Source organism: Papio anubis, chromosome 16 (genome assembly GCF_008728515.1).
Source record: "Papio anubis isolate 15944 chromosome 16, Panubis1.0, whole genome shotgun sequence".
In the NCBI taxonomy this organism is placed as follows: Eukaryota; Metazoa; Chordata; class Mammalia; order Primates; family Cercopithecidae; genus Papio; species Papio anubis.
The window spans coordinates 60,782,330-60,924,357 of NC_044991.1; the positions used below are offsets into that span (position 1 = coordinate 60,782,330).

The window sequence follows — 142,028 nt, forward strand, 5'->3', positions numbered from 1 at the left end:
ACATAGTGAGACCCTGATCTCTACAAAAAACAAAAATAAAAATTAGCAGGAGATGGTGGCATGTGCTGGTAGTCCCCGCTACTCTGGGGGCGGAGGCGGGCTCCCAACCGGCAGAATTGAGCAGAGTAGTAGGGCGGTACGCTTCCAACAGGGGATGAGCGATGGGAATCTATGTTGCAGTTTGGGGATCCCTGTGACAGTTGGGTGGTCTGGGTGAGGTGGGATAGTGGTCACGGTTTGTTGCAGAGTCGGGGTATACCGTGCTTAGTGGAAACGGGGTCCGTGCTGCAGACCTGGAGGACTCACGCGCAGTGGGAATGGGGGGTTCTGTGTCAGAGTTAGGGGGTCCGGTCCGGTGAGATGGGGCTGTGGGTTTAGATAATACGGATGGGAAGTTCCGCGTGTGCGGTGGATATAAGGTCGGCGTAGACTTGGACGTTCAAGTGAGGCGGGGTCCACACTCGGTGGCCCGGTGACTGGGTTATCGAGTGGAGCCAGGGCAGCCTAAGGATGCTGGGGTCCCGCGAGCCGAGGTTGGGTTTCCATGGCTGGGGGCTAGGCAGCGGCTCCTGGGCGCCCCCTGGCGGCCCCGACTCAGCCGCCGCGGCTCCCACAATGCTCGCGTAGCCGGCCTTCGGCTCCGGTGGCGGCGACGGCGGCGGCTCCAAGATGGCGCAGGCGATCTTTGAGGCCCTGGAGGGTGAGGGGCAGCGGGGCCAGGGGAGGCGGCTGTTCCGCGCTGCCGCTCCCTCCCGCCGCGCCCTCGCAGCGCCCGGCGTAGGGCGCGTGGCGGCCGCGGGGCGGAGGGCGCCGGGGCCGGAACAGCCGCGGGGCGGGAGGGGCGCGGGCGGGAACAGCGCGGGAGCTGAGGGCCGGCGGGGGAGCTCCGGGGCCGGAACAGCCGGGGAGAGCCGGGCCGGCGGGGAGAGGGCTCGGGCCCGGAACAGCGCCAGCCTTAGCGGCCTCGGGCGGGCGCGGGAGTGGCTCCCTGCAGGGAAGCGCGCGGGAGGCGACGGCGGGGCGATCTGGAACAGCCGCGGCCAGGGAGGCGGCTAGACGGCGCGCGGGGCCCGGGACGGGGGTGCGGCCGCAGCTGCGGGCCGGAGGGCCTCGGCGGCCTGACCACGAAGAACTTCTGCAGATTGGACTGTATGCCTCGTGCTAGGACGTAGTCTCAAAATCAGACCACAGCAGCAGAGGCGCCACCTGTGTGCACAGCCTGGACTCAGAGCTTAGGGACCTAAGCCAGCAAACACCTGGCGCCTGAAGTGTGCACCGTGGCCGGTGCAGTTTTACAAATTCAGCCGACACCGTGGGTGCCGGCAGTGTGCCCGGCCGGGACGTGGTGCTCCCAGACCCACGCCAGCCAACGCTGGGTGCCGACGGACTGTCCCGTGCTCTGCAAGAACCTAGGATGGGGTTGGTGCTCAGGCTCAAAATTGTGGGCTTTGGAGACAGCAAACACTGAGCACCTCCATGTGTGCACCTGCTGGGAGTCGGGGAGGAAGGGCAGCCTTAGCGACTCGGGGCCATGACATAGAATAGACACTGTGGGAAATACAGACCAAGTTTGGTCTTGGAGGAGTGGGATGAGATGAGTATACAGATAGGATACAAACTCAAAGTGCTGGACTGGAGGGATGAAGCTGAAGCTTTGAGTCCTGCAGCTTCCTAGGAGATCCTCAGCCACTCCCTGCACTTTTTTATTTTTTTGAGACGGAGTCTCACTCTGTCGCCCAGGCTGGAGTGCAGTGGCGCGATCTCGGCTCACTGCAACCTGCTCCTCCCGGGTTCGAGCGATTCTCGTGCCTCCGCCTCCCAAGTAGCTGGGACTACAGGCGTGTGCCACCACACCCGGCTAATTTCTTTCTTCTTTTTTTTTTTTTTTTTTGGAAACGAGTCTCGCTCTGTCGCCCAGGCTGGAGTGTAGTGGCGCGATCTCGGCTCACTGCAAGTTCCGCCTCCCGGGTTCACGCCATTCACTTGCGTCAGCCTCCCGAGCAGCTGGGACTACAGGCGTCCGCTCCAACGCCCGGCTAGTTTTTTGTTTTTTTTGTTTTTTTGTATTTTTAGTAGAGATGGGGTTTCACCGTGTTAACCGGGATGGTCTCGATCTCCTGACCTCCTGATCGCCCTCCTCGGCCTCCCAAAGTGCTGGGATTGCCACCATGAGCCACCGCGCCTGTCCATTTTTTTTTTTTTTTTTTTTGGTATTTTTAATAGAGATGGGGTTTCACCATGTTGGCCAGATTGGTCTTGAACTCCTGGCCTCAAGTGATCTGCCCACCTCAGCCTCCCAAAGTGCTGGGATTACAGGCGTGAGCCACTGCTCCAGGACTCCCTTCTCTTCTTGAAGGATCACAATTCGCACCAGGAAATGGGGGGGAAGGGGGATGGCCTGCCTCCATCTAGTGGGGTTCCGATTCAGAAGACTCACTGAGCCAGACACTCCCCGTAGTCTCTGCCCCGCAGTCTGGTGGAGGAGAGAAGTTATAAAACAAGCAATTAGAGAAATGACAGAATTATGGAAAAGGTCATGTAAAATAAGATGACCTCAGCTGGCCATTCCTACGGTGACTAACATAAGCTGGGGGTGGTGGATCAGGAAGGCCAGGGTCAGTGGTAGTTCCCTCCCAGAGGCCAGTAGAATGGGGTGAGGCTTACTTTCTCTTTAGGCTGTTTGGACTTCCTCATTGTTGGAATTTTTACTGCAAGAATGTGTTTGTGTTTTGAGTAATGAAGACAGTTAAAGAGAAATCCATTCCTAGGACAGTGGGATGCATGTTGGGTGAAGAAAGGGCAGCAGGACTGTGAAGATCTCGGGGAGGTGGGGCATGAGAATGGCCCAGGCAGTGGGAACTGCATTTTCACAGCCATGGGGAGAGAAGTCTCCTGGGATTCACGGTGTGGGTGAGCTGCTAGAGATGGGGTTTGATGGACCAGCTGAACTTTATCTTGGGATCAGTGTGGAGCTAACAAAAGATTTTCAGCAGGGGAGCAGTACAATGTGATGTGTGTTTTATAAAGTTCACCGAAGCTGCTCTGGAACAGACTGGAGGGGGCCAGAGTGGCAGTGGGGGGTCGGGGTGGAGGTTGTACAGCAGAGAACTGGGCTGGGGAACAACTGTGGGGATGGAAAGAAAGTTTATTTGAGATGTACTGGGGAGGCAGAATAGGCTAGACTTGCTGAAGAACCAGAAATGGGGAGTGGAGAGGGGGAGCAGTGGGTTGAGGGAAGACCCAAGGGGTGCCCCAGAGGCTGTAGATGGGTGGACAGTGGTGCCCTGTTCTCCTTGATGAGGATTACTGTGAGAACAAACTTCGGGATGGAGGATGACATTTAATTCGAGTTCAGTTTTACACAGGCTGCCTTTTTTTGTTTTTGAGACAGTCTCACACTGTCTCCCAGGCTGAAGTACAGTGGTGCAATCTCGGCTCAGTGAGACCTTCACCTCCTGGGTTCGAGTGATTCTTGTACCTCAGTCTCCCAAGTAGCTGAGACTACAGGCGCATGCCACCACGTCTGGCTAATTTTTGTATGTTTAATAGAGAAGGGGGTTTCACCATGTTGGCCAGGCTGGTCTCGAACTCCTGACCTCAAGTGATCCATCTCTGCCTCCCAAAGTGCTGGGATTACAGGCATGAGCCACTGAGCCTGGCCCAGGCTGCCTTTTAAATTTAGTTTAACTTAATTTTTTTTTTTTTGTGACAGTCTCACTGTGTCACCCAAGCTGGACTGGAGTGGTGCGCTCTTGGCTCACTGCAACCTCTGCCTCCCAGGTTCAAGTGGTTCTCCTGCCTCAGCCTCTCGAGTAGCTGGGATTACAAGGCACTTACCACCACGCCTGACTAATTTTGTATTTTTAGTAGAGATGGGGTTTTACCATGTTGGCCAGGCTGGTCTCGAACTCTTGATCTCAAGTGATCCACCCGCCTCGGCCTCCAAAGTGATGGGATTACAGGCGTGAGGCACTGTGTCCAGCCAGCCTTTTGTATTTTTATTTGTAGAGACAGGATCCCACTCTGTCTCCAAAGCTGGAGTGCAGTAGTGCATTCATAGCTCACTGCAGCCTCAAATTCATGCGCTCAAGTGATCCTCCCACCTCAGCCTCCCAGGTAGCTATAGGTGCATGCCAGCACACCCAGCCAATTTTTAAAATTTTCTAGAGATGAGGTCTTGCTATGTTGCCCAGGTTGGTCTTGAACTGCTAGCATCAAGCAATCCTCCCACACTGATTTCCCAAAGTGTTAGGATTACAGGCATGAGGCACTGTACCCACCCTGCATTTGTTTAAATTTTTTTATTTTGAAATCACTTTTTCTGTAGATTCACATGCTGTTGTGGGAAATAATAAAGAGAGATCCCACGTGTCCTTTACCCCATTTCCCCTGGTGTAACATTTTGCAAAACTACAGTATATTACCACCAGTCAATATGCAGAACAGGACATCACTCCAAGGGGTTGCCCTTTTATAGCCACACCCTAAATCCTCCCCTTCTCCCACCATCCTTGATGCCTGCAACCACTAATCTCTCCATTTGTAAAATTTTGTGATTTCAAGAATGCTATGTAAATGAAATCATAAAGTATATACCACTGAGATGGGCTTTTTTCACCCATCGTAATTCCCTAGCGATTCATCCAAGTTGTGTATAGCAATAGTTTGTTCCTTTTTATTGCTTAGTAGTATTCCATAGTATGGCTATTCCACCATTTAACCATTCACTCACTGAAGAACATCTGAACTGTTTCCAGTTTTTACTATTTTTTTCTAGACCCTGTCTCAAAAAAAAAAAAAAAAAAGTAAAAACTGGAAACAGTTCAGATGTTCTTCTGAACCATTTCCTACACCCTGTATCTCCTCAACTACCTTCTGGTCCTCCTCCCCTACTCTAATGGGGCTTAAGCCGCCCACCATTCTGAAACTGCCTCTGCAAAAATTGTAAGAGTGAGAAAATCATGACAGAGAAAGACGCCTGACCTAACCAATCCCCACCTTGCCTTTAACCTCCAAACCACCCTTAGTCATCCCTGGACTTGGACCAAGCTAACTTTGGCAGAAATGTAATTCACAGTTTAAATGATAATAGCCCTTCCCCAAAACTAAACCGCCTTTGTAAAGCTATTGAAAGACCACCAGGTTTTTACCTGGGCAACCTGGGGAGATTCCATGTCAAAAGTTTACTGTTGCCCAGGCTGGAGTGCAGTGGCATCATCTTGGCTCACTGCAACCTCGACTTCCCAAGTTCAAGCGGTTCTCCTGCCTCAGCCTCCTGAGTAGCTGGGACTACAGGTGCGTGCCACCACACCCAGCTAATTTTTTCTATTTTTAGTAGGGATGGGGTTTCACCATGTTGCCCAGGCTAAATTTTTTACTATTATACCTAAAAGTGCTTTGAATATTTGTGTACAGATTTGCATACAAATGCTAAAGCACTCACACTTTTACATAAAATGGTAGAAAATTCACTGAAGCTTGTTCAGGGGAGCTTGAACCCCAGGCTTGAAACTCGAGATATTGGAAGGAAGTAGACGGGGTGAGTGAGACTGCCCAGGAACAGCACAAGAGGCAAAGGAGAGAGTCCAGACAAAGGAACAAAGGACAAAGTGTTTCCTCAAAATGGAAACACTTAGGGGGTAGCCAGGAGAAGAGAGTAAAGGAGGCACAGAAAGGTAGAGAAGACCCAGGGAGGCTGTGCCCTGGAGCCAAGAACAGAGTGTTATAGGGAGTGGCAGGTGCTGCCAGATGGTCTTTGGTGATGATGGGGAAAGTGTTTTGGTGGAACTATAACTGTCCAATGGGTTCATTTTGCCTGCTGCCCAGATACAGCCAATTTATCAAGACAGGGGAATTGCAATAGAGAAAAAGTTAAATTCACACAGTCGACTGAACAGGAGACTGGAATTTTGTTATTACTCAAATCTGCCTCCTAGAAAATTCAGAGACTAGGTTTTTTATTTTTATTTATTTATTTTTTGAGATGGAGTCTCGCTCTGTTGCCCAGGCAACATGGTGAAACGCCATCCCTACTAAAAATAGAAAAAATTAGCTGGGTGTGGTGGCACGCACCTAAAGTCCCAGCTACTCGGGAGTGCAGTGGCAGGATCTCAGCTCACTGCAAGGTCCGCCTCCAGGGTTCACTCCGTTCTCCTGCCTCAGCCTCCTGAGTAGCTGGGACTACAGGTACCCACCACCACGCCTGGCTAATTTTTTATATTTTTAGTAGAGATGGGGTTTCACCGTGTTAGCCAGAACGCTCTCGATCACCTGACCTTGTGATCCACCCACCTCGCCCTCCCAAAGTGCTGGGATTACAAGTGTGAGCCACTGCACCTGGCCAGAGACTAGGTTTTTTTCAAGGATAGTTTGGGGGGCAAAGGAATGGGTGCTGCTGATTGGTTGGGGGTGCAATCATAGGGTTGTGGAAAATGGCCCTCCTACATGCAGAGTCTGCTTCTGGGTGGGGCTGCAGGACTCATTGGCGGGTCTGGGTGGAGCCATTGGTTGTCAGAAATGCAAAAATCTGAAAAGATGTCTCAAAAGGCCAATCTTAGGTTCTATAATAATGATGTTGGGGCCAGACGTGGTGGCTCACACCTGTAATCCCAGCACTTTGGGAGGCTGAGGCGGGTGGATCACCTGAGGTTGAGAGTTCGAGACCAGCCTGACCAACATGGAGAAACCCTGTCTCTATTAAAAATACAAAATTAGCCAGGCGTGGGGGCACATGCCTGTAATCCCAGCTACTTGGGAGGCTGAGGAAGGAGAATCACTTGAATCTGGGAGGCGGAGATTGCAGTGAGCCGAGATTGCGCCATTGCATTCCAGCCTGGACAACAAGAGTGAAATTCTGTCTCAAAAAAAAAAAAAAAAATGTTGGCCAAGCATGGTGGCTCATACCTGTATTCCCAGCACTTTGGGAGGCCGAGGTGGGAGGATCCCTAGAGCACAACAGTTTGAGACCATCCTGGGCAACATAGGGAGATCTATCTCAAAATAATAATAATGATAATGATATTATCTGCAGGAATAATTGGGGAAGTTGCAAATCTTGTGACCTCTGGAATAATGGCTGGTAATATTTAGCAGAATTTAGGATCCTCTTATCCTCCTAACCTGGTGGTCTTTCATTAGCTTTACAAAGGAGGGTTAGTTTTGGGGAAAGGCTATTATCATTTAAACTGTAAACTAGGCCGGGAGGGCGGGCGTGGTGGCTCCTGCATGTAATCCCAGTACTTTGGGAGGCTGAGGCTGGCAGATTGTGAGGTCAGGAGATCTAGACCATCCTGGCTAACACGGTGAAACCCTGTCTGTACTAAAAATACAAAAAAATTAGCCAGGCGTGATGGCGGGTACCTATAGTCCCAGCTACTCGGGAGGCTGAGGCAGGAGAATGGTGTGAACCCGGAAGGCGGAGCTTGCAGTGAGCTGAGATTGCACCACTGCTCTCCAGCCTAGGCGACAGAGCGAGACTCCATCTCAAAAATGAAATAAAATAAAAAATAAACTGTGAACTAAATTTCTCCGATAGTTATCTTGGCCTAAGCCCAGGGATGACTAAGGGCAGTTTGGAGGTTAAAGGCAAGATAGGGGTTGGTTAGGTCAGGTGTCTTTCACTGTCATGATTTTCTCACTTTGCCGTTTTTTCAGAGGTGGTTCCAGATGGTGGAGGGCTTAAGTCCCACTAGAGTGGGGGAGGAGAACTGGAAGGTGGTAGAAGAGATAGAAGGTGTAGGTGACCCTCATGGGATCCTTGCTGTTGAAGGAAGGAGAGATGGAAAGGTGAGTTCTCAGGAAGGCACTCTGGAGAGGCTGATCGTGTGTAGCTGTGGATGGTTCCCAGGCACAGTGTGGTGAGAGTTGGTGGAGAGCGGCTTCTGAGGAGCAGGAGGAGATGAGGGGGAGGGCTGGTGTCAGAAGGGACACAGCCTGCATTGTGACAAGGGAAAGCATGGATTCAGTTTGGCTGCAGGAGCTGATGGTTTCAACTTTTTTTTTTTTTTTTTTTTGAGATGGAGTCTCACTCTGTCACCCAGGCTGGAGTGCAGTGGCGTGATCTCGGCTCACTGCAAGCTCCGCCTCCCGGGTTCAAGCAGTTCTCTGCCTCAGCCTCCCTAGTAGCTGGGATTACAGGCGCCTACCACCATGCCCAGCTAATTTTTGTATTTTTAGTAGAGATGTGGTTTCACCATCTTGGCCAGGCTAGTCTTGAACTCCTAACCTCTTGATTCACCCGCCCCTGCCTCCCAAAGTGCTGGGATTACAGGCGTGAGCCACCACACCTGGCCAGAGATAGCTAGTCTGATGCTTTCAATTTGTATTGTAGTTAGAAGCTGGGGCAGACATGCCAGTAAGAGCTGAGAGGTTGGAGGCAGAGCATTGGCTGTGGGGTCATAGAGAGGAGGCACCATCTGGGTCTTTTGGGAGGGGTGCAGTATGCCTTGGTGGCCACTGAGATGTGAGGAGGCCTCTCATCCAGCTAGTGACATGGCCAGACAGTGTACTACTGTGAACTTTAACTGTGATAACTGATTAGAAAACATGGAAGAAATCAGTTTCTCGACCCCCCAGCCACCAATTCAGAGTCTATTGTTTATTGCGAAACAAAAAAGACAAGTACACATTGAGAAATAAGGAAGACAAGGATGCCCGCGTGCACACAGATTTGTGGAGTTTGCGGGGTGTGCATGAGGACGACTGGCTAACATGATTTCTGGAGGGACTTTGTCACATAGGATGAGAGTCAGCCATGAGTAAGACAGGCCCCACGTCACAGTGGCTTCAACAGGCTGGAAGGTTATTTCTTTCACATGAAATTCCAGAGGAAGGCAGTCTAGGATAGGAGGATGGCTATGTTCTACAAGGTTCTCAGAGGCCCAGGATTTATCCAGCTTTTTTTTTTTTTTTTTTTTGAGACAGAGTTTCGCTCTTGTCACCCAGGCTGGAGTGCAGTGGCACGATCTCGGCTCACTGCAACCTCTGCCTCCTGGGTCCAAGCAATTCTCCTGCCTCAGTCTCCCAAGTAGTTGGGATTATAGTCACACACCACCATGCCCAGCTAATTTTATATTTTTAGTAGAGACAGGGTCTCACCATGTTGGCCAGGATGGTCTCGAACTTCTGACCTCAGGTGATCTGCCCGCATTGGCCACCCAGAGTGTTGGGATTACAGGCGTGAGCCACCGCGCTTGGCTTCATCCAGTTTTTTATCCTATGATCCTAAGGTTTGTCCTTATGATCCAGGATGGTGGATTGAGTTGCTACCACCATATTCTTATTCTGGAAAGTGGAAAGGAGGATGGGACAAAGAAGAGGGTCACATATCAGGCAGTTTTAAGAAAACTTTCCAGAAGCTGCCACATAGCACATTTATATTCCTTTGACCAGAACTTAGTCATTCCCTAACTGTAAGAGAGCCTGGGAAGGGTAACCTTTATTTGGGGGCCATCTTTCCAGCCCAAAATCTTGGGCTCTCTCACAGTGGAAACAGGAGTGAATGTATATTGGGGCATAGGAGCCATCCTTGCCACAGGGTTTTGTTTTGTTTGAGACAGGGTCTTGCTCTGTCAAGAGCAAGTACAGTGCAGTGCAGTGATATGATCATGGCTCACGGTACCCTTGACCTTCTAGGCTCAAGCAGTCCTCCTACCTCAGCCTCCCTAGTAGCTGGGACCACAGGCATGCACCACCACGCCTACCTAAATTTTGTATTGTTTTGTAGAGGTGGAGTCTCACTATGTTGCCTAGACTGGTCTTAAACTCGTGGGCTCAAGCGACCTCCCGCCTTAGCCTCCCACAGTGCTGGGATTACAGGTGTGAGCCACCGTACCCAGCCGCCACAGGGGTTTTGCCGTGGGTCTGGCTTGTAAGGGTGGTGTCAGAGCATGACGCTGGGCCTACCTTCCAAAGAGGCTGCATTTCTTTTTTCAGGAATGGACAATCAGACCGTTCTGGCTGTCCAGTCATTATTGGATGGCCAAGGAGCAGTCCCTGATCCGACAGGCCAGAGTGTCAACGCGCCACCTGCTATCCAGCCATTGGGTGAGTATCTGCTCAGGTTTACCAGTGGGAGAGTGAATGGCTCCCTGCGAAGAGTAGGTGGAGCTTGTGCTGGGCTGTGGGAGTGAAATTCCTGCTGTGGTCCCCAGGACATGCTCTGGTGCCTAAACCTCTCCCCCACCTCCCAGCCTGGATCTTTGGGCTCATGCCTTTCTCTGCTTAGCTCTGAGGACGCCAATCTCAATTGCTTAGTAAATGTGGGGAGATGGGATCGTGATGCAGGGAATGGCTCAGGGCCCCAATGCCTGACAACAATGCCTGTGCCTTTGCCCTAGAAGTGATTATTCAACTTCCCTTCTGTGGAAAGAATAGGCTGAGCATGAATTTCTCCTGTTTATGGGCCAGGACTGTAAGGGCCTTTTTTTTTTCTTTTTTTTTTTTGAGACGGAGTGTTACTCTGTCCTCCAGGCTGGAGTGCAGGGCACGATCTTGGCTTACTGCAACCTCCACCTCCCAGATTCAAGCAATTCTCATACCTCAGCCTCCCGTGTAGCTGGGATTACAGGCGTGTGCCACCACTCCTGGCTAATTTTTTGTATTTTTGTATTTTTATTTTTATTTTTATTTTTTTTTTTGAGACGGAGTCTTGCTCTGTCGCCCAGGCTGGAGTGCTGTGGCCGGATCTCAGCTCACTGCAAGCTCCGCCTCCCGGGTTCCTGCCATTCTCCTGCCTCAGCCTCCCCAGTAGCTGGGACTACAGGCGCCCGCCACCTCGCCCGGCTAGTTTTTTGTATTTTTTAGTAGAGACGGGGTTTCACCGTGTTAGCCAGGATGGTCTCGATCTCCTGACCTCGTGATCCGCCCGTCTCGGCCTCCCAAAGTGCTGGGATTACAGGCTTGAGCCACCGCGCCCAGCCTATTTTTGTATTTTTAATAGAGATGGGGTTTCACTGTGTTGGCCAGGCTGGTCTCAAACACCTGACCTAAGGTGATCTGCTCACCTCAGCCTCCTAAAGTGCTGGGATTACCTGCATGAGCCACTGCACCCAGCCTGTAAGAACCTTCTTTTGGAAGTTTCTATGTGAGACTGTTCATTTATTCATTCCACAAACATTTCTGTGTACTTGGGAATCACACTAGGGACAGGGAGCTAAACAGCTGGGTTTTAATTATTGTTCTTATAGTTCTTAGCTCTGTGACCCTGGGCAAGTGAGTTAATTTCTCTGTGGTTCAGTTCCTATGTCTGTAAAATGGGGACAATTGTTCTGCCTCATAGGAATCTTATGAGAGTACTTGGGATTTGGTTCTAGCTATTGAAGTTTACCATGGTTTCTACAAGATTAAAGGTTGTTTCTGTGTTATGTGAAGTCCTGATGGGCATTTGGGCATTTGAGGTGGGCATGGTGAGACTCAGACTCCTTCTTTTCCATTGCTCTACTGCCCTCAAGCTGCAGCCCAGGATGGTTGCTCTAGCTCCCACTTTGATTTGCACATTCCAACCAACATGAAGGGAAGAAAGACGGAAGTGGAAGTCATACCCTTGTGCTGTGTTTTGTTTTGTTTTGTTTTTTGAGATGGAGTCTTGCTCTGTCACCCAGGCTGGAGTGCAGTGGTGCGATCTCGGCTCACTGCAACTTCTGCCTCCCGGGTTCAAGCAATTCTCCTGCCTCAGCCTCCTGAGTAGCTGGGATTACAGGCGCCGCCACCACGCCCAGCTAATTTTTGTATTTTTAGTAGAGACAGGATTTCACCATGTTGGTCAGGCTGGTCTTGAACCCCTGACCTTGTGATCCACCTGCCTCGTCCTCTCAAAGTTCTGGGATTACAGGTGTGAGCCACTGCACCTGGACAGGTAGATAGGATTTCATCATATTGGCCTGGCTGGTCTCAAACTCCTAACCTCAGGTGATCCACCCACTTCAGCCTCCCAAAGTGCAGAGATTACAGGTGTGAGCCACCATGCCTGTCCAAAAAACTTCTCTTTAATTTAAAAAAAAAAACTAGAGACAGGGTCTCACCGTGCTGCCCAGGCTGGTCTCGAACTACTGAGCTCAAGCAATCCTCCCACCTCAGCCTCCCAAAGTACTGGGATTACAGGCATGAACCACAGTGCCCTGTCCATACCCTTTTCTTTTCCTTTTGTGGGGAAGTTGCAGATACTGTACAGTTCTGTTGTTGTCCCATTGGTCAGAATTCTGTCACATGACATTCCTAGCTGCAAAGAAGCCTGGGAAATATATTACTTAACTAGGAAGCCATGTTTCCCACTGAAATTTGTATTATTATATAAGAAGGATACAAGTTGAGAGTGGTGTACACTATGATCATGCCTGTGAATAGCCCCTGTGCTGCAGCTTGGGCAACACAACAGGACCGTGTCTCTCTTTTTTTTGAGATGGAGTTTCGCTCATGTTGCCCAGGCTGGAGTACAATGGCACGATCTTGGCTCACTGCAACCTCTGTCTCCCAGGTTCAAGTGATTCTCCTGTGTCAGCCTCCTGAGTAGCTGGGACTACAGGCACCTGCCACCACACCTGGCTAATTTTTGTATTTTTAGTAGAGACAAGGTTTGCCATGTTGGCTAGGCTGGTCTCGAACTCCTGACCTCAGGTGATCCGCCTGCCTTGGCCTCACAAAGTGCTGGGATTATAGGCGTGAGCTACCACGCCCTGCCCTTTTATTTATTTATTTTTTTGAGACAGAGTCTTGCTCTGTTGCCTAGGCTGGAGTGCAGTGGTGTCATCTCGGCTCACTGCAACCTCCACCTCCTGGGTTTAAGTGATTCTCCTGCCTCAGCTTCCTGAGTAGCTGAGATTACAGGCATGCGCCACCATGCCCAGCTAATTTTGTATTTTTAGTGGAGCTAGGGTTTCACCATATTGGCCAGGCTGGTCATGAATTCCTGACCTCAAGTGATCCACCCACGTTGGCCTCCCAAAGTGCTAGGATTACAGGTGTGAGCCACCTTGCCTGGCAACCCGTCTCTTAAAAAAATAAATAAATAAAAAAGGGTACAATTAGAATTGAATAACAATTAGACATTTCTGCTACCACATGTTGGGTGCTTGACCCAGTGACTGCATAGCTGTGGTAGGCCCTCAGCAATGGATGGTGTTAACTGTAGCTAATCATTCATTTAGTTTTTCATTCATTCAACAAACATCCATTGAGAACCTCCTCTGTTTCCAGGAGATATTATAGTTATGGTGATAAATAAGACACATTTCCTTCCCTTAGGGAACTCACAGTCTGGTATTGATAAGAAAACTTATATGATAGGTGTGCCAGAGGAAGGAACTACAGCTGCTGGCTTTTGATGAAAGTCTTCCTGGAGAGGCCGGTGCAGTGGCTCATGCCTGTAATCCCAGCACTTTGGGAGGCCAAGGTGGGTGGATCACTTCAGGTCAGGAAGTTCAAGACCAGCCTGGCCAATATGGTGAAACCCCGTCTCTACTCAAAATACAAAAATTAGCAGGGCATGGTGGTGCACGCCTATAATCCCAGCTACTGGGGTGGCTGAGGCAGGAGAATTGCATGAATCTGGGAGGCAGAGGTTGCAGAGAGCTGATATTGCGCCACTGCACTCCAGCCTGGGCAACAGGAGTGAAACTCTCTCTCAAAAAAAAGAAGAAAAAAAGAAAAGAAAAAAAGACTTTTTGGAAGAGGTGATAGTCAAGGTGAGCCTTGCAGAACAAGTTGTCCACAGAGAGGCAGCCTGGCAGGGGGAACGGTGGATGCAAAGGCATGGAGGAGTATGATCAGGTGGCGCATCTGGGGACTGATGAATAAATTCAGACAGGATAAAGATTCTGAAGTTCTCAACTTTGTAGTGAACACACTTTACTGTTTTTTGATTTCTAATTAATTGATACCTGGCCGCATACGGCTATCCCTGCAGGAACTTGTTTTTTTTTTTTTTTTTTGAGATGGAGTCTCGATCTGTTGCCCAGGCTGGAGTGCAATGGCATGATCTGGGCTCACTGCAACCTCTGTCTCTTGGGTTCAAGCAATTCTCCTGCCTCAGCCTCCCAAGTAACTGGGACTACAGGCGTGCACCACCACGCCCAACTAATTTTTGTATTTTTAGTGGAGATGGGGGTTTCGCCATGTTGACCAGGCTAGTGTTGAACTCCTGACCTCAGGTGATCCACCCTTCACGGCCTCACAAAGTGCTGGGATTACAGGCATGAGCCACTGCACCTGGCCACCTGTGTGGTTTTGAAAACTCCTAGGAAGCACATAGTTGATGACTGACACCTGCATGTCGAGTCGCGGCATTCCTCCCAGATTGCTGCTTGTGGTCAGCTGCAGTGCTCCTGCTTCGTACTGTGATGCCCCTTGACATATTCTTGCTTTTTATTCATTACTTGACCTTTGTCTGTGGCCTCTTCCCACTACCCTGCGGGTGTGACCCCAGATGATGAGGATGTCTTTCTCTGCGGGAAGTGTAAGAAGCAATTCAACTCGCTGCCAGCGTTTATGACCCACAAGCGGGAACAGTGCCAGGGGAATGCCCCCGCCCTGGCAACAGTCTCCCTGGCCACCAACAGCATCTACACACCTTCGGCAGCACCCGCAGCAGTCCAGCAGGCCCCACCTCCTGCAAATCGCCAGGTATTTGTTCATTCATTCATTCAACGTGTCTTTTTTGAGGGCCTGTCGTGCTCAGGCACTGTGCCGGGCACTGGGGCTGTAGCAATGGATAAGACAGACCAAGTCACTGCCCTTGTGGAATGGGGCGAGATGGATGGTGCACACGTACTGTTTTCAGCACGTTAAATGCGGAGAGATAGGGGATGCCAGACGGGGGTGGGAGGTTTTGCCATATTGTCTATGGTGCTTGGGGAGGGGCTCTGTGAAGAGGTGACCGGGAAGAATACTATATAGCAGATAAAAGGTTTTGTATGAAAAATCAAATTGTAGAATAATAGTAGATAATATATTATTATTTTTAAAATCTAAAACAATAGTACTATATAATTTCTGCAGTGACTTAAATCAGTAGGAAGAACATACCAGATAGACCTAAGGAGGTGTGGGGATGAGTCATGCAGCTGGTTTGGGGAAGTGGGAGCCAGGTGCAGGGATCAGCAGATGCAGAGGCCTTGAGGCGGGAGTGTGCCGGGTTTGTTCCAGCAACTATGAGGAGGTGAGAGTGGCTGGGAATGAGTGAGTAAGTAGGAAGGTGGGAGGTGATGAGAGGCAGCAGGAGGGTCTTGGCAGATCATGTAGGGTCTGGGGCTTTTTTTTGTTTTGTTTTTTTGAGATGGAGTTTCACTCTTGTTGCCCAGACTGTAGTACAGTGGAGTGATCTCAGCTCACTGCAACCTCCGCCTCCCGGGTTCAAGCGATTCTCCTGCCTCAGCCTCCAGAGTAGCTGGGACTACAGGTGCGCGCCACCACACCCGGCTGATTTTTGTATTTTTAGTAGAGATGGGGTTTTACCATGTTGACCAAGATACTCTTGATCTCCTGACCTTGTGATCCCCTTGCCTCGGCCTCCCAAAGTGCTGGGATAACAGGTGTGAGCCACCATGCTTTTACTGAGAATGAGATGGGAGCCATTGGAGGCTGTTAAGAAGAGGAGGGACATGGTGACTTTAATCAGGTCACTCTGGCTGCTGGACAGAGAATAGGTTTTGAGGGAAGGCAAGAGAGAAGGCCAGGAGACCCGTTGAGGGGCTGTGGCGGCACAAATCCAGGCAGTGGATGCAGGTAGCTTGACCAGCATGTTGGCAGTGGAAGTGGTGAGAAAATGAGATTTTAGAAACACTTTGAAGGTGTTGCTGACAGAACTTGTGAATTGACTGGGTGAGGAGTGTGAGATCAGGAAGGGTCACGGGGGACTCCTGATTTAGAGTTGCCACTGACTGAAAGGAGGAGGCTGTGAGGAGAAGGTTTTGAGGGGATGTCAGGAGTTCAACTGGGCCCGTTGAAGCTGAGATGCCTGCGACCTTTAAGCGGAGGCGGTGAGGAAGTAGACAATGTAGATTTCCAAGTCTGGAGGCCAGAGCAGAGGACCAGGCTGGAGGCATCTGGGGAAGCTTCCAGAGTCCTCAGCCAAAAACATGGTTCTGGAGCAAAGACACCCTGGGTGGCGGGCTCATAGAGAGATTAAAGGATCCCTCATAAAGGAGGCTGGGCATATCTCAGGATGCCAGGTCAAGGGGTCAGAGTTTCAACTGACTTCCTTTTCTTTCCTTATCTCTTTAGAACATTATCTTCATTCATTTTACAGGTATCATTTCTGTCATCACAATGAAAGCCTTCACCCCAGACCTATAGGACATAGAGACTGAAACAGGCATCTTCTGGCATAAAACATAGTCATTTTTCTTACTGCTTGACTATGAGTTTTGCTAGTAGAAAATATTCCCCTCACCCTCTGTTATCTTTTTTTTTTTGAGATAAAGTCTTACTCTGTAGCTCAGGCTGGTCTTGGCTCACTGCAACCTCCATCTCTGAGGTTCAAGTGATTCTCCTGCCTCAGCCTCCCGTGTAGCTGGGACTACAGACACCTGCCAACACGCCCAGCTAATTTTTGTATTTTTAGTGGAGATGGGGTTTCACTATGTTGGCCAGGCTGGTCTCGAACTCCTGACCTCAAGTGATCCGCCTGCCTTGGCCTCCCAAAGTGCTGGAATTACAGGCATGAGCCACCGCACCAGACCGGATATTCTTCTTGACCTAAGATACTTGTGGACTTCTGTGGACATATGTTCAGTGTTTCTTTAGGATAGATACAAGGAAGTATTTTTTTTTTTTCTCTTGAGATGGAGTCTCACTCTGTCGCCAGGCTGGAGTGCAGTGACGCGATCTCAGCTCACTGCAACCTCCACCTCCCAGGTTCAGGCGGTTCTCCTGCCTCAGCCTCCTGAGTAGCTGGGACTACAGGCGTGCACCACCATGCCTGGCTACTTTTTGTATTTTTAGTAGAGATGGGGTTTCACCATGTTGGCCAGGATGATCTTGATCTCTTGACTTCGTGATCTGCCCACCTCGGCCTCCCTAAGTGCTAGGATTACAGGCGTGAGCCACCGTGCCCGGCTGATACAAGGAAGTATTATTACTGAGTCATAGGGTATGTACTTTGCAGAGAGATGTGAGTTATTCTCCTCATTTGTTTTTTCTTTCTGTTTTTGTTTATTTTTAGAGACAGAGTCTCTAAAACCACACCAGCTGTGCACAAAACCACACTGGCTAATTTTTGTATTTTTCTTGTAGAGACAGGGTTTCACCATGTTGCCCAGGCTGGTCTTGAACTCCTGGGTTCAGGTGATTCACCTGCCTCAGCCTCCCAAAATGGGTTCAAATGATTCAACTGCCTCAGCCTCCCAAAATGCTGGGATTACAGTTGTGAGCCACCATGCCCAGCCTTATCCTCCTCATTCGGTAGATGATTAAATGGAGGTACAGAGAGGTAAAGTGACTTGCCCAGGGTCACACAGCAGGGAGCAGCAGAGGTAGAAATGGAATCCAGGTCTGTGGGATTCCAGAACCAGGATCTTTTGTGCCATACCCTCGGCTTACTTACAGAGCCTCAGACATGTCCACGCATGCACACACACACACATGTGCACACACACACTCTGTCTCTCTCTCTGTCTCTCTCTCTCTGTTTCTGTCTCACTCATTCTGTCTCTCCTACTGTCCAGATCTCCACATACATCACAGTGCCCCCGTCCCCACTGATCCAGACCCTGGTGCAGGGGAACATCTTGGTGAGCGATGATGTGCTTATGTCTGCCATGTCAGCCTTCACATCCCTGGACCAGCCCATGCCCCAGGGCCCCCCACCTGTGCAGGTAAGAAGGTGTGGGCTTCTCACAGGGTCTTGATTCCAGACCTGTACATTAACTCCTGCAGATTCAGAATCTTGTAGAATAAAGGGGGCCTGGCCCCAGCTCTCCCTGATGCTGAGGGAGGCTATCAGCTTCCCCTTGTTCAGCTCTGCTATAGGTGGGAAGCTGCTACATCTAGGTGGGGACCCAGAACATGTGGGGCTTTGTCAATACAGTGCAGCTATTTTGACTTTTGTGGGTTTTTTTTGTTTTTTTGTTTTTTTGAGATGGAATCTTACTGTGTTTCCCAGGCTGGAGTGCAGTGGTGCGATCTTGGCTCACTGCAACCTCTGCCTCCTGGGTTCAAGTGATTCTTCTGCCTCAGCCTCCCGATAGCTGGGATTACAGGCATGTGCCACTACAGCCAGCTATTTTTTTTTTGTATTTTTAGTAGAGACAAGTTTTCTCCATGTTGTCCAGCTGGTCACGGACTCCCGACCTCAGGGGACCTCCCTACCTCGGCCTCCCAAAATGCTGGGATTACAAGCATGAGCTGAGCCACTGTGCCCAGCCAATTCTTGTATTTTTAGTAGAGTCGGGGTTTCACTATGTTGGCCAGGCTGGTCTCAAACTCCTGACCTCAAGTGATCCTCCCACCTTGGTCTCCCGAAGTGCTGGGATTACAGACATGAGCCACTGCCCCAGCCTGAGTTTTGTTTTTGTTCTTTTTTTTTTTCTTTTTTTTTTGAGACAGAGTCTTGCTCTGTTGCCCAGACTGGAGTGCAGTGGTGTGATCTTGGCTCCCTGCAGCTTCTGCCTCCCAGGTTCAAGTGATTCTCCTACCTCAGCCTCCTGAGTAGCTGGGATTACAGGTATGCGCCACCACACCCAGCTGATTTTTGTATTTTTAGTAGAGATGGGGTTTCACTGTGTTGGTCAGGCTGGTCTCAAACTCATGACCTCAAGTGATCTGCCTGCCTTGGCCTCCCAAAGTGCTGGGATTACAGGCGTGAGCCACCGCACCGTGCCTGGCCTAAAAAAAATTTTTTTTTTAGAGACAGAGTCTCACTATGTTGCCAGGCTGGTCTTGAACTCCTGGGCTCAAGCGATCCTCCTCCCTCTGCCTCCCAAAGTGCTGGGATTACAGGTATGAGCCACTGCACCCAGCAGTACCATCATTTTAACAACTGCAAAGGATTCCACCATATGGATAGGCCATCTTCTGTTTAGCCAAGTTTCTATGTATAGACATATAGGTCATTGTTGTTTTTTGCTGTTATAAAAATGGCTGGAGTCACCATCCATGTACAGAAGTCTTTGCCCACCTGCTTGGTTTTTTTTTGTAGCATAAATTTCTAGAAGTTACTGGCTGCGTTTCACGACTACCCACACATTCATGATTCTCTCGAAAGACTCACGGGACTCAGAGGTGGTTGTACTCATGGCTGTGGTTTATTACAGCAAAGGAACACACAGCAAGATCAGCAAGGGAGAAAGACACTTTGGAATCTGGAGGAATCCAGAGTTCTCTGTCTTGGGAGGAGGGGAGAGGTTGCACAGAGCACACTTCTTCCTGCAGCAGTGAAGTCTAGAAACATGTGTGCCGGGTTGCTACACAGGGAAACACACTTAAGACTCCAAAGCCAGGGTTTTTTTTTTTTCTTTTTTCTGAGACAGGGTCTCATTTCAACTGCCCTGGCTGGAGTGCAGTGGTGCGATTTCAGCTCACTGCAACCTCCACCTCCCTGGGCTCAGGTGATTCTCCCACAGCCTCCCAAGTAGCTGGGACTACAGGTGTGCACCACTCTGCCTGGCTAATGTTTTTGTATTTTTAGTAGAGATGGGGTTTCGCCATGTTGCCCAGGCTGGTCTCGAATTCCTGGACTCCACCTGCCTCGGCCTCCCAAAGTGCTGAAATTACAGGCGTTAGCCACTGCGCCAGGCCCAAGGCCAGGGTTTCTGTTAGGGATTGGTCATGTAGGTGACCAGCCACCATGACCAAAATTCCGGACTCCTAGAAGAGAAAGAAGTGTTCACCATGAATCACATATTTTGTCTAAACACTCTACGTAAGCTGGTACCATAGAACAGTGCCCCAGGTGGCAAAACAAGCCTTGTCAACAAAGGAGGTGTCCCACAAGCCTGGTTCTCAGGTCCCAGTCACGAGCTAGTGCTGCAAGCAAGCCCTTTTTTATTTTTATTTTTTGCAATTTTATCACTTTATTTGAGGTATTTGACGATCAGCGATTAGTTCTCTTCCACTTTGACTGTCTGTAGATTTTTGAAAGTGGTAACAGGTACATAGGTAACCAAAGTATAGAGCTTATTTGGTGAATCTTCATCCTCATTACGTTTTCTGGACAACCGCGCACGGATCCGGTATCGCACTTTCCTTATTCCTTTGGCTCAGACTGCTTTGTTGAGCCTGGTATCAATGCGCACATCTGGAGTTCCCATCTCCTTTATGGCAAATTTCCGAATCTCTTTGAGTGCCTGAGGGGCACGCGTCTTGAAGCCCACTCCATGGATGCGCTTGTCAATGTTTTTGGTATATTCTTGGGTCACCACGTCGTTGATGGCAGAATGGCCTTTTTTCTTCTCGCCACCCTTCTTTGTGGGAGCCGTTCTGCCAGGTCCAAGTTGGAAAGGGAAGCCCTTCTTTTTCTTTTTTTTTTTTTTTTTGAGACTGAGTCTTGCTCTGTCGCCCGGGCTGGAGTGCAGTGGCCGGATCTCAACTCACTGCAAATTCCGCCTACCGGGTTTACGCCATTCTCCTGCCTCAGCGTCCAGAGTAGCTGGGACTACAGGCGCCCGCCACCTCGCCCGGCTAGTTTTTTGTATTTTTAGTAGAGACGGGGTTTCACCGTGTTAGCCAGGATGGTCCCGATCTCCTGACCTCGTGATCCGCCCGTCTTGGCCTCCCAAAGTGCTGGGATTACAGGCTTGAGCCACCGTGCCCGGCGGGAAGCCCTTCTTAAGATAGCAACATTAGGCTGCTATATTAACTCTTTTGTGTATCAGTGAGGTCATTTTTGCCAACTTTCATAGGGAAAAGGGATAGCAGCACCAAGCTGAGGCTTCCTTCGAATTCTCCCATGACTTTGTTTCCCCATCCTCTCTTAGCCCCTCCCCTGAGCTGCCTGGTGAGTAGCTGTTCTTTCCGCCTGGCTGGCTAAAGCAAATGTCCTTCCTCCCCAATAAATAAGACAACTAGTATCAAGAGGCTGTAACACTTTTTCTTTTCTGATTTCAGAGCAGCCTGAACATGCATTCCGTGCCCAGCTACCTCACTCAGCCTCCACCCCCTCCTCCACCTCCTCCACCACTGCCCCCACCGCCACCACCTCAGCCCCCGCCACCTCCACCCCAGAGCCTGGGCCCCCCCGGGCGTCCCAACCCTGGTGGGAACGGTGTGGTGGAGGTGTACAGTGCTGCTGCGCCCCTGGCTGGGAGTGGAACGGTGGAGATCCAGGCGCTGGGGATGCAGCCCTACCCACCCCTGGAGGTGAGCAGAGGGGGCAGGGTGGAAGAGGACACTGGTCATGGACATCATGGCCAACCTGGACCCATCCTGAGCACCAGCTGTGTGCCAGGCACTGTGCTGGGGATACCATGAAAACCAGATCCAGTCCTGGCCACATCACGGGGGAGAAGGACTTTAATCAAAGCATCACACCCACAGATGTAAGATGCAAGCCATGAGAAGGTGGAATGGAGTGCAGGTTGTAGCAGAAATATAAGCTGTCTGTAGGTAATGCTCAGAACAGTCAGAGAATGCCTACCTTTTTGGGCAAAAAATGAAAAAAGATTCAAAAAAATTATCTGCCTAAGTGTCTCTTACAGTTTTTAATAAGCTAGGTGTATCAGTTAGCTATTGCTGGGTAAGAAATATCCATCAGGCATCAGTGGCATATAGCAAAAGTGTTTATTGTTCACGTGTTTGCAGTGGTCAGCTAGACAACTGTGGGTCTTGGCTGGGCTCACTCATGTCTGAAGGTTGGCTGGCTGTCAGCTGCTCTAGGATGGCCTGGGCTGGGACAAGTGGTGTGACTCAGCTCTGTTCTGCGTGACTCATCCTCCACTAGGTTCTCATGGCCATGGTGGAAGTACAAAAATGCAGGCAGAAATGCCCAAGGCCTTTTGAGGTTTAGGCTTGTAAGTAACACAGAATCACTTCTACTGGCCAAACCAGATCACAAGGCCAGCTTAAATAGTGCAGGTAGGGAAATAGATGCCACCTCTTGATGGGAAGAGCTGCAAAGTCACACTGGAAAGGCATGGGTATGGGGAGGGGTGAAGAACTGGGTCCGTAATACAATCAATGTACCATAGTAATTCCCTGCCGATGAGCTCTAAGCTACAGGCCGTCTACTCGAAATGCACTGAGTTCACAGAACCTTCCAAGACACCAGTGCTGGAGGGTATGGTTATGACAGAAACAACTCACTGCACTAGAAATCACACTAACTCAGACTCACCATAGAATCCAGCCACAGACATCCCCTGTCAGGTAGTCTCTGTATAAAGAGAGCCCAGACCAGTGGGAAGATCCCACCACAAGGCATTCATGTGATGTTCTGAGGGGCTGCAAGGGGATTTGCCCTCTCCTGGGAGAATAGAGCAAGCTTCTCTAGGGAATTTATTGCGTTGAGAAAAAGTTAAGTTAGCGGGATGCTGAGATAATGCTGGTGGCTTGTGGTAGTCAGAGGGGACCAGCCCAGAGAGTACCAGCACAGCGGGAGCTGCTGCTATTGATTTTCCATATAGATGAGGGTGATATTTGAGGGCAGGGCCTGAGTCTTACTAGACTTTGCATCCTTAGCACCTGGCAGAGCACTCCTAGAGTAGATACCTTACACTGGACTGTCTGACCTCAGTTTGCACTCCTCTAAAATGGGAACTCTCCCTGAAGAGCTGTTGAGGATAGTAAGAGCCTATGCCAGTGGCAGTCACATTAATTACTCAGTAATGCCTTGAGTGATGGCTGAATTTATTCACGTGACAAGTATTTATTTATTTATTTGAGACAGAGTCTCACTCTGTCGCCCAGGCTGGAGTGCAGTGGTGCGATCTTGGCTCACTGAAGCCTCCACCTCTCAGATTCAAGTGATTCTCGTACCTCAGCCTCCCAAGTAGCTGGTATTACAGGCGTGAGCTACCACACCCAGCTAAATTTTTTTGTATTTTTAGTAGAAATGGGTTTCGCCATGATGACCAGGCTGGTCTCGAACTCCTGGCCTCAGGTGATCTGCCTGCCTCGGCCTCCCAAAGTGTTGGGATTACAGGTGTGAGCCACCGCACCTGGCCCAACAAATATTTGAGTGCTGTATTGGTCAGGGTTTGGTCAGGAAAATAGAAACCAGGCAAGGTATTTCTGCAGAAGGTTTTTTTTTTTTTTTTTTAATTAGAGATGGGGGTCTCACTTTAGCCCAGGTTGGTCTCCATCTCCTGGCCTCAAGTGATCCTCTCACCTCAGCCTCCCAGAGTGCTGGGATTACAGGCATGAGCCACCACACCTGGCCAGATTTTATAATTGTTATTATTATTTTTTTACCTTTTTTTCAGCTTTGTCTGATTTTATTATTCCAACTGTAGCTTTCTATTTATTTGTATTTGTCTGAAATATTTTTTCAACTTTGGGTATTTTGCTGAGTTGAATTCTTTTTTTTTTTTTTTTTTTTTTTTTGAGGCAGAGTCTTGCTCTGTCACCCAGGCTGGAGTGCAGTGGCGCCATCACGGCTTACCACAGTCTCGATCTCCCAGGCTCAGGTGATTCTCCCATCTCAGCCTCCTGAGTAACTGGGACTACAGGCATGCGCCACCATGCCCATCTAATTTTTTAAATGTTTTGTGGAGATCAGCTCTCCCTATGTTGCCCAGGCTAGTCTCAAGCTCTTGTGCTCAAGCGATCCTCCTTCCTTGGCCTCCCCAAGTGCTGGAATTGCAGGCATGAGTCATCGTGCCTGACCAGAAATCTTGGATAGGACACCTCAGGAAGACCAATGAATGATGAATAGTCCAGGCACAGTGGCTCACGCCTGTAATCCCTGCACTTTGGGAGCCCGAGGTGGGTGGATCACTTAAGCTCAGGAGTTTGAGACCAGCTTGGGCAACATGGTGAAATCTCGTCTCTACAAAATACACAAAAATTAGCTGGGTGTGGTGGTGTGTGCCTGTTATCCCAGCTATTTAGTGGGGTGAGGCGGGAGGGTTGCTTGAGCCTGGAGGTCAAGGCTGCAGTGAGCCGAGATCACATCATTGTATTCCAGCCTGGGCAACAGAGCAAGCAAAAAAAAAAAAAAGGCTGAATAAATGAATTCTTTACAATGTCCCAGTATGGGGATGTAAGCTTAGTGTTAACTAAATCTGAATGCCTCGGAATTCATTTGGTAATTTCTTGTGGTTTCAGTTCTCAGTGAAGGGAAGCCTGCTACTGTGGCATTGGGTAGTGTCAGTCAGGAATTGGAGCAGCTGGGGGAGCACAGACCCCTCTGACTTCCTGGTTCTCTTTTTTTTTTTTGAGACAGAGTCTCACTCCATCGCCCAGGCTGGAGTGCAGTGGCGCGATCTTGGCCCACCGCAACCTCCGCCTCCCAGGCTCAAGCGATTCTCCTGCCTTAGCGTCCTGAGTAGCTGGGATTACAGGCACACAACACCATACCTGGCTAATTTTTGTATTTTTGGTAGAGACGGGGTCTCACCATGTGGGCCAGGCTGGTCTCAAACTCCTGACCTCAGGTGATCTGCCCACCTTGGTCTCCCAAAGTGCTGGGATTACAGGTGTGAGCCACTGTGCCCAGCCACCTAGTTCTCTTATGCTAGGAAAGTACCACTGATAAGAATAGGCATGGCAATAATAACAGCTAATGTGTATTGCATGCTCACTCTGTGCCAGTCACTGTTCTAAGCCCTTTATGTGTTGCTTCATTTAATCTTCACAGTAACCGCGTGAGAGGGGTACTATGATGAGTCCCATTTTACAGATGTGGAAACTGAGACAGAGAAATTAAAAAAGATGCCTAAGGTCACCTAGGTGCTAAGTGGAAGAGTCAAGATTTGAACCCAGGCAGCCTGGCTCCATAGCTGTTCTGGCCTCCTGGCTTCATGAAGTTCTAAGGGGGCTTGGGAGTGACTTGGGTGACCGGGCCAGGTGGAGGGGCTGTGATGGTGATGTAGGGGAAAGTGGCTGAGGTCAGCCAGGGAGGCAGGGAGAGTGTGCCTGGCTGGGAGCTCTTCCCCTCCCCTGGCAGGGCTTTTTCCTTGACTGTGTTGTCCTTCTAGGTGCCAAACCAGTGTGTGGAGGCTCCAGTATACCCCACCCCCGCAGTGTACAGCCCTGGCAAACAGGGATTCAAACCCAAAGGACCAAACCCCGCTGCCCCCATGACCAGCGCCACCGGGGGCACGGTGGCCACCTTTGACTCTCCACCAACGCTGAAGACCCGACGGGCTAAAGGTGCCAGGGGACTCCCGGAAGGTGGGCCCCCAGCCTGCCATGGGCATCTTTCCTCAGCATTGGCCAATCCACAAGCTGCTTGGTTCTGGTCTTCCCTTTTATGGTAGTTCAACTTTGGTTGCATGTAATAGAAAATTCAAAACAGCAATGACTTCAAAATGATAGAATTTTGTTTCTCTCCTGTATAAGTCAAGGCCAGAAGCCAGACAATCTGGGGATCATGTGACTGCATGGGCACCAGGCACCCTCATTTCTTCTGTCTTTCTGTTTCCACCACCTCCAAACATGGTATCAGTTATCCTGGTGCCTCGTTGTCTAAGATAGCTGCTGGAGCTCCGGTCATCATTTTAATATTCCAGGCAGTAAGAAGAAGGGAAAGGGAAGGATAAAAGGGGCTTCTCCCAGCTTCTAGAAGTTCTGTTTGATATTTTTGCTTATATCTCATTTCTGAAAACTTAGTCACGTGGCCATACCTAGCTGCAAGAGAAGCTGGGAAGTGTCTCTTTTGGCTGGGGACATTGATACTCCTATTATGGGATTTGTGAGGAGTAAAGGAGAGAGTGGCTATTAGGCAAGCAGTAGTATCTGCCATCCTAATGCAGATGGTAAGTATGGGGTGGGAGGTGGTGTCAGAGCAGGCAGCAGATGGAGAGGATAGAAATTGAGAATTTTTCAGCAGCTTTCCAGTCAACTACTCCTTCCCTTCCTTCCGCAATGATGTATTGAGCATCTTTGTGCCAGGCCCTGTGTCAGGCACTGGAATCTAGTCTCTTGGTCTGTGATTCCTTCTGCTTTCAGTTTAATGGAAGAGACAGGGAATAAATAAGTAAATATTTCTGGGTTGCTCCAGGAAGGAGGTTAATGGGTCTTACGATTGAGAACAACTAGGGAGAGGCTGGAAAATGCTTCTAACTATTCATGTGGGGAGGAGAAGGAAGCAGCCTTGTGGGTATCTGTGGGACAAGCATTCCAGGCAAGGGGGAACAGCAGGTGCAAAGGCCCGGAGGCAGGAACATGCTTGAGGTCTTTTAAGGTTAGCAAGATTAGCTGGGAGTTCACTGCAGCTGGATGGACAGAATGATGAGGTTGTCAGGAGTGAGGGGATGCAGAGTGCTGTGGGCCATGGCAAAGAGGGTGGATTTGATTGTAGGGCAGAGGGGAGCCTTTGAAGGTTTTGTCTTGCTTTCCCAGCTGGAGCATATCCTAGGCTTTCCTCCCCAGGCCTTGTGAAGCTCTCCCATGTCTCCTCCCTGGCCTGTGCATGGGCGTAGACTTCCCTGGGATATGCATTGTCCGACTCAGGTACAGTAGCCAGAGGCTACTCTTGGCGCCCTGAGCTGCACCCCCAGCCTCATTGTCCCCTCCTTCCACTTGTCTTTCAGCTGCAGGGAAGCCAAAGGCTCAGAAACTCAAGTGCTCATACTGTGACAAGTCATTCACCAAAAACTTTGACCTGCAGCAGCACATCCGAAGGTACACATGCGCGGTGAGGCAGGTGGCTCCTGGGCAGGTGTGGCTGGGACCATCTGCGCTGGAAGCGAGACTCCCTTCTCAGCCCCTAGCCTGTAGGGTGACCCAGGCTGCACTTGCATGTTCAGGCTGTAGTCCAGGTTGAGTGGTTTTCCTCTTCTATCTCAGGAGCTGTGGGAGGGACCTGTGAAAGCTGTGGGACCTGCCCATAGAGACTGGGAAGGTCAGGGATGGGCTGTGTAGGGGAAGAAAAGCACTGAACCCAGAGGGGCTTCACAGATGTGTTAGGGCTGTCTCAGGTCTCCCCTCTGCAGAACAGACTGGCCTGCCAGGGCTACTGTACTTTGCAAATAGGACTCTGTGGACTCTGTGCTCACTCTAGACTAACCATGCGGGGATCCCTTCTGGGCCTTGGTTTTTCCATCTGTGGAAGGGGAGGGTGGGCTTGTTCAGCGTTTCTTACACAGTGAGATGCACTGGTACATGAGATGATTTTTTTTTTTTCTTTTTGAGACTGAGTGCTGCTCTTGTTGCCCAGGCCGGAGTGCAGGGTGTCATCTCGGCTCACTGCAACCTCCGACTCCTGGGTTCATGTGATACCCCTGCCTTAGCCTCCCAAGTAGCTGGGATTACAGGCATGCGCCACCATGCCCGGCTAATTTTGTATTTTTAGTAGAGATGGGGGTTTCTCCATGTTGGTCAGCCTGGTCTCGAACTCCCAACGTCAGGATCTGCCTGCCTCAGCCTCTCAAAGTGCTGGAACTACAGGAGTGAGCCACCACGCCCGGCCGATGAGATGATTTTTGGTGGTTCATGAATATGGGGTTGAAAAGTTCTGAAAGATGTAGTGGGAAAGTTATTCCCTTTGCAATTTCAGTCCTTAGGGAGTCATAGAGAAAACCTCAATTTGGTATAATTTGGTCTTTAACACCTTTGGTATACATGCTCATCTCTTATAACAGAAGGGGAGAGAGAGAGAGGGAGAGAGAGAGAAACAGAGAGAGAACAAACCTCAGATTCCAGCCATGGCCGGCAACAGCTTCTATCTAGACAAGGGTTTTTCAGTCTTGGCACTACTGATATTTTGGGTCTTGGATCATATCATTCTTTCCTGTAGGGAGCTGACCTGCACATCTTGGAATGTTTAGGAGCATCCCTGGCCTCTAACTATTAGATGCTAGTAGTACTGCAGCTACAGCTGTGACAATCAAAAATGGCAGATGTCCCCTGGAGGGCAAAACTGGCCTCAGTTGAGAACTGGTCTACACGAGTGCTGTCACTGTCCAATAGAACTCTCTGTAGCTATAGAAATGCTCAAATTGGGCCAGGCACGGTGGCTCACCTGTAATCCCAGCACTTTGGGAATCTTGAGGTGGGTGGATCACTTGAGGTCAGGGGTTTGAGACCAGCCTGGCCAACATGGTGAAACCCTGTCTCTACTAAAAATACAAAAATTAGTTGGGCATGGTGGCAGGTGCTTGTAGACCCAGCTACTCCAGAGGCTGAGACAGGAGAATCCCTTGAACCAAGGAGGCGGAGGTTGCAGTGAGCCGAGATCGCGCCAGTGCACTCCAGCCTGGGTGACAGAGTGAGACTCTGTCTCAAAAAAGAAAAAAAAAAGAAGAAATGCTCAAATTGGCATGGCTGTTGAGCACTTGGAATGTGGATAGTGAGACTGAGAAACTGAATTTTGTGTTTTGTTTTATTTTAATGAATTTAATTTTTTTTCTCTTTTTTGAGACAGGGCCTTGCTCTGTTGCCCAGGCTGGAATGCAGTGGTGCAATCTCGGCTCATTGCAGCCTCAACCTCCCAGCTCAAGCTATCCTCCTACCTCAGCCTTCTGAGTAGCTGAGACCACAGGCTCGCACCACCACGCCTAGCTAATTTTTGTATTTTTTGTAGAAACAGGGTTTCATCATGTTGCCCAGGCTGGTCTCAAACTCCTGACCTCAAGTGATCCACCTGCCTCAGCCTCCCAAAGTGCTGGGATTACAGGTGTGAACTACTGTGCCAGGCCAGGAGTCCTCATTTAAATGGGCCTGGACAATTAGGAAATGTTCTCTCACTGTATGAGATGGCCAGAGGAGGGCGGGTCCAGGGTTTGTTGATGAGCAGCTCAGTAATGTGACCCAGAACCCAGGGTCTTTCCATCTCTGGTCTGCCTGCTTCAGTGAGGGGGCTTGTCCCTGTGGTGTCAGAATGGTGGCCAGCGGCATCTGGATATTCTTTCTGGGCCTTCCTGGTGGCTGTGAGCTCCTGGGCTGAGGCCTCATCCCCGTTCCTGCAGGAGGGCACTGACAAGCTTGTCTTCCACAGCCACACCGGTGAGAAGCCCTTCCAGTGCATTGCGTGTGGCCGTGCCTTTGCCCAGAAGTCTAATGTTAAGAAACACATGCAGACCCACAAGGTGTGGCCTCCGGGACACAGTGGTGGCACCGTGTCTCGAAACTCTGTGACCGTACAGGTCATGGCCCTGAACCCCAGCAGGCAGGAGGACGAGGAAAACACAGGTGGGTGGAAGTAGGGAACGCCATGCTCCCCACACCTCTCTTCTGCTGCTTCACAGATTTTTTTGCAAGCTGTGTGACCTTGGGCAACCCCCATGACCTCTCTAGGCTTCAATCTACCTTTATCTATAAAATGTGGCATAAGATGAAAGGATGGATGACAAACATACAACATGTGTGGCATTACTCTAATACTGTACCCATGGCAGATATCACTATTCAATCACCTACCCATTTTTTGTTGAGCCTGGATCTCACCTCAGAATCTTTTTTTTTTTTTTAATTTATGAATTGTTTATTTCTGGAATTTTCCATTTAATATTTTCAGACCATGGTTGACTTAGGGTAATTGAAATCATGGAAAGCAAAACTGCAAATAAGGGGAGACTACTATAAAATAAAAATTTATGAGCCCATACTGTTAAAATGAATGAAGAAATAAATAGGGGATAAAAGAAAGGCCTTTTTTTTTAACTTGTGCTTTAAGTTCTGGGATACATGTGCAGAACGTGCAGGTTGGTTACATAGGTATACGTGTGCCATGGTGGTTTGCTGCACCTATCAACCCGTCATCTGGGTTTTAGGCCCTGCATGCGTTAGGTATTTGTCCTAATGCTCTCCCTCACCTTGTCCCCCACCCCCCGACAGGCCCCAGTGTGTGATGTTCCCCTCCCTGTGTCCATATGTTCTCATCGTTCAACTCCCACCTGTGAGTGAGCACATATGGTGTTTGGTTTTCTGTTCCGGTGTTAACTTGCTGAGAATGATGGTTTCCAGCTTCATCCATGTCCCTGCAAAAGACATGAACTCATTTTTTTTTTTATGGCTGCATAGTATTCCATGGTATGTATGTGCCACATTTAAAGAAAGCCCTTTCTTATAGTAAAATATGAATTGATAAAAGTAGAAATAATGATTAAATTAGAAAATAACGATTTGACAACCACCATAGTAATACAGTCACATGCTATGTAAGGATGTTTCCATGAGTAACAGATGGCATATGTGACAGTGGTCCCATAAGATTATAATAATGGGGCTGGAAATGTCTGTCATCTAGTGGCATTGTTGCCCTTGTAAAATGGGCATTACCTTTTCTATGTTTAGTTATGTTTATTTTTAAAATTTTAGATTTAGGGGGTACATGTGCTTGTTTGTTACATGGGTATTAGATGTATAATGGTGGTGGCTGGGCTTCTAGTGTACCCATCACCCAAATACTAGACATTGTACCAACAGGTAGTTTTTCTTTTTTCTTTTTTTGAGACAGCGTCTCTGCCAGCTAGGCTGGAGTGTAGTGGTGCTATCTCAGCTCACTGCAACCTCTGCCTGCCAGGCTCAAGTGATCCTCCTGCCTTAGCCTCACGAGTAGCTGGGATTACAGGCATCCGTTACCACACCTGGCTAATTTTGTATTTTTAGTAGAGACAGGGCTTCACCATGTTGGCCAGGCTGGTCTCGAACTCCTGACCTCAAGTGATCCTCCCACCTTGGCCTCCCAAAGTGCTGGGATTACAGACATGAGCCACCATGCCTGGCCAACAGGTAGTTTTTCAACCCTTGCCTTCCCTCACCATCCCTGCTCGGAATTTGTTTTCTATGTGTTGCTCCAGGCAGTCAGTGTAGTTGATCAGAAGTTGAAAGCTGTTTGACCTCCATGGTTAGTTGGTCTCCAAAGCTCTTTATACATGTGAGATTCTCATCATTTGTCCCTGAGCTAATGTTCCTACCCCTGATATTGGTTGAGTTTCTTTCTTGCATGAAGACTGAGAACTTGACTAGGTTTAGAGCATTGCTGCCCAAAGAAATAGAATATGAACAACATACATAATTTAAAATGTTCAGCTGGGCATGGTGGCTCACGCCTGTAATCCCAGCAGTTTGAGAGGTTGAAGTGAGAGGATCTCTTGAGCTCAGGAGTTCAAGATCAGCCTGGGCAATATGGTAAAACCCCATCTCTATTTTAAAAAAAATTTATAAGTTCTGTCTTTAGTGGCAAAAATAATCTTAAATAAATGAAATAAAATTTTCTAGTAGCTACATTAAAAACAATTTTTTAGAAGATCAAATTAATTTTAATTATATATCTTATTTAACCATATATATTTAACCATATATATTATATATATAACCATATATATTTTTATATATTTAAGTGTGTGTGTGTGTGTGTGTGTGTGTGTGTATACATTTTTTTGAGATGGATTCTTGCTCTGTTGCCCAGGCTGGAGTGCAGTGGCATGATCTCAGCTCAATGCAACCTCCATCTCCTGGTATTTAACCTAATATATTAACATTATTATTTTAACATATAATATAAAGATTAAATATACTTTATATTCTTTTTTTTACTAAATTTTTGAAATCCAGCAGGTAAATACATGTATAGCACATTTGGATATGGACTGGATACATTTCTTTCTGTTTTTTTTTTTTTTTTCCAGTTAGGGTCTCATTCTGTCACCCCAGACTGGAGTGCAGTGGTGCAATCATAACTCATTGTAGCCTCGAACTCCTGAACTCAAGTGATCCTCTCTCCTCAGCCTCCTAAGTAGCTGGGACAGGGGTGCACCACTGTGCCTGGCTAATTGTTAAAAAAAATTTTTTTTTGTAGAGACAGGGTCTTGCTTTGTTGCCCAGCCTGGTCTCAAACTCCTGGGCTCAAGTGATCCTCTCACCTCAGCCTCCCAAAGTGCCGGAATTATAAGTGTGAACCATCATGCCTGGCGCCACATTTCAAGTTCTCAGTAGCCACGTGTGGCTCAGGACCACTTTATTGGACAGTGTAAGGCCAGAGTCTAAGCCATTCCCATGTAGCCCCAAGGGTGAGCAATGCCAGCCACGTGCTAGGTAATGAAGGGAGTGTTTTGCTGGGAAAACAATGTGTAGCCACTTTTATCTGACCTTCTTTCAGGCTTCCTGTTGGAACTAGCCCTACTGTGTGCCCTCTGAGTTCTTGTGAACTCCTTTTTTTTTTTTCTTTAAAAAAATTTTCTTTCGAGACAAGATCTTGCTCTGTCACCCAGGCTGGAGACTAGTGGCACGGTGGTGGCTCCCTGCAACCTCAACCTCCTGGGCTCAAGTGATCCTCCCACCTGAGCTTCCTGGGTAGGTGGGACCACCGGCACATGCAACCGTGCCCAGCTAATTTTGTTTATTTTTTGTAGAGATTGGGTCTCATTATGTTGCCTAGGCTGGTCTTGAACTCCTGGGTTCAAGGGATCCTCCTTCCTTGGCCTCCTAAAGTGCTGGGATTATAGGAATGAGCCACCACACGGCCCTACAGAATAAATCATTTCTTCCATTTCTTTTGAAGCTCCTTTAGTGCCTAGCATCAAAGGTTTAACTATTTAGCAAACATTTATAGAGGCCTACTATGTGCCCGGCCACTGGACCTGCAGGGATGAGGCCAGAGGTCCCTGATATCAAGGGAAGTGAGGAACAGTGTAGTGAGGGAAGGATGATGAAACAGATGATTACAATTTTTTTTGTTTGTTTGTTTGAAATGGAGTCTATTCTTATCGCTGAGGCTGGAGTGCAATGGCGCAATCTTGGTTCACTACAACCTCTGCCTCCCGAGTTCAAGCAATTCTCCTGCCTCAGCCTCACAAGTAGCTGGGATTACAGGTGTGTGCCACCACGCCCAGCTACTTTTTTTGTATTTTTAGTAGAGATGGGATTTCACCATGTTGGCCAGGTTGGTCTCAAACTCCTGAACTCAGGTGATCCACCCGCCTTGGCCTTCCAAAGTGTTGGGATTACAGGCGTGAGCCACTGCACCCGGCTGATGATTACAATTATTATTATTATTATTTGAGACAGAATCACACTCTGTCACCCAGGCTGGAGTGCAGTGGCACAATCTCTGCTCACTGCAACCTCTGCCTCCCAGGTTCGAGCAATTCTCCTGCCTCAGCCTCCCATGTAGCTGGGATTACAGGCACCCTCCACCACGCCTGGCTAATTTTTGTATTGTTCGTAGAGACGGGCTTTCACCATGTTGGGCAGGCTGATCTCGAACTTCTGACCTCAAGTGATCTATCCGCCTTGACCTCCCAAAGTGCTGGGATTACACGTGTGAGCCATCGCACCCGGACAGATGATTACAATTAGAAGGGACTGGGGAGGCATTATGAGTGCAACTAGGATGGTGTTCAGAATTTTTAACAACCGTGGAGAGGTCTGCAATGTCTGAGGGGAAGGCCAGAGACGGGAGGCCTGAGGCAGCAGCTGTTTCGCACTCAGAAAGGAAGCATTTCTGTATTTGAGCCTGGGGTTGGCCGTATCAGTGCACACTGGCTGAGTGTGAGTGCAGCACCTTAAGCACAGAGTCCGACCCAAAGCGGGTAGCAGGTGCTGGGTGAACACAGAGGAGCACAGGGTAGGGGTTCTGTGCGTCCTTCCTGAATGGGCTGGCTCCTTGTCCTGACTTCCCTGGCTTTCTCCATAGGGTTGGGCCAGCCCCTGCCGGGTGCACCACAGCCCCAGGCCTTGCCCATAGCCGGTGAGGAAGAGGGGGACAAGCCGGAGCCCAAGCAGGTGGTCCTCATCGACAGCTCCTACCTGTGCCAATTCTGCCCCAGCAAATTCAGCACCTACTTCCAGCTCAAGTCTCACATGACCCAGCATAAGAACGAGCAGGTAGGTGGGTGGTGGCAGCAGGGGCCCATAGGACACCAGTCCCCACCTTTCACTGGTGCTAGGGTCTTGAATGCTGCCTAGGAAGGGGTAGGAACCAGTGAGTCAGACCTTCCACGGCTCTATTCCCCCCAGTTAGATTCCGAGCAGGGGATTGATGGAGTTAAGTAAGGTTACCCTTGGGGCAAATCACAGAAAACTTTGACTCACCTCCAGAACTGAGACAGCTGACTCCACCCAGCGTAAAGACCCTGTGTCTTTCCAGCTCTGGTCTCTGCCATCTCAGGGTATGGCCTTGACCTCTCCTGATGGCTCACCTTGTCCTCCTGTCCTGGGATGGTGATCACTTTTTTTTTTTTGAGATGGTTTTACTCTTCCGCCCAGGCTGTAGTGCAGTGGTGTGATCTCAGCTCACTGCAACCTCCACCTCCGTGTTGGCCAGGCTGGTCTTGAACTCCTGACCTCAAGTGATCTGCCTGCTTGGCCTCCCAAAGTGCTAGGATTATAGGCATGAGCTGCTGCATCTGGCCGGTGGTCACTCTTTCTGGGCACCAATCCAGACCCACTGTTATCTATGAACCAAAAGGGGTTATCTCTTCTGTATCTTTTATAGCAGCAAGAAAGCTTTTCCTAGAAGCACTTTGTAGATCTCTTTTTGGTCAAACCCAGTACATGTGCTCTATCATTTAAGAATGCATTATTATGCTACAAATGATAGAAAACTGGCTTCATAGGGTTTTATTTCTCTCACATCAAATAAATTCAAAGAAGAAGTCCCTAAGTAGGCAGTGTTGGGCTTATATAGAGCAGACTCTATATCACCGTAGACTCAGGCTTCTAGCTGTCTGATCTGCCATTCTTAGCTTATGGACTTCATCCCCAAGGTTGCAGGATGGCTGCTATGTCTCCATCCATCACATGTGTATTCCAGTCAAGACAAACACAGAAAGCAGAGGGGATTTCTCCTGGGAAGCTTTTGCCTTTGTGTTCTGGAAGTGATGCTGTCCTCAAAGACTACTGATTGTATATCATTGGTTAGGAAGGAGTCACATGGCTGACACTAGATGCAAGGGAACCAGAATCAAGTGTTTTGTTTTTTTTTTTTTTCTTTTTTCTGAGACGGAGTCTCACTCTGGTCACCCAGGCTGTAGTGCAATGGCACGATCTCGGCTCACTGCAACCTCCACCTCCTGCATTCAAGCGATTCTCCTGCCTCAGCTTCCCAAGTAGCTGGGATTACAGGTGCCTCCCCACCACACCCAGCTAATTTTTGTATTTTTAGTAGAGATGGGGTTTTACCACGTTGGCCAGGCTGGTCCCGAACTCCTTACCTCAAGTGATCCACCTGCCTCGGCTTCATAGTGTGTTGTGATTACAGGTACGAGCCACCGCGCCCAGCCCGTGTTTTTGTTTTTTTTAGACAGGGTCTCACTCTGTCACCCAGGCTGGAGTACAGTGGTTTGATCTCAGCTCACTGCAGTCGCCGCCTCCCGGGTTCAAGGGATTCTCCTGCCTCAGCCTCTCGAATAGCTGGGATTACATGCATGCACCACTACACCTGGCTAATTTTTGTGCTTTCAGTAGAGATGGGGTTTCACCATGTTGGCCAGGCTGGTCTCGAACTCCTGGGCTCAATTGATCTGCCTGCCTTGGCCTCCCAATGTGTTAGGATTACAGGCATGAGCCACCGCGCCCGGCCTGGATCGAGTGTTTTAACTAGGTATGTTGCTATTCTGAGCAAATCAGGGTTCACTTTGTTAAGTAGAAGGAGTGCATGATATTGTGTAGGCAACCAGGACTCATGTGCTGTTTATCAAAGTATAATTTTCAAGTTGTTAAAAACATACTTCTCATACAAATGAGACCCAAAAGTGAGTCAGAATTTTACTTAACTCATTAGCGAGGGAACCCGAAGGAAGCCAAAGCCTGTTCAACAGAGGCCGTGAGACACGGATAGCTATGCCTAATAACTGTCAATGAAAAAAAGAGATACTGAAGTCAGATTGCCAAATTACATACAAATCTGGTTAATGTCCTGCAAGACAACAAAACCTGTGACCTTGGGGTTATCTTCTTTACCTGACACAAATCAATGACATTGCATCAGTTTTTTACAAATTAACAAATTAACATTTAACTGTAGAGTCCTAATCAATGGGAAGTAGTCAGAAGTAGCCACATCCCGTAGAGTGAGATGACTGTGGGCAGGCTATAGATGGGCTCCTTAGACAGCAGTTCTCAAAGTAAGCTTCCCGGGTGGCAGCGCCAGCATCCCCTGAGGATTCCTCGTTAGTGATGCACGTATTCAGTCCCGCTGAGTCAGATTTCTCAGGGTGGCGGGGGTGGTGGGGGGGTGGGGGGAATGGCGGGGGCGGCGGGAGTGCAGCCTTCAGCAACCTGTAATTCTGAGGCCCGCATCAGTTTGAGAGCCGCTCTTCCAGTATGACATTGAAAGGGTACACTATCATCTTTTCACTGTATATCCAGGTCTTGAATAATTTTTCTAAATATACCCATGCCACACAGAACCTGAGGGAAGGGTAGTAGGGACATCATGACTGGCTGAGAGGAGGGAACCCTCTAATCAAAGTAAAACCAGGGGCTGGGCCCAGTGGCTCACACCTGTAATCCCACCACTTTGGGAGGCCAAGGCGGGTGGATCACTTGAGGTCAGAAGTTCGAGACCAGCCTGGCCAACATGGTGAAACCCCGTCTCTACTACAAATACAAAAATTAGCTGGGCATGGTGGTGCGTGCCTGTAATCCCAGCTACTGGGGAGGCTGAGGCAGGAGAATTGCTTGAACCTGGGAAGTGGAGGTTGCAGTGAGCCAAGATTGCACCACTGCACTCCAGCCTGGGTGACAGGGTGAGACTCTGTCTCAAAAATGAATGAATGAATGAATGAATGAATGAATGAATGAATGAATAAAAACCCTGGGATCCAGTAGCAGCAGGGGAGCCGAGGGAGCAGTGGTCAAGTCATCTACCAGCAGTCCAGGGCCAATGCCACAGGCCAGGGGCTGCGGTGGAGGAAGCTCTCCTGCCTCCTGTCACCTGCCCAGCATCTTCCCTCAAGGTGTACAAGTGTGTGGTCAAAAGCTGTGCCCAGACGTTCCCAAAGCTCGACACATTTCTGGAGCACATCAAGAGCCACCAGGAGGAGCTGAGCTACCGCTGCCACCTCTGTGGCAAGGACTTCCCCTCGCTGTACGACCTGGGCGTGCACCAGTACTCCCATAGCCTCCTGCCACAGCACAGCCCCAAGAAGGACAGCGCCGTCTACAAGTATGTGCCCTCCCGCTTCCCTCTCCCTGGGTGGACGGGTGGGTGGGCAGGGAGCCCAGGGCCTGTGGTCTTGGTAGTTCTGACTGCTCAGGACCAGTGAGATACTTGAAAGGAGAAACCGAGGCTCCTGGCTGGGGTCCAGCCTGGCAGAGTGGGTTCTGGGCTTTGGCACTGGTGGAAGAAAGGATGCTGGCTCTCCTTATATCATTCTTATGTCTTGGCAGACATTTTTCCCAAAAAAAAATCCTTAAAAAGAGGAACCTATATTTCCTTGTTCATAGTGGAAAAAGGTTTGAGCATTTTATTCCAAACTAAACAATTATGACAGTATTATTTTGTCTCATAATCTACAAAATTTAGCTTACAATCGAAGTGGTACACCAGTTCTCACAGTGAAAAAAGAATGAGCAGGGTGTGGTGGCCCACATCTGTAACCCCAGTACTTTGGGAGGCCAAGGCAGGAGGAGGCCAGGAGTTCGAGACCAGCCTGGCAACATAATGAGACCCCATCTCTACAAAATAAAATACATTTTAAAATGAACAGTAACATGTTTAAAAGCAAAAATCATAAAAATAATATTCATTTGTTTTATAATCTGTAAGATCTAGGTTAAAGTTGAAGCTATATGCTGATTCCTATTTTTATTTGATTTTTTTCTTTGAGACAGGATTTTGCTCTGTTGTCCAGGTTGGAGTCCAGTGGCACCATCACAGCTCTCTGCAGCCTCCCCAGGCTCAGGTGATCCTCCCACCTCAGCCACCTGAGTAGCTGGGACTAACAGGCATGCACCACCACACAGCTAATTTTTTTTTTTTTTTTTTTTTTTTTTTTTGAGACGGAGTCTCGCTCTGCCGCCCAGGCTGGAGTGCAGTGGCCAGATCTCAGCTCACTGCAAGCTCCGCCTCCCGGGTTCACGCCATTCTCCGGCCTCAGCCTCCCGAGTAGCTGGGACTACAGGCGCTGCCACCTCGCCCGGCTATTTTTTGTATTTCTTAGTAGAGACGGGGTTTCACCGTGTTAGCCAGGATGGTCTCGATCTCCTGACCTCGTGATCCACCCGTCTCGGCCTCCCAAAGTGCTGGGATTACAGGCTTGAGCCACCGCGCCCGGCCCACACAGCTAATTTTTGTATTTTTTGTAGAGACGGGGTTTCGCCATGTTGCTCAGGCTGGTCTTAAATTCCTGGATTCAAGTGATCCTCCCACCTTAGCCTCCCAAAATGCTAGGTTTACAGACGTGAGCCACTGTGCCCAGCCTATATGCTGATTCTTAGAATGAACAAGTAATGGATCAAGTATGGATTTTATTTGGGGTAATTTATTCTGATAATCATTTATATCACTTCAGTCTTCCATTGTGGTCGTGAAGAGGGTTCCTTTGGCAGAAATGATGAAAAGCTACCTCAGTTTTGCAACGTGCTTTTTATCCTTAGATCTTCACGTTAAAGCCGGGTACAGTGGCTCACGCCTGTAATCCTAGCACTCGGGGAGGCTGAGGTGGGAGGATGGCTTGAGCCCAGGAGTTTGAAACCAGCCTGGGCAACATAGCAAGACCTTGTCTCAACAAAAATAGAAAAATTAGCCAGGTGTGGTGGCACGCACCTGTAGTCTTTGGAGCTACTTACCTCTGATCATCCTTGTTGAGTTTCTCTGCCTCAGTTGTTTTCTGGTCTGTTTGCTGGATCTTCCTTTGTTGATGGTGTTATTTGCAGATGTGCAACATCACTTTGATGTTGTCATGAAATCCCCCCATCTGCAGTCATTTTGCTGTACATTTGCCTGCATCATCTGGGAGCAGCTGCCTCACAAAGCTCATGGGGGTAGATAGTAGCAAAAGGCCAGGAGTGGTGTTTGTCTGGGGCCTCCTTCCAGTTCATTACCAAATATTTTCCTGTTACAATGGTTTTTGCTTCTCTGTACAAACTTGTACCTGCAGAGATTTGGTGATTCTGTTAATGAGGCCCCTGTAACTCCTGGGTGAAGCTTCTGGGTTCAGAGATAAGTAAATACCTTGAGCTTAAAATGCGTGGGCTGCTCAGGGTGACAGGTGTGTAAACAAAAGCACCCTGTCACTTGATAAAATGCTATCATATATGTTTATAAGGTATAGAGGTACCACAGGGGGAGGCAGGCTGGAGAAGCTGTCCCAGGAGCAGTGACATCTGAACTGGGTTTTGAAGGATGAATAGGAGTTTGCCAGGTAGACAATGGATGTGGTGGAGTGTGTTCTTAGCAGGAGGAACCACAAGTTTAAAATACAATAGCAAGTGGTTTATTAATAGAATGACTGTTAGGCCAGCACGGTGGCTCATGCCTGTAATCCCAGCACTTTGGGAGGCCGAGGCGGGTGGATCAGGAGGTCAGGAGATCGAGACCATCCTGGCTAACACGGTGAAACACTGTCTCTACTAAAAAATACAAAAAATTAGCCAGGTGTGGTGGCGGGTGCCTGTAGTCCCAGCTACTCGGGAGGCTGAGGCAGGAGAATGGCGTAAACCCGGCAGGCGGAGCTTGCAGTGACCTGAGATCCGGCCACTGCACTCCAGCCTGGGCGACAGAGCGAGACTCCGTCTCAAAAAAAAAAAAAAAATAGAATGACTGTTATGTAGAGTGGAAGTGGGAGGGAGATGTTTAGATGGGGCCTGTGGGAAAAAGTGGGGCCAAGGCATGAAGGGCCGTGTAGAAATCACAAGAGCTTTGAGAAGTTGGCAGAGGAGCTAGAACTCAAGAAATGCAGTGTAGGGTAACTTGCCTCCAAAACTCTGGGAAATGGGGCAAGAGAGGCAGGGAAGCCGGGCAAAGCTTTGGTCAGCCAAGGGCAGAGATTTCTGGCAGTGATGACTTACTCCCATTTGCACTCGAGGAATTTTCTTTGGCTCTTGCCCTTCCGATTTGTGGGTTATCTGTGAGTTCCTGTGGCTGTGTGACTGGAGTGAGATGCCAAGTAAAGGGAAGGAAGCACCTGCTCTGTGCCAAGCTTTGCCCTTAGTGACATGAATCCCTGCAGTCCTGGGAGGAAGGTGGTATTCTCCCCATTTTGAAGATGAAGACATTGAGGTTCAAAGAGAAGTGGCCTGCCCACCAGAGTAATAACATCAGCAGAGTTTAGATTCGAACCCTAGTGTGAGATCTTGGAAGCCTCACAGCCCTGGTCTTGGAGTTTGCAGTGCTGATGACCCTGTGCAGTCCCCTTGTAGGGTCATAGTGCCAGTGGCCCTTTGTAGACATTGGAGCTGTTGTCCTGTCCCAAAAGTAAGGCCCAATGAGCCAGGCCCCCATCTGAATGGCCTGAAGGTGGAATGGTGTCATGGGTAATGGTAACGGTTCTAGAGCCATTGGCCTGTGCTTAAATCCTGTCTTGACTGCAAATCCAGTGGATGACCTTGGGCAAGGTATTCAGCCACTCTGAGCCTCGGTTTTCTCCTCAGTGAAATGGGGATCACAGTAGTGCCTGCCCTATTGGGTTATTTATAAGGATGAAGTAAGACAAGGCTGAGGCTCTTAGACATGGTACCTGGAACATAGTAGGTACTCAATAAATGTTATTGCTGCAATTATTATTATTCGTGTTATTTAAGTAGAGGTTTGGCTGCATGCAGTAGAGACCTAAAATAACAGTGGCTTATACACCATGAGAGTTGATTCTATCTCATAGTGACATTTGAGTGGCTGTGGTGGCTTCATCATATTTTTAGAGGTCCAAGCCCTGTCATTCTGGTTTCTGTTCCCTGTCAGCCACATTGCCTTGGCCTGCCTATGTCTACTTTCCCCAAATCTCTCAAATGAATTTTAGTCATGTCACTATATGTTTACTATATGTTTAATATTTTCTTTTAAAAAATAAGATTTGGCCGGGTGTGGTGGCTCACTCTTGTAATCCCAGCATTTTGGGAGGCCAAGGAGGGCGGATCACTTGAGGTCAGGAGTTCGAGACCAGCCTGGCCAACATGGTGAAACCCTGTCTCTACTAAAAACAAAAAAAACAAAAAAAAACAAAAATTAGCCGGATGTGGTGACATGCTCCTGTAGTCCCAGCTACTCCATAGGCTGAGGCAGGAGAATCGCTTGAACCTGGGAGGTGGAGGTTGCAGTGAGCCAAGATCGTGCCACTGCCTGGGCGACAGAGAGAGAGATTCCGTCTCGAAAAAGAAAAAAAAGAAAAATAAGATTTATTGATTTTTCCCCCTAATTGCAAAAGTCAATGTTCAATGCAAATGTTCAATGCAGAGAAAAGAATTTTGTAAAAACCCATGCAAAAACAAAAAAACAAAACTGTCACCCAGGGATTGCCACTGCACCATTAACCTCTTGGTAGATATCCTTTGGTATATGTATATAATAAATATGTTTACAGATACGGATACGGATATAAATATCACAGACTATATTTGAGTCAGGTGATCCCAAATACAGTCACTGAATTTGGTGAAAATTCATCACACTGTCTTCCTGTAGCGCAATGTCCAACAAGCAGACTGATTTAATGGGATCACTGTACATGTAGTTTTATCACTGAAAACTTTTTCATTTAAAACAGTAATTATAGCTGGGCATGGTGGCTTATGCCTGTAATCCTAGCACTGTGGGAGGCCAAGGCAGGCAGATCACTTGAGGCCAGGAGTTCAAAACCAGCCTGAGCAACATGGTGAAACCTTGCCTGTATAAAAAATACAAAAATTAGCCAGGCATGGTGGCATGTGCCTGTAGTCCCAGTTACTTGGGAGGCTGAACTGGATTGTTTGAGCCCAGGAGTTCAAGGCTGCAGTGAGCCATGATCATGCCACCGCACTAGTGAGACCCTGTGTCAGGGAAAAAACAAAAACACCAGTAATATGGACCGTCTTTGCATTTCAGCAGCAATAGACCTGCCACATTCTTTGTTTTCTTGTTTGTTTTTTTGAGACGAAGTCTCGCTCTGTCACCCGGGCTGGAGTGCAGTGGCCGGATCTCAGCTCACTGCAAGCTCCGCCTCCGGGGTTTACGCCATTCTCCTGCCTCAGCCTCCCAAGTAACTGGGATTACAGGCGCCCGCCATCTCGCCCGGCTAGTTTTTTGTATTTTTTAGTAGAGACGGGGTTTCACCGTGTTCGCCAGGATGGTCTCGATCTCCTGACCTCGTGATCCACCCGTCTCGGCCTCCCAAAGTGCTGCCACATTCTTTAAACAGTTACTTAGTATTCTGTTGTTCATGGATGTTCTGTGATTTACTTACGTCATCTCCCATTGTTGGTTAGTGAGGTTATATTCAGTTTGTCATTAGTATAATAAAGATACAGGGAACAACTTCAGAAGTACATCTTTGCTCTTTTGTAAGTTCCTAGAAGTGATTTTGCAGGTCAGAGTTCAAAGGCTTTTTTGTTTTGTTTTGGTTTGTTTGTTTGTTTTGAGACGGAGTCTCCGTCTATTGCCCAGGCTGGAGTACAGTGGCGCCATCTTGGCTCACTGCAACCTCCACCTCCCAGGTTCAAGCGATTGTCCTCCCTCAGCCTTTCTAATAGCCAGGACTACAAGTGCCTGCCACCACGCCCAGCTAATTTTTTGTATTTTTAGTAGAGACAGGGTTTCACCGTGTTAGCCAGGATGGTCTCAATCTCCTGACCTTGTGATCCACCCGTCTTGGTGTCCCAAAGTGCTAGGATTACAGGCGTGAGCCACTGCGCTTGGCCTTTTTTTTTTTTTTTTAAGATTAATTATCTACTTCAAAAACTAATTATGTGTATACAGTGCAATATTTTAAAACTATCATAGGGCATAGAGTGAATAGGAATTCTCCATCCACTGTGACCCACTTCCCCATATCACAGACAATCATGTTCAAAAAATGTTCTTTTTAAACGTTTTATTTTGTCATAATTTGATTATGGATTGATTGATTTTTGAGACAGGATCTTGCTGTCTCACCCAGGCTGGAGTACAGTAGCACAATCATGGTTCACTGTAGGCTTGACCTCCCTGGCTCAAACAATCCGTCCCCCTCAGCCTCCTGAGTAGCTGGGACTACAGGTGTGTGCCACCACTGCCAGCTAATTTTGGTATTTTTTTGTAGCGACAAGGTCTTGCTATATTTCCCAGGCTGGCATAGAACTCCGAGGCTCAAGCAATCCACTCTCCTCAGCCTCCCAAAGTACTAAGATTACAGGCACGAGCCACCATGCCTGGCCTTCAATATATGTGTTTTAAAGCTGTCCTTTGTTTCATGAATTTAACTTACGTATTTATTTTAATTTTAATATAATTAATTTTTTGTTTAGAGACAAGGTCTCACTCTGTCACCAAGACTGAAATGCAGTGGCATGATCATGGCTCACTGCAGCCTTGACCCTTGACCTCCCCAGGTTCAGGTGATTCTCCCACCTCAGCCTCCTGAGTAGCTGGGACTACAAGTGTACACCACCATGCCCATCTAATTTTTTAAAAAATTTTTTTGTAGAAATGGGGTTTTGCCATGTTGCCAAGGCTTGTCTCGAACTCCTGGGCTCAAATGATCCTCCTGCCTTGGCCTCCCAAAGTGCTAGGATTACAGGCATGAGCCACTGTACCTGGCCTTTGGTGTTTTTTTTTTTTTTTTTTTGAGATAGTGCCTCACTCTGTCACCCAGGCTAGAGTGCAGTGGCGTGATCATAGCTCACTGCAGCCTTTGCCCCCTGGGCTCAAGCAATCCCCCACCTCAGCCTCCCGAGTAGCTGGGACCACAGGTGCCGTGCCACCAGGCCTGGCTAATTTTTTATTTTTATTTTATTTTATTTTTTATTTTTTTATTTTTTTTGAGATGGAGTCTCGCTCTGTCGCCCAGCCTGGAGTGCAGTGGCCGGATCTCAGCTCACTGCAAGCTCCGCCTCCCGGGTTCACGCCATTCTCCTGCCTCAGCCTCCTGAGTAGCTGGGACTACAGGCGCCCGCCGCCTCGCCTGGCTAATTTTTTGTTTTTTTTTAGTAGAGACGGGGTTTCACCGTGTTAGCCAGGATGGTCTCGATCTCCTGACCTCGTGATCCGCCCGTCTCGGCCTCCCAAAGTGCTGGGATTACAGGCTTGAGCCACCGCGCCCGGCCAATTTTTTATTTTTTATAAAGAGGGGTTTTCACTATATTGACCAGACTGGTCTGGAACTCCTGGGCTCAAGCGATCCACCTGCCTTGTTCTCCCAAAGGTCTGGGATTATAGGCATGAGCCACACACCTGGCCAATTTTTATTTTTTTAGAGACAGAGTCTCACTGTGTTGTCCAGGCTAGAGTGCATCAGCTATTCACAGGTGTGGTCCCCTTGCCTCAGCCTTCCCAGTAGCTAGGACTACAGGCAGGCACCACCACTCCTGGCTAAATTTGTTTGTTTGTTTGTTTGTAGAGACAGAGTCTTACTATGTTGCGCAGGCTGGTCTTGAACTCCTGGCCTCAAGTGATTCTCCTGCCTGGCCTTCCTAAAGTGCTGGGATTACAGGCGTGAGCCATCACACCTGACCTGTATTTCCTAAAAACAAGGATAACCTCTTCCATAAGCGCAGTATATTATAGTTACCAAAATCAAGAAGTTGGGCTCCATGCGGTGGCTCATGCCTGTAATCCCAGCACTTTAGAAGGCTGAGGTTGACAAACTGCTCGAGCCCAGAAGTTTGAGACCAACCTAGACTACATGGCAAAACGCCATCTTTACAAAAAAAAAAAAAAGAGCTGGGCATGGTGGCATATGCCTGTGATCTCAGCTGCTCAGGAGCCTGAGGCAGAAGAATTGCTTGAGTCCAGGAGGTACATGTTGCAGTGAGCTGAGATCGCACCATTGCACTCCTGCCTGAGGGACAGAGTGAGACGCTAGCTCAAAAAAGAAAAAAAAAAAAAAAAAAAAAAAAAATCAGGCCAGGCACGGTGGCTCATGCCTGTAATCCCAACACTTTGGGAGGCTGAAGTGGGCAGATCACCTAAAGTCAGGAGTTCGAGACCAGCCTGGCTAATATGGTGAAATGCCGTATCTACTAAAAATACAAAAATTAGCTGGGTATGGTGGCGGGCACCCGTATTCCCAGTTACTTGGGAGGGTGAGGCAGGAGAATCCCTTGAACCTGGGGGATGGAAGTTGCAGTGAGCTGAGATCGGGCCACTGCGCTCCAGCCTGGGTGACAGAGTGAGACTCTGTCTCAAAAGAAAAAAAAAAAGAAAAAAAAAGAAATCAGGAAGTTAATATCAGTACAATTCTATTATCTAGTTACAGGCCTTATTCGGAATTTTCCAGTTGTTCCAATAACATGCTTTAGAGAAAAAGAAAAAAAAAAAAGGTTTCTTTTGGCCCAGAATCACATGTTGAATTCAATTATCATGTCTCTCTCATCTCTCTCATGTCCTGTAAGCTGGAACAGTTCCTCCTTCTGTCTTTGTCTTTCGTGACCTTGATATTTCTGAAGAATATAGACAGGGTATTCTGTAGAATGTCTCAGTTCGGGTTTGCCTGATTTTACCCCATGATTAAATTCAGGGTATGCACTTTTGTCAGGAATGTCACAACAAATTCTGTGTCCTCCTCTGTGTGTCACATCAGGAGGCATGTGATGTTGATTTGCTCCATTACTGGTGATGTTACCTTGGATGACTTAATTCAGGCGCTGTTTCTGGCAGGAGATTTTAATTTTCCTGGCTATTGGTAAATTATCTCCCACACAAACCTATGTCTCCCCCAAACCCAGCCCCTGAAGCCTGTGAGATTCTGTCCTTTCCCATCTCACTAGCTAGTTAAGTCTCTGCCCTCCTGGTACCTCTACTCCCACCCCACCTTCCCTTTCTTGCTACCTGGAGGTATTTAGTATGTGGTTTCTTTCTTTTTATTTTCTTTTTCTTTTTCTTTTTTTTTTGAGACAAAGCCTCTCTCCGTCACGCAGGTTGAAGTACAGTGGCGTAATCTTGGCTCACCACAACCTCTGCCTTCCTGGGTTCAAGTGATTCTTGTGCCTCAGCCTCCCGAGTAGCTGGTATTAGAGGTGTGAGCCACCACGCCTGGCTAATTTTTGTATTTTTAGTAGAGACAGCGTTTCTCCATGTTGGCCAGGTTGGTCTCGAACTCCTGACCTTGTGTGATCCGCCCACGTTGGCCTCCCAAAGTGTTGGGATTACAGTTGTGAGCCACCCGCCTGGCTAGTGTGTGGTTTCAGAGTGCGGTCTGTGGGGCTCCCCTGGGCCCCTCACAGGTGCAGCCTGCCCGGGGTTTCCCACAGGCAATACTCTACACAGCCTGCCTTTTTGTTTTTGGTTTGAATTTTTCCCCTACCTGTGACATTCCTCACTGATAACTCATTGTAAATAGGCCAGTTTGCTGGCAAATGTTTTCTTTTTTTGTCTGATAATCCCCTTTCTTCCTTAGCTGGCACGTGTTTTCATGATGGGGAGATGGCGGTGTCTTTTCTCCCTTCAGAGTGGTTTGTGGCCTCAGACTGCTGTTGTGAGGACATGTTTATAAGCTGTTTGGCACAGTTGTGTTTTTTGACTGTGTTAGGCCGTTCTTGCGCTGCTATAAAGAAATACCTGAGACTGGGTAGTTTTTTTTTTTTTTTTAAGACGGCGTCTCGCTGTGTTGCCCAGGCTGGAGTGCAGTGGCGCAATCTCAGCTCACTGCAAGCTCCGCCCCTCCGGTTCATGCCATTCTCCTGCCTCAGCCTCCCGAGTAGCTGGGACTATGGGCACCCGCCACCACGCCCAGCTAATTTTTTGTGTTTTTAGTAGAGACGGGGTTTCACTGTGTTAGCCAGGATGGTCTCGATCTCCTGACCTCATGATCTGCCCGCCTCAGCCTCCCAAAGTGCTGGGATTACAGGCGTGAGCCATCGTGCCCGGCCAGCCCGGCCAAGACTGGGTAGTTTTTAAGAAAAGAGGCTTATTTGACTCATGGTTCAGCAGCCTGTACAGGAAGCATAGTGTCTGAGCTAGCGGATCTGCCTCTGGGGAGGCCTCAGGAGGCTTTTACTTATGACAGGAGGAGAAGGGGGAGTAGACATGTCACATGGTCAGAGCAGGAGCCAGAAAGAGCGAGAGGGAGGCGCCATACACTTGTAAACAGCTAGATCTCACAAAACTCACTCACTATCCTGAGGACTGCACCAAGGGGATGGTCCTAAACCATTCATGAGAAATCCACCCCCATGAACCAATCACCTCCCACCAGACCTCACCTCCAGTGTAGCAGGACGAGCTGCAGACAAAACTCCTCAGACACTGAGTTAAAGAAGGAAGGGGTTTATTCGGCCGGGGGCATCGGCAAGACTCCTGTCTCAAGAGCCGAGCCCCTGAATGAGCAATTCCTGTCCCTTTTAAGGGCTCACAACTCTAAGTGGGTGCCTGTGAGAGGGTCGTGATTTATTGAGCAAGCAGGGGGTATGTGACTGTGGGCTGCATGCACTAGTAATTAGAATTAGATCGGAACAAAACAAGATAGGGATTTTCACAGTGCATTTCTCTACAATGTCTGTAATCTATAGATAACAGAACCAATTAGGTTGGGGTCGGTCTTTAACTGCCAGGCCCAGGGTGAGGCGCTGGGCTGTCTGCCTGTGGATTTCATTTCTGCCTTTTAGTTTTTACTTCTTCTTTCTTTGGAGGCAGAAATTGGGCATAAGACGATATGAGGGGTGGTCTCCTCCCTTACCAGCACTGGGGATTATAGTTCAACATGAGATTTGGGTGAGGACATAGATGCAAACTATGTCAGACTCTGTGACAATCTTTTTTTTTGAGATGGAGTCTCACTCTGTCGCCCAGGCTGGAGTGCAAGTAGCGTGATCTCAGCTCACTGCAACCTGCATCTCCCAGGTTCAAGTGATTCTCCTGCCTCAGCCTCCTGAGTAGCTGGGGTTACAGGCAGGTGCCACCATGCCTGGCTAATGTTTGTATTTTTAGTAGAGATAGGGTTTCACCATATTGGCCAGGCTGTTCTTGAACTCCTGACCTCAGGTGATCCACCCACCTTGGCCTCCCAAAGTGCTGGGATTACAGGTGTAAGCCACTACACCAGGCCTTTTTTTTTTTTTTTTTTTTTCTTTTTTAAATAGAGACAGGTTCTCTTTCTGTTACCCAGGCTGGAGTATAGTGGCATAATCGTGGCTCACTGTAACCTCAAACCCCTGGACTTAAGCGATCCTCCTGCCTTAGCCTCTTGAGTAGCTGGGAAGCCACCACATCTAGCTAATTTTTAAATTTTTATAGGGATAGGGGTCTTGCCATGTTGCCCAGGCTGATCTTGAACTCCTGGGCTCAAACGATCGTCTCACCTTGGCCTCCCGAAGCGTTGGGATTACAGGTGTGAGCCACTGTGCTCAGCCTGAGTTTCATTTTTAAAGGTGCCCCTGGCCGCCCTGTGGAGAATGGGCTACAGGAGGCAAGGCAGGGAGAGGGTGGCCAGCGAGGAGGCTGCCGCACAAGTCCAAGCAAGAGACGACGGCGCTCAGATGAGGACGGGCAGTGGCAATTGAGAAGAGTGGGTGGATTTGGAATGAATTAACTGGAGGATGTTGCCTCCTGACGTTGGCCCTGGGGTGGCCGTGGGCTGCTTCCTATGCCTGCTGTGTTTCCTCCCTCACCTCTCCTGCTCCTTCCACTTAGATGTGTCAAATGTGTCAACAAATACTCCACTCCCGAGGCCCTGGAGCACCACCTGCAGACCGCCACTCACAACTTCCCCTGCCCACACTGCCAGAAGGTGGGTGCCACTGTCCTCTTTTCTGGGGCCCCACGCCATAATAGGGGCAAGGAGGTGGTGGGGTGGGGTGCACACCTCACCCTTTCCTTCTCCTCTCTCACCACAGGACGCGCAGGCAGGGCTCAGGGGCTGCTCCACAGATGACACAGTGTTTCTGTCTGGCCATCTCATCCATCACATTCCAGATGTGGCCCTGTCGGGGCTGCTGCTGGAGCCAGGCAGGGCAGGCTGTCCTGGTCCCAGGCCTAGTGTCTGAGCAGCAGCCTCCCAGCTTCCTGATGTAAGATTATCCTTATTACAATTGGCTCTTCTTTTTAATTTTTTTTTTTTTTTTTTTTTTGAGACAGAGTCTTACTCTGTCACCAGGCTAGTGTGCAGTGGTTTGATCATGGCTCACCGCAGTCTCAACCTCCTGGGCTCAGCCTCCTGAGTAGCTGGGACTATAGGCATGTGCCACCATGCCAGCTAATTTTTGTATTTTTTGTAGAGATGGGGTTTCACCATGTTGCCCAGGCTGGTCTCAAACTCCTGGGCCTCAGGGACCTGTCCACCTTGACCTCCCAAAGTGCTGGGATTACAGGCATGAGCCACTGCACCCAGCCTAAATTTTTTGTAGAGATGGGGCTCACTATGTTGCCCAGGCTGGTCTCAAACTCTTGGCCTCAAGTGATCCTCCCACCTCAGACTCCCAGAGTGCTGGGATTACGGGTATGAGCCACCATGCCCAGCCTGGATTCTTTTCAGTGACTCTGGAAGCCTCACTAAAGCCTCTTCCTAATAACATCAAACATTCAGGAAGTGCTCCAATTTCTAGTTGTCTCAAAGCTTCATCATTTTGTAAAGTTTATTTGAATCAGTTCCATGGATTGCAATTGATTGATACAAGAAAAGTCTCTATTAATCTACAGCCCCGCCTGCCCCCCACCACTGCTCCCTATTTTCTTTCCTCTGAATTTATTTGTTAAAGAAACTGGGCCATTTGGTCCAGTGGTGTTCCCTGCAGTCTGGATTTTGCTGATTACGTCTCCCTGGTGTGTTTAACTTGCTACTTCACTCTACTCATTTTCCTTTTTTTTTTGAGGCAGAGTCTCGCTCTGTCTCCCAGGCTGGAGTGCAGTGGTGCGGTCTCGGCTCACTGCAAGCTCCGCCTCCCGGGTTCACGCCATTCTCCTGCCTCAGCCTCCCCGAGTAGCTGGGACTACAGGCGCCCGCCACCACGCCCGGCTAGTTTTTTGTATTTTTAGTAGAGACGGGGTTTTGCTGTGTTAGCCAGGATGGTCTCGATGGCCTGACCCCGTGATCCGCCTGCCTCGGCCTCCCAAAGTGCTGGGATTACAGGTGTGAGCCACCGCACCCAGCCCCACTCTACTCATTTTCTTTTTTTTTTTTTTTTTTTTGAGGCGGAGTCTGCTCACATCGCCAGGCTGGAGTGCAGTGGCGATCTGGCTCACTGCAAGCTCCGCCTCCCGAGCTCGCCATTCTCCTGCCTCAGCCTCCTGAGTAGCTGGGACCACAGGCACCCAGCCACCTCGCCCGGCTAGTTTTTGTGGCGCAGAGGCGGGGTTTCACCGTGTTTGCCAGGATGGTCTCGATCTCCTGACCTGCATTGATCCGCCGATCACAAAGCTCCCAAAGTGCTGGGATTACAGGCTTGAGCCACCGCGCCCGGCCTACTCATTTTCTTACAATCATATGTGGCAGATTTTCCAGGACAGCCCTGGTTTCACTTTGGCCTCATTCTAGATGTTTCTAATTATCTAGCCTAATTTTAAGCTTTAGAAGTTGTGGTCCAAGTAAAAGATAACTATGAATTGAGTAAGAACTACATGCCAGATGCTGTTCTGAGCATTTCACCAGAATTTACTAGGAGATAGGTGTACTACTACTATCTCCCTTTACAGGAGGGGAAACCAAGGCAGAAAGGCCACCTACCTAGGAAATGATGGGGCTAATAAGCAGTGGGGCAGCTGGGTCTGTGCCCCTGACCAATGCTCCACCAAAATGAAAGAATGTGTGAATACATGCCCTTCCTTTGCCTGGATTGGAAAGAGATTTTCACTTCTGTGTTTTCTGGCTTTAAAAAAATTACCTTTCGTACAAAAATTAGCTGGGTGTGTGTTGGGCGCCTGTAATCCCAGCACTTTGGGAGGCTGAGGTGGGTGGATCACCTGAGGTCAGGAGTCCAAGACTACCCTAACCAACATGGAGAAACCTCATCTCTACCAAAAATAAAAATTAGCCGGGAGTGGTGGCTGGCTCCTGTAATCCTAGCTACTTGGCAGGAGAATCGCTTGAACCTGGGAGGTAGAGGTTGCAGTGAGCCGAGATTGCACCATTGCACTCCAGCCTGGGCAACAAGAGCAAAACTCCATCTCAAATAAAATAAAGTAAAATAAATAAAAGTTAAAAATTACCTTTCCATTGATTTCTTTAGTAATTTGCTCATTTTCCATTAATTCTTTTACTTGTCAGTCATTTGACCCAGACTCTGTACTGGGGAATGAAAGCCCCTCTCTGCCCACTTGGAGCTCCTGTAAGCAAAGGGCTGTCATTCAGTGGGTTAAATGCTGACTTAAAAGTGTGGGTGGACGTTCAAAGGCAGAATTGACTTTGCCGGGCATAGCACCAGGGAGCTAGGGAAGGCTTGACAGAAGCAGTGACACCTGAGTTGGGTCTTGAAGGATGTGTAAGAGTTTGTCAGTAACGAGAGAAAGGCCCTCTGGGTGGGAAGAACATCTGGGCAAAAGCTCAGGGCAGGCATGTTCTGTCCGGGCTTGTGGGGAGCCATGAAGTTCTAAGGGCTGAGTCTGACAGTCTGGGTCCTGGCCCCGGGTAGCCAGAAAGGAAGGTGTCTCTATGGGGGCTGGAAACAAGGGACCTTTGAGCTCAGAAGATGGCCAGGGGAGGGGGGCCCGGTGAGTCAGACCTGAAGGCCCCTCTTCTCTGCCAGGTGTTTCCTTGTGAACGCTACCTGCGGCGTCATCTGCCCACCCACGGTAGTGGTGGCAGATTCAAGTGCCAGGTGTGCAAGAAGTTCTTCCGGCGGGAGCATTACCTCAAACTGCACGCTCACATCCACTCAGGTGGGTACCCTGCCCCTGAGAACTCCAGCCCAGCCCCTCCCCTCCTCCTCACCCTCTCCTCATCCCTTTCTCTCTCTTCCCATCCCCATCTGGCTCTTCTCCCTGTCTCTGTCAGCCCCTTTTCCCTCTGCTTCCCCATCTCCCTCCCCATCTCACTCAGCCCGTCTCCCCTCCCCCCCCATCTCCCTCCAGCCCCTCTCCCCGCATCTCCCTCTAGCCCCTTTCCCCCTCCCCATCTCTCTCCCATCTCTCTCAGTCCCTGTCTCCCTCTTCCTCCCCCTCTCCCTCCTCCTCCCCCTCTTCCTCCTCCTCCCCCTCTCCCTCCTCCTCCCCATCTCCCTCCAGCCCCCTTCTCCGTCCTCCTCCCCATCTCCCTCCAGCCCCCTTCTCCCTCCTCCTCCCCATCTCCCTCCAGCCTCCCTTCCCTTCCCTCTCCCCATCTCCTTCTAGCCCCCTCCAGCCTCCCTCCGCTGTCCTCTCCCCTCTCCCTCCAGCCCCCTACCCCTCCTTCTCTCTGTTGCTCTCTATCTCCCTCCAGCCTTCCTGCCACCCTCCTGCCTCTTCCCTTGCTCCTCCTTCCTCTCTCCTTCCTGGCCCCTGACCCACCTGCCTTAACTGATGAACAAGGGGTTCCTACCACCACTAGAGCAGAGAAGAGCCCCTGGAGGTTGTGTGGAAGGGACTTTTTTTTTTTTTTCTTTGAGACAGTCTTGCTCTTGTTGCCCAGGCTGGAGTGTAGTGGTAGATCTTGGCTCACTGCAACCTCTGCCTCCCGGGTTCAAGCGATTCTCCTGCCTCAGCCTCCTGAGTAGCTGGGATTACAGGCTCCCACCACCACGCCCAGCTAGTTTTTTGTATTTTTGGTAGAGACAGGGTTTCGCCATGTTGGCCAGGCTGGTTTTGAACTCCTGACCTCAGGTCATCTACCTGCCTCGGCCTCCCAAAGTGCTGGGATGACAGGCGTGAGGCACTGCACCTGGCCTGTGTGAGGGACTCTTGACTCTGCCCCCTGTGGTGGGGACACTGCTCTCACTGTATGTTCCCACTCAAACCTGGACAAAACGCCGGCTCCTTGTTCCCCAGTTGAAACACACTGACATTTTCTTTTCTGTTAATCTTTAGATTTTTAAATTATATTTTAAAAATTGTTTTTTAATTGAAAAGGATCTAAAGATTGAGAAAACCTGAGGGAAAATCCTTGACAGGACAAAAGCATATATAGTACAAATAAACTCCCTCTCACTTCAGATGAACAATCCAATGTTTTTTCTTTTTTTTTTCTTTCCTATGACCTATGGTAAAAAATACATTCCATATTGCAACCCAAGAAGCACATATATACACATAGGATATATTGCAACAAAAGTTTTACAAAGCAGGGTTTTCTATTTTGTCCTGTTCAATTTTAGTTCTTTTATTTTTTATTTTTATTTTTTTTTGAGACAGGGTCTCACTCTATCACCCAGGCTGGAGTGCAATGGTGTGATCTCACTACAACCTCCGCTTCCTGGGTTCAAGCCATTCTTGTGCCTCAGCCTCCCGAGTAGCTGGGATTACAGGTGCCCGCCACCATGCCTGGCTAATTTTTGTATTTTTTGTAGAGACGGGGTTTCACCATGTAGGCCAAGATGGTCTCAAACTTCTGGCCTCAGGTGATCCACCCACCTTAGCCTCCCAAAATTCTGGGATTACACATGTGAGCCACCACGCCCAGCCTATGTTTAATTCTTAAAATAACCACCAACAGGGTGTGACTTGTAGTTTGCAGTTTGCAAAATACTCCTAATTCTCTTCCCCAAAGATAACTGTTAGCGGTCTAGTCTGCATTCTTCTAGTTTTATTTTACACGTATATAAAACGCTTGCTTACGTTTGCAAAAGAGAGCACATACTATAACTGATATGCCCTTTTTTCTGATCGTATACCTTGGTGATGTTCCCCGAGGAATGTGTGCTTACAGTTTCCCTGGAGGCTAAATTCTGTAGGTCCCCCTCCCCCAGGCCCCCCCCAGAAAGATGTTACCAATAGCACCTTCTTTTTCACATCTGGGTAGTCTTCCTCAATTAATTTTTCATCTTGTATTTAGCCAGTTCTCTATGTATGAACTTTTTTTTTTTTGAGACTGAGTCTTGCTCTGTCACCCAGGCTGGAATCCAGTGGCACGATCTTAGTTCACCACAACCTGTACCACCTGGGTTCAAGGAATTCTCCTGCCTCAGCCTTCCAAGTAGCTGGGATTACAGGTGCCCACCATCACACCCAGCTAATTTTTGTATTTTTAGTAGAGATGTGGTTTCACCATGTTGGCCAGGCTGGTCTCAAATTCCTGACCTCAGGTGATTCCCCTGCCCCAGCCTCCCAAAGTGCTGGGATTACAGGCGTGAGCCATCGTGCCCAGCCTATGTATGAACACTTAAATTACATTTCAGCAATTAGTTTGTACACACAATGCTATGTTGGTCCCTTGGCAACCTTTTGGAAGTGTATCTGTAGTGTATATCCTTAGGAGTGGAAATGCTAGGTTAAAATGCATGTGTAATACTGAGTTTCAGTTTGGGATGATGAAAAAATTCTAGAGACAGATGGTGGTGATGGTTGCATGATGGTGCAAATGTACTTAGTGCCACTGAATTATACACTTAAAAGAAGCTTAAGATGGTCAATTTTCTGTTATGTATATTTCTCCACAATAAAGAAGGGAAAATAAGTAATGCATTGTAAGTTTGATATTACCAAGTTGCACTTTATGGCTTTTAAAAATTATTATTCAAAAGTAATACATGCTGCCAGGTGCAGTGACTCACACCTGTAATCCCAGCACTTTGGAAGGCCAAGGTGAGTGGATCACCTGAGATCAAGAGTTCGAGACCAGCCTGGCCAACATGGTGAAACCCCATCTCTACTAAAAATACAAAAATTAGCCTAGTGTGGTGGTGCACACCTGCGATCCCAGCTACTCGGGAGGCTGAGGCAGGAGAATTGCCTGAACCCAGGAGGTGGAGGTTGCAGTGAGCCAAGATCGAACCACTGCACTCCAGCCTGGGCGACAGAGCAAGACTCTGTCTCAAAAAAAAAAAAAAAAAAAAAAAAAAACCAAAACCAAAAACAAACACACACACACACACACACACAAATACATGGTTATTATAAAAATGGAAGCAATATAGGAATACATAAAGTAAAATGTTACATTTCCCCTTCAAGTTGTAATTGCCACTGACACTTTGGTCTGTCCTCTCCCTATACCTCCCCATCTTTCTCCCTGCATCTTCAGTTTATTTACAGAGACACATGGCTAGGGCTTTTTTTGGGGTATGCGGTTTGTATTTTTTCTTTCTTTCTTTCTTTTTTTTTTGTTGGAGCTTACATATCCAGTAAGGATTATATTTTTTTCTATGAAAGAAGAGATTGTGTTAAGCTATTCTACTGCTTTCTTTTCCCCCTAGCAATATGTCCAGGAGATCTTTCCAGATCAGGAAACACAGATTGACCTTTTTAATCTTTTTAATGACCACAGAGCATTCCATTGTAGGGACCAGCATTTCCGTATCAACTGGGTTGATGTTTTTTCAGAAGTACTTTATTCATTCCAGAGGGAGAACAGAGAGGAAATAATGGCAGGAAGTCACAGCAGCCCAGAAACAGCTCCTTCTAAAGGTCAGGCTGTGACCCCACGGCAACTTTGCAGGCACCTCCCTTGATTTCTGTGGGTTCCTCAGGTAGCCCATCAGGCGAAAGCTGCCCCAGGACAGGTTTAACAGCAGGAAGATCTGGGGTAGCTCAGATGGGCTCTGGATCACGCTGCTGGGCTGGAATCTTAGCTCCCCCAACCATAGGGGTAGCCCCTGAGCCAGTCCCTTCACCTCTCTGAACTTCAGTCTTCTTTCTCATCTGTGAAATGAGGATGATGGGAGTCGGTGCCTCCTGATTTGTTGGAAGCATTCAGTTAGATAAGGTGTGATTCCTCATCCCCCAGGGTGGACCCCATTGCCATAAATGCCATGAGGCCACCTTGCTACTCAGGCCACGCCTCAGATTCATCCTTGACTCCCCTCCTCCTCTCACAGCCACAGCCAATCCAGTGGCAAGGGCTGCCGATTCTGCCTTCCCAACATGGCTGTCCTGGGCCACTTGCTGGTTATCCTCACCTCCACCCTCACCCCCTCAGTCTGCTCTCCACACGCAGCCAGAGGGAGCCGGTTAAAAGCTTACATCAAAGCCCATCCCTGCGCTGCTCAGACCTTCTGGTGGCTTCTCTTCTGCCTCAGAGTAAAAGCCAAAGTCCTGGCAGGGCGCGGTGGCTCATGCCTGTAATCCCAGCACTTTGGGAGGCTGAGGCGAGTGGATCACTTGAGGTCAGGAGTTTGAGACCAGTCGACATGGTGAAACCCCATCTCTATTAAAAATACAATAATTAGCTGGGTATGGTGGCACACACCTGTAATCCCATCTACTCAGGAGGCTGAGTTGGGAGGATTGCTTGAAGCCAGGAGGCAGAGGTTGCAGTGACTCATCTGAAATCTCGCCACTGCACTCCAGCCTGGGTGACAGAGCAAGGCTCTGTCTCAAAAAAAAAAAAAACAAAAAAAAAAAACAAAAAACAAGTCCTTAGCTCCGCCTCCCAGGTCCTCCCTTGTGGGCCTGGCTGGCTCGCTGCCCTCACCTTCTGCCTTGTTCTCTGGCCACACCAGAACTGTTGTTCATCAGCACCGCCAAATGCCCTCCTGCCTTAGGGCCTTTGTACCTGCTTTCCCTGCTGCCTGGACCATCTCCCTGATGACCTGAGGTCTCTCCTCATGCATGGCCTCATCAGAGAGGCCTCTCCTGAGCATCCTATCAAAATAGCCCCGTCTTGTCCCTGGCAAAACAAAGCCACTGAAGAATGAGAGAGGCTATTTTCTCCCCTGGCCACCTCCCTAGAGGAGCTACTCCCCTGAGGGGCCCAGCGGGGACTCTTGTGCCCTGGATTCTGACTCCTGGCGAGTGCTGGCTCTCCCTGTCTGTGTCTGCTGCAGGCGAGAAGCCCTACAAATGCTCAGTGTGCGAGTCTGCGTTCAACCGCAAGGACAAACTGAAGAGACACATGTTGATCCACGAGCCCTTCAAGAAATACAAATGCCCTTTCGTGAGTAGGGCACTGCTGCCATGCAGGGGTGGTGAGGCAAGATTCTCAGAAGCGGTGCCTGGGAGTGTGGGACAGATGTCAGGCCGAGGACAGGCCACTACTCCTTTTTTTTTTTTTTTTTTTTTTTGAGGCCGAGGTCACCAGCTCTGTGCCCAGGCTGGAGTGCAGTGGTAGCGATCTCCAGCTCACTGGAAGCTCACTCGGGTTCCATGCATTCTCCAGCCTCCAGCCTCCTGAGTAGCTGGGACTACAGGCAGCCACAGCCACAGCGCCCAGCTGATTTTTGTATTTTAGTAGAGGCGGGGTTTCACCGTGGTCTCGATCTCCTGATGTGATCCCACCTTGGCCTCCTCAAGTGTGGGGATTACGAGCGTGAGAACCCACTAAGCCACCAGCCTTTTTTTTTTTTTTTTTTTTTTGAGACAGGGTCTCACTCTATCCACCAGGCTGGAGTGCAGTGGTATGATCTTAGCTCCCTGCAACCTCTGCCTCCTGGGTTTAAGCGATTCTCTTGCCTCAGCTTCCCAAGTAGCTGGGATTACAGGCGCCTGCTACCACACCTGGCTAATTTTTGTATTTTTACTAGAGATGGAGTTTCGTCATGTTGCCCAGGCTAGTCTTGAGCTCCTGACCACAAGTGATCCATCCACCTTGGCCTCCCAAAGTGCTGGGATTACAGGCGTGAGCCACTGTGCCCGGCCAAGCCTCTCTCCTTTTATCCTGTCCTGGGCCCCGTCTACCTCACTCCCCACCCTACCTCCTTGCCCAGCCCTTAGGGTAGACAAGGCTGTCCCTTGTGCCCAGGGCTAGTGGAGGGGCCAGCAAGAGCATCCTAAGCTTAGTGAACTCCCCCTGACCGGTGGCTTTGGGTTTTAGGACACACACAGGCTGCAGTAAGGAGTTCAACCGGCCAGACAAGCTGAAGGCCCACATCCTCTCCCACTCTGGTAAGTGGCTCTTGGGCCTGCCAGGAGGGTCTGGTTCAGCTCTAGTTCACTGGGATAGACCCACCAGGAGGAGAAAGAGCAGACATATCCCGTGAGGCTTGTTTTCCCTGCCTGGCACATTCCAGCCAGCACTTGCACTTATGTGGGCTATGAGCCAGGCCTGTATTAGGGACTTTAGGATGAACAGAGATGAATCAGACACAGTCCCCCAGTCCAAGGAGGAAGCTGACCTGAGCAGAGATGACTCAGTCAGAGCAGTGCCCAGTGTGACAGAGGTGTGGACCAGGTGTGGAGGGAATCAGATTCTAGGCGGGTCCAAGACATGGCCAGGAAGCTTCCTTGATAAGGCAGGGCAGGGGTCTTCAAGTCACTCCTCAGTTTCTCAGCAACTCCTCAGAGCAGACTGGCTGGCTTTCCACATGCCAGCCGAGGTCTAGAACAAGGTTCTTCAACCCTGGCACCACTGACATTTTGGGCCAGATAATTTTTTTTTTTTTTTTTTTTTTTGAGACAGAGCCTCACTCCGGCACCCAGGTGGAGTGCAGTGGTGTGATCTCAGCTCATTGCAATCTCTGCCTCCAAGGTTCAAGTGATTCTCTTGCCTCAGCCTCCCAAGTAGCTGGGATTACAGGTGCCTGCCACCACGCCCAGCTAATTTTTGTATTTTTAGTAGAGATGGGGTTTTCACCATGTTGGCCAGGCTGGTCTTGAACTCCTGACCTCAAGTGATCTGCCCACCTCAGCCTCCCAAAGTGCTGGGATTACAGGTGTGACCACCGGCGCCTGGTCTGAGCTAGATAATTTTGTCCTGGGGGCTGTCCTGTGTCCTGTAGGATGTTTAGCAGCATCCCTGGCCTCTATCCACTGGGTGTCAGTGGCATCCCCCCCGCAGCTGTGACAATCAAAAATGTCTCTAGGCATTGCTGAGTCCCCTAGGGGGTAAAGTCTCCCCTGTTTGAGACGATTTCCAGAAAGAAGTCAGTCACTAAAGAAAGTGTGAAAACTGGGAGAGTAGGTCAATGACTTGGACACATAGAATGGGTTGGAGTCTTGGTGCTGCCACGTTCCTGTGGGTGGCCTCAGGCGTCACTGCCCCTCCCTGAGCCTGAGATGACCTGGCAAAGCAAGCCAAGGTGCAGGGAGTGAGCGGCTGTTCCAGGCAGAGGAGAATGGCAAGTACAAAGGCGCAGAGGCAGGAGCCAGCGTGGCATCTCTGAGGAGAGCGAGTGTGGCTGGCACAGAGAGTGGCTGGGAGAAGGCAGACGACGAGGGTGGAAAGAGCTGGGGCCAGATCACACAGGCACTGGTGGGGTAAGAGCCTGGATTTTATTCCCAGTGCAAGGCACCGTTGCAGGGTGAAGGTCTGGATGCTTCTCACTGACTTTCCCTTGCCCTCCAGGCATGAAGCTCCACAAATGCGCCCTGTGCAGCAAGTCCTTCAGCCGCCGTGCCCACCTCGCCGAGCACCAGCGTGCCCACACGGGCAACTACAAGTTCCGCTGTGCTGGCTGCGCCAAGGGCTTTTCCCGCCACAAATACCTCAAAGATCACCGCTGTCGTCTCGGCCCCCAAAAGGACAAGGACCTGCAAACCCGGCGCCCCCCCCAGAGGAGGGCAGCCCCCCGCAGTGGCGGCAGTGGTGGGCGCAAGGTGGTGACCCCCTTGCCTGACCCGCTGGGGCTGGAGGAGCTGAAGGACGCAGGGGCCGGGCTGGTGCCCGAGGCTGTCCCTGGCAAGCCGCCCTTCGCAGAGCCGGACGCCGTGCTGTCCATCGTTGTGGGTGGTGCGGTGGGCGCGGAACCTGAGCTGGTGGTACCTGGACACACTGAGGGGCTGGGCTCCAACCTGGCTCTGGCAGAGCTGCAGGCTGGGGCCGAGGGCCCATGTGCCATGCTCGCTGTGCCTGTCTACATCCAGGCCTCGGAGTGATGAACCTCAGGTGTGTTTCCTGGGTAGGCCTGATGCTCCTGTTTGGGTCCAGGGCCCTGGGGGCAGACTGCTGATCCTTACCAGTGGAAGCGAGCCATTGAGCCATTGGCAGAAATCCTGCTGAATGTCATTCAGAAACCCTGGCCCATGGTCGCCCTCCTGTGTCCCTTCTCCTGCTGGAAAACCCTGCAACATTCTAGGGTCGGGGGCAGGGCTGCCTACGGTTTCTGGGCAGAGCCACAGCGGCAGGAGAGAAATGGCTGAAACCTGAGCAGCCCAGAGTCTCGCTAGTCTAGGCTGGTGGTTGGGGCCCCTGGGAGGGAAGACTAGGCGTTCCTCCCCACTCTGCCTCCAGGCTGCCTCTGGGTGGCCTCTAGTCCGCTGTTCTTCAGGAGGCCTGCCATAAACTCTTCGGAGTTTATGTGTTGGACCTTTTCACAGACGGTTCCCCACAGTGTCCTCAGACAGCTCTGTGATGTAGCTTTTAGGAGGCACTCAGGTGTGAGAGTTAGACTGCAGCTATGAGACCGATCTGGCTTCAAATCCAAGAGTTGCCATGCATTTGCTGTGTGACCTTGGGCAAGTCACTTCACCTCTCTGAGCCCCATGTTCCTCATCTGTACAATGGGGCTTACGATACTACTACCTCATAGGGTTGTCCTGGGGATCCAGTGTGATGAAGTGCGCCAGGGGCTCGGCATGGTGCCTGGCACGCAGAAAGTGCTCAATAAATGTTTTTGTCATAATATGTGTCCGGGTGGCATGGGCCAAGCTGTGGCAGTTTTGTTCTTTGCCCCTAGGTGGCAGCACTCCCATCTGCAGCTTGTGGTGGCTGAGGGGTCCTGGGCCCCTCACACAGGGAGCCCTGGAGAGGTGATGAGGGAAGCAAGGCTGGGCACAGCAGCTCATGCCTGTAATCCCAGCACTTTGGGAGGCCAAGATGGGCGGATCACCTGAGGTCAGGAGTTTGAGACCAGCCTGGCTAACATGGCGAAACCCTGTCTCTACTAAAAATACAAAAATTAGCCAGGTGTGGTGGCGCACGCCTGTATTCCCAGCTACTTGAGAAGCTGAGGCAGGAGAATCACTTGAACCCAGGAGACAGAGGTTACAGTGAGCTGAGATCGTGCCACTGTACTCCAGCCTGGGAGACAGTGTGAGACCCTGTCTCAAAAAAAAAAAAGAAAAAAATTAGCTAGGCGTGGTGGCCGGTGCCTGTAGTCCCAGATATGCAGGAGGCTGATGTGGGAGGATCACTTGAGCCCAGCAGGTCGAGGCTGCAGTGAGCTGAGATTGTGCCACTGCATTCCAGCCTGGGCAACTGAGCAAGACCCTGTCTCAAAGATTTAAAAAAAAAAGGAAATTGGGAACACCCATCCACAGAAAACGGTCCAGGACAACACCCCACGGGGGTCAGGGTTTGTACTTACTTGTGGGAATTCGGGATTGTTAGCCACCTCCAAATCCGTTGTAATCAAGATCAGAAATTCCTCTCGCGTGGGCATCTGGAGGCCGTCAGTGTCCCCACATCCAGTGCTTCCTCCTCCCCCTCAGCTGGTCCAGGTGGGAGGTGGATTGGGCTCATGAGGAGGCGGGAAGAGAAAAGGGCCTTTGACTAGTGTTTTCTGTTTATCTTCACAGCCACCCTTCTGGGCTGTCAACTCCATTTGATGACTGAATTGTTTTGAAGGCTGGCAGGTCCCTCAGTCATCTGTGTTGGAACTCAGGGCTGGAGCCCAGAGCCAGGCCCAGCTTCCCACGTCCTCAGGAAGGGTGTGAGGCAGCAGGAGGGACAGAGTTGATGGGGGTGAGGTGTGAAAGTGTACCGGCCTGCACAAAGGCCCAAGGGGGGCTGGTGGGGACAGGAAGTCAGAGGGGATGCCCCTGGAGCTGGGCCTTGGCCTGGGGTGCTTTGATGGGTGGATGGATAGGGGAAGGTGTGCCGTGTGAGAGCAGGGCGTGCACAAACACCTTGGGGTGGGACAGCGCCGGGCCTGCTATGTTCTGGGGCCGGCGGATGTTCCAGGATGACCAGAGGTCTCGGAGGAGTAGGTGGGTAATGATCATGGCTGATGCTTCCAGCTTCTCCACACGAGGAACACTGTGCCAGGCTATTTACAGTCACGTCGCCTCAGCCTGTCATGTGAGTGCTGTTACTTTCCGTATTTTACAGCTGAGAAAACCCAGGCCCAGAGGGGCAAACTTCCTTACCCAAGCTCACACAGCCAGGAAAGCTGCAGAGCTGGGACTCAAGCTGGGGCAGCCTGCCTCCATGGGTTCTTAGCCACTTTCTGCGATTGAAGTGTGGGTTGATGAATCAGAGAGGGACTTAGATATGGGTTAAGGAATCTGGACTTTATTCTCCACATAATGAAGGAGTCGTGGGAGACAGTGAACATTTAAAAAAATTGTACAATGGCATTGAAAGAAATGTGAAGAATGACATCTTCAGCCGGGTGTGGTGGTTCACACCTATAATCCCAGCACTTTGGGAGGCTGGGGCAGATAGATCACCCGAGGTCAGGAGTTTGAGACTAGCCTGGCCAACATGGTGAAACCCCGTCTCTACTAATAATACAAAAAAATTAGCTGGGCGTGGTGGCACATGTCTGTAATCTCAGCTACTTAGGAAGCTGAGGCAGGAGAATCACTTGAACCTGGGAGGCGGAGGTTGCAGTGAACTGAGATCGTGCCATTGCACTCCAGCCTGGGTGACAAGAATGAAACTCCGTCTCAAAAAAAAAAAAATGACAACTTCTTCCTATTTAAGTGGTTTTTCTATTGCTTCTTCGTGTCAGTGTACACAGGCATACATGTCTACTGGTAATCACAAGAACTTACATTTATTAGTTATCAAATGCCTGGCACCATCCCCAGCACTTCAATGGAGGTGCTACTTTTAAGCCCATTTTGCAGCTGAGATGAGGCAACAGGAACATTAAGGCTAAGCAACCCGAAGTTACACAGCAGGGAGGTAGCAGAGCCAGGCCACAGATAAGGACATACCAAGATCAGCTATAATGTTTAACAGAAAGTTGGTGACAAATCCCAGCACTTTGAGAGGCCGAGGTGGGCAGATCACAAGGACAGGAGATTGAGACCATCCTGGCTAACATGGTGAACCTCCATCTCTACTAAAAACACAAAAAATTAGCCAGGCGTGATGGCACGTACCTGTAGTCCTAGCTACTCGGGAGGTTGAGGCAGGAGAATCTCTTGAATCCGTGAGGCAGAGGTTGAAGTGAGCCGAGTTCATGCCACCACACTCCAGCTTGGGGGACAGAGCAAGACTCTTTCTCTAAATAAATAAATAAATAAATAAATAAATAAATAAGAAAGTTGATGATAGCTGCTCCAGGACCCCAGGGTCCGCCACCGAACTCCAAGATGCTGGACAGAGTGGAGCATAAAAAGGGGCTGGCCTAGGCATCCAGGGTCTCACTCTATCCCCGGAAAGATCACAGTCTTTGACCCGGCGCGGTGGCTGACTCCTGTAATCCTAGCCCTTTGAGAGGCCAAGACGGGCGGATCACCTGAGGTCAGGAGTTTGAGACCAGCCTGGCCAACATGGCAAAACCCCATCTCTACTAAAAATACAAAAAATTAGCCATTCGTGGTTGCGCTTGCCTGTAATCCCAGCTACTTGGGAAGCCGAGGCAGGAGAATCTCTAGAACCCAGGAGACGGAGGTTGCAGTGAGCCAAGATCTCACCATTGCACTCCAGCCGGGGTGACAGAGTAAACTCCTGGACATGTGAGTGTCAGAGTAAGAGTAAACTCTGTATCAAAAAATAAATAAATAAATAAATAAATAAATAAAAGTCCATCTCAAAAAAAAAGAAAAAGAGAAAGATTACAGTCTTTGGTATCAAGCAGAGCTGGGTTTGAATTCTGGCTCTGCCCCCTCCTAGCTGTGTGACTATGGCAAGTCACTTCACCTATCTGAACCTCAGTTTCCTCGTGTCAGTGTGGAGAATAATAGTACCTACGTGGCGAGGTTGATGTCACAATTCAGGGAAATAATTCAGGTAAAGCAGAGATCACAAATTGCCGCTCATGGCAGCCTCCAGACAGTTTGGCATTCACAGTGTCTGAAAAAGTGAGCCAACATTTAACAACAAATTTAAAATATACTGCAGTGGTGAAATGTGAGATGCTACGCGTCAGGAATGACACAAGGATGTTATGCTGTTATGACTCCAATATTACATTAGAGGCCTGGCCAGAATAATAGAGCAAGAAAAAGAAATAAATAGTATCAGGATTGGAAAGGGTGAGATAATAGCAAGGGTGCTGAAATAGTAGCAAGATCAATATATACAAATCGACTATGCTCCTCTACTCCAGAAGCAATTAGAAAATGTAAAAAATTGGGACATTTGGGCCAGGCGTGGTGGCTCACACCTGTAATCCCAGCACTTTGGGAGGCCGAGGTAGGCGGATCACAAGGTCAGGAGATCGAGACCAACCTGGCCAATGTGGCAAAACCCCGTCTCTACTAAGAAATACAAAAAATTAGCCGGGCATGCTGGTGCGTGTGTGTAATCCCAGCTACTCGGGAGGCCGAGGCTAGAGAACCAGTTGAACCAGGGAGGTAAAGGTTGCAGTGAGCTGAGATCATGCCACTGCACTCCAGCCCAGGCAACAAAGTGAGACTCCATCTCAAAAAAAAAAAAAAATCAAAAACCAAAAACACTCATTTCCTCTGATAGTTTTCCTTGGCCAATCTGTCTAACATAGCCCCACCTCTATCATTCTCGAATTCCTTACCCTATTTTATTTTTATTCATCACCCTTGACATTATATTAGACATTTGTTTATTGTCTGTTGTCCTCATTAGAAACAAAAGGTCCACAAAGGCATCGACTTTTGTCTGTTTTGTTCCTGATATATCTACAGTGCTTAGACCTTCCCAGGAATTGTTCGATCAATATTTGTCGAGTGAATAAACAACAGCACTTTGAGAGAAGAAGGCCCACTTTACCCACCCCCTCCTCTCACCCCAGGGAGGCCAAAGGGGAATCTGTCATGTAGGCTGAGATAGGACTGGCCCAGACTCCAGGGAAGTAATGTCTGATATAAAAGGATATTTTCCTTTGTTCAAAGACGGAGCAGAGAATATCTGGGCCAGATGACTAATGCAGGTGGCTTGGAAGTCTCCGGCAACAGAGCAGGTGTCCCTGTGACCCAGGAGAACTGGCTGGACTAGTTTTGTCTCCCTTAGGGAAGAAGGAGTGGAGGTGGCAGCTACTGGTGCTCCCAACCCCCAAGGCTGCCAGCAAGTGACCCCCCACACACAAAGCTTTCAGGGCCTGAAGGGTGGTGATCAGGGAGGTGAGCAGGTTTCACCTAAGGACTGGGAGTGACCTCTTACTAGCTGAGGGTGCCTCGGGTAGGCTTAGGCACAGAACCCAGAGGCAGGAGGCCAAGGCCGAACTTTTAGGGCCTTGGTTCCTTTGAAGAATCACAGAGAATAAACAGTCCCAGGGAGGGAAAAGGTCTTGTCCAAAGTCTCATCAAGGCAAGGCTGCTTCCCAGGTCACTGCTTCCTCAGTCCACTTATTTATTCATGGAACAAATATTTCTTAAGTACCTACTATGTGCCAGGCATAGTTCTTCAATGATACATCATGAGCAAAACAATTATTTGTGGAGATCCGTTGTGAAGGAAGCAGAAGATAAACAACAAAGTAAATAAGTAAGTTATAGATGTTAGGAGGTGACGAGTATTACAGAGAAGGAAAAAAAGTAGAGGTGAGTAGAGGTTTTGAGAGTTTGGGGGTTGCTGGTGTGTTTGAGGAAGAGTAGAGAGGCCAGTGTGGTTGGAGTGAGGCACTGGAAAGAAGGAGGGCAAGGAGGTGACGGGAAAACCATGACATCATGTAGGGACTTGAGGGACATTGAAAGGACTTTGGGTTTTACTTGAGGGACGTGGAAAGCCATTGGAGGATTGTGAGCATTCAGTGACTGGATCTGACATACGTATATATGTCCAATGTCAAAACATATGTATATATGTGTATATGTGTGTGTATATATATGTGTGTGTGTGTGTGTGTGTATGTCAGATGTCAAAAAATATATATATATATATGTATGTTTTGGTTTTTTTTCCTGAGACAGAGTCTGTCTCTGTTACCCAGGCTGGAGTGCAGTGGCATGATCTTGGCTCACTGCAACCTCCAACTCCCAGGTTCAAGCGATTCTCGTGCCTCTGCCTCCTGAGACTACAGGTGTGTACCACCATGCCTGGCTAATTTTTGTATTTTTAGTAGAGAGGGGTTTCACCATGTTACCCAGGCTGGTCTTGAACTCCTGGCCTCAAGTGATCCACCCGCCTTGGCCTCCCAAAGTGCTGGGATTATAGGGATGAGCCACTGTGCCCGGTCAAACACATATTTTTTAAAGGATACCTCTGCTTACCATGTAGAGAATGAACTGGAAGGAATAAAGATGGAGACAGGAAGGCCAATGGGGAAGAGTATTAGGTTCCTCTTGCTTCTGTAATAAAGAACCAGAAACTTAGTGGTTTAAACCAACACAGATCTTACCACTCTGGAGGTCAGAAGTCTGATATGGTTCTCACTGGACTAAAATCAAGTGGTTGGCAGGGCTGTGTCCTTCTGGAAGCTCTAGGGGAGAATCTGTTCCATTGTCTTTTCCGGTTTCTAGAAACCACCTGCATTCCTTGGCTTGTGGCCCCTTTCTCCATTCAAAGCCAGAAGGGCAGCATCCTACCAGTCTCTGACTCTGAAACCTTTTGCTTCTGTTTTGTGATTACGTTGAGGCCAGCTGGATAATCCAGAATAATCTCATCATTTCAAGCTCCTTTTTTTTTTGAGATGGAGTCTCGCTCGGTCGCCCAGGTTGGAGTGCAGTGGCACTATCTTGGCTCACTGCAAGCTCTGCCTCCTGGGTTCACCCCATTCTCCTGCCTCAGCCTCCTGAGTAGCTGGGACTACAGGCACACACGACCATGCCTGGCTAATTTTTTGTATTTTTAGTAAAGACGGGGTTTTGCCATGTTGGCCAGGATGGTCTCGATCTCCTGACCTCGTGATCTGCCCACCTCGGCCTCCCAAAGTGCTGGGATTACAGGTGTGAGCCACTGTGCCCGACCATTTCAAGCTCCTTAACATTTCTGCAAAGTCCATTTAAGGATATTCTGGGGATGAGGACATGGACGTCTTTGAAGGACCATTATCCTGCCCACCAGGAGGCTACTGCAATAGTGCAGGTACTTTTGACCAGAGTGACAGCAATGAAGATGGTAAGAAATGATAGGGTTCTGGATATATTTTGAGGGTAGAGCCAACAGGACATTCTAAGGGATTGGATGTGTACTTTTCCATCCTCGTGCAGGGAGACTTCTAGTCTACCTATGCCTTGGGCCTGGGCCTGGGTGAGGATGTGGGTTTCCCTGGGGTAAAGTCCAGGAGTCACGGTCATTGACTAGAGCCTGTGTGGCCGTCTAGGGCCTGCTGCATGGCCTGCATGTGGTCAGACAAATAGGTATGGAGTAGGCCCTGTAACCCACCATTAGCATGAGTGTAAGGTCCTTTCAGGGTCAACAATCTCACCCGCCTCCCCCTCACTCCTCCCTTAACCCCTCAAGTTCTGCTGGGCCAGGCCTTTCCTGCCCCCATTGCTTACTTTGCCCCACTCCCCTGGGAGGTCAGACCTGCTCCCAGGCCCACCACACTTTATTTATTTACCTGTTTTGAATGTCTGTTCATTCATTCATTGGCATGTAGGCAGAATAGTACAGTGGCTAAATGGGTTGCATTTACAGTAAGAATCCCAGCTCTGCCACCTACAAGTGTGTGATCTTAGGCAAGCTGTCCAACCTCTGTTAACGTATAAAATGGGAACAATAAAGCCTACCTCATATAGTTGTTGTGTGGGCTAAATGAGGTAATGCATGTAAAATCCTCGACTCAGTATCTGGCTTAGCATAAAGTGCTGAGTGAAGATTCTCTGTTATTTTCTCACGGTTCAAGTGCCAACCAGACCACTCAATAATGGTGTGATCTTCGGCAAGTTATTCAACCTCTCCAAGCTTCTGTTTCCTCAGCTGTAATCTGTACCTGCCTCATAGAACTATAGTTGGATGATTAAATGAGATAATCTGGCTGGGCGTGATGGCTTACACCTGTAATCCCAGCACTTTGAGAGGCCAAGGTGGGAGAATCACTTGAGCCCAGGGGTTTCGGACCAGCCTGGGCAACATAGGGAGACCCTGTCTCTATAAAAGATACAAAAATTAGCTGGGTGTGGTGGCACACACCTGTGGTCACAGCTACTCGGGAGGCTGAGGTGGGAGGATTGCTTGAGCCTGGGAGGCAGAGGTTGCAGTGAGCCATGATCGTGCCACTGCACTCCAGCCTGGGTGACAGAGTGAGACCCTGTCTCAAAAAATAAAATAAAAAAAAAATAAAAAAATAAATGAGATATTCTATGTAAGCTGTCTGTCGGAGTGAGGGTTCCATGGATGTTAATGATTATTATTCCTGTGGTTATTATTTCTTTTTTTTTTTTTTTTTTTTTTTTTTTTTTGAGACGGAGTCTCGCGCTGTGTCACCCAGGCTGGAGTGCAGTGGCGCGATCTCTGCTCACTGCAAGCTCCGCCTCCCAGGTTCAGGCCATTCTCCTGCCTCAGCCTCCGAGTAGCTGGGACTACAGGCGCCCGCCACCACGCCCGGCTAGTTTTTTGTATTTTTAGTAGAGACGGGGTTTCACCATGTTAGCCAGGATGGTCTCGATCTCCTGACCTCGTGATCCGCCCGCCTCGGCCTCCCAAAGTGCTGGGATTACAGGCTTGAGCCACCGCGCCCGGCCTATTATTTCATAAATATTGGTTGAATACATATTCTGTGCTAAGGCCTTTGTCTGTGTTGTCACTGAGTCATCAGAATGGCCTGGTGAGGAATATAGTGTTATTTCTGTTTCTCGGATAGGAAAACCAAGGCAGGTAAAGCACATGGCTGAATGGCAGAGCCCCACTTCTAATCTAGGTTTGTGTGGTAGGCATCAAAACATGTTCCCTCTTCGTTACTTCAACGCACTTTTAAAAATTGAGATAAGGGGCCGGGTGCGGTGGCTCACGCCTGTAATCCCAACACTTTGGGAGGCTGAGGCGGGCGTATCACGAGGTCAGGAGTTTGAGACCAGCCTGGCCAACATGGTGAAACCCCGTCTCTACTAAAAATACAAAAATTAGCTGGGTGTGGTGGCACATGCCTGTAATCTCAGCTACTCTGGAGGCTGAGGCAGGAGAACTGCTTGAACCGGGACCCGGGAGGCGGAGGTTGTGGTGAGCCGAGATCGCACCATTGTACTCCAGCGTAGGTGACAAGAGTGAAACTGTCTCAAAAAAAAAAAAAAAAAAAAAAAAAAAATTGAGATAAGGCCGGGCGTGGTGGTTGTAGCCTGTAATCCAAAATTTTGGGAGGCGGATGTAGGCAGATCACCTGAGATCAGGAGTTTGAGAGTTTGAGACCAGCCTGGCCAAAATGGTGAAACCCTGTCTCCACTGAAAATACAAAAATTAGCCGGGTATAGTGGTGGGTGCTTGAAACTGGGTGGTGGAGGTTGCAGTGAGCTGAGACTGCGCCACTGCACTCCAGTCTGGGCAACAAAGCGAGACTCTGTCTCAAACAATAAAAATAGGGCCGGGCGCGGTGGCTCAAGCCTGTAATCCCAGCACTTTGGGAGGCCGAGATGGGCGAATCACGAGGTCAGGAGATCGAGACCATCCTGGCTAACACGGTGAAACCCCGTCTCTACTAAGAAATACAAAAAAAATAGCCGGGCGAGGTGGCGGGCGCCTGTAGTCCCAGCTACTCGGGAGGCTGAGGCCGGAGAATGGCGTGAACCCGGGAGGCGGAGCTTGCAGTGAGCTGAGATCCGGCCACCGCACTCCAGCCTGGGCTACAAAGCCAGACTCCGTCTCAAAAAAAAAAAAAAAAAAAAAACAATAAAAATAGAAATTGAGATAAAATTCACATGACATAAAATTGACCATTTTGGCCGGGTGTGGTGGCTGATGCCTGTAATCCCAGCACTTTGGGGGGCTGAGGCGGGTGGATCACCTGAGGTCAGGAGTTCGAGACCACCCTGGCCAACACAGTGAAACCCCATCTCTATTAAAAATGCAAAAAATTAGCCAGGTATGATGGCAGTACCTGTAATCTCAGCTACTCAGGAGGCTGAGGCAGGATAATTGCTTGAGCCTGGGAGGCAGAGGTTGCATTGAGCCAGGATTGCACCACTCCACTCTAGCCTGGGCAATAGAGTGAGACTCCAGCTACAAAAACAAAAACAAAAACAAAAAAACCCACCATTTTAATTAAAGTATACACTCAGCACTTTTTAGTACATTCACAATATTGTGTAACCATCATCATAATCTAGTTACATAACATTTTCATCATCCCAAAAAGAAACCCTGTACCCATTAAGCAGTCATTCTCCTTTTCCCCCCTCTCTGGATCCTGGCAACCACTAATCTGCTTTCTATCTCTATGCATTTGACTATTTTTTTTTTTTTTTGAGACGGAGTCTCGCTCTGTCGCCCAGGCTGGAGTGCAGTGGCGCGATCTCGGCTCACTGCAAGCTCCGCCTCCCGGGTTCACGCCATTCTCCCGCCTCAGCCTCCGAGTAGCTGGGACTACAGGCGCCCGCCACCACGCCCGGCTAGTTTTTTGTATTTTTAGTAGAGACGGGGTTTCACCATGTTAGCCAGGATGGTCTCGATCTCCTGACCTCGTGATCCACCCGCCTCGGCCTCCCAAAGTGCTGGGATTACAGGCTTGAGCCACCGCGCCCGGCCGCATTTGACTATTTTGAACATTTCATATAGGGTCAGCCTGGGTGACAGGGTCTCACTTTGTCACCCAGGCTGCAGTGGAGTGATGAAATCACAGCTCACTGCAGCCTTGAACTCCTGGGCTCAAGTGATTGTTCCACCTTAGCCTCCTGAGTAACTGAGACTGCAGGCACACACCACCATGCCTGGCTAATTTTATTTATTATTCTTTTTTTTTTTTTTTTCAGAACTGGGGTGTTACTATGTTACCTAAGCTGGTCTTAAACTCCTGGGCTCCTGCAATCCTCCTGCCTTGGCCTCCCAAAGTGCTGGGATTACAGGCATGAGCCACAGGACCTGGCCTCATTCCTTTGCATTTGGATACCCAGCTGTCCTAGCACCACTTGTTGAAAAGACTATGCATCCCCTATTTAATGGTCTTAGCACACTTGTTGAAAATAAATTGACTATAGATGTATAGGTTTATTTTTGTACTCTCAATTCTTTTTTTTTTTTTTTCTTTTTTTTTGAGACGGAGTCTCGCTCTGTCGCCCAGGCGGGAGTGCAGTGGCCGGATCTCAGCTCACTGCAAGTTCTGCCTCCCGGGTTTACACCATTCTCCTGCCTCAGCCTCCCGAGTAGCTGGTACTACAGGCGCCCGCCACCTTGCCCGGCTAGTTTTTGTATTTTTTGGTAGAGACGGGGTTTCACCGGGTTAGCCAGGATGGTCTTGATCTCCTGACCTCGTGATCCGCCCGTCTCGGCCTCCCAAAGTGCTGGGATTACAGGCTTGAGCCACTGCGCCCGGCCTGTACTCTCAATTCTATTCAACTGATCGATAAACATCTTTGATTATTGTAGCTTTGTAGTAAGTTTTGAAATCAGGACATGTGAATCTGCCAACTTTATTTTTCTTTTTGAATACTGTTTTGACTATTCAGGGTCTCTTGCAATTCCATATGAGGTGTGCGATAAACTTGTCCATTTCTGCAAAAAATGCAGCTCAGATTTTGAAAGGCTTGTATTGAATCTGTTGAGCAATTTGGAGAGTGTTGCTATCTTAACAATGAAGTCCTCTAATCCATGCAGATGGAATGTCTTTCCATTTATTTAGGTCTTCCTTAATTTCTTTCAACAAGGTTTGGTACTTTTCAGAGGACAAGCCTTTCCTTTCCGTGGTTAAATTTATTGCTAAATGTTTTATTATTTTTGAGGCTATTGTAAATGGAAAAGATTCTTAATATCATTTTCATATTGCTCATTGCTAATGTACAGAAATACAACTGATTTTTGTGTATTGATATTGTTGAACTGTGCTAAACTCATTTTTAGTTCTAATAGCTTTCTGTGTATTCTTTAGGTTTTTCTCTATATGAGATCACGTCATCTGCAAATATAAATAGTTTTACCTCTGGTTTTCCAATCTGGATGCCTTTTTATTTATTTTTCTTGCTTAATTGCCCTGGCAAGAACTTTCAGTATAATGTTGATTGGAAGTGATGAGAGTAGGCATCCTTATCTTATTCCTGATCTTAGGGGGAAAGCTTTCGGCCTTTGTCTTCACCATTAAGTATGATGTTAGCTGTGGGTTTTGCACAGATGCCTCTTACCAGGTTGAGATGTTCTCTCCTCTTCCTAGTTGGCTGAGTGTTTCAGGTTTGTTTTTTTGTTTAATCAGGATAGGATGTTGGATGAACTCTTTTTTACAACTAAAAATCAGCAAAGTCCTCTGTATTTAACTTGGTGTAATTATGTGAGACCAAGTTTCATAATTAAGGTTTTATTTCATAATTAATGCTTTCAAGGAAGTTTACAAATATATGGCTGGGTATCTTTAACCATGTGACTTTAGTCAATTCCTACTTCTTTGGGCCTCGGTTTCCTCAACTGTAAAATGGAGGTGGATAGTAATGCTTATTTCATGGGGCTTAGAGGGATGATGGAGATGAGATGGGATTTTGCAAATAAATTTTGCAAAGGCACTTTGCAAATAAATAAAAACTATTCTTCTGTTGCTCCTCTTATTAGAGATATTTTGTGTGTGTGTGGTTTTTTTTGTTGTTGTTGTTCGGTTTTTTTTGAGACAGGGTCTCCCTCTGTTGCCCAGGCTGGAGTGCAGTGGTGTCATCATAGCTCACTGTAGCTTTGAACTCCTGGGCCCAAGCAATTTTTCCACCTCAGCTTCCCAACTAGCCCAGACTACAGGCTTGCACCACCATGCCCGGCTAATTTTTAAATTTTTTTCTAGAGAAGAGATCTCACTATGTTGCCTGGGATGGTGTTGAACTGTGGCCTCAAGCAATCCTCCCACCTTGGTTTCCCAGAGTGCTGAGATTACAGGCATGAGCCACCATGCCCAGCTAGAGATGTTGTTTATTTACTTATTTACTTATTTTTGAGATGGAGTCTTGCTATGTTGCCCAGGCTGGAGTGCAGTGGCATGATCTCGGCTCACTGCAACCTCCACCTCCTGGGTTCAAGCGATTCTCCTACCTCAGCGTCCCGAGTGGCTGGGAATACAGGTGCGCGCCACCATGCTCAGCTCATTTTTGCATTTTTTTAGTAGACTCGGGGTTTCACCATGTTGGCCAGGCTGGTCTCAAACTCCTGACCTCAAGTGATCCACCCACCTTGGCCTCTCAAAGTGCTGGGATTACAGGCATGAGCCACCATGCCTGGCCTAGAGATGTTTTATTAAATTGTAATGTAACATTTTTTTTTTGAGACAGAGTCTCGCTCGGTGGCCCAGGCTGGAGTGCAGTGGCTGGATCTCAGCTCACTGCAAGCTCCGCCTCCCGGGTTTATGCCATTCTCCTGCCTCAGCCTCCCGAGTAGCTGGGACTAAAGGCGTCCGCCACCTCGCCCGGCTAGTTTTTTGTATTTTTTAGTAGAGACGGGATTTCACCGTGTTAGCCAGGATGGTCTCGATCTCCTGACTTCGTGATCCGCCCGTCTCGGCCTCCCAAAGTGCTGGGACTACAGGCTTGAGCCACCGCGCCCAGCCAATGTAACATGTTTAATAAAGTACATAAGATATGTAAAGGGCACTGATCTTAAGTATAAACACTGATGAATTTGTATACAGCCATGTGAACACCTCTGGATCCTGCTATTGAACCTGTTAGCACCTCGTAAGGTCCTCTTCCTGGTCTGTACCTCCCTGGAGGTAACCATTATTCTGATTCCTAACACCACAGATTAGTTTTGCCTGTTTTTGAGCTTCGTATATGTGGAATCATACAGGCTTTTGTATCTGGTTTCTTTCACTCAGCATAATATCTGTGAGTCATCCAAATTCTTGCATGTACCAGTGGCTCATTCTTTTTCACACAGTTTTGAATAAGTTAATACGAGTTGGTCAGAGTTTGAAAAGGCTGTGCATTTGTCTGAGAGACCAGAAAAATCAAGACCAGCAAAGCCCAGGGCTCTCCAGTACTGAGCCAGTCCACTCTGTGAATCTCTATCGTGGCAGCTGAATTCTCAGCCAAGATGGCAGCTACTGTGCCCACGTGTCACCACTCCCCATCCCATACCCTGGGTAGACATCACAAATCCATCTTGAGCACTTTTTTTTTTCTTTTTTTTTTTGAGACAGCATCTCACTCTGTCACCCAGGCTGGAGTGCAGTTGCATGTTCACAGCTCACTGCAGCCTCAACTTCCCGGGCTCAAGTGATCCTCCTGCCTCAGCCTCTTGAATAGCTGGGACCATAGGTGTGTGCCACCATGTCCAGGTAATTTTTAATTATTTCTTGAGACTGGGTCTCCCTATGTTGCCCAGGCTGGTCTCAAACTCCTGGGTTCAAGCAGTCTTCCCATCTTGGCCTCCCAAAATGCTGAGATTACAGGTGCGAGCCGCCATGCCAGGCCAATCTTGGCACTTTTTTTACAAGAATTTCTGATGCAGCCTCAAAATTCTTTTCAACCCAGAGGTCCAGGTGACTAACACTAATTGCTTGTAGTTGGTACTTGATATAGTTTGGCTGTGTCCCCATTCAAATCTCATCTTGAATTATATCTCCCATAATTCCCACTGTTGTGGGAGGGACCTGGTAGGAGATAATTAAATCATGGCAGCAGTTTCTCCCATACTGTTCTTGTGGTAGTGAATAAGTCTCATGAGATCTGATGATTTTATGAGGAGACACCCCTTTTGCTTGGCTCTCATCGTCTCTTTGCCTGCTGCCATCCATGTAAGACGGCATTTACTCCTCCTTGCCTTCTGCCATGATTGTGAGGCTTCCCCTGCCATTTGGAACTATAAGTCCAATTAAACCTCTTTCTTTTGTAGATTGCCCAGTCTTGGGTATGTCTTTCGCAATTCCAGGGCTAGATGATTCGTTCTTACTGCAGATCCCAGTAAGCTCAGCATACGATTATTTTTTCTTAAGCTGAGAACTTCCATCCTTACATTTAAAAGAAGCACTTTACAGCTTCAGTTTGGCATATCCAAACTGCCAGCGTTACTACTCTTGCACTTTAGGCCATTATTTAGTAAAATGAGGGTTACTCGAACGAAAGCACTGAAACACCGTGACAATCCATCTGATAACTCCTAAGCTGGTAAGTGACTAACAGGTGGTAGAGGTATGTTGGACAAAGGGATGATTCACATCGCAGGTAGGATGGAACAGGATAGCATGAGATTTCATTAGGTCAATGGAAATTAAAAACTTATGAATTATTTATTTCTGGAATTTTCTATTTAATACTGTCAGACCTTAGTTGGACAAGTGAAACTGCTGAAAGTAAAATCGCAGACAAGGGGGAGACTACCGTACTTAACTGGAGAAGATACTGCTTTGCTTCTGTGACCACAGAATTGACAGGTTGAAATTGAAAACAACTATTGCCTTCACGCTTTTAAGACAACTTCACATGATGTAAAGTTCAAGCATACCGGTATCCCATTCTAGCAATACATTTTTGAGCAGTGTTGCACACTTACTGTTATTTGTCTTACTGTTATACCACTCCTACAGAGCGCAGGCCAAGAAGACTACATTTCCCACCATGCCACACGCCCTTTGACCCCAGCTAGACCAAAAAGACGCGCCGGGGAGCGCCTGAAGCCGGAAGACTATAGCCTCCCGGCATGCAGCGCGCTTCCCTCCATTAGATTTGAGGTGCGGCCGGCGCGTTGCCCACCGGGAGTTGTAGTCAGCGGCGCGTTGCCCTGACGCCGGCCGGGCCGGGCGTGGGGGCCTGTGGGAGGTGGCGCGGCCGGGCCCAGCTGCGGGGCGGAGGCGGAGGCGGAGGAGAGGCCTGCAGCGGCAGGGAGCGGCGGGGCTGGGAGCGGGCGCCGGAGCCGAGCCGAGCCGAGCCGGAGCGGGCGGCGAAGGCCGGCGCGGCGAGCAGCAACCATGTCGGTGTTCGGGAAGCTGTTCGGGGCTGGAGGGGGTAAGGCCGGCAAGGGCGGCCCGACCCCCCAGGAGGCCATCCAGCGGCTGCGGGACACGGAGGAGATGTTAAGCAAGAAACAGGAGTTCCTAGAGAAGAAAATCGAGCAGGAGCTGACGGCCGCCAAGAAGCACGGCACCAAAAACAAGCGCGGTGAGGCGGCCCGGCCCCTTCAGACTTCCCACAGGCTCCCCCCAGGATCCCTGGCCCCGGACTTCCCCCTTAGTGACTCACCTCGGGGTCTGGTCTGACCCTGGAACTCTCCGGGTCAGACTTCTTGCCGGGTCTGGGACCCCCTCTCCGACTCCCTTCAATGTCTTCGCGATCCCTGGACTTTTCCATCGTCAGACTTATTTTGCTCTCTCCTCTCACCCTCTCTCCACCCCGCCAGGCCCCTTCAGACCCAATCTCACAGCACTTTCCTCCGTCCTCACACTGTCCCTTTCTCTTCCGCCTTTTTCTGCTCCCTTTGGCCTCACCCACCTGCCTAGCTACTGCCCCTGCCTGCTCCTCGGCTCATTTCTGCCCCCATCCCAGCATTTCTGTGCTTCCTGATCCTACCTGTGCCCTCTCCCGGCTCCTCGGTGGAATCTGTGAGCTGCCCTTGGCGTCTCCGCCATCCTCTTAACTCAGAATTCTCGTTGAAAAGCCTCCTTGGTGGAGAGAAAAGGGGACTGGGGGAGAGGAGATCCCCTGATTCCTGCTTGTTCACTTGCTAAGTGAACTTGAGCAAGTTGCTGTCCCTTTGAGGCCTCAGTTTCCCCATCCGTCAGCCAGGGTTTGGCCTCAGTTGAGGCCTAAGGTGTCTTCTAGCGTTGTGATTCACTTTTTGTTTCCTCATAGCTTGGCCTTACCAAAGTTTCCCGTGGCGCAAGCCTTCACCCCGTGACTCACCGCTTCCCCATCCCTCTGAACCAGAAATAGAGACTCCCGACTCCTCCCCAGTCCCCACTACTGGGATTCAGGGCCCCGACATCGAATCTTGAAGCACTGCTTACTTTACTTCCTGTTGTTGTATAGCTTTCTGGGCATTCTAAGTGCTTTGTGTTTTTCTTAAGTGAGATGAATGTGAAAATGCTTTAAAACTGTAAAGCTGTTGAGAAATGTTTGCTTTTTCTTGTTATGGCCGTGTGAGAGTGAAACACAGAACGATATCCCTTCCCCTTGAGAGGGGTTTAGAAGTGAAGTAATTCACTCAGAAGTCTGCTGGTGACTAACAGTGTGACCTTGAGCTAATTTACCCTTCTGAAAAGAAAATCATGGATTTACAGTGCTCAGCACATAGTAGGGGCTAAATCGATGTTTTCTGCATTCTAATAGGAGAACAAAATAGCCTATCTTGAGGATGCTTCTCTGCTGATAGTCAACAAATATTCTGGAAATTCTTTTTAGTGCCTGGTGCATGCGCTGTATTCATAGGGGTGAACAAAACACAGCCTCAACCCTAATGGGAGAGAAGACCGAAACAGGAAAATAAATGAAGAAAATACTGTCCAGGGGTGATAAGTACTAAACACACAAAAAGATGGTCTGATAGGGAGTGGTGGAGTGGGAGGGATGCCACTTGAGGTAGAATAGTCAGGGAAGGCTTCTTTGAAAAGGTAAAGTTTGAACTGAGTCTGGAGAAGGAACCAGCTCTGTAAAAATCTGGGGGAGGAGCCTTTCAGGCGTGGAAAGCAGCATGGGAAAAGGCTCAGAGGTTGGCAGGTTGTAAGAAACAGAAGAGGGAGACCCCTGTGTCCGGAATGTAGTGCTTGGAGGGAGAGTGGTATGAAATAAAGGGGGCGGGGGTTGGACTTTGAACTTGTTGGTGAAGAGTTTGGATTTTATTCCAAGTGGATGAAAAGCTTTTGAAGGGTATTTTGCTGGAACGTGTCCTTATTGATAGAGTTTTTAAAACATCATCTGGCTGCTGTTTGGAGAGTGGGTGGGGGATGAGGGTGGGAGCAGGGAGAACAGTGAGGAGGCAGCTGCAGGGTCCATTTGTGGCCTGGACTCCAGCTTAGTTGTGGAGATGGGAACAGGGTTATATTTTGCTGTCTCTAGCTTTTTCCTCTGATGACTCTCCCTTAGTCCAGATCCTCTGTGGTCATCAGAGTCAGTGTTTTTACCTTTCTGCATTTTGGAATGCAGGAGGAAGGTGTCAGTTTACCATTCTCCTCTGATCTTTTGGTCTGGAGCTCGCTTAGTTTCTGCAGTTTTGTTTTTTCTTTTGAGACGGAGTCTTGCTCTGTCGCCTAGGCTGGAGTACAGTGGCACGATCTCAGCTCACTGCAACCTCTGCCTCCTGGGTTCAAGTAATTCTCCTGCCTCAGCCTCCTGAGTAGCTGGGATTACAGATGCGCGCCACCATGCCTGGCTAATTTTTGTATTTTTAGTAGAGATAGGGTTTCACCATGTTGGTCAGGCTGGTCTCGAACACCTGACCTCGTGATCTGCCTGCCTCGGCCTCCCAAAGTGCTGGGATTATGGGCGTGAGCCATTGCGCCCAGCCATTTCTGCAGTTTTGGTGATTGAATTGACTTTCAAGGGGCTGTGGGAGAGCTCGTCAGCCGACTGCAGAGGACCAATCTCAGTTGTCAGACTTGCTGAAAACAGGCTCTCTTCCTGAGTTTGCTTGAGAGAATGAGAGCTACTGTAACCTACCCTTCTTTTTAGCATCCTCTGGGAGGAAGGTCTTAGTGTGGGGAGGTGAACACTACCACATTCAGTTAGTCTACTTATTCACCTGCCAGTATGCTGGGACCTTGAGAGTCAGAGATGAAAATACACTGTGCCAGCCCTTCAGGAACTCAGAATTGGAAGTGTGGGGTGGGAGTGTGTGTGCTTGAGAGAGAGAGAGAGCAGGAAATGATTATAACAGTGCAGAAACGTGAGTGTGTACATGGGCTGAGGCTGCAGAGGAGGAGGCACCTGTTTTGGGGGAAAGGATAAAGAAGACTTGGCAGAGGAAGGAGAATGTGAGGTGGGTCAGCAAGGAGTTGGGTGTGATTGGGAAGCAGGGACAGTGTCACCTCTGGAGTCTGTGGGTGGGACAGGAGATAACACTGAGAGTGGCCTGTAGTCTTTGGACCTTGACCTGGAAGTGGTGAGGAGCCCTTAGCTGTCCTTTATTTTTATTTATTTATTCATTTTAAGCAACAGGGTCTCGCTCTGACGCCCAGGCCGAAGTGCAGTGGTGCAATCATAGCTCACTGCAGCCTGCAACTCCTGGGCTCAAATGATCCTCTTACTTTAGCCTCCTGAGTAACTAGGACTTCAGGCATATACCTAGCTAATTCAAAACATTTTTTTTTTTGTCGGGACAAGGTCTCGCTGTGTTGTCCAGGCTGGTCTCAAACTCCTGGCTTCAAGCGATCATCCCGTATTAGCCTCCCAAAGTGTTGGAAGCAGAGAGTCATCATATCTGCTTGGAATTTTGAAAGAGCACTCCAGCAGCAACTTAAAGGAAGAAGTGTAGACTGACCAGGAAGGGACTGGAGGCAAGAATCCCATACGGGGCAAGGTTAGCATCTTTCGGACCTGGGTTTGAGCCACAGCTTCATCATTTACTAGCTGTGTACCTGGGGGGCAGGTTACTCTGCACCTCAGATTCCTCCTCTACAAATCGGGGTACTAGCATCTGCCTGATTGGATGAAAATATATTATACATGCAAAGCTCTTAGGACAATGACTGCCATATGGTAAGTGACAGATAAATGCTTGTCATTATCATTATTACAAGGAGACTTGCAATTCTTCAGGTGAGAACAAAGGGCCTAGTGTAGAAGCATGGGAAACTGGAAGAGAAATAATACATGTCTGAGACTTTTCTGAAGGAGAATCAAAAGAGACTTGGTGATTTGTTGTAATTGTGGGAGTGGGCAGGACGAAGGAGAGAGGGGAGTGGAGGATGATTCCCCGGTTTATAGGTTGGGCAGCTGGTTGGATGGTGATGGCATTAATGAAGTTGGGAAACAGGAGAGGGAGTGGGTACTTCATAATTGTATAGTCCCTGTAAGTTTGGAAAACCCCTCAGCATCCACTGAGACTGTGAGGTCCACGAGGTAAGATGTGATGGTCACATTCATCACTGTGTCCCCACCACCTGGCACAGTGCTTTGCACGTGGTTAATGGTCAGCATTTGTTAAATGAAAAAAAAAATCTTGTGGATAAGTTCTGTTATTCCCATTGTACAAGAGAGGAAAATGAGGCTCACGAGGGGACGAATTCAACTCAGAGACCAGTTCTTCTGTTGACTGTGGGCATCTTGTGTTGTTTACTCCCATGATGACCAAGGGTGTCATCATGGCCATCACCATGTTCATTAAACACTCAGTTCATTAAACACCCACCTGTGCAAGGTGTGGTGCTGAGTAGGGGAAAAAGAAGTGAAGGAGAAACAGGCCATTCCCTGCTGGGTGTGTAGCCAAATGTGGATGCTGTCTTTGAGGCATACACTTTGGAAAGATGAAACAAACTTTAGAAGCTTTGAAACAGACCTCAGAAGCTTGAGTAGAGTATTTGCAGTGTGTAGGTGTGTCCCAGGTAGTGGTTCCAGTGAGGGGCCTAGAGCAAAATTTGGATTGCATGTTTTTTCCAAATTTTATTTCTTTTTCTTTAGTCATGTATTCATTCTTTTTTTTTTTTTTTTTTGAGACAAGAGTCTCCCTCTGTTGCCCAGGCCGGAGTGCAGTGGCGCGATCTCGGCTCACTGCAAGCTCCGCCTCCCGGGTTCATGCCATTCTCCTGCCTCACCCTCCCGAGTGGCTGGGACTACAGGCGCCTGCCAGCACGCCCGGCTAATTTTTGCATTTTTTAGTAGAGACGGGGTTTCACCATGTTAGCCAGGATGGTCTCGATCTCCTGACCTCGTGATCCGCCCGCCTCGGCCTCCCAAAGTGCTGGGATTACAGGCGTGAGCCACTGCGCCTGGCCTAGTCATATATTCATTCTTAAGCACGTAGCAGGCCCTTACTGTGTCCTCGGCCCCATTCTTGGTGCTGAGAATGTAGATGTGAACCAGATGTGGTCTCTGCCATTCAAGGGACTTAAATATCATTTATGAAATAATATTCATCTCACATGGCTATGGTGAGGATCAGCTAAGATAATATATGAAAGAGTGTGGCAAATTGTGGATATTGAGTAAGTGTACTTTTCTGATAAAGTTATTGTTGGTCAGACTTCCTTGGTTTAGTTGTCAAATGGAAAAGTTCTTTCATTGAGAGCTGGATGGAAACCAAGATCAGAGCTTAGGTGAAGTGACAAAAATCACCCAAAACTAGGTCTTTTTTGGTACCTTTCTAAACAATGCCCATTGGTTTTTTTCCCTAAGAAAGGTGATCATACTTTTCTGGAGAACATGTGGGGAAAAAAAGAAAATAAAAAAATGGAAGATGATCAAATATCAAAGATTCTTTTATTTTTAAGTCTGATAACTAGCTAAGGAAATATCTACTCTAGATGGTTCAGATCGTCCTTTTTTTCCTGTTTTAGTAAAGATGAAAACAGTTGTAGACAAGATCATAATTTAACAAGAGAATTGTATAAGATTTGGAAATGGAGACTGGCATCTAAAACACCCTACATTGGTACATTTCTGTGGATTTATGGATGCAAATCAGTTCATTTACAGGTTAATTTAGGTGTAGCTGAGAATGTCTGATGGATGCATAGAGGCCAGGAGCTCACAAGAGATATTTCTTCATTAAGTTGTGCTCATTGCTGGAGTGAGAGTGGTTTTCTCCTGTTTAATAAAGTCTCTCTAAAACATAAGCATGTGTGAAGACACCGTAATAAGTTAAATTTATAGTGAACTTAACTATGGTTCTGTGGAATCAAGATCTCAGGTTGAAAAGCACAGTGTCTCAATGGGGCATGTGCCAGCAGGATCTCTTATCCTAGAGGCCCAGGGATAGAAAACTCGAAATCCACCCAGGGAACTGAGCAGTGGGAATTTCCCTCAGTGATGCTTAAGTTTCTTGTTTGGAAAAATGGTTGGCTAGGTTGAGTTTGGTTTACTTCTTAAGACAGATGGAGTACCAGAGACCCTATGTGTTGACTATCCAAACATGCTGGTGCCTTTGATTCAAATGACAAAATCCTTATTTTGCCCCATTTGGCAGGTAGATTAGATATTTTTAAGTGCCTGCCAGAGTAGGTTTATAATGTGATTTGTAACTCAAGATAGATTTTGTTTGGAAGTTTAACTAAACGTGAAGACCTTTGAGCAGGACTGTTTTGCTTGGAGAAACCTTGAGTTGTCCAGAGTTGGGTTTGAGTGTGGAGGGAGGTCTTGGAGACCATCCTATGAAGATGTGTGCAAGCCAGCCATTTCTGAGGCATAGAACCAGGACCTAATTTGTTTACAGTGGTCTAGAGCCTTGGCATGGAGCCAGGGCCCACCAGGAGGAGGGGCAGAGCTATTGGGGCCTTGAGGATTTTCTTATGAAAACTTAGTCTTCTTGCTCAGAATTATTTTGTGTTGTGTCACTGTCTAAAGAGTGTGTGAGACAGAGGATATTAGAAAACAACTGTAGTTGGTCATTTTGCAGATGGATGATTATATTTAGAAGGGGAAAATCTGAGCATAGCAATGGGAAACTACAGATCTAGCTGGTTATAGTACTGGTCTGTTTTTAAGCTGTTTGGCTCAAGTCAGCCATCATTTATTACGTGTCTTCTCGGAGGAAGGCAGTGTGGTGATGTGGGCAAAAGATTCCCAGTTTGAATGCAGCTTTCCCTCTCACCAGTAGTACCTTGGCAGTTACTTAGTTTCTCTCAGTCTCAATTCCCCCATGTGTGAAAAGGGAAATACTACCAATGCTTACTTGTTAGGGCTCTTGTGAGGATATGGAATAAGTTGATGTATGTAGAATGCCTGGCAAATAGGCGAGATGAAACTGTTTCCTTGGCTTCCCAGGGATAGTCTTAGGGACAGTAAGGGTTTAAAGATAGATGAGACACTGCCTTCTCCCCACAAGGGCCCACACAGTTCATTGAGGAAGACACAAAGGTAAAAGTAACTATGAGAAAAGGCAAACCCCTAAGTTTACAAATGAAATGTTAGAGGAAAATACAGCAGGAAGAGTTTAATTCATCTCTGAGGTTGCAGGTTCATCTCACCCAGCTACCCATCCAATGCCCAGATTCCCTTTGTGGCATTCCTGCCAAGTGATTAACCTCTGATTGAACCCCTCTGTTGACAGGATTTGTATTAGGTGCCCTATCCCCCCACACTACAGCCTAGTCTGTCTCTGGATAGCTCCGACTGTAAAATCACCTTTCTTATTTGGGATTGATATCTGTCGTTCTGTAGTACCTACCTCTGCTACGGGTTGGGATGGTAGCTTCATAGGGAAGCAGCCTGGGCTGGTGAAAAGAATGTGGGATTTGGGGACAGAAGGGTTGGGGCAAATCCCAGCTTTGACACTAGACATTTGTGAACTAGAAAATGGGTCGTGATTTCTGCCTCTTGGGGCCACAGAGAACAGGTCTGATCCCCCTTCTCTACATGACAGATCAAGGACGATGGTGCTTATGTCTAAGCCTGCACTTCTCTAGGACAGCCCTTCTACATTTCATTGACTGTCCATTTTCTGGTGCTTCTGTTCCTTCCTTTTTACCCTCCTTTAGATGTGCTGCTGTTTACCAGTGTTGCTCTTTTTTTTTTTTTTTGAGACGGAGTTTTGCTCTGTTGCCGGGGCTGGAGTGCAGTGGTGCAGTGGCGCCATCTCAGCTCACTGCAACCTGCGCCTCTCGGATTCAAGTGATTCTCCTGCCTCAGCCTCCTGAGTAGCTGAAACTACAGGCATGCGCCACCAAGCCCAGCTAATTTTTTTGTACTTTCAGTAGAAATGAGGTTTCACCATGTTAGCCAGATTGGTCTTGAACTCCCGACCTCAACTAATTCGCCCGCCTCGGCCTCCCAAAGTGCTGGGATTACGGGTGTGAGCCACCGTGCCCAGCCAATGTTGCTCTTAAGGTGTGGAGTGGACAGAGCTGAATAATCTGAATATTCTAGCCAAAGTCTGAGCAGGACAACCCCAGAACATGCAGGGCCAAGCCATTTGTTTAGGAACTAGTTTGGTTACGTGTGCTCTTGAGCCCTGATACTTCCGGTATCACTGAGACAGGGAAAAGTGATTGTATTTTCCTGTGGCTTATTCAGTAGTAAAGGGATGAGCATCTAGGAACCCCTAAAGTTTGTTTGGTCCTTCTTAAGGAGTCTTAGCTGAAGGATTGAATGATTTAAGTTCTTAACAAGAGCATCTGGCTAGCTTGATTCCCCAACAGCTGATATTTCTAGCTCTACCTCCTCCCTCTTCCTTAAAGGGCAAAGCTGGCTTGGAGGGTTTTTTTGAGTGATGGAGTAAAGCTATACATCCCTCTGGTTGTGGTTGTTTAGCTCAAAAGGCCAGTGATGTGGTATAGTGGAAAAGGTGCTAGCTTTGGGGTGAGAAGGCCTGACTTCACATTCCACCTCTGCCACTTGCTAGTTTAGTAATCCAGGGTAAGCCTCCTCATATCTCTAAACAACAGCTTCTTTAGCTACAAAAAGGAATACAGAATTGACTGCACAAGCTTTCTGCTCAAAGTGTGGTCTATGGAAACATCTGGGACATTGTTAGAAATGTGGACTCTTAAGCCCCATCCTGACCTACTGAAGCAGAACCTGCATTTTATGAGGTGCTCAGGTGGTTTGTATGCCCATCAAAGTTTGAGAGATTTTGAAACAGATTTGGATATTTTGCAGTTTGGGGACTCTGATGTTGAGATCCCAAATCTTTGATCTTAATGCTGTATAGGTACACATTTGCGTTTAATTTCAGTTGATCCATTTTCAAAGATGGTGGCTGGAAACTTTTGCTTCACTCATGAATCTATTTGATAGGTAAGTATGTAGTAATTTGAACTGTGTGCCAGATACTGTCCTAGTTGCTGGGTAAACGCAAATGAAGACAGGTCATTGCCTCTGAGGTGCTTATAATCTAGCCAAGTGACACAAGTAAACAGATAACCAGGATACAGTGCGATTTGTTCTCAAAGCATATTCAGGATTCAGTTTGTGACATGCACCAGAGGGAACTGGAACAACTTCATTGTGGGGGCTGGGGGACTTCAATTTATGTTTTATTGAGTAGTTATTTTGGGGAGTAATGAAATGTTAGAGCAGAAAGGAACTCAAAATGTATGAGTGCTTGAAACTTTAGATTAATAGGAAAAGTTTTTTGAGAAAGAAAAACCAGGAATGTGGAACTATTTGCAGTACTTTAAAAAAGTACTTTATTTGAATCTGAAGCCCCTTGGTGGGGACATGAGAATGGGTCAGTGTTTAAGTTGGCCATAAAATAATTAGCTTTGGAATACTAAATTTAAAGTATAGTTTATTCTGATAATTAATTTGCTTAATTATTCAGTTAATGATTCACTGTAACTTCTGCCTTTCGGTCTGAAGCCATCTTCCCACCTCAACCTCCTGAGTAGCTGGGACAGCAAGTGTGCACCACCATGCCCAACTAAATTCCTGGTTTGTAATCTTTATAAGATCTAATAGTTGTATGAATAGAGACAGGGTTTTGCATGTGTGTAGCCCAGGCACTGGTCTCTACAGACGTGCTGGAGCCCAAGAGTGTGCTACCCAGACTTTGGCCTTACTAAGTGTTTTGGGCATTACAGGCGTGAGCCGCTTGATCAACATGGTGTGTCCCAGAGTTCCCTGGATTTTGATTTATTTATTTTTTTGGAGACGGAGTCTCGCCCTGTTGTCCAGGCTGGAGTGCAGTGGTGTGATCTTGACTCACTGCAACCTCCACCTCCCGAGTTGAAATGATTCTCCTGCCTCAACCTCATGAGTAGCTGGCGTTGCAGGCACATACCACCACACCCAGCTAATTTTTGTATTTTTAGTAGAGACGGGGATTTCACCATGTTGGCCAGGCTGGTCTCGAACTCCTGACCTCAGGTGATCCACCCACCTTGGCCTCCCAAAATACTGGGATTATAGGCGTGAGCCACCGCCCCCAGCCTACTCTCTTAATTCTCTATCAGGTAAACTAGTTGCTTTCATCTCTCCAAAGCATGTTCTCAGAATTTTGCACATAGGCAGTGTGTCATTGCAGATGCTTGGCAAGTCTGGAGTTAGGACTTTGGGCGTCAACTTGTAATGGACTCCGATAGCCTTCTGTGGCCTTGTCTAAGGAGGGAACTGATATCAGCCTGGCATTCAGCTTGCTTCTCCTAGCTGACAGGGCTGCAGGGCTTACAGCTGCGGACAGCCCTCATGGTTAGATTTTAGAGGTAATTTTGGAGGTGTAAAGGACACAGCAAATATAGGCCCAGTTAAGTAATTTTCTTTCTTTTTTCTTTTCTTTTTTTTTGAGATGCAGTCTCGCTCTGTCACCCAGGCTGGAGTGCAGCGGTGCAATCTGGGCTCACTGCAAGCTCCACCTCCCAGGTTCACGCCCTTCTCCTGCCTCAGCCTCCTGAGTAGCTGGGACTACAGGCGCCCACCACCATGCCCAGCTAATTTTTTGTATTTTTAGTAGAGACGGGTTTCACTGTGTTAGCCAGGATGGTCTCGATCTCCTGACCTCATGATCCACCCGCCTCGGCCTCTCAAAGTGCTGGGATTACAGGCGTGAGCCACCACGCCCGGCCCAGTTAAGTAATTTTCGTTGTGCTTAAAAACATTGTATTTCAAAGAAAAAAAAAAAATTTCAGAAAAGGTATCCTCAGGAAATGAAAACATTTCCCCCATCTTTGGGAAATACCGTGTACTTTACAAACTTCATCGTGTGTGAGTGGTATTGTTCCATTTTAGAGATGAGAAAGTCGAGGTTCAGATTATATGAGTCACTGGGCAGATCTAGCTCTGTGACTTGGGGATCCTGAGGTGGGCTGTATCACAGTGGATTTTCTGGTGTGTTTGGTATTCCGTAGGATCTCAGCTCTGTCGCCCAGGTTGGAGTGCAGTGGCGTGATCATGGCTTACTGCAGCCTGGACATCCTGAGCTCAAGTGATCCTCCCACCTCGGCTTCCTGAGTAGCTGGTACTATAGGCATGCACCACCAAGCTTGGCTAATATTATATTTTATTTTATTTTTCCGACAAGGTCTCACTCTGTTGCCCAGGCTGGAGTGCAGTGGAACGATCTAGGCTCATTGCAACCTCCGCCTCCCAGATTCAAGCAATTCATTTATCTCAGCCTCCCGAGTATCTGGGATTATAGGCGCGTGCCAACACACCCGGCTAATTTTTGTATTTTTAGTAGAGACAGGGTTTCACCATATTGGTCAGGCTGGTCTCCAACTGCTGACCTCAGGTGATCCACCCGCCTCGGCTTCCTAAAGTGCTGGGATTACAGATGTGAGCCACTGCACCCGGCCTAATTTTTTATTTTTTATAGCGAGGGGAGTCTCACTATATTGCCCAGGCTGTTCTTGAACTCCTGGGCTCAAGCATCTTCCCACCTTGGCCTCCCAAAGAGTTGGGATTACAGGGATGAGTAACCACACCCACCCCAGATTGCTATAATCCTTGAGTGCTTGTAATTTATCAATAGACAGAATCTTGTCATTGGAAATCAATTTTTATAATATTTCCTGTACAATGTGAGCACCTATCCTTATTCTGCAGAGGAGTACTTCACAGTGTTTTATGGCTTCCAAAGAACTTTCACATACATAATCTGGTTTTGAAACTCAGAGAAGCCTTCTGTAGGGCAGATTATGATTTTTAGCCCCGTTTTTTTTCCTTTTAAAGAAAGGAAGAAACTAAGGCTCAAAACAATTAAATGGTGTTCCTAGAGGCAGAGTCAAGGCTAGAGCCCTTCTTGAGGCTCCAAGGCTAGTGCGTTTCTGCCACTCTGTGCATCCACCCTGGCTCCTTCCTGTTAATGCTGCATTTCAGATTCCCCCCAGCTTCAGCAGGGCTGTGTCAGTAGTGGGTGTGGTCAGTCAGGTTGAGGAGGACAAGGTTGGGGTTGCGGTGTGGGGGCCTCAAGAGTGACTGGACCGTGTTATACACAGCGGGACTAGTGCCAAGGAGAAGACCAAGAGGAGACTGTTGTTACATTCTGGAATGGTTTGAGAGCCTTTATTCACTCGTCTTCATTCATTCAGTTTGCTACAACATCAACGTTGTGCATTTCCCTGCCAGGTTTCCGTCTTTTCCCACAATAAGCTCATTTTCTCTGTGGCCTCTAGAGTAGGGTTTCTCAACCTTGACTATTGACATTTTGGACTGGATAATTTTTTTGTTGTGTGGACTGTCTTGTGTATTGTAGGATGTTTAGCAGTAGCTTTGGCCTCTACCTACTAGATGTTCTTAATACCTCCCTATCCAGTTGTGACAATAAAAATGTCTCCAAATATTGCTGAATGTCCCTGAAATGGTGGGAGGAGGGTGGCAGAAGCTCCTAGGTTGAGAACCATTGCTCTAGGGCTTGTCAAGCCACTGCAAATAGAGCTCTAGAGTATCAGAGGCTGGTCTAAGGATAAGGGGTCATAAAGAGCAGGGCCGGGGGAAGTCTGCTAGGTACTTTTCACCCTACCATTTTGTTATTCTGCTCGGGAAACCAAGATCTAGAAACTTAGCCAAGGACCACCTGGCTCTGCTTTCTGGAAGTCTGGCTAGGGCTGGGAATCCCTCCCACCCAGGACTCTTTGATCAACCCATAGTCCCTAGTCTTTTCAGGTTGAAGAACCCTTTTCTAGTTTCAAAAAATATCGAGAATGGGTGTATGATAATGGTTGTACTTTTAATACCTGTTAATTCCGAAGATCAGATATTAATACAAAATTCCCTTCATCCGATATTCAGTATATAGCCACTGTCTTTCTTCCCTATGTCTGTGTCTGTGTAAGTGGTACATTTACACACATGGTAGTTGTTTTTATTATTGTGTGATACATTCATCATTTCGTTTCAGGCAGGGCACAGGTGGGCACATTGACAGAGCGCTGGAGTGACCACTGTGAACCCCATGAGCTCACAACCCATAGGTTGGGAACTGATTGACGTATTATACTAGGAGACTTGAGAGAACAGCAGACCTGAAACTCGGCTTTTCCTGAAACCATGAGCTGTCTTCACACTTGAGATGGAAATCTCCACACTCTGAAAATAAAAAGCCGACAGGCTACCCAGAGTGCTCAGTGCTGCTCTCTCAACAGCTATACACTAGGGCATTTGTGATAAAAGAAGAGGCATTTGGCTGGAAACAAGCTTTAAGTTTCTAGCATTAGTTGGTAAATGGTGCATGGGTCTAAGGGGAGTTTAAAATAATGGCCTTTAACTTGGGAATCTGTGTTTGCAAACCCTCTCATCTCAAAGCACTGAGCTTCTCTGACAAGAACCTTTATTCTTATTTCAGAGGTAAGAAGCAGAGAGGCCAAGGCCACACAAAGGGTCCCTGAAAAAGAGCCAGCTCCTCCCAGGTTTAGGAGATGGACCGGTGGTTGGCATCACAGGGTGGAGCTGTTTGTTTTTATCAGGTGATGGTGGGAAAAGGAAGAAAGGTTGTTAAGTTCCACCCAGTTTGGCAAACAGTTTGAGTGTTTACGGTGAAAGACTCAATTTGAAGGGATGGTGTGGGTCATAGTTCTTACCCTCTAGGAGCTCCCGGTCTGGTGAGGGCTGTAGAGAAAGACAGTGCATAACTCTCTGTAAAATAAGGCACGCCTACCATTGCTATTTAGTCAAAGTATGGTAGGAGAAGGAAGGAGGAAGAAGTGAATTCCAGCTGGGAGACTCTAGGGTAGCGCCAGGGGGATGGCAGGGGTTCTGAGCTGGGACTTGATGAATGGGATTTGGGAAGGAGGAGGCCGGCAGGACCATTTGAGGCACAGGGGACTGTGGGACCCAAGGTACAGAGATTAGCATGCGCTGTGTTTGTGTGTGGGAGGGTTGAGGGGTTATGGGGTATAGATGAGGGTTGGTGGTAGCTCAGGTAGAGTGAGAGTGTGGGTTGCGGCCTTCCTGAGGAGCCCTGGATGCCAAGCTGAGGAATCTGTGTTAGTCTGAATTTAGTGAGGCACATGCCAAATGGACACTTTCTGTCTCTAGAGAGCAGTTTGCTGGGACCAGCAGCCATCTCCCTACAGCACTCAGGTGAAGTTTCCCATTGGTAGGCTGTCTGTCTATTACTGTCTGAGGGAACAAGGTGTGTCTGGGGGCTGTTCCCTTATAAGGAAGTCCATCAGTCACTACCGTTTCTCTTGTTTGTTCTCCCGGTTCCCCTTCTGCTTTATTTGAAGTCCAGCCATTCTGGGCAGCTTGGTAGAGGCAGAACAGCAATTTTTCTGTTTTCAGAGTATCTCAGGTTGCATGCCAAAGGTAAGCAGGCAAATCCTCTTTGCTTAAACTAGCTTGACCCAGCCTCATTTATTAATCAGGTCCTTGGCTAATATTGCGCATTTCACTCCCAGCTGGCTCGCTGGCTAACTCAATTAGTTGTGATCTTTGGGATTGTTTAATCTGCCTTTCATGTTTATCTTTGGTTCAAAAGAAAGCTAGTTATTCTTTTTGGTTGATGACAGTGACCTGTATTTCTGAGGCCATACATTTCAGGCCATACAGTTCAGCCCAGGCTTGATCTACTATCCCATTCCCAAAACTCTGAGAATGAACTCTTCCCCTCTTCCCCGTTTCCGGAGTTCCTGGCCTCCTGTTAGCTGTCCTATCCCTGGGTGTTCCCTCCATTGCCCAGATTGGTCTGGCAGACCCCTAAGACTTCGAGACGCTGCACACTAGTTCAGACTCTGTCACTGTATATCTTTGGACAAGTAAGGGCCTTCGTACCTCTGGGCCTTTGTTTTGTCAACAATAGAATGGGAAACTGGATTAAATGAGTGCTAAGATTTCTCTGCTGTAACATTCAACAAGTGCCACATTACAGTAACCTTACCCTCCAGACAGCCAGGTGTTGCTCTAAGCAGTTTCACTGCATAAAAAGATGGAGTAACTCAGCCTTCATCTTATCTGCTAACAGCTTAGGTACATGCCTGCTTATTGTAAAAGTTGAGGTCAGCCATAGGCTGTTTTGTAGAAGGTACTGGACATTTTTCTATTTTGATTCCTTCGATCAGAGGCCAGAACTGAATAATGGTTTTTAGCTGCTCCCCGATCCTGCATCCAGGCAAGCAGCACAGATGATGGAGGGCATCTCTCCTGGTACCTGAGCCTTGTTTGGATCAGTAGCCTGCCTCTGACTTTACTGCCAGTCTTTTGGCAAATCAGAGGCACAAATTTCTGTTGGGGCTCGGCAGGTTCACGCCCTACTGGACAAACCCCCAGCAGTGACCAGTTAAGCACACTGGGGTAAGACTTGTGATAGGACTTGACTTCCTCACCTACCTACCTTTGGGGCCACAGGGTGTAGGGGATTTGTCTCCTGTGTAAGGATAGTGAAGAAAGGAACCAGTTGCTAAGGGCTGGCCTGACTTGAGTCATTTTAATTCAATCTGCTTTTTAGGATGGCGATCGAAGAGAAAATCAATGATCCTGGCGGTGTCAGAAAGAACAGCGGGGCCGGGTGCGGTGGCTCAAGCCTGTAATCCCAGCACTTTGGGAGGCCAAGACGGGCGGATCACGAGGTCAGGAGATCAAGACCATCCTGGCTAACACGGTGAAACCCTGTCTCTACTAAAAAATACAAAAAACTAGCCGGGCGAGGTGGCGGGCGCCTGTAGTCCCAGCTACACAGGAGGCTGAGGCAGGAGAATGGCGTGAACCCGGGAGGCGGAGCTTGCAGTGAGCCGAGATCCAGCCACTGCACTCCAGCCACTGCACTCTGCACTCGCTCTGTCGCCCGAGACTCTGTCTCAAAAAAAAAAAAAAAAAAAAGGAACAACGGGCTTTTCTGCAAAGGCCTCATGTGCTTAGCGTAAGTCCTGGCTCCATCATGAGCAGCTAAGCCTCTTAGGAATATGGTAAACATTTACCCACCTGGTTCTAAATTAGGCCCTTTAAAACCTCAAGTCTCCACTAGTGACATTAAAACAGCCCTCTCCCTTTTATTAACCTGCCCAGTACATTGCTGTCTCCTAAGCAGTTCTGGAAGATCAAACTTTAGTGCTCATCTTGTCCATACAGAGGGAAATCCCAGGCCCAGAGAGGTGAGATGACCTATTAAGAGTAACACAGCTCATTGAAGGGAAAGCTGAGACTGGAACTCATGGCTCTTATCTCCTCATTCCAGTGAATTCTGCTGTGGCCTCATCTGCTTCTCAACAGACGCTGTGGTAAATGTGGCCAACCCTGCCAGAATAGTTTTGAAAATAAAGTTAAAGTGCCATGCAGAAAGCCAGCTGACAGGAGAGATGGAGTAAACAGTTACTATTTTAGGGGGTTGTTTTCTTTTGAGTTATAACTGGCGGTCGGTGGTTAGGCGGGCGGGCACAGCCGTGGTGGAGGATCATAAACTACAGGGTCTTGTTGCACCTACATTTCTGACTCTCTGTGTGACCAGGCTGAACAAGTCTCTCCCTGCATCAGTTTCCTCCATGCAAGCCATCAGAATAATTCCTACTTTCAGCTCATTTTACAGGACTCTGGGGAGGGTTAGGAAGTCTATAAAGAGACCTAAGAAAAAGTTGATATATAAATAGTAATTTTTGGTGCTGCTTGCTTTTTTTTTTTTTCGTTGAGGTATAATTTATTTATAGTAAAGCAGATAAGTCTTAGGTGACAGCTGAATGAATTTTTAAAATGTATACACTTATGTAACAACCACACAGACCAAGGTATGAGAACATTCCAGCACTCAGCAGTCTGGAGGGTTTATAGCAGTTTAGGACTTGAGAATAGAGCAGTATTTGTTTATTCTGGCCCCTTTTAGAATTTCAGAGGCCATTTATCCTTCTGTTACTCATTCAGCATGTTTCCCAAACACCTTGGTAGTACTGGGCACGGTGCTAGGTATTGCTGGGAGAACAGAAATGAAGAATTGTTGGCCTCTGTCTTGGGCTCACAGCCCATTAGGGATTATGACTTGAATCCAAGGGAGAAAGCGAGAAGAGCTGTGAGAGGAAGCTTGGAGGAGAGAGGCTGCTTCTTGCTGGGAGAGAGGAGGGTGTGTGGTATTTATGTAGACACAGAATTTTCCCCAGTTCTCTCTGTTTGTAAACATAGGAAAGGGACCAGATTATGAACTTCAGCCGCTTCTCGGTCAGTTCTTTGCATTCTCAGACCATGTTGGGTACTTGGAGAGGTGCAGGCCCAGCCGAGAATGCCCATCTGTGGTGTTTGCTCAGCTTTGCCTTTCCCTTGGGAAGCAGAAACAAACTCAGGCAAGAACAAGAGACACTTCCCTCCCTTTCTTTGGCCCCTAGGCTCTAAGGAACTGATTTCCCTTCTGTCTTGGGTCTTAAGGTTATAAGACCACAAATCTGTGAATTAATTTTGGCCTGAATTTCTTTCTTTGCCCTCTTTGGTTGAGTAATTAAAAATTTCAATTTCTTATGTGAAACCAGACCCCAGAAAGACTTTCCTGATCATTTTCATATATGAGAAATAAGTTTTAGATTTTCTTGCTGCCTGATATACACATGTATAGTTCTGTGGTTGGTAGGAAAGGAGGAGGCTGTATCCAGAGTAGACACATGGTGACCCCTTTCTTTAGAGAGTCTCCGGAGATGGTTTAAGACTAGTGCCTAATGTAGGGTCAGCCTGAAGAGATAACACCATAGAACATCTGAGCATTATAGAGCCACATCTTGGTACATGTGTAGACAGTAGATAGGAAAGGAAGAAGGGCAGATGGCTCCGCCTGGCTGAACCTTGTTCAGGGTCTGATGTGTTGTCGGTCTTGGAAATGACTTGAGAGATCATCTGGGCCCATTTCTGCACTCCCATTTTACAAATGAGGAAACAGACTTTGATTTGACCAGAACTGACTGGCAGCAGAGCTGGAACCAGAACCAGGTCTCACATGTGGTGGAGAATGAAGACATTCTGGTGGAGTGCTCAGCAGGATGTGGAAGGAAGCTTGGCTGGGAGAGGGTGGTGGTGAAGAGGAGTATGAAAGGAGTGGCAGAAGCATTTGATGGTTCCCTCAGCATATGGAGCCAGGAAAAGCAAGGCGCTGAGGTGGGAGAGACACTGAGGTTGTTAATCATCTCAGGGGAGGGACCTGGGAGTGACAGCAAGAGGATATGGGGGATACTGTGGCCAGGCTGAAAGATTTTGAATGGCTTGGGCATCTATAGTGCTTATCTTCCTTGTATTAGTTAGCTTGAACTGCCATAACAAAATACCATAGACTGGGTGGTTTAAGCAACAAAACTTTATTTTCTCAGTTCTGGAGACTCAGAGTCCGTGGTCAAGGTGCTGGGTAATTCCGTTTCTGGTGAGAGCTCTCTTCCTGACTGGCAGACAGCTGCCTACTTGCTCTGGCCTCACATGGCCTTCCCGTAGAGTATGTGTTGTGCATTGCGGGGAGTGGATACGGAGTGGGGGTGTCTCTCTTCCTATAAGGCTAACAGTCCTGTCAGATTAGGGTCCCATCCTTATGATATCAGCCTTAATGACCTCCAAGAGGCCCCATCTCCAAGTGCAGCCACACTGGGGCCAAGGGCTTCAACATATGAATTCTGGGGGATATAGGTCAGTCCATAGCACTCCTTAGCTTTTTGTTTTCTGATTGACTACTTTAGGACCCTTGAAGTATTGTTTTTCTTGGTAGGGAGGCTGCTTTCTGACATTCCTTTCTTTACATTATTTTCTAAACAATCAGATTATAATCTAGCACTGTGAATTAATTGTTCAAAGGAACAGAGGTTTTTTTTTTTTTAATTTTTTAAAAATTTTTTCGAGACAGGGTCTTGCTGTGTCACTCAGGCTGGAATACACTGGCATGAAAATGGCACATTGCAGCCTGGACCTCCACAGCTCAAGGGATCCTCCCACCTCAGCCTCCCAAGTAGCTGAGACTACCTATGCCCAGCTCATTTTTTTTTTTTTTTTTTTCAGACGGAGTCTTCGTCTGTTGCCCAGGCTGGAGTGCAGTGGCGCGATCTTGGCTCACTGCAACCTCCGCCTCCTGGGTTCAAGTGATTCTCCTGCCTCACCTCCCGAGTAGCTGGGATGACAGGCACGTACCACCACGCCTGGCTAATTTTAGTAGAGACGGGTTTTAACCATGTTGGCCAGACTGGTCTCGAACTCCTGACCTCAAGTGATCCGCCCACCTCGGCCTACCAAAGTGCTAGGATTACAGGCATGAGCCACTGTGCCTGGCCGCCCTGCTAAGTTTTAAAAGTTTCTGTGGAGATGAGGTTTCACTATGTTGGCCAGACTGGTCTTAAACTCCTGTGATCTACCCGCCTTGGCCTCCCAAAGTGCTGGGATTACAGGTGTTAGCCACCATGCCCAGCCTCTCAGCTAAGTTTTAAAAATTTTTGTGGAGATGAGGTTTTGCTGTGTTGCCCAGGCTGGTCTTGAACTCCTGGCCTCAAGTGATCCTCCTGCCTTGGCCTCCCAAAGTGCTAGGATTACAGGCATGAGCCACTGCACCTGGCCTCAGAGATTATGTTCTGTCAGTGTTTCAGTGTCTGGTAATTCTGTGCAGTTTGGAGTTCATTCTTTAATTTTGTTATTTTCACATATACAGTTGTAAGCGACAGTGTTCAGCAGGGATCGGATAGCAAACCCATGAACCAGACTGTTTTTGTTTTTTAATTGTGGTAAAGTATACATAACGTTACAGGTGTGAGCCACCGTGTCTGACCTGTGCCCCATTTTTTAAGGACCAAGGCAAGACTACCTTTTCCCAAAAGAGAATCAGCTTCCTGTGCCCTTCGCCCCTTGCTGCCTTTGGGCAAGGAAAATCATTTGTCTGCAACCCCTTCATCATGTCTCTTTTGATTCCAAAAGCATAAAAGGCTGGTTGGGTTTTCCCTCTTGCCTTGCTTTTCTAACAAGCGTGCACATTGGAAGTATTTTTCTGCCGGCATTTCACTCTCTTCCCCACCTCCCCACAAATGTCCCCAGCCCCCAGACCTCCGCTGTCATCTCGGTTGCCAGGGTGCTCTCATGCTTGCTCAGGCAGAAGGGGGCCCTTGTTGGCATGGATTCAGCTGGAAGCAGAGGAAGAAAAGCCAGTCGGAAAAGAAAGAGTGCATCCCAGCCTGGGAACGGAAAACCAAAACAGGCTGTTTCCCCTCTGTCCCAGCCAAGAACCTGGTCACCTCGAGCAAGCCTGGCTAAGAGCATCCAGCCTAGGACCTGGTGGATGGGGGAGGAGCTCAATCAGTGCCTTCATTCCACCCGGAGGGCCAGACCAAAGCGCCAGTGCCAGTCATAGTTAGGTTGTTCTTAGTAAATGATTTGCTTCTTTAAATGTAACTGCCTTTCCACGTCTGGGGTTGAGGAAGAAATGGGCTATTGTTTTTGTTTGTTTTGATTAGGTAGTCATGTAAATTGTACATAATTTTAAAAGTGCCTTCATTGCCTCAGTCACTGTGTGCCCTTCCCAGAAATGACCAATTACAAGGCCCTGAGATAGTCTCTGCAATTACAAGCATATACTATACCTGTATATTCTCCTGAGACACGCCCATGTATGAATGGTAGTAATTAGGTTACCTTTGAATCCTGTGCTTTTTATAGTTTTACAATAAATGATTTTTCTTTTCTTTTTTTTTTTTTTTTAAAGAGACAGGGTCTCGTTCTGTTGCCCAGGCTGGAGTGCATTGGAGCAATCATAGCTCACTGTAGCCTCAAACTCCTGGGCTCAAGCATCCTCTCGCCTCAGCCTCCCAAATAGCTATGACTACAGGTGTGCACCACCATGCCCGGATAATTAAAAAAGATTTTTTTTTTTGTAGAGACAGGGTCTTACTATGTTGCCTAGTCTGTTCTCAAACTCCTGGCCTCAAGCGAACCTCCTGCTTTGGCCTCCCAAAGTGCTGGGATTGTAGGTGTAAGCCACCACGGCCGGCCAGAAATGATTTAGATTTGACCTACCCTGCAGTCCCTGAACTCCATCTTCCTCATATGGATTTAGAGAATGTTAATTCAAACGTCAGGTGCTAACTTGAATTTTGAAGCCCGTGGCCCCACAGAAAGACCTGGGAGAATGGTTTCTCCCTCCCTGCCTTATCTTCTCTTCCCTGAGTTACTAGTCTCTCTGAGAAATGGCATCTCCACCACCTGGTTGCCCCAGCCAGGAACTTGGAACTTATTCCTGACTCAGTCTCCATTTCCTTCTCTTGTACATTCAAACAGGTGATACAGGCCCATGGTTCTCCCCCTTGGTGTCTCTCAAGTTCACCCTCTCCTGGGTAGCCCCTCTGCTGTGGCCTCAGTTCAGGACCTTGAAATCTACACCCTCTGGATTACAGCAGTGGTTGCCAGCCCCTTCTCCCCACAGCAGCCAGAGGGATCTTTCTGAAATGTAAATCTGATCACGTTCCTGTCCTGCTTTGAATCTTTCAATGGCTTCCTGCTAACCCTGGGATAGATTCCAGCAGCTCCTTAACAAGACATCCAAGTCTGTCCTTGAGTTTCTCTCTTTAACTTTTATCTTTACTTGCTCCCTCCCCTATTTTCTCATGCCTCTCTTTTCCTGCTGCTTGGATACATTCCTCCGGGCTGTCTCCTGCCATCCTTTAAAATGCATGATAACCCCAAAAGTTAGTTTCCCTGCCTTAGGCATCCACAGTAAGTGTCCTGTGCTGACCTCTGTCATCATATTACATTGTCCATATCTGCTGGCCTGTGAATTCCTTCAGCCTTGGGACTGTATAATTTGTGTCCCTAGTTCCCTAGCAGGGTTTCATGAGCAAAGTGTAATTCTGGTACAGTAGAATGAGCAAAGGAATTGCCTGTTTCATCTAAACTGTTGCATCTTTTGTATTGGTATGACGTTGCTTCAGTTTTTCTAGTATTGTCATGAAGTTGTTCATAATATCCCCTTTTTATCCTTTTAGTGTTCGTGGAGTCTGTAGTGATATCACATCTGCCATTCTCGATACCGGTAATCTTTTTTTCCTGTTCAGTCTGGCTAGAAGTTCAATTTTGTTGAACTTCTCAAAGAGCCAGAATTTTATTTCATTGACCTTCTTTCTCTTTTGTTTCTTTTTTGTCTTTTATTGATTTTTCATTTTAATCTTTATTCCCTTTCTTCTGCTTGCTTTGGATTTTGTTTGCCCTTTATTTTTATTTTTATTTTTATTTTTGGAGACAGGTTATCACTCTCTCACCTGGGCTGGAGTACAGCGGCACAATCATAGCTCACTGAAGCCTCAAACTCCTGGGCTCAAGCGATCCTCCTTGCCTCAGCTTCCCAAGTGGCTGGGACAGTACAGGTGCCTGCCACCAGCTAATTTTTGAAAAAAAATTTTAATAGAAATAAGGTCTTGCCATGTTGGTCAGTCCCAAGCTGGTCTTTTTCTAGCTTGTTAAGGTGGAAGCTGAGGTCCATTTGAGATTGTTCTTTTCTAGTATAGGCTTTTAGTTCCTTTAAGGTACCACATTAGTGGCATCCCACATATTTTGATATGTTCTGTTTTTATTTTCATTCAGTTCAAAATACTTTCGGATTTCCCATTTCATTTCTTCTTTGACCTGTGACTTATTTAGAAGTATATTATTTAGTTTCTAAAGATGTGGGGATTTAACAGATTTTCTGTTTGTGATTCCTAATTTATTTATTTATTTATTTTTTTGAGATGGAGTCTCACTGTGTTGCCCAAGCTGGGGTGCAGTGACGTGATCTTAGCTCACTGCAACAACCTCCACCTCCTGAGTTCAAGTGATTCTCCTGTATTAGCCTCATGTGTAGCTGGGACTACAGGCACACACCACCACACCCGGCTAAATTTTGTAGTAGAGACAAGGTTTCACCATGTTGGCCGGGCTGGTCTTGAATGCCTGACCTCAAGGGATCTGCCCGCTTCGGCCCTCACAAAGTGCTGGGATTACAGGGATTACATGCCACTGCACCCGGCCTATGATTCCTAATTTAATTCCATCCCAGGTGATATATACAATATCACCTCATGTATAGTACACGTCATGTATGTATAGTCTCATTTGCTTTTCCTGGCCTGTGTGCAATTACCATGTTTTACTTTTACATATAAATCCCCACACTACACTATTACTGTGTTTTTGTTTAAAGATACTTAAATAACTTACATTTTATTTATTTTTTTTTTAGAGATAAGGTCTCACTCTGTCACCTAGGCTGGAGTGCAGTGGTGCAATCATAGCTCACTGCAGCCTTGACATCCTGGGCTCGGGATTTTCCCACGTTGGCCTCCCAAAGTACTGAGATCCTGGGCATGAGCAACCACACCTGGCGAGATTTAAATAATTTTAAAGCCTTATGTATTTACCCATGTGTTTATCCTTTCTGGTACTTGTCATAGCTCTGCGTAGATCTATATTTGTATCTGGTATCATTTTCCTTCTGCCTGAGGGACTTTAAAAAAAATTTTATAGTGAAGATTTTCTGGTGATAAATTCTTTCAGCTCTTCTTTGTCTGACAGTCTTTATTTTGCCTTTTTTTTATTTTTTTGAGACAGAGTCTTGCTCTGTTGCCAGGCTGGAGTGCAGTGGCGCCATCTCGGCTCACTGCAACCTCTGCCTTCCAGGTTCAAGCAATTCTTCTGCCTCAGCCTCCCAAGTAGCTGGGACTACAGGCGAGTGCCACCATGCCCAGCTAATTTTTTTTTGTACTTTTAGTAGAGACGGGGTTTCACCATGTTGGCCAGAATGGTCTCTATCTCTTGACCTCATGATCCGCCTGGCTTGGCCTCCCAAAGTGGTGGGATTACAGGCGTGAGCCACCACACCTGGCCTTGCCTTTGTTTTTGAAATATTTCACTGGGTTTAGAATTCCAGATTAACAGTTTTTTTTGTTCCCTTTCCCTTTCCATTTCCATTTTATTTTTGAGATGGTGTCTTGCTCTATTGCTCAAGCTGGGGTGCAGTGACGTGATCCCAGCTCACTGCAACCTCCACCTCCTGGGTTCAAACAATTCTCCTGCCTCAGCCTCCCGAGTAGCTAGGACTGCAGGTGCCTGCCACGACGCCCAGCTAATTTTTGTAGTAGAGACGAGGTTTCACCATGTTGGCCAGGCTGGTCTTGACATCCTGACCTCAAGGGATCTGCCAACCTCGGCCTCGCAAAGTGCTGGGATTACAGGCGTGAGCCATTGCACCTGGCCTATAATTCCTAATTTAATTCCATGCCAGGTGATAGAATTAATGAGATCCTTTAAAAATATTGCTCTACCATCTCCTTGCTAGCATTGTTTTCCATGAGAAATCTCTGTCATCTTTATTTCAGTATATGTAATGTGTATTTTTTTCTTTGGCTGCTCTTAAGATTTTCTTTTTATTACTGATTTTGAGCACTTTTAATATGATGTGCTTTGGTATATGTGGTCTTCTTCATGTTTCTTAAGCTCCAGGGTCATTGAGCTTCTTGTATCTGTGGGTTTATAGTTTTTGTCAAAGTGGAAATTTTTTGGCCATTATTTCTTGACATATTTATTCACCTGCCCTCCTCCTTTGGGGACTCCAGTTACATGTATATAGGTTACTTGAAGTTATCCCACACCTCACTGCTGCTCTGCTGATGTTTAAAATTCTTTTTTCTCTCTGTATTTCATTTTGGATAGTTTTTATTGCTATTCAAGTTTATAAATCTTTTCATCAATGAAATGTCTGATCTGTTGTTAATCCATGTAATAATTTTAATTTCTGGAAGCTCGATTCAGGTTTTTAAAAAAATTATCTTAGTCTATTTGTGTTGCTATTAAAGAAATACCAGAGGCTGGGATATGTATAAAGAAAAGAGGTTTATTTGTCTCACAGTTCTGCAGGCTGTACAAGAAGCATGGTGCCGGCCAGGTGCGGTGGCTCAAGCCTGTAATCCCAGCACTTTGGGAGGCCGAGACAGGTGGATCACGCGGTCAGGAGATCGAGACCATCCTGGCTGACACGGTGAAACCCTGTCTCTAGTAAAAAATACAAAAAACTAGCCGGGCGAGGTGGCAGGTGCCTGTAGTCCCAGCTACTCGGGAGGCTGAGGCAGGAGAATGGCGTAAACCCGGGAGGCGGAGCTTGCAGTGAGCTGAGATCCGGCCACTGCACTCCAGCCCGGGCGACGGAGTGAGACTCCAGACTCCGTCTCAAAAAAAAAAAAAAAAGAAGCACGGTGCCAGCATCTGCTGCTCACGAGGACTCAGGCTGCATCCTCTCATGGTGGAAGGCGAAGGGGAGCTTATGTGTGCAGGTCACACGGCGAGAGAGAGAGAGAGAGAGAGAGAGAGAGAAAGAGAGAGAGAGAGAGAGAGAGAGAGGAGGAGGTGCCAGGCTCTTTTTAACAACCAGCTCTTTCCAGAATTGACTAAGAACTCACTCACTCCTGGATAATGGCCTTAAGCCATTCCTGAGGGATCCGCCCCCATGACCCAGACGCCTCTCACTAGGCCCCACCCCCAACACTGGGGATCAGATAGCAACATGAGACTTGGCGGGCCAAACAGTATCCAAACCATAGCAAATACCTTCCCTGTTTTTCCTTCGCTTTTTAAGCATATAGACTATAGTTATAACTATTTTAATCTCTGCTAATTTTGACATCTGTGTGAGTTTGGGTTACTTGCAATTTGTCGATTTTACTCTGCATCATGGGTGTTATTTACCCATTTCTTTGCATAAATTGTAGATTTTGATTAGATGTCAAATGTAAATTTTGCCTTGTTGGGTACTGAATCTTTCTGTATTCCCATAAATATTCTTTATGTTTTGGGGGCAGAATTTTTTGGTAACAGTTTGCCTTTTAGGTCTTAGGTGTACGAATTATGAGACAGGCTCAGAGCAGTGTTTATCTAGTATAGGGCTAGCTAATCCCTACTATTAAGACAAGGCCCTCCTGAAGGCCCTCCAAGAAGAATTATGAGGCTTTTCTAATCTAACTGAGGAAGAGGCAATATGACTGGCCCCATGTGAGTACTTAATATTATTTATTCTCTGTCATCCTTTTGAGTGGTTCTTTCCCTGGCCTTAGATAGCTTTTTCACACATGGGTGCTGATCAGTATTCTGCTGAATACCTGAGGGGGACCCTCCATGGCTCTCTGGGGTTTTCTCTCTCGGTGCAACTCTCTACTCAGATACTCTCATGAACTCCAGCTGCATTGGTCTCCCCAGACACTCAGCTCTATCTCATTAATTCAGGAAGTTGCTGGACTCTGTCTGGGTTTTCCTTGCCTGCACCTTGGCCTGGAAACTCTCAGCGATCAACTGGGTGTGACCGTAGGTTCAACTTACTTCCGAGCTCTCAAGGATCACTGTCCTTTTTTGCTTGATGTCCAGTGTCTCAAAAACTGTTGATTCATTTCTCTTGGGCTAGGGGTAAATCTAGTCCCTGCCATCCTGTCTTGGCTAGAAGCAGAAGGAAGAGTCTGGATTTGAATCCTGACTCTGCTGGTTTGTTATTCATAAGCTTTGAGATAATCTCTCCAGGCCTCAAATCTCTTTGTAAAATTGGCTAGTAAGACGAATTCCTTATTGTCAGGATTAAATACAATAAAATACGAGGCTCAGAATAGGTGATACTTCATGTGAGAAAGGAAGAACTGGCTGGGCATGGTGGCTCACTTCTGTTATCCCAGCACTTTAGGAAGCCAAGGTGGATTGGATTGCTTGAGCTCAGGAGTTGGAGACCAGCCTGGGCTACAGCTATTTGGGAGGCTGAGGTGGGAGGATCACTTGAGCCTGGGAGGTGGAGGTTGCAGTGCACTGAGATTGTGCCACTGCACTCCAGCCTGGGCAATAGAGCAAGACCCTCTGTCACAAAAACAAAAAAACAGAAGAACCCAGGATCAAGATTTTTAAGATTTGAGCTTCAACCATTAGGAATTGAGAAGAGGAAAGGATCTGGGAAAAACAAAACAAAACAAAAACTCAAGAAGGAATGGCCTCTGGGGCAAGGGAACCAGGCTAGGGGATCCCCCAAGGCTGACAGGAGAGAGGAATTTCAGAGAGAGGAGGGAGGCAGTGCCAGAACTTGTAAGGAGATGGAGGGTGAAGATGTCTGTGTTCACATTCTAACTATAGTTACCTTTGCTTCCTGAGTGACGTTTGTGGCTCACATTGGATCTGAGTGCTGACTTCCTCTGCCCAGTTGAAGCAGCTTAATTCAGAGGCTAAAGGGAGTCTCTGATTTTTCTAACTCAGTTTGTGAAGCCAGTTAAAATAAGAAAGACTGCTCATTGGGCAGGAAATACTTGATTATGTGAAGCAGTCGGGAATTGGAGCATATGGATGTTAATTACATATTCTGGATCACGCAAGATCAACCAGAAAGAGCCTTTTGTGTTTGTTTCAATCCTGTTATTGGAAATCTCAGAACTATATGGGTTCACCTATTGTTAGAGCTGGAGGAAGACCTGGAGAGCACCTAATCCACCCTTCTTGTGTCCTTGATGAGGAGTGTGAGGCACTAAGGAATGAGGGGACTTGCTCAGTGACATACTTTAGTCATGGCAGAGTTGGAACTAGAAGCCAGATTCAGGATCACAGGACGTGTGTTGCAGGTTGTGTCTAGATACAGGTCTCCTGTTCGGGGCACCTGGCTTGGATTCCTCCTTGTCAAGTACCTTTACCTTTGTTACTTTGAGCACCTTGTTGAACCTTTATGACATCAGTTGCCTATCTTTAACTTGAACACAACCTTAACTGCCTGAAGGCAAGGGATTGTACCAGATAACTCCTAGCAGTTTCCTCTGGGTGTAAGATTAGTGTCAGGTGTTACAGGGACTGTCAGTCAGGACATGTGAATGAGTAATGTGTCCAGGTAGAAGTTGGTGGGCAGTGGTGGGCTCTGAGATGGACTGGAAAGTATGTGTCCCTTCTAAAAGGGATGGCTGCTGCTCTGCTCTAGTGGATTGTTGCTAGGTGGCAGTGTGGGCTCAGTGTTGCCAGATACTCTGTCTTTACAAGAGGAAGCCAAAATCTGGATTTTTATGTGAAATATGTAATATTCAAATTTATGTATTAAGATACGACTTAATTAAGACATGGGACAAATGAAGACATATCTGTGGACTGCATGGGCACTTAGTTTTAGCCTCTGATAGCAGTTCTGCAGCCTGGCTGGTGTATAGGAAAGAACTTTGGCCTTGGATTCCAGGGCACAGGCTGAATGACTATGGCCCTCACTAACCAGGGGGAGGTCACCTTCCTTCCCAGTATCCTGGTTTCCCCACCCTGGCCCTGAGTTATCTTGATCACCAAGAGCTACTCCAGGGCTGCCTGCTGGATCTAGGAAGTGAAACCCCTTCTCTTCCTGATCAGCTGCCCTTTGGGGAGCAGGAGGAGGCAGCTCAGATAGGCCTTGAACCGTTTCCTTTGGTGACCCTGACTGCTGTGGCCATTTCTCTCCTTCCTTATGGCCTGGGCCACGCCTGCTGACCCAGTCTGGAATAATCTGCTGCTCACTTTGGGTCTCTTCCCTCCAGGTATAGTCACAGGGGAGGTCCTAGGCTCATTGCCCCTAATAATAAGCCTCTGACCCCTTTTGTTTTAGGGTTCTAGCAATTCCAGTGTGGGTTGACACAGGAAAAAAGTGGACAAGTGACAGAGGTTCTTGTAGCTTTGGTCCCTGGGCCCTCCAGAATGTGGAGGGAAGGCCATATTAGGACCTGGGAAAAGATCTGGAAGCCATTGTAGGGTGAGAGGACAGAGGGCACTGACGGGTAAAGAAATGGCGGGGTCACATTGGCTATTATGGAGTGCCCTTCCCTTCTCCCTGTCTCAGTGCTGTTAGGGGCACAAAGATGGAGGTTCCACCCTGGAGGAGCTTATGGTTTAGGGTAGACATGAGGGAAGAAGACATTTATTCTTTAAAACACAAAAAAAGCTCACAGCAAACTTTCCAGCTATGTAGAGTCATCGGCCTAAGTGTAGAGAGGATGATAATGGTTGGGTTTTTATCCCGTGTGCTTTTAACCAATTTAAAATCTACTAGAAAAAATTTTTTTTCCAGGTAGAGGTTTTTACTGCATACCCTCTGGACTGTCGCTAGTGGACAGTTTGTGGGCAGAACAGGCAGCCCATTGGATGCCCTTGGTGCCAGACTGTTGCTAGCTTGTTGGATCCATGGGGAGGGGAAGGCCTTCAGGGCTTTCAGATTCCCAGGCTCAGGCAGAAGCAGGCCCAGCTGCCTGCTTGGTGCAGGGTAGATGCTCTTCTGCAGAGAAAGAACATGCCCTTTGCAGATAGGCAGCTTGATTTTGATCCTAGGCCTGCCACTACCTAACTGTATGACTTGGGCAGGTGATAAACTCTTTGAGCCTCAATACCCTGATCTTTGAAGTGGGACAGTAACAGTATCTACCTCATAGATAGGTTGTCTGGAAGAACTAGTGAGCATGGATAGTATCAATTTTTCATTCCCATGAAAGCACCAGTCATGGCACCCAGGAAACCTCTCATAAATGTTGGCTGTTGTTATAATTATCTTTTTCTCCACTATGCCATAATTGTCTACTCTTTCTTAGACACACTGGGCTGGGAAAGGGGACAGGACACCACTGCATGGTGGCCGGCTCCTGTAATCCCAGCTCCTTGGGATGCTGAGGCAGGAGAATGACTTGAACCCGGGAGGCGGAGGTTGCAGTGAGCGGAGATCGCCCTCCTGCACTCTAGCCTGGGTGACAGTGTGAAACTCCGTCTCAAAAAAAAAAAAAAAAATGTGTGGGAGACGGGACAGGGACAGGAAGATGCAGAGATCCCCAGAGACAATGTTGGACACAGGCAAGGAAAGAGAGGCAGTGGGGAAAGAGGCAAGACGGAGAGAATGCCTACATTCAGCAAGTGTTTGCATAGTGACTGTCCTCGTCTGTCCTTAGGGTAGTGGTTTCACCCCCATCTTGCATCTGACAAACATGCTCAGAGATGTGAAATAACTTACCTGACAGCCACCTTCAGGGCTGGGATTCTGACCTGGTCTACTGGTACCAAGCCTCATATTCTTTTTCCTTTGTGCCCCAGTGCTGGCCGGCATCAACCAAGGGCAGGGGTTGATGAAGCTGGCATTGGCCAAATGGTCAGGTGGTTTTAAATTGGTTTCTCCCAAGCCGTGTCTTACAGATGTCGGTGTGTGTCTTGTTGGTTTTTCTTGTCTTTCTCTTTCTTTCTTTGGTGAGCCAGTTAGGTGTCAGTGTTTTCTTCCTATCAAAATAGGATCTGGGAAGTCCTGCAGTAAATAATACCAGTGACCAACATTTACCTGTCATGCCCTGTGCCAGGTGCTTTACCTATGTACTTCATTTTAATCCTCACAGTAACCCTATGAGGTGCGTGTTATTATCATGAGGGTTATTAGTGAGATTAAGTAATTTACTTGATGGTGGAGGTGAAACTTGAAGCTGGACAACTGGACTCCCTAAATGACCATGGTAACTTGATGTGACCCAGCATTTCCTAAGGTTGTTTGACGGCAGAGTGTGTTTTGTCATGCCTTTTACGGAACACACTTTGTATGTACCGTTTAAATGATTCAGAGCGTTTGATATTCTGTTAGGCTGTTACTTGTGGGGCTTATTTCTTTCATCTTTGTCCCTTTCAAACAGATAAGGGGCTTCTTTCTTTCTGTCTAGAATTTTCCCTTGCAGTGAGTACTGTACTCCCAATGTGTTTGCTGATGAAGTCAGCAGGGCTTCAGACTCCGATTTCCTGGTCATACACAAGTACTTATTTTACCATCTCTAAATGGAGTGCATTAGCTCCAGGCCACGGAGAGCAAATTAAAGGAACAGGGAGATATATCACAGGGAAGGAGGCTGCTCTGGAAAAAGCTGTCTGCACCTCTCGCCTGAACTCTCCAGCTGTGTGGGAATAAATACAGCAATGTCAGGGACAGCGTTCCAAGGCTTTTGCAGGATGAGGCCCTCGTCCTGCAGGTGAGCCTGCAACACTGTCTCAGCAACAGTCGACACGAAACAGCCTCTGTCTGGGCTTCCAAGGTGCATTTTGTGCATTTTGGTTTCTGATAACTTTCTGTTTGCCCATGCCGTCCCAGGCACCCTCACCCAGGGTAGAGAAATGAGAGCCTAACCCTGCCCTGCCTTCTGAAACTGTAGGTGCATCAACAGCACTTACTAGGGGAAGGTACTGTTGAACTAGCCTGATTAGCACCTCTTTTTTTTTTTTTCCCCTCTGCTGTCTAGGGACCTAGGAGAGCAAACTAGGTAGCTTTTTGGTTTTCATGTGTCAGCATGAGCTTTAAAATGGAGTTTATCAAGGGCAGGGTTTGGAAACTGGATGAAAGAACATTAGGCAGACTGTTTTCCTTATGGCACAGGGAACTGCTGATTTATTTGTAGCAACTAAATTTGGAAACAACAGACTTGAGGTGGTGGAAAGAGTCCTGGGCTGGAGACCTGGGTTCTAGTCCTGGTTCTTTCTCTGACTCACTGCGGGGTCCTGGCAAGCTGTGCCACCTGTTCTGGACATCATTTTTCTCAGTTATCTAATGAGGGGTTGGTCTTCATTATCTCCAAGAGCTCCTCAAGCTCCCTCTATTCTTGATGCCATGATTGTAACTCTTATTTAGTCAAAGTTTGGTGGGATCTCTAATGCCGTGTGGTGCAAGGATGGTCACTAATAACCATGTTTACGGGTGAATGGGTTTCTTTGACATTGGTGGTTATCTGTGTTATTTTGACTTTGGGTCATCCGAGATCAGACGAGATTGGGCATATTCAGGGTGGCATGGCCGTAGACTTAACTTTGGGTCTTTTCTTGCCCATACTCACAGGGCAGATGACAGATCACAGATGACACACCCATCACTTCCTCTGTCCAGCAAAGCAACCAGTGGCTTGAGGGCCAGGCATGCTTCTCCTGGCTAAGGCACCCTGAATATCTGAGTTTATTCACTGGCAGAATGAACCAGGAGGCTCTATCTGAGTGATTGCTGGCAGGCAGAGTGGGGCTCCCTTAGCCCTCCTCGGCTCCCCGCTTGCCGGTAGTCCTACTGGGACCAGGCTGCTGAGGGTTCTTCAGAACGCCCACTTAGGCTGGAGTCCTGGTGTTGCATTTGTGTGTAAGTGTCCTCAGGAGCGTGTTCATTTGCTTCGTCGTTCACGCTGAGAGTGGGAAAGCAGCAGCCCTCTTCCCTCCCAGCCCCGTACCTTCTGTTAGATGACTTCAAGTGTAGACTCTGGGGTCTTCGAAAGGACTGTAGACACTGCCATTCATTTAGTGAGAGCATATTATTGGTCCGTTTTTCCCTCCATGCCTGAATTTCTCTATACTAGTAATGAGTGTATACTTATGACTTCTTGGCATCTATTGAGATGCCCTGGGCTATTTGCCCCTATGCTGAACACCCCTAGATCTGGGATAGGCAAACTTGCTCTCCTCAGCAGCTTTTCAGAGAAGTCGTGTTTGACTAGGAGAAAGGAACGAACGTCCTGTCTGGTTGTATCGAACTGATGTGTTCTCTAAAAATGGTTCCTGTAATCACTAACTGTTGCCTCGCAGGAAGGTTTTCCATCCTGGGCAAACGTCTTTTTGACTGGTCTCTGCTTCTTAGGGTATCTGTTCTGTATCTTTCCTCTAAATAGCTGTTTGGAGGGTCTAATGAAGCAACTGTCTGGAGACCAATGTTTATTTCAACATGGTTGGAGTTGTTTTTGCTTCAGCTTTCAGAGCCAATAAAGCTGGTTATTAGATTCTGTAATTGCTGCTGTAATTACTCTCTTGGAACTGGCAAAGGCATAATTAAATATGGAGATTCCAAGGACTGTTTTTTTTCCCATCTAAAAGCAACCTCTTAAACTTCTATTGACCTGGGTTAGATTTCAATTGTTAAAGCCATTGTGTTTATAAATGACGCCGGGGGTTCTCTGGCAGAAAATGGATTTCTTTAGACACCTCTTTTTTGAATATTTGATTTAGATGAACAGCTTCTTTTTAACTCAGTACTTGTTTTTAAATCTAACCATCAGGAATCTGGAGAAGTTAAGGCAAGACATTAAGACCCTGTATATATTTAATATTTATGAAAACATTGGGTTGGTTACAGATAGAAAATTTCTGTGGTCAGAAATAAGGTTGGCATGGAGGAAGTTTTACTAAGTGTAATAGTATTCAAGAAGACTGGCATTTTACTTGTGGAAGCACTCTAATACCTCTGAGCCTTTAGTTTGCCCTGTTACACCTCACCACCGAAGCCATGCATTTGTAAGATACAGGAGGTGGTTCAAGTGCTGTGAATATTTGTCTACATCTGTTTCTGCAGCCCAGATGCTGACCCCATGTCAATTTTCAAGGCTACTTTACTCATGAAGCATGTTTGGGGGTTTCTGTGGGGGAAAATTAATAATGTAGCCTTTCCCTTTGGAGTTCTCAACTAGCTGAGAAACACAGACAGCAGATAGATCTAGATAAGAAAAATCAACCTCCTGGAGAGTTCACTGCTGAGAGGGGAAGAGGCTGTGTGAACCCTGCAGGCAGGAAGGGGAGTCCTGGGGGGATTCCCGGGGACTGTCCCTCATACTGTTTGCTCAGGTCCTATCCCCAGTATGAGATAGCACACCTTACAGCCAGGTGCTTGCGGGAAGTCCCTGTTTGTGGGCCAGGAGGAATGCAGTGGAAGGATGCTGCCAAATGATTGTTCTAGCCTGTGTTTCAGTAAGACGTCAATTCTCTGGGTCAGAGGTGCATGGGAGATAAAATATGGGTGGATCCCCCATGAAGAACCCTGGATAGAATACATGAAAACCTTGTAAGACAAATGAAATTGGAGGTTCAATTTAGTAGATACTAAGCACTTACTGTGTATCAGTTATTTTGCTGGATTGCTGATCTACAAAGATGAATAATATCAGCATTATTTCATTCGGGGTGGGGATGGGCTGTTGGTTTCCTCCTTGGTATATTTGGGTTTTGCTTCCAGATAATTTACTGTTTGGGAGATTTTAGAAGTGGGAGGTGGAAGTCAGAGGAAGTTAGGATTGGCATACAAGGAGTCACTGCCAATGGAAAATGTATTGGAGAAAAAGCAGTTCTAAATCTATGATGTTAATAGGGAAGTAACTTTGGTTTTAAATATAAGAATGTAGCTGACTGTATAAAATCAGTTTCATAAGCATTTTACCAAGCTCCTGCTACACTCAGGACACTGAAAAGCAAGGCAGCTCTGTCAAAGAGTGTTTGCTCTTATGAACGGTCTCAGAGTCACTTGCTGCTGTTCTGAGTCCGTGAGGAAGAGCATAGAGCTGGGAGTTACACAGACTACTCCCCTCCTCACTTGGCAGCAGGATGACTTGGGTGAGCTGCATCACCTTTCTGATCCCCAGTCTCCTTGTTCATTTGGGATCTCTGGATGATTAAATGAAATAGGAGGCGGATGAGACTGCCGTTGCTTGTTCACCATCACACAGCAGGCTCTCGGAAGGCCTTGGTGAATCTTTTTTTTTTCCCCCCACTGAGATGGAGTCTTGCTCTGTTGCCCAGGCTAGAGTTCAGTAGCACAGTCCTGGGTCACTGCAGCCTCCACCTCCTGGGTTCAAGAAATTATCCTGCCTCAGCCTCTCGAGTAGCTGGGACTACAGGTGTGTGCCACCATGTCCAGCTAATTTTTGTATTTTTAGTAGAGATGGGGTTTCACCATGGTGGCCAGGCTGGTCTTGAACTCCTGACTTCAGGTGATCCACCCACCTCGGCCTCCCAAAGTGGTGGGATTACAGGCATGAGCCAGTGCGCCCGTTCTGGAAGGCCTTGGTGAATCTTGAATGATGGGCTGGGCTGTGGGTGATGGAGCTGACTGGAGGGGACTTGGGAAAGGGGCACCTGTGGGCCATTGGCACTTGATCTTGGAAGGATTCACAGTCACTTGGTGATTAGAGTATGTCTAGGGTATGCCTTTTGTGGAAAAGGAACACAACACCAAGGAAGTCACAGGAAGCAATCCAGCCATCCCAGCCCTGGGGCACTTACAGGACTCCCCCAGGACCTCTTCCCTCTGACATTACTAATGGGAAAGGTGGTTCTGTAGACCTTATGCTAGGGCTCCCAGGTCTTGGGCTTGCGGAGAGAATTCTAACGCCTTGCCTCTGCGGGACGCTGCAGGCCATATTAAACCATATGGTAAAGGGAGCTACTGAGGATTTTTCAGCAAAGGAATGGTTGGATTTGTATTCCCTCTTCTGTGTTCCCATGGTCCCCATGTCACTCCCTGCAGGACTGGACGATCCCTCCAGGGCAGTATCCTACCTTTTTCATTAAGTGGGGGGCATAACATAGTGGCAGGGCAGGGACTTTGGGGTTCCACACCTGGTTTAAGTCCCCTCTGCCAGTTACCTGGGCTGTCACAGGACATCTCTGAACCTCAGTTTCCTCATCAACTAAAAGGGGTGGTCGTTCTAACCTTAAAGGGTTGCTGCTTTGAGGCCCTTATGAAGTGAGCATGACTTATGCTACCAGAAGGTGAGAGTGAAGGGTCTCGAGGATCCCCTGGTGTGACTGCAGGATGGGTTTCTTGAAGTCTTGGGCCATTCCGGCCTACATCAGAATCAAGGGAGATTACGGATTCAGTGACTTTTCAGATTTAATGGGGCACATTTCATTGTTTTTCAGATGTTTTACGAGTTCTCTTTATGTGCGTATGTATGTATTTTGGTCAGCATTGGTTGGAAAGACTGGCTGGGAGAATTTTTCTGCTGCTTTTGGAGGAACTGTGTGCTATACGAAGGCCAAGCTGTTTTCCCTTGGCAAATGGTCGTTAGGACGGAATCCCACGCCAGCAGGGGGTGTGAGTGGAAGGAGCATGGGACCTATTCATGTGACATATGGAGAACCCACGGCCCCATGGGGGAGGGGGTTTTGACCTCCAGTCTGCAGGAGGTGGCCGTGGCCCAGAACTCCAGGACATGGCGGAGCGCTGAGTGCACGTGTGTGTGAGGCTAGTGCTCCCGACCCAGCCCACTCCAGCTCAGCCATTTCTTCTGACGGAGTCTCTGCCAAGCCTCCTTCCTGGCTTTTGATGCCCATTGCAGGGGAGCAAAAAATAGCTTCCCTTCTAGGTTCTTTGGCTGGGCTACAAACTAAATTGATATAAGACAGATTAACAAGAGAAAAACTGCATTTAGTTACATATGTACATGTGGAAATCCCACAAAATATGAGACTTGAAGAAGAGTCAGATGCTTGAAGCTTATATAGTATCCTGAGCTACAGAAAAGAATAGGGGCTTGGGGGTTGTTGTGGGGGACACAGCTTACTGGAGGGTGAGGGAAGAATTACTGTGTGGTGAGTAAAGGATGTGTTGTTATGCAGATAGAAGGTCTCTTAGGTAATGAAAGTTTTTGGAGCAGCCCCCTTCCTGACACAGATACTTTTAGTAACGTAGATTTTCTTCTTAGATGTACTTTGTTTTTTTTTTTTAAACAAAAGGACAGCTTTTTGAGCTACTCTAGTTTCTTAGAATAACCAGCTCAAAATATGCCAAAGAAATATATTTTGGGGGTGGTATATTCTGGTGTCCTACAGTCATATTTTGGGGTGGTGTGTCCTGACCCCCAACGTCATCTAAGATGTGTGCTAAAGATATTTTTCAGTGTGAAGAGTGGAACTGAGACCGTGAGGGGGAAGGAAATCTGGGTTTCAAGTTGGGAGATGTGGTTTTGGTCCCAGTTCTGCCACAGATTCACCTTGGTCAGATTGCTTGCCGTGACTGGACCTTAGCATGCGATGATCTCCACAGTCTCAGCGTGCTAGGAGGCTAAGGTAGATGATGCCACTGACCCAACTAAATGGCCAGACTCTAGGTTTGGCCGTGGCAGGGAGTTCTGTCTGGCTTTTTAGTTTAGTTGTGTTTTCGATGATGGAGGATGCTGTAGTAACCATCTTCAGGCATGGGGCTTTTTGCTTTTGAATACATTTCCAGAAGGAAATTACTGGGTCAGAGGGTAAAAACGTCATGGTGGTTGTTGCTGTGTGTTGCCATGTTACTTTTCAGAAGCATTGTAACAATTTACAGAGTTGTTGGCTATGAGTGAAATAGCATTTTTAACCCAAACGGATCTAGTATTTGGTATAGTCATTATATTTATGATTTCTGTAGTTTAGTTGGCATAAAATGGTACTTTAAAATTGCTTTATAATAATGAGAACTGCTTTTTTTGAGGGGCATACACACTGATGAATGTGCCAGGTGTTCACATACAGTATGTCATTTGCTGCTCACACTGACACCATCTGGGAAGCCAAGTAGCTCACCTGAGTCTGTGAGCTGGACTTTGACCCTAAAGGAGTTTGACCCCAGAGCATCCTTTTCTTCGGGTGGCTGTCCATGCTTTGATTTGTGTGTGTGCGTGGTTACCCGAGGGTTGAACTTTGGCTTGTGTGCTTGTTTACTGGCTGTGTTTTGAGGTATGTGAATTTTATGTTTTTATAGAAAATTGAATGTGCTCTTTGTGTAGAATTTATGAACCCTCTGCTATAGTGGAAGCAACAACAGAGGTGCTTCCAGTAGAGTCGGGGAAAGAACTCAGTGAACACTAAGACCTCGCCCTGTGCCTGGGCTCTCTAAAACCCTGTTTTCTCCCCAATGCAGCAGCCCTCCAGGCACTGAAGCGTAAGAAGAGGTATGAGAAGCAGCTGGCGCAGATCGACGGCACATTATCAACCATCGAGTTCCAGCGGGAGGCCCTGGAGAATGCCAACACCAACACCGAGGTGCTCAAGAACATGGGCTATGCCGCCAAGGCCATGAAGGCGGCCCATGACAACATGTACGTGTCCACCCGCCCCTGCGCCACAGGGCAGTGCCAGTCCCGGAATGCCTCGTACCCAGGCCATGGCCTTGGGCAGACGGATCCCTTGACTTACCTATTCGAGCACCTGAGTTTGTTTGAATTCTCATTCTTTTTTGGAACTCCGAAAATGGATGATGTGCCTTTGGAAGCAGATCTCATGGCATGCAAAAATACTTTCTGAGTAATTCAGGGTTATTGTGATGAGCATAGTTTCAAGGTGGAAAGGCCTTTAGAAGGTCCTGTTGTCCAGACCTGTGAATGTGAAGGTGGGGAAGCTGTGTCCCAGAGAGGGAAACTGATTTGCCCTGTGTCACATGGGAGCTTGGATAGAACTGGGATTAGAATCGGTGCCCATGATTTTTCCCTGATGCTGTCAGGGGCCCTGAAATGTATGGTTCATCCAAGAGCTTTGGATCTCTCTGTTCCTGTGTCTGCTTTTGATGGCGTTTTCTGCCTCCTCCCTTGCTCTCCCAGCTGTAGCTGTCGTACTGACAGTGATCTTGCCCTCAGCCCTCCTTCTTCCCCTATATGGCTACCTCTCATGGCAGTGGCCTAAGAAACTAGATAACCAAGCTTGTTACAGTTGTAACTAGCCAAGGTAAAGGCCAAGGTAAGGAGGCTCCAAATGAAGACCTCTCTCATGAATAAAACTTCATTTGGGCTGGACGAGATGGCTCACACCATAATTCCAGCACTTTGGGAGGCTGAGGCAGGCAGATCACCTGAGGTCAGGAGTTCGAGACCAGCCTGGCCAACATGGTTGAAACCCCATCTCTACTAAAAATACAAAAATTAGCTGGGTATCGTGGCATGCGCCTGTAATCCCAGCTACTAGAGGCTGAGGCAGGAGAATTATTTGAACCCAGGAAGCGGAAGTTGCAGTGAGCCAAAATTGTGCCACTGCACTCCAACCTGGGTGACAGAGCGAGACTCCATTTCAATTAAAAAAAAATAAAAATAAAAATAAAAAATCTGCATTTGTTGTAGTGCCTAGATTTGGCAGCATATATTTGGGGGTGCCAGGAGCCTTTTTTGCTTCCTTTTGGGTACTCAGCTGTGCTGTCCAATGGGTGGGGAAAATGCACCCTATGGGCTTGCCATCCATTTTTGTAAATAAAGTTTTTTTATTATTTGAGACAGGGTCTTACTGTATCCCGTCACCTGGGCTGGAATACTGTGGCCCAATCCTAGCTCACTGCACTCTCAAAATCCTGGCTCAAGCCATCCTCCCACTTCAGCCTCCTGAGTAGCTAGGACTACAGGTGTGTGACATCATGCCTGGCTAATTTTTAAAATTTTTTGTAGGGATGGGGTCTCACTGTGTTGCCCAGACTGGTCTCGAACTCCTGGCCTCAAGTGATCCTCTCTCCTGGGCCTCTCAAAGTTTTGGGATTACAGGTGTGAGTCACTGTGCCTGGCCTTAAAAGTTTTATTGAAATACAGTCATGCCCCTTAATTTACATATTGTCTGTGGCAGCTTTTGTGCTACGCAGCAGGGTTAAGTATTTGCAATAGAGACTGTCTGGCCATAAATTCTTAAGTATTTACTATCTGGTCCTTTGCAGAAAAAGCTTGCTGATCGCTGATCTTGCTGTAGGAATGTAAGGTTACAGGAGAAGTAGCCTTCAAATAAGTGAGGTTTTGTCTGAGGGTAGATGTTCATTGGACTGAGCTGCTTGAATGAGAACCATATATGCCTCATTTCTGTGTTCTCCTAAAAACCTAGCAGAGTGCAGCTCATTAAATACTGTGCAAATGTTGACATATATGTGCATATATTGGCTTGAGGAAATACAGGTTTATATGATTGTCAGTGTGTAGAAGAAAATTCTGCATATTTTCAGAATTTGCCTTTCCTTTGGGGGTCCTAGAGGATCCACAGGTGGACTGAGTAGATGGAAGGCCCATTAGACGGCATGGCTGTCTTCTGTGATCGTGCTTTTACTTCCCCCGTGCAGAGTTACCCTTGGACTTGAAAAAGAGCTATTGGCCCAGGAGTTAAAGCCCTGCGGTCTTGTCTGACACCTTTGCTAATTTGCATGTAGGACCTTGATAGTGCCACCTGTAGGGTGTTGGACTGGGTAGTGTCTTGAAGACATTCCTGTCCCCTTGAGTCTGTGCTTCTCTATTTTAAAGGGGAGGAGGCAGGCAATAATGCCAAGTAACAAGTAAGAGGGAGTCATTGCAGGGGGTGTGGCTGGGAAGTTGATTGTGTGGGGCCCAGTTTCTGCTCCTGCCTTGCCTTGCAAGGCCCTCTTTACACAGCCTAACGAATTGATATGATACCTGTCCATTGCATTTGAAGGGACATCGATAAAGTTGATGAGTTAATGCAGGACATTGCTGACCAGCAAGAACTTGCAGAGGAGATTTCAACAGCAATTTCAAAACCTGTAGGGTTTGGAGAAGAGTTTGACGAGGTGAGTAGTTTTGTACAGATCCCATAAGCTTCACAAATGACACCCTGAGGCTGCCCCTTGATGTGCTCTTGAAGGCTCTCAGGCAGGGAGCATTTGGACTTGGACAGAGACAGGACATGGTGTTAACCCTCCCTGAATTCTACATTTTGAGGGACACTTTCCCTATTTGGGGTAGAAGCTTAGGTAGAGTAAAGGAACGCTCATCACAACCCTTTAGCAGGCTTCAGGTCACTAACTGATTTGAACAAGTAGCTAGCCTGCACCTTTCCAGGGTGGGCCCTGGCACAGAGCTGGGCAGCAGAGATGACCATGCCCTGGAGAAGTTCACAGGATTTGCCCTGAGACAGCTCCAGCATGAGGGAAAGGTAGAGCAAGGAGTAGGGGGCACTTACCCCTGACCCGGGGGATGTGTCTGGATCTCAGCCACCTGCCAATTTCTGCTGAGCAATTTGGGACCTTGAGTCTCTTAGGTTTTTAAAATAATGGTGCCAGCCCCTGTTGAAGGTACTCCACTGTGTTAGATTTGAATCTCCTAAAGGTCAGATCCTTTCTGCTCGACCTTTCTTTGTGCTTTCTGACCCTCACTGTATAACTGAGAAAACAGCCTGCAGCTCTTACCTTTGGCTCTCAAAACCAGGGTTTTCATGTTTTCACACTGGAGTTTGATGGAAGAATCTCATTCATTTCAAATCAGCAAACATTTCTGAGCATTCACTCGTGTGCCCAGCTCTGAGCCAAAGAAATAGGAAGGCAAAGATACGATCCCCTCTCCCAGGTGCTCACAGTGTAGTGCAGGACACCGAGGTCTACATCAGTGATGTGCAGCAGTGATATGTTCCCCAGTAGAAGCTGCTTTAGGATATTTGAATCACAGGGTGTGGAACCTGGAGTTCACCTCCCCGCAGACCTTCTCAGAGGGGTGTGTGTCTCCATGAGCATTAATTAGGTAGGAGGCATGACCGCGGGGGCTGGGATTCCCAGGGAGGGCACTCACTTTGTGTTTCCTTTTACTAGGATGAGCTCATGGCAGAATTAGAAGAACTAGAACAGGAGGAACTAGACAAGAATTTGCTGGAAATCAGTGGACCCGAAACAGTCCCTCTACCAAATGTTCCCTCTATAGCCCTACCATCAAAACCCGGTGAGTGCTTCTAGAGTCATGGTACACCCACGAGGTCATGTGGCGGGTGATCTTGTGGTCGGTTGGCTTTGGTTTGTGTCCTGAGCTTGCCCAAGATTGAGAACCAGACAGGATCCATTGTAGTGGCTACAGAGGCCATGTCACCTGGCTTTTTCTGGTTTCTCTCTGGAACAGGGTTTCTTAATCTTGACGCTATGGACATGGCCAGATACCTCTCTGGGTCGAGAGAATGGAGGGCGGGGTTGTCTGGTGCACTGTGGGTGTTCAGCACCATCCCTGGCCTCTGCCTACTAGGTGCCAGTAGCAACCGCCCTGAGTTATGTCAACCAAAAATGTCTTCACACATGGCCAAATGTCCCTTTGTAGGGGTTGGATCACCCCCAGTTGAGAGCCTCTTTTCTAGAATGATCTTTCCTATTTCACTAAAGAGAAAGTTCCAGGCACTGTGAGAAGGTATGAGAACATGAGTCCAGGACAGCTCTTGCCCCCTCTCTAGTATCCTGTGCTGTGCACACCTGCAAAAGCCCTGGCCCCTAGAGGCCGCCCCTGGGGGAAGGAAACAGTTTTGATTCCTTTGGAGACCTGATTCTATAAAACCTTCATTTCCTCCTTCTTCCCTTCCCCCATCCCCTTGCACAATATTTCACCTCCAGGTAGAAGTAATCCACACAGAACTTCTAGAAAAAGTGAGGCAATTTGATATGGCATGAGAGAGAGCGCCCTGGGGGCAGTGCCTGACCAGCTGTGGTCACCTCCCTCTCCCGTGTAGAAAGAGGAAACGGCCCCCTCAAGTAGAGTCAGCTGCCTGGAGTCCTGTGTAGGCAGAGGCTGTCCAGCGAGCCTCCTGGAGTCCTGTGCGGGCAGAGGCTGTCCAGCGAGCCTCCTGGAGTCCTGTGCGGGCAGAGGCTGTCCAGCGAGCCTCCTGGAGCTGTGTGGGCAGAGGCAGTCCTGTGTGGGTAGAGGCTGTCCCAGCAGGCACTCCTGGAGCTGTGTGGGCAGAGGCTGTCCAGCGAGCCTCCTGGAGCTGTGTGGGCAGAGGCTGTCCAGTGAGCCTCCTGGAGCTGTGTGGCCATGGGTCAAGCCACTTGAGGTGGAGTTGGGGGTTGGCAAGGATTTGATCTCTTGTGGGGTTCTTCCCATTCTCCTCCCACCTTGCAGGCTCTGGGACCGAAGCCTCGTGGGAATCCTGAGGGCCTCTGTGTAGAATCCCTCTTGTTTTGTCTGGGCCTGCTGGAGGTGGAGGGTGGGTGCTGCCAAAGTGTGCTTGGTTTTCCAGAGTTGTATGTTGCAGCTTTTAGGCACCAAGGAGCAGTCTGCCTACAGCCTGGAGAGGAGGCTGGCCACAGGGCAGGGCTGTTTGACAGACACCATGGAGCACAGGCAGCGCTCGTTTCCGGCCAGAACATGTTGAACGCACTAGCCATCCTAAATAGCCTTTTCTGTCTTCACACAGCCAAGAAGAAAGAAGAGGAAGACGACGACATGAAGGAATTGGAGAACTGGGCTGGATCCATGTAACGGGTCCAGCGCGGGCTGGGCCCAGACAGACTGTGGTGACCTGCGCAGCGAGCAGGCGTGTGCGTGTGCGGGGCAGGCAGGATGTGGTGCAGGCAGGTTCCATCGCTCTCGACTCACTCCAAAGCAGTAGGGCCGTGTTGCTGCTCACTCTCTGCATAGCATGGTCTGCACCTGGGGGGACGGGCGGGGGGAGGGGGGTGGGCGGGGTGGGAAGTGCCTGCTGTTTATATTGTTGAATTTCTGTAAAATAAACTGTATTTGCAAATCCAACATTGAGCTTCTGGACTACGCTGACTCCACTGCTGAATCCTCAATGGAAAGGGTCGACCGATTGCAGTTGAAATGACCTGAAATGTAGCCTCTGTCCTTGTAAGTCAGTTGACTTGCTGCACATCTCTTTGTGTACTTGTACGGTACTGGCAGAAAAGTCATTTTTCAAAAGCCATAGGCTTTTCCTTGCCCTTAGCTGTAATAATGCATCCGATTTTGATTTCCTCCAGAGCTGTGTTTCTGTCCATCACCTGTGTATTGGCCCTGTGTTTACCACTCTGGCCCACTCCTCACCCCCTTGCTCCCCTGGTCTTTTGGAGTTTGTGACATTGATTTGAAATGGATGGTGTTCTCTTGAGAGCAAGTGAGATTGTTAGAATTAAGTTCCAGCTATACAGTTTTCTAACATAGCTATAAGGTCCTTGTTGCTGTTTGTGATAACTGATAGATAACTCATTGGAAACATGTGCATACATTTATATTCAGATGAAATTATGGTTTGCACTGTCTATTAAATATCTCGATTAATTTTCATACTTTGCTGTTGTGTTTAATCTATCATTTGCCTCGGGATCTGACCCTTTCCAGACCAGCAGGGTGTACAGTGGAGTCTGGAAACATGGAAGACTTAACCATGACATGTATCAACAGTTTGAATCAAAGAGCAAAGCTTGTCTCACTGGAAGTCTGTTCAAGTTCTAGATTGGCCCTCACCTTGCCTGGTGACTCTCTGGGTACAGTTCAGGGTGAGTTGGTTCTTGGGCACTCCAGGGTCTTCTCTATTTCTTCTCTGCCAGTGTCCATGGGCGGTGCCAGCAGGAGCCTTACCTGTTGGAAGCCATGATGCTCCCATCAGACAAGGCTCATCGGGAACATTGAAGAAATGGCCTTTCCCATGGGGAGGAAGTGTAGGGCAGTGACTGAGAATCTAGGACACAGAGGTCACCTCAGGACTGCTGAGACTCAACATACGACTCTGGCCCAGCCCCTTCCACTCTGTCCCCTTTTCTTTTGGTCTTGTATCCCCTTGAGAGTGTGATGCATGCTGTGGAACCTCTTCTGAAAGGTGGATCTCTACATATTCATCCTTAATTTTGCATGCAAATTTGCAGTATTGAGAGGACACCCCCATCCCCCGTGCTCACTCCCAAACCTTTTAAAGTAAAACCAACCTGAGTTCATAACGAGACACCATCATTGCTCACCGGGTGCCCTGGGGCAAGTTGCCTACCCTCCCTGGGGCTCCTGTTCTCACCTGGAAAGCAAGGGGATGGCAGCAGATCAGTCCTGAGGTCCTGCCTGTGTGGAGCGGCTCATGCCCTGTCCCTCACCCCTCATTGCATCATCCCAGGGCTGCCACACTTAGAACTGGGACTTGAAGACAGTGGCTTAAAAATTCCTGACTTCTGTGGAGGTTGGGTCTGGCTAGTCTCAGAAGTTCTTTCACCTCAAAACAAATCTAGTGGCAGTGCTTGCTGCCAGCTTCCACCCCCTCAGCCTGCAGTTGGTGTGGCCTCTGGGTATCACTGGTGTGGGAGACCCAGTGGACTTTTTTTTTTTTTGAGACGGAGTCTCGCTCTCTTGCCCAGGCTGGAGTGCAGTGACGCGATCTCGGCTGACTGCAAGCTCCGCCTCCTGGGTTCACGCCATTCTCCTGCCTCAGCCTCCTGAGTAGCTGGGACCACAGGCGCCTGCCACCAGGCCCGGCTAATTTTTTGTATTTTTAGTAGAGATGGGGTTTCACTCTGTTAGTCAGGATGGTCTTGATTTCCTCACCTCATGATCCACCCACCTCAGCCTCCCAAAGTGCTGGGATTACGGGCGTGAGCCACCGCGCCTGGCCCCACAGTGGACTTTCTTAAGCTCTTCTCATCAGCTGTTACAGGGCGTCTTGCCCTAGGCCTGTTTGGGGGGAACTTGCAGACTCAGTCCTCTAGCTCGTGAACCCAGGAGCCAGGTCTGGGGCAGGGCCTGTGACTTCTCTGAGCAATAGCTGCTTATTTCTACTAGGTGTGGGTCTTGTGCCAGGGCCTGTGGGGTACAGTGTTCAGTAATACCCAGCCACTCTCCTGTTCTCAGGAGGTTCTTGGGGCCACAGAGAAGTTACTGAGTCAGGATTCCTTGGCTACAAGCAACAGAAGCCTCAACCCACTGGTATAAGCAATGAAGACATTTACTTACTTATGAAAACTTAGTCAACAAATATTTATTGAGCACCTACTGTGTGCTAAGTACTGTTCAAGGGGCCAGGAGTACAGGCATCAGAGTCCCTGCCCTCAAGGTGGTTACAGTCTAAAAATTTTAGGACAAGAAGTCTTGGTGGTGGGGCGAGGCGGGGGTTCTGGGTTTGGGGTAGTGGCTCAACCATGTCCTCAAGAACCAGATTCTTTGCATCCTTCTGCTCTGGCACCCTGCACACATAGAGGCTTTTTCCTTTTTTTTTTTTTTTGAGACAGGGTCTCACTTTGTCACCCAGGCTTGGATACAGTGCTGTAATCATGGCTTACTGCAGCCTCAAACTTCTGGGCTCAAGCAGTCCTCCCACCTCAGCCTCCTGAGTAGCTGGCACACGCCACTACTCCTAGCTAATTTTTAAATTTTCTGTAGAGAAGGAGTCTCACAATGTTGCCCAGGCTGATCTTGGACTCCTGGACTCAAGCGATGCTCCCACCTCGGCCTCCCAAGGTGCTGGGTTTACAGGAGTGAGCCACCGCACCTGGCTGGAAGGCTTGCCGTCTCTTGATTGTGAGATGGCCCTTCCTCACATGCCCAGTGTCAGGAAGCAGCAGGCCCAGCACCCGCCAGCTTTTCCTTCACCTGAGCCTACGTTAACAGGCCAGGCTTCCCGAGTCATCTCACAACTTGTCCCTTATGCCTCATGGACCATAACTGTCACATCGCCACTTCTTGCTGCAAGGGAGTCTGGAATGTTTGTACCGGACGAAAGGGACCAATAGGGCTCTCCCGTAGGGCTAGGGCTGGAGCCTCCCTTCCCTGAATATATTACTGCCCACTTACTTGATACTGGCTGGAATTAGGCTTCTGTCAGCAAGGAGGAAGGAGGGATAGTTGCTGAGTAGGTGGAACGACAGTGTCCACCATGGAGGCAGAACCAAGAACATAAGATAGATATGTGGTTGGTGCTACCAGTTTCTTCCAAAAAGTGGATCTGATCGTGACACTTGGTCCTTTCGAATCCCTCAGTCTGCCTCTATCCTCTCCTGTTCTGGGCAGACTAAAGGTGCGTCACCATTATCCAAGGAACTTGTGAAAAATCCTCAGAGCTGGGTGGAGACTCAAGAATTGGATTTCACTGCTGGGTGCGCAGTGGCTCACGCCTGTAATCCCAGCACTTCGGGAGGCCGGCGCAGGTGGATCACTTGAGGCCAGGAGTTCGAGACCAGCCTGGCCAACATGGTGAAACCTCGTCTCTACTAACAATACAAAAATTAGCTGGGTGTGGTGGTACGTGCCTCTAATCCCAGCTACTTGGGAGGCTGAGGCAGGAGGATTGCTTGAACCCCGGAAGCAGAGGTTGCAGTGAGCTGAGATTGCACCACTGCACTCCAGCCTGGGCAACAGAGTGAGACTCTTGTCTCAAAAAAAAAAATTGCATTTTCACAAACTCCTGAGGTAGTTCTAATGTAGGTGGGCTGGAGCCCACACTTGAACACTCAAGATCGACAGGATCAAGTCCTCAGAATGGCTAACTTGGCGTCATGACCTGGCCCCCATTTTCATCTCCCTTTGAACCCCAAATCCTGTTACCCAGACTTCCCTGTCTCCTGGAGCATGTGCTCTGGCCCTGTGGCCCTCCCCTCCTGGATACAGCCCTCCCTGTCCTGCAGGAGCTTCGGCTTCCTCCTCTGCTGCCCACCCCTCCACGCTGTCTCTTCATCATTTCCCACTCCCTTACCAGATGCTGAGGTCGCTGTACTTCCTAGCCCCTAGGTCCGCCTGGCACTGATCAGGTACAAAGACGTTTATGTGAACACTGGTGTGGTGGAAAGTCAGAGGGAAGTACTGTCGCCAGAGTGTGCCAGGAGGAGACAGGATCTGAGCTTGCACGTGAAGGAGCAGATTTTCCACGTGTGCCTGTGAGGGGTGGAACACTGTAGACCAAGGGAACCTGATGAGGGAGACACGGCAGGGAGGCCAGGGGCTGCCTCAGGAGGAGTTGGCTGGGGAAAGGGGCTTGCTTGGAGTGAGTGGGAGGTAGAACTGGAGAGGGAGGCTGGAGCTAGATGGGATGGAGGGCATGAGACTAAGGCAAGTGCAGGCAGGCAGGAAAGGACGGAAGGAAAGGGAAGGAGGAAGGAAAGAAGGAACAGAAAACAGGAAGAAAGGGAGAAAGAAAATTAGGTTCTCAGGCAATAATTTGGGGCCAGGAGAGGATAGAGATGAAGCTTCTAAGGTTGCCTTCCATTTCCCTCAGTGATGTGGAGACAGCTTTGCAGCAGCTGTGATCCTGTACAGTCAAACCCCACTGCTCCAAGTAGAGACGACACTGGGCAGGCGTGTGGCCAGGCCACATCAGCAGCCTGTAACGTGGACACCAACTTCAGTTAAAACAACAGAAATAGGCCGGGCGCGGTGGCTCAAGCCTGTAATCCCAGCACTTTGGGAGGCCGAGACGGGCGGATCACGAGGTCAGGAGATCGAGACCATCCTGGCTAACACGGTGAAACCCCGTCTCTACTAAAAATACAAGAAAATTAGCCGGGCGAGGTGGTGGGCGCCTGTAGTCCCAGCTACTTGGGAGGCTGAGGCAGGAGAATGGCGTGAACCCGGGGGGGCGGAGCTTGCAGTGAGCCGAGATCGCGCCACTGCACTCCAGCCTGGGGCACAGAGCAAGACTCCGTCTCAAAAAAAAAAAAAAAAAAAAACAACAACAGAAATATATTCTCTCACAGTTCAAGGGATCAGAAGTCCAAAATCTAGGTATCAGCAGAGTGTCTGGTGGAGAAGGATCCTCCTTGGCTCTGGTAGCTCCTAGCATTCTTGGGTGCTCCTTGGCCTGCTGCCGCATTGTCCCAAGCAGCAAGTTTGAGAATCCCACCTGGTCTGTGAGATAATCTTTTCTAGTGCAACACCGTCATCCCCATTCTGCAGATGAGGAAACTGAGGCTTGTGTTTATTTAGGGAATGGAAGCGTTCACTCAAGCCAGACTTCAGGGTCAAATGTGCATTGGGAATCTCCAAGGGACATCTCCCAAACTACCTGACCAGGGTGTGAGTTCCGCCGAATATCTTTTGGGAAACGCTGTGGGGGGAGCCCTAGAGCGTGTGGGGTCCTCCCCATCCCTCTTCCTGGGTTTGAGGGGCCGACGCGGCAGCGCGCCCAGGGGCCTGCAGGTGGCGCCATGTCCCAGGCTGTGAGACCCCGCTCCCGCCAAACTGAGGGGAGAGGAGACAGTGGGCTCCTCCCGGCTGGTCTACGCCTGGCGCAGGCAGGGGCCTAGAGGAGGTGGTGGAGTGGGGCGGGGAGCGGTGTCTGCTTAGCATCGGGGGCTGTTCCCTTGCCCTACCTCGCTTTCCCCTCTCTCCATGCTTCTCAGGTCCCCACTGCCCCCCTCACTCCTTCGTCCCCCGCCTGCCCGCAGGGACACCCCCATGGGTAGGGAGAGGGCTGTGTCCTAGCTCCTGCCAGGGTCTGGAGGCCGAGAGCCCTCGTGTAGAAGAAGGGGACCAAGCCAGCCAGGAGGTGGGGCCATTGTAACAACAATCATAGCAATAGTTACTGTGCACGGAGGCCCACTCTGCGGTGCTGGGGTGGGGGGCCGCAGTTGCTAGCTGCTAGCTCATCTTCTAGGGGGTCTCCCTGTTCCAGGTCCCTGTGCTGGCCCCAGGAGTCCAGCAAAGCAGGACAGCTCTGTGGACCTGGGTACATGTGTGTCCCCCACCTCAGGTCCTGCATCTGGCGTAGCCGGAAGGCAACCCGCTCCTGGGAGGGTGGGAGTGGGTCCCAGGCTGGGGACTTCAGTTGTTGCCCTGGAGCTGGTTCTCAAGAGCACAGACCCAAACCGCTGCCCTCTACTTCCCTGGTGAGCTCCCACCCCCATACCTTAGGCAAATTTCCTTTTCCAACCCCACTCCACCAGTTTCCTCTGCCTCCTTCTCCTTCTGCGAGGTTTGTGGGCCCAGTGTGGCCTCGGGGCTGAGGGGATCTCATGGGGCTGAGCCTCACCTTGCACAGTGCCTAGCAAGGCCTGGGGAGGGGTGCCCAGAAGACATGTTTTTATCATACTGCCAAGGAGGGCCTTGGATGCACTTGGGGAAGCGCTGATGAAGAAATGCCTTCAGAAAAAAAGACCCTGATTTGTAATCTTTGCTGATTTCCATCGTGTACATTCTCTTACTATGGCCAGCTTCAAGCTACCAACGTGACAAAAAGTTCCTTCACATTCGGCCATTCCTGTGCTCCCTGGAATATGTGGGGGGAAAAAGTTGAACCATAGGGTCTCAGACCTGGTACAAGCCAGCTCCAGCACAACAGTGGGAAAGGTCTGTTTAGGACTCTGCTTGTTACAGAAAGATCCCTGCCCTGCTTTGGTCAGGATGGGCTACATCACTGAGGGGCCCAGTGCAAAGTAAAAATACAGGGCCCCTTGCTCAAAAATTATTAAGAATTTCAAGGCAGCAACAATAGACTATTAAACCAAGTGTGGAGCCCTTCTGAGTGAGGGCCCTGTGTAGTTGCTCAGGTTGCACATCCATGAAACCTGCCCCGGCTCTGTTCCAGGCCACCAGGATGGCTTGCCTGCCAGGACCTCCTCACTGGCCTTCCTGCTGTCTCCCTGACCTCCTACAAACCATTCTCCACTCAGCAGCCAGGGGTACCTCTTAGTCTCTGGGCTGGATCTTGTCACTCCCACACCTGCCGCTTGTCCTTGAGAGCAAGGGCAAAGCTCCACTGCCTGGCCTGGTTCTGAGACCCTGGGCTCCCCAGTTACATATCCTTATAGCTCCGCACACATGCTGCCTGGCTCTCTTCCCTGTGGAAACTACATTTCCTTGTATGATCTCTCCCTTTATACCATCAGCAGCATAGTCCTGCGCTCAGCGCCACTGCAGGCCTGCACTTAGTAGATACTCAGTACGTGCTAAGTTGAACCAAATGAATTAATTGATGAAAAAGACAATTGGATCAGGATAGGGCTGTTCCAAATGTTTTCTGGCAACAGACTCATTTCATCAAATGAGATCTTACAGGGAAGCCCACGACATGAAACAGAAAAGGGCCGCTGCTTTGCCTGCAATGGGAGGAGGGACCAGACACCTGACTCTGGAGGCCACACAGCCACTGCCTCTGCAGAACCTGGTTTGGCAGCGCCAACACTGCCACTTTCCTTTGTTCTTCCTGCATTTAATCTTAGCCGACCCTTCCTGGGTGACGTTGATGATCTGGTTTCTGTTCGTATTAGCCGAACTGGGAACTTCAGCTGTCACATTGTCGTACAGGATGATGCTCCTCTCTCCCCTTCTCCCTGTATCTGCAGATCACTCGGCCATCGCTTGGCTCTGAGAACAGCAGCTGGGCTGATTCATGGGCAGAGGATTTGGTGTCCTTTAGGGAGGGGTGCTAATGGTGAGCACAGAGGCAGGGCTGCAGTCCCGCCCACTGCCAGCACAACCAGGCTCCCCTACTCCCCTCCACTTTGGTCAAGTGACCTTCTGTGGCTAGGGGTAAGGTGCTCCCTCTCACTGACCTCTAACCTTGCTTGAACACCCGCCAGCATTTATTGAGCGCTTGCTGGGTGCCAGCATGTTGCTAAGGGCTCCCGGGGTTTTATTTCCATGGGTCCTCACTACAACTCTTAGGAATGGCTATTACCATGTTCCCCATTGTACAGATGAGAAAATGGAGGCCCACAGAGGGAGAGGACTTGACCAAGGCCACACAGTGGATGATCCAAACTTCCGACCCACCCTGGCCCACAATGGGCAGCGGAGCCAGAGACCAGTAGTTTATAGATGAGGGGGAAAGAGGAACCAGGGCCTCATGCTGTTTCTGGTGGCCTGGCTGCATCCCCTGACCCTGGGACGTGCTCCTGACTCTTACCTGGGAGGCAGCATAGCAGGCGGCACTGGAAGCAGAGGGGCCTGAGCTAGAATCCCGGCTCTGTTGCCAACCAGTTTGGTAACCCAGCTATGTGGGGTCTCACCAGCGTCACTCTCCTGCCTGGAGCAAGGGAAGCAGAGATGTCAGAAACTGCCTCCCCAGTTGGGGGTAGGGGTGGGGGCACGTGAAGGAGAGGTTGTCTTGGCACATGGCGTATCTGAACACTCGCTGGAGTGGCTATGGGGGGTCTTCACGCTTTACCCACCTTGGGCCATCTTAGAATGAAGGAAAATTGATCCCCCAAGGAGGTCTCTTTCCTGTCCTTCCTCAGAGCATCTCAGAGTGGGACCCTAAGGGGACCCTCCGCTTGGGGCTGTCCTGGGCTGGGCATCCTCCCCTCCCTGCTCCTGATGTGGAAACTGCCGGGGTGGGTGCCACATGAGGAGGGCCAAGGTGCTGCGTTCTAGTCCTTGCCTGGCCACTGACTGGTGCCTCGACCCTCTCTGGGTCTCAGTTTTCCCACCTCCAGCATGGGTCTCCTGCAGAGCCCATGAGGCAGCAGAGGATGGATTTGAGCCTGGCTGTGTGTGGTCGGGGCACCTCCCATACATGACGGGGTGGATCAGTCTCCTGGTATTGCTGTGACAAATGACCATGAACTGAGTGACTGAAAACAAGACACGCATTCGCTCACAGCTCAGGCCAGCAGTCTCGTATCAAGGTGTCAGCAGGGCCACGCTCCCGCAGACACTCCGGGGGAGAACCCTGCCCTGCCTTCTCTGGAAAAGATGTGGCGATCCCTGGCGTTCCTGGGCTTGTGGTCTCCAATCTCTGCTCTGTCTTCACGTCTCCACTGTGTGTCTTCTCCTGTCTAAGGACACTTGTCATTGGATTTAGGGCCCACTCGGGTAATCCAGGATGATATCATCTTAAGATCCCTAACTTAATTATATTTGCAAAGACTCTTTCCCTAAATAAGGTCATATTCACAGGTTCCAGGGATTTGGATGTGGACATATCTTTGGGGGCTATGACAGTCAGCTGCACCTCACAGGCTTGCTCTCAGAGAAAGGCAAGTCAGGACCAGTGGATTCCTCTAAGGACCTTGGACAGTGCCACATACAGTTAAAGTCAACAAATGTGAACCCCAAGAAAGACATGCAGGCACAGGGAGGAAAAGATCATGGGGGAGCTTGCCCTGGCAGTGCTGAGACCCCTTCACCCCCGCTTTGGGCCTTGTCTCTGGGGGTGGGCCAAGTCTGACCCCTCCAGGCCGGGGCGGCAGCACACACCGCCAGCCTTGCGTCTCGGCATCCCATTCTGGCAGAGCACTACCCAGAAACATATTTTACCCATAAACGGGCCAATTAAGAAGGCAAATGTTTTCAAACAGGAGGATTTATTGGCATAGAATGTGCCATCCCTCTAAGCAAGAGGAGTGGGGGTGTGTGCGGAGCCATCTGGAGGGGAGTTGTTTATCATATTTATTTAGTTACAAGTTGCTGGTTTGGAACTGGCAGGGCTTTGTGAGGTGGGAGTGCGGATCCCTGGGAGGGCACAGGCTCGGGTGGCTCTGTGCACAGGGGTATGTCCGTGTCTGTGCAGACACGTATATCTTTGTGCCTGAGCGTATGTGACCATGCACCTACATGTGGGTGTTTGCCTGCCTATGCGTGTGCGTACCCTTTATTGGTCTGCTCTCTGTGTGTGCACACATGTGCCTCTGTGTGTAGAGGGGCATGCACACATGAGTGTAAGCGGGCCTAGAGATGTCCTGGTGTATGCGTGTGCACATGCGTGTTTGTGTGCATGTCTGTGCAATTCTTCTTTGTGTGTGGATGCATGTGTGGCCTTGTGTGCACTTGCCTGGGACAGATCCTTCCTGCCCTACCCGATCTGACTTCCAGGCAGTCTTGGACACCTCTGAGAGTCTCTTCCCTGACAATTTCCCACATCATCCTCTTTCTTTGATCTCTTTCTCTTCCCTGCGTCTTCTCTTCTCTCTCTAGACCAGGGGACACCAGTAGATCACGTGAATGAGAGAAGAAGGTCTGGCCTGGGCTAGGCCTTTGATGGAGACTCATTGTGTGTGGCAAAGGCAAAGGAATTGTCTTGGGCTCTGCAAACATATATGCTCTCCTATTTTACCTAAACGCGTGGATCTGACTCTCTGAGACTGCTCTGTTTCCCTGCATTTGATAGAGACGGGGGACAAAGAATCATTACAAGTGCTGTGATCACCAACAAGAACTACTTAGCCTCAGGTTCTGGGAGGCAATAGACAAGGGTGGGGGCTGTGGTGAACGGGAGATCGCGTGCCCCTGTCTAAGGGACAACCACTCCTCGGTGATGGTTGCTTTGAGGGATTTCCAGTCTCTGTTGCCAGGTCTTCTGAGTTCTAAGAAAAACCAAAGATTTGTATTTTTAAGAGAGCATGCTTGATTTTTAAACATTGGCTCAAAGGTTTTTGAAACACTGTAGGCCAAATGGAACTTGTGTGCAGGATGAATGAACAGGGTGCTCATCTGCAGCCTCCCCCACGCTCCATGTGCACCCCTCTGATCTGTGGCTGTAGGGATCATTGTCAAGCTCACAACCAACATCTGTGCCTCGATTTTGGGTCTAGACCCACTATGAGTCAGACCCTGTCATCCTGGGCTCACGTCTCACGAGCACCATGAACCCAGCATGCCCACGAGGCAATGCCGCATCTTCCCCCCATCGGTGCCTCCCTTGAGTCCCCGAATCAGAGGCAGCCCCGCCATCAGCTCTGGAGACTGGAATCTGGGTGTCATCCTTGGGTCCTCACTGCCCCTCAGCCTCCGTGGGCATTGAATCAGTCACCCAGTCCTGCTGGCTTTGCCTCCAGCACACATCTCTACAGCCTCTGCCATCTCTCCCCTGAATGACAGTGGCAGCCTACTCCAGCTTCTCCAGGCTTCTAGTTGTGCCTCCCTGCTCCTTCCCTGTCCACCTCTCCAGCCTTGTCCTTCTCTCTCCCTGCTGGCACTTTAAGCTTCAGCAACACCAGACTGCTTTTGTTCTATTTATTGCCTCTTGCCTTTGCAATGACGTCTCCTCTTCATAGAATGCCTTTCCAGGCCTCTCCACTTCCCCCAACTAACTCCTCTTTATCCTGTGAGATCCCATAGGAAGCTCCCTCTGCAAAAGAGTGATAAATCTCAGCCGGCAGGGCTGTTCTCAGACTGCATGAGATCCTTCCTGGCACAGTGCTCGGCACACAGTAGGCGCCCACTTGACGTGCGTGCCTCCCCGTCCGCTGGCCTCCCCTGCCTGCCACTGTCTCTGGAGGGAGGACCGTGGGCACTGACTGGGCCCTGAGGGATGAGACAGAGTGGCCCTCAGACAGGTGATCTCACCACCTTCCCCAGGCTTGGAGCCGGTGACTCTCAAATGACATCAGCCACGGAACTTCACCAGCAGGTCAGATGGGCTTTCCAATCAGCCCTCTCCTGTTAAATAGGCATTTTGATATTTTCACTGGACGTACATTAGTCACGGAGAATTCTGATTTGCAGAGCCTGTGTTTTAGAGTGTGACGTTCTAGGCTGTAAAGATAATCGGCTCTCATAAGAGATGGTTTCCTTGGTGCCAAGCGCGGGGGATTGGGGTGGTGACAGCATGATTGGAACTCTAAATGTCTAAAGGGACTGTCTCGGTTCCCCCGAGCCACAATTCAATCAGCTTCTCCAAATGAGAAATTCAACCGTGAGTGTTAAAAAAATGGTGAAGGATGAAAATCAAAAAAGAAAAACACTCAAGATGGAAGTTTTTAGGGGCATTGGATGGAAGTTTTAAAAATGAACAGTCACAGCCCCCCAAAAGGTGCGTCCTCTCCAGCTCGGCGGGAGCAGGGAAGGTTTGCTTTCTGGGATTCCGGAAGAACTTTCGAAGTTTCTTCTTCCTTTTTCCCCCTCCCTCCCTCCCTCCCTCCTTTATTCTCTTCCTTCCACAGATGTTTCCTGAGCACCTACTGTGTACCGGGCACCACGCTGGGCACTGCAGACCTAACAACGAACAAGGCAGATGTTGTTCCTGCTCTTGCAGAGTTTATAATCCTCCCCTACTGTTAGGCCTGAGGGTCGTTTCCAGTTTTTCATGGTTGCAGGTAATGAGTCAATGAACATTTTTGCACGCATACCAGGTGAGGCATGAAATGAAGTTTTCTGTTGCCCCAGAAATGGTGCCTGAGGCCAAGCTACAGACAAAGGCATCAAGTACGCCATATTATTTTTAAATTTTATTTTATTTTGAGACAGAATCTTGCTCTGTCACTCAGGCTGGAGCACAGTGGCTCCATCTCAGCTCACTGCAACCTCCACCTCCCAGATTCAAGTGATTCTCCTGCCTCAGCCTCCCGAGTAGCTGGGATTACAGGTGTGTGCCACCATGCCTGGCTAATTTTTTTTTTTTTTAAGCAGCCATGGGGTTTCACCATGTTGGCCAGGCTGGTCTCGAACTCCTGACCTCAAGTGATCTACCTGCCTCCCAAAGTGCTGGGATTACAGGAGTGAGCCACCGCACTTGGCCAAGTCCCCTGCATTCTAAAGAGCATAGTTAAAACTGAGACCAGACACACCCTTCGGGGCTTATACAGTCCAGCCAGTTCGGTCATCCCCAGCATCTCCTGGCTCCCCTGGCTCCTCACCTTGTTCTGCTCCATAAGCAGTAAACTGACAAGAGACGGAGAGAGGGGAATTATTGGATAGTAAGTTGTCACCCCTGGGAGGGGGTCAGTTATTGTCCCCTCCCTGTGGGAGAGGAGAGGGGCTCTCTAAAGGGACCCCTTGCAGAGATGGGGGGTGTCCACTAGATGGGCAGACAGGCATCTCGGGCCATGTTGGAAGGTGTGTGTCTGCTTAGACAGTGGCCCAGCCTCTGCCCTGGGACCTCTGTGGGGTTGGACTAGGTATGGGTGGGCAGGCAGGGGATGCATGGAGGAGGCTGTGGCCAAGTCGACCCCAGAGAACAAGGCTGGCTGGGACTGTTTACCAGGGCAAGGACTCAAGGGGCAGCAGAAGGCTGGGTATGGTGCCTCATGCCTGTAATTCCAGCACTTTGGGAGGCTGAGGCGGGCCAATGGGTCAGGTGTTCGAGGCCAGACTGGCCAACATAGTGAAACCCCATCTCTACTAAACATACAGAAACTAGCTTGGCATGGTGGCACGCGCCTGTAATCCCATCTACTTGGGAGGCTGAGGCAGCAGAATCGCTTGAACCCAGGAGGTGGAGGTTGCAGTGAGCCGAGATGGCACCACTACACTCCAGCCTGGACGACAAAGTGAGACTCTGTCTCAAAAAAAAAAAAAAAAAAAAAAAGAGGAGGGCAGCAGGAGGTCTGGGTGGCTGCGTGGGCTGTGAGTTAGGGGGTGGGAGAAGCAGGGCCATGGTGGTGGTCCCATGTCAGGGCCCCTGCAGACACAGAGGCCCTAGACCACAGCTGGGGGGCATCCTGCATACCCTCTTCCTTCACTTGGCCCTGGCTCCTGGATGCTGTCTCTGTCTACCTTCTCTTACCCTCTACACCTGCCAGGCCAGGCCAGGGGCTGCCTCTGGGTTCTTGAGGCCCCAGGGTTCCTGCTGCCTCAGCATAGCCCTGGCCTGTCACTGCCAGGTCCATGTCCATCTCTGGCTGATAGCAGGGGCTTTGTCTCGTTGGCTGCTGTATCCCCCGTGCCTGGCACAGGGCTGGTAAGCAGCAGGCGCTTGCTATGTGTTTGTGACAGGACCTTTGTTGGAGGAGCACTGAGCTGAGGGGAAGGTCGGCTCAGGGTCCCCCGGCTGCAGAATACTGTCCTCTGCGGAGGGGAGGGTGGGCTCAGGGTCCTTGGGCTGCAGGGCGCCGTCCTCTGCCAGCTCTTTATTATCCCTCCTCTTTATGCCCTGCCTTGGTCTGGCTTTCACTTTACAACCAAATAAATACATCTTCATCCTCATAGAGAGTTTTCCTCTGGGCAGTGCTGCGAAGAATTGGAAATGCTCCCAGGCTAGGTTTATGGCAAAGGAGCCACCAGGAGGAGACTTCTTGAGGCTGGTTAGGTGACCCCAGGCCTTTACCAATGCTGTGCTCTCTGCCAGCTGTGTGGGCTGAATACATCCTCCTCTGATGAGGCCTGACCGAAACCCCATTTCCCCTAGGAAGCTTTTTTTTTTTTAATTTAATTTTAATTTTAATTAATTTATTTTTTTTGAGACGGAGTCTCGTTCTGTCGCCCAGGCTGGAATGCAGTGGCGCGATCTCCGCTCACTGCAAGCTCCGCCTCCTGGGTTCATGCCATTCTCCTGCCTCAGCCTCCCAAGTCGCTGGGACTACAGGCGCCTGCCACCACACCTGGCTAATTTTTTGTACTTTTTTAGTAGAGACGGGGTTTCACCATGTTAGCCAGGATGGTCTCGATCTCCTGACCTCGTGATCCACCTGCCTCAGCCTCCCAAAGTGCTGGGATTACAGGTGTGAGCCACCGCGCCCGGCCAGGAAGCTGTTCTTCATCTCCCAGCTGTGTCAGGGAGTTCTTCTATCCAGTCCTATAAGAACCCTTCATCCCACATCATCAAAACAGGATTTTAGTTGTCTGTGTCTTTTTCATTAGACCGGGCACTCCCTGAGGGCAGGGACTCGGCGCTGTGTCCCCAGCACACATAAGGTGCTCATCACGTGTTTTCGAAGGCAGTTGATTGCTTGAACCAGGCTAGAAGGTGATGTACAGAGTGTCTAGAAATGAGTTAGGTGTGAGGTTGAGATGAGGCAGGGCACACGAGCTGGAGAAATAAACAGAGGGAAGAGCAGGCTAGGGAGAGGGCGTGGTGTGAGCAGAGGCACCGCGGCAGGACACAGCTTGGTGTGCGGGGCTCTCAAACAGTGAGACTGCTGGCTAAGCCCGAGCTCCAGGCATGGGGCGGGAAGCCAAGAGATGGTAACTAGGGTTGGCGTGGCAGATCTGGAGAGTAGGTGACAGACTCAACTGAGGTCCTAGAGGTGGAATCCATGGGGACAATTATTGGAGTAGGAGGGTGGCCGGGATGGAGCCCAGTACCCTGGCTCACAACTGGGCAGCTGGTGGAGACAGAGGAGGTGGGGGTGGGGTTGGGGGTGGGGAGCAGCTGTGCTCAATGTTGGACCCTCCGAGTGGGACATGGGGCATCGGGGGAGATGCCCGGGAGGCCCTGTGATCTGGAGAAAGGTCCAGGCTGGAGAAGGAGCAAGGACACGGCTGGCAAGGGGGCGCCTGAGCCCATGGAGTGGACAGAAGCCGAGGAGGAGGGGGACTTCACCCCGAGCTTACAGCTCCTTGCATAACTTAATTGCCAATATGATTAAACGTGTAAATGTTTATTTAAAAATAAATGTATTTAAAAACTTAAAGTTTGGATTCAGGGACATTTTAAAGAAAAAGCACAGATGGCCAGGCGTGGTGGCTCATGCCTGTAATCCCAGCACTTTGGGAGGCCGAGACAGGTGGATCACGAAGTCAGGAGATCGAGACCATCTTGGCTAACATGGTGAAACCCCATCTCTGCTAAAAATACAAAAAATTAGCTGGGTGAGGTGGCGGGTGCCTGTAGTCCCAGCTAACGGGAGGTTGAGGCAGGAGAATGGCATGAACCTGGGAGGCGGAGCTTGCAGTGAGCCAAGATCGGGTCACTGCACTCCAGCCTGGGCAACGCAGCAAGACTGTCTCAAAAAAAAAAAAAAAAAAAAAAAAAGCAAGTAAAAGAGAAAACACAGACGTAACAGTGAATTGCACATTGCCTTTCCCAAATATGCTCACATTATGTTCTGAAAAGTTCCCTCTGCTCCGTGCCCACTCCATCCCACTCCCCAGGGAGTAACTGATTTCTCTTTCCAGCATGGTCCAAAGGGCTTGTCAGGGGTTTGCTGTCAAGTGAGTGATGTAAACCCTCCCCTCCACTAGCCCCAGGAGGCGTCAGTAGTGTTCACTGCTCACTGGCATGTTTCAGGATAAACTCTTTTGTGGAAACAAGAAAAGGAGAAAAGGAGCTTGGGCCTGTGTCACTGGGAGTTCACTTGGGGGCCCCTGGAGCTAGACAAGGTGGGACAAACTGATGTCTACATCACACAGCCCTCCTCAGAGGGGTGTCCCATTGTCCCCATTTTACAGAGTTGGCGACTGAGGCTCAGAGAGGTGACTCTCCTAAGGTCATGACACTGATGAGTGGCTGAGCTTGGATTCAAACCCAGCTTCGCCCAGGCTCTTGCTCATATTTTTAGGAGAAGACACAGACCAAGTTTGTTTTACATCAGGATTCAGAGATTCAGGATCCGGAGCTCTAGAGACCATTTGACAGATGGAGAGACTGAGGCAGAATTAGGACTAGAACCGAGTTCTACTGCCCCTGAGTCTGAAGTTTTCACCGTCAGCAATCATTCAGGGTGAAGGGGTCTTGCAGGAAAGATGACAACTGGATGGGGCCAGGGTTCAGAAGTGTGTGCAACTGGGGGGTTCAGAAGCTTCCCTGGAGGCTGCAGCCAATTCCCCCCACCTCTCCCTTCCATCCCCCACATAACCTACTTGGCCCCTGTGAACCCATAGTTCCTGCTCAGAGCAGGCGGCCAAAGCAGTGTCTTTGCTGCAAGCAAGGGACTGAGCTGTTCAATGAAGAATCATGTCCTTCATCTTGTCCCCTGCATTTTACACCACCATGTAAAATTTTCCATTAATTCCTCGGAATAAAATGTAGTGGCTGTTAATTTTTGACGCCTGGGAAGTAGCCAGTGAATGCCTTTTTATGCCTGAAACTATTTTCTACCATTAGGAGAGTGTAATAAAAAGTTTTCTTTCTTTGATTTTATTTTTTAATTAGATGAGAGGGTTTAGGCCACTCTGCTGTCGGAGCTGTGGCTGGCAGCTGGGAGCCCAGGACGCGGCAGAGGAAGGACACGAACACCTTCACTCTCAAATACCTTCCCCACTGTCAGGCCTCACCTCTGAGCCAACCGGGAGGGCCAAGGTCTGGCCCAAATCATAAAAAACCCCAATCTTCATTGCTTTTCCAGAAAGGCTGTTTGCAAGAAGTAGCATGCTTCTGCGAGAAGTTTCTGTCCTGGGCTTTGGCTTCGCACAGATGTGAGAAATTCCTCCTCTGGGTCTCCGGGTCTAAGTCTTGGATCCTCAACTTAGTAGCTGAGGGACTTTGAGCAAGTCCCTTCCCCTCTCTGGGTTTCTCCTCTGTAAAAGCCCCCAGGGTTGTTGACTAAGGCGATATTGATTAAAGGAGAAATGGGCATCAACCATCTAGGCCATAGTAGATACCCTGGAAATAATGATGATGGGGGAGTGTGTTTAAGAGGCGGGAAAGGGCCAGCACGGTGACTTATGCCTATAATTCTAGTGCTCTGGGAGGCTGAGTCAGGAGGATCACTTGAGGCCAGGAGTTCATAGACCAGCCTGGGCAACATAGTGAAATCCTACTCTAATTTTTTTTTTTTTTTTTTTGGAGACAGGGCCTCACTCTGTCATCCAGGCTGGAGTGCAATGATGTGATCTCAGCTCACTGCAATCTCCACCTCCCATGCTCAAACGATCCTCCCACCTCAGCCTCTCAAGTAGCAGGGACCACACGTATGCACCACATCTGGCTAATTTTTTCTATTTTTTTGTAGAGATGGGATTTTGTCATGTTGCCCAGGCTGGTCTTGAACTCCTGAGTTCAAGTTGATCCATTCACCTAGCCCTCCCAAACTGCTGGGATTACAGGTGTGAGCCACTGTGCCTGGCCTACAAAATAAAAAAAAAAAATTAACTGGGCATGGTAGTGCACCCCTGTAGTCCTAACAACTTGGGAGGCTGAGGTGGGAGGATCGCTTGAGTCCAGGAGTCAAGGCTGCAGTGATTATAATTGTGCCACTGCACTACAGCCTGGGTGACAGAGACCCTGTCTGTAAAAAAAAAAAAAAAAAAAAAAAAAGGAAGTGAGAAGCCTTCAGGCTTCTTCATGTTCCTTGATGGGGTTGTGGTGGGGCCGGGAGGAGCTGGGTCTAGGCTGGCAGGTGCAGGCAGAGAGTTAGGGGAAGGCTAGGCGCAGCCTCACCTGCCTGCAGGAGGAGACCTGTGGGGGCAGGTCCTGCTTTGCCACTGGCATTTCCTCCTTTCAGGAGTGTGTGTTACTCCTCTCTTCTGGGGGTACTGTCCCCGGCCACCCCTGAATACCCCCTCACCCGCTTTAGGATCCAGACGATGCCATCATCTTGTTTCATACCCAGACGCCTGGGTCCATCCTTGCTGGGAATTTTTAAACTGGAGACAGAGAAGAGGAACCCCTTCCTCTCTGGTCATGTAGCCGGAAAGACAGGAGCCCAGAGCTACTGGTCACCATGCCCCCCACGCTCACCCGCTGGAGAAGCCTTTCTGTGCAAAGAGAGGAGGGCTAGGGACATGAAGAGAAGCAGAGCGTGAGGCTCCTATTCCATCAGCCTGGCGAGGCTATCACTCAATTAAACGCAAATCTCAGTGTTGCTGTGCAGGTGTTTTGTAGCTGTGCTCAGCATCTGCAATCAATTGACTTAAAGTGAAGGAGATCATCCCCGGTAATGTAGGTGGGCCTCATCCAATCACTCGAAGGCCTCAAGAGCAATTCAGCTTCCCCAGAGAAGAAATTCTGCCTCAAGATTGCAGCATAAAATCCTGCCTGAGTTTCCAGCTCGGGGCCTGCCCTTCCGATTTCAGACTTGCAAACCCCCCACAACTGTGTGAGCCAATTCCTCAAGAGAAATCTAGCTGTCTCCTCTCCGTGTTTTCTATTGATTCTGTTTCTCTGGAGAACCCTCACTAATTTACAGAGGAAAGAAAGAAGAGGGAGGAGAGGGGATCCTGACAGTGGGAGGCCACCACCTCATCTGTCCATCACTGGGTGGACACTGCCAGGGCCCTGCCCACTTGCCCTTGGGCCATGCCTTTGAGGTGGGGACTTTCTTCTTTCTTCTTCTTTTTTTTTTTTTTTTTTGAGACAGAGTCTCACTCTGTCGCCCAGGCTGGAGTGCAGTGGTGTGATCTCAGCTCACTGCAAGCTCTGTCTCCCGGGTTCACGCCATTCTCCTGCCTCAGCCTCCTGAGTAGCTGGGACTACAGGCGCCCGCCACCTCGCCTGGCTAATTTTTTAAATTAGAGACGGGATTTCACCTTGTTAGCCAGGATGGTCTCGATCTCCTGACCTCGTGATCAGCCCGCCTCGGCCTCCCAAAGGTGCTGCGATTACAGGCGTGAGCCACTGTGCCCGGCCGAGGTGGGGACTTTAAATGCCTGCGGGCTTTCTCTGGCATTCTCCCAGGGAGGAGCCTGTCTACTTCTCCTGCACTCTCACCGAGGGACCAGCTGGACTTGCCTCCCAGAAGACGTCTGTCTGAGCGCAGGAGTGGCAGTTGTGGGGGCGCTGGAAGGACCAAACACCCTGTGCTCTGGCTTACAAATGGCGACGAGTCCATCAACCTCCTCTGGGTTAGACTCCTAATTCGCAGCCCCCACCCACTGCTGAGCTCAGGGCTCTGGACACTGACTGCCTGATTCAGCCAACAGGATACATGGTGCTGGAGCCTGTACCGATGAGCCCGTTAGGGGAAATGGAGGCTCCCAGGCACGATGAGCTGTCCCAGGCCATCTCACCAAGACGGGGCCCGAATGCTCCCGTGAAGCCCAGTGAGGAAGGCAGCGGGACGCTACACTGACTTCTTCCCTTGCAAAGGCGCAGGATGAATCTGCTTGGAGCAAGGCGGGCAGAAGAGGTCTTCCGAAGAAGTCTTCCGCGGGAAGCGGTGGGCCTCTGGGATGCCCAAGGTCTCTGCCATCACCCTCTGGTCTCTACGCTTTCAAAGGTATTGTAGAGCACTGAGTTGGATGGGATCTTAATATTTCATCAGCTCTGGGAGTTTTCAAAACTTTTTTTTTTTTTTTTTTTAAGATATGGGTCTCACTTGTTGACCAGGCTGGAGCACTGTGGTTTGATCATAGCTCACTGCAGCCTGGACCTCCTGGTCTCAAATAATCCTCTTGTCTCAGCCTCCCAAGTAGCTGGGACTACAGGTGTGAGCCTTTGATCAAATTCAACCTGAAGATACTCCTGGACTTTTCGGTTTCACATGCCCACAAAGTCCCACTTCAGTGAGGGAGGGGGAATGAGTTTTGGAGCCACCACACCCGGCTCCAAACTTACGTTTAAACTGTTACAGGCCAGGCACCATGACTTATGCCTGTAATCCCAGAGCTTTGGGAGGCCGAGGTGGGTAGATTGTTTAAGCCCTGGAATTTGAGACCAGCCTGGGCAACATGGCAAAACGCTGTCTCTTCAAAAAATAATAATAATAATAACTAACATTAGCTGGATATGGTGGTGGGCACCTGTAGTCCCAGCTACTCGGGAGGCTGGGGCGGTGTGATCACTTGAGCCTGGGAGGTTGAGGCTGCAGTGAGCCGTGATTGCACTGCTGTACTCCAGCCTGGGTGACAGAGTGAGACCGTGTCTCAGGAAAACAAAACCAAAACCAAACTTTCCTTCTCCAAGGAAAATCTTACATCAAAGCCAGGTATATAAGAGAAATCATGAGGAACCTACTCTATTAGAGGCGGGGAACTGGGAGATCCAGCTGTTTGATGGCTCCCTTTTCTGTGGCTGTAAGACCCTTATAGAGATCAAGTTCAGCCACCTCATTTTCCCAGCTGGCTTCCACCTGCCTAAGATCACCCCCAAATCTGACACTAAATGTCACATATCAGTGGGATGCTCAAGGAATAAAAGCCATGTGGGTGATCTGCTGCTGCTCACCAACCACACTGCAGTGCTGCGAGCCGCATCCTGGCAAGTGTTCAAGGTGGTGGTAGGGAACAGAGAAGGGGTTGTGAGGGTGTTGTGGGCACAAGCAGAGAGAGTGAGCTTAATAGGAGGAGCGCGTGTGTGCTTGCGTGTGTGGTGGTGGTGGTGTGGGGATTACAAACAGGAAGGTAATCTCATTAGATGGGCTGGGTCTTGGTCCAAAGACCAGATAAACTAGGATGCCACATTTGGGGACAGATTCCAAGATTCAATGTCTTCAGAACTCTCCTGGTCAATAGTTATGAGATTCCATGATTCACAAAGACAGGGACCATGTTTCGTTTATTTAACACATATTTATTTACCTCTGCTAAACAACAAGCTGGGGGAACCAATCTTATTGGTTTAGTTAGCATCCATGGGAAAGCTGTGGTGTCAATGAGGGCTCTTTTGGTTGAAAGTGAGAGAACACTCTAACTCCTTCCCCCTCCCTCAACAAAGTGGGACTTTGTGGGCACCTGAAACTGAAAAGTCCAGGAGTATCTTCAGGTTGAACTTGATCAAAGGCTCAAATAACATGACCAAGATGGGATTCACTTCTCCATCTCTTTAATCATTTTCCTTCTTGTTGAAGTGCATCCTTTAATCTTTCAGTGAGGGCCTATGGGTAGTAAACTCTAAATCATGTATGTCTGGAAATATTTTGAGACAGAGTCTTGCCCTGTTGTCCAGGCTGGAGTGCAGTGGTGCAATCTCAGCTCACTGCAACCTCTACCTCCTGGGTTCAAGCTATTCTCGTGCCTCAGCCTCCTGAGTAGCTGGGACTACAGGTGTGCGCCACCACACTCAGCTAATTTTTGTATTTTTAGTGTAGATGGGGTCTTAACATATTGGCCAGGCTGGTCTTGAACTCCTGGCCTCAAGTAATCCACCCACCTCAGCCTCCCAAAGTGCTGAGATTACAGGCGTGAGCCACCACGCCCGGCCTGGAAATATGTTTTGATCTCACTCTTCAGTGATAGTTTAGCTAGGTGTAGAATTCTAGGCTGACAAGTACTTTTTCACTGTGTTTGGAGATATTATTCTACTCTTTTCTGGCTCCTATTGTTGCTAATTAGAAGTCTATTTTTTAGTCTAATTGTTTCTTTGAAGGGAATCCGTCTTTCCCACCAGTCTGGCAGCTTCAAAAGTTTTCTCTTTACCCTTAAAATTGTCCAACTGCAATTAAACATGCCTAAGCGTAGATTTTATTTGTTTGTTTTTGAGACAGGATCTGGCTCTGTTACCTAGACTGGATTGCAGTGGCATGATCATAGTTCACTGCAGCCTCTACCTCCTGAACTCAGGTAATCCTCCTGCCTCAGCCTCCAAAGTAGCTGGGACCACAGGCACACGCTACCACACCCGGCTAATTTTAAAATTATTTGTAGAGACAGGGTCTCCCTATATTGTCAGGCTGGTCTTGAGCTCCTGGATTCAAGTGATCCTCCTGCCTTGGCCTCCCAAGGCATTGAGATTACATGTTTGAGCCACTGCACTGCACCCCGCCTAGATTTATTTTTATCCCACTCTGAACTATGGCTTTTCTCTGTGAAGACAGAGCTTTCTTCAATTCTGAAAAATTGTGTTTTTTTTTTTTTGAGACAGAGTCTCGCTCTGTTGCCCAGGCTGGAGTGCAGTGACACGATCTCGGCTCACTGTAAGCTTCACCTCCCAGGTTCATGCCATTCTCCTGCCTCAGCCTCCTGACTAGCTGGGACTGCAGGCGCCCGCCACCACACCTGGCTGATTTTTTCTATTTTTTATTAGAGATGGGGTTTCACCGTGTTAGCCAGGATGGTCTCGATCTCCTGACCTTGTGATCCACCCGCCTTGGCCTCCCAAAGTGCTGGAATTACAGGCGTGAGCCACCGCGCTGGGCCTGAAAACTTTTTATATATCATATTAAACTATATTATAT

The 142,028-nt window shown here is 48.7% G+C and overlaps 2 protein-coding genes, 1 long non-coding RNA gene and 1 pseudogene across 3 annotated transcripts; 2 read left to right on the forward strand and 2 right to left on the reverse strand.

Annotated features, from left to right (window-relative positions):
- The first annotated feature begins 304 nt into the window (after window positions 1-304).
- On the forward strand, window positions 305-60,639 carry ZNF341 (zinc finger protein 341). The gene is made up of 15 exons (XM_031656030.1): window positions 305-700; window positions 9,934-10,044; window positions 14,420-14,616; window positions 17,658-17,807; window positions 21,037-21,288; window positions 25,065-25,260; window positions 26,622-26,712; window positions 29,027-29,220; window positions 33,668-33,858; window positions 36,933-37,141; window positions 48,713-48,809; window positions 51,760-51,892; window positions 56,908-57,094; window positions 57,894-57,964; window positions 59,364-60,639. The coding sequence occupies exons 1-15, from the start codon at window positions 670-672 to the stop codon at window positions 59,891-59,893; spliced, it is 2,640 nt and encodes an 879-aa protein (XP_031511890.1). The 5' UTR covers window positions 305-669; the 3' UTR covers window positions 59,894-60,639.
- On the reverse strand, window positions 19,990-20,447 carry LOC108580790 (annotated as a pseudogene).
- Window positions 60,640-61,084: 445 nt separating the features above from the next.
- LOC103888048 lies at window positions 61,085-77,036 on the reverse strand. The gene is made up of 3 exons (XR_004179053.1): window positions 76,334-77,036; window positions 66,307-66,394; window positions 61,085-62,221 (listed from the first exon to the last, which is right to left on the reverse strand). It is a non-coding gene; the product is annotated as an uncharacterized LOC103888048 (long non-coding RNA).
- CHMP4B (charged multivesicular body protein 4B) lies at window positions 75,885-119,759 on the forward strand. The gene is made up of 5 exons (XM_003904839.4): window positions 75,885-76,252; window positions 113,673-113,850; window positions 116,180-116,294; window positions 117,309-117,435; window positions 118,889-119,759. The coding sequence occupies exons 1-5, from the start codon at window positions 76,063-76,065 to the stop codon at window positions 118,951-118,953; spliced, it is 675 nt and encodes a 224-aa protein (XP_003904888.1). The 5' UTR covers window positions 75,885-76,062; the 3' UTR covers window positions 118,954-119,759.
- The last annotated feature ends 22,269 nt before the right edge of the window (window positions 119,760-142,028 follow it).

Coding starts and splice junctions, on each gene's coding strand:
- ZNF341 (XM_031656030.1), top strand. CDS start 670: ATGGCGCAGGCGATCTTTGAGGCCCTGGAGG. Junction 21,289..25,064: donor AGCCCTACCCACCCCTGGAG/GTGAGCAGAGGG, acceptor TTGTCCTTCTAG/GTGCCAAACCAGTGTGTGGA. Junction 51,893..56,907: donor GCACGCTCACATCCACTCAG/GTGGGTACCCTG, acceptor TGTCTGCTGCAG/GCGAGAAGCCCTACAAATGC.
- CHMP4B (XM_003904839.4), top strand. CDS start 76,063: ATGTCGGTGTTCGGGAAGCTGTTCGGGGCTGGAGGGGGTAAGGCCGGC. Junction 76,253..113,672: donor CGGCACCAAAAACAAGCGCG/GTGAGGCGGCCC, acceptor TCCCCAATGCAG/CAGCCCTCCAGGCACTGAAG. Junction 113,851..116,179: donor AAGGCGGCCCATGACAACAT/GTACGTGTCCAC, acceptor TTGCATTTGAAG/GGACATCGATAAAGTTGATG.